The following is a 144,179-nucleotide window of genomic DNA, read 5'->3' as shown; positions in this document are numbered from 1 at the left end:
AATCTAAAGTAAGTAGGATTTTGATAGGTGCAGAATAGGGTGATTCTAGGTCAAGGGACTAGACTGGGGGCAGATCTTGGAGCACATGAGTAGGGAGCTGGGCAAAGTGCGATCTGCCTTTTGAAGGGTGGAGGGCATGAAAAAGGGCATGGAAGCCCCAATTTCAAATTGAATGCCAGGTGTCTGGATTGGTTTGTGCCAGTGATGGGGAGGAAAGAGAAGATTTTGAACAGGGAAGAGGCAAGAATGGGGCTGAGCTCTAGAGATTCCCTCTGGCAGGAAGCCTCATGGAAGATGGATTGGAGGAAAGATCTGACAGCAGGGAGCCCTGATCTTTGCTGTAGTCCAGGCAACAGACAGGTAATAAGAATGTGATGTGGTATGGTGGAAGTGAGTATAGATGCAGTGGATTGGAAGGTAGCTTTTTAAAGCAGCTATAGAGGAAATGTAAGATCTGAATTAAGGCCATTAATGGGGAAGGAAGGAGAGAGATGAGCAGGATGTCAGGAAGTAGCGACCCCCACCTCCCAATCCCCCAGCACTCCCAGACAGCTAGCTGTCTTTTGTTAGCTTCCTGTTGCAGTGAGTGTGTTTTTTTTCCCCCTGTGTGTTTGCTGCTCTGGGACTGTGTGAGTGTGTTACTTTGCGTGTCTCGCAGTGTGCATGTATAGCCTCCTACGTATGTATCTGCGTATGGATGTGCGTCTCCAGGCATCTGAATGCGTCTGTATCTCGTTCTGTGCGTGTTTCACCTAATCCATGCTGTGGTTAAATTGATTGGCTAAAGGAATGACTTCACATTGCCTTGTGCGTCTTTGGGTGCGAGAATAGGCATCCTTTTCCCCAAACGTGCCTCCGAATTTTGTTCACTAATCTAAGCAGTGATGAATTTGATTGGTCTAAAAGAGCTATTTCGAATTGCCTGTGTTCCATGGCACAGCAACAGCTTGAAATCCAATTACTGCTGGCTGCAGAAATTATCATAATGCGTTTGGCTTGATTTTTCCAGACAACAATTTAGGACCTTGCCACCTCTCTATGCAAATCTACTCAGCTAATTGAGACAGGAATTGGGGGAATTTTTTGAAAACAAAACTCTGGCCCAATGAGAACACTCTGCTGTTTCGTGAAGAGGGTGAGAAGGGGCTGCAACCCCAAATAACCCCACAAACCTGATTGTGTTTTCATCCTAGTTAGAGACAGAGGTACAGAGTTCACATAAGCTTCAATTCTCTTATAGGATTCAGACCATCTTTTTCATTTTCTTTCAAATGCAGCCTATGAAATAGGGAATATTTTCCTCATGCTTTTTCTCATCCCCAGAAGCTACCAGCTCTATCAACACAGTGCTTTTTCAATAAAAATTTGCTTCGTTCAATTGAATTATAACTGTCCAAGCCAAAGCCCAGAGAGAAGGAGGGGTTTATACAAGTTTGCACAGGAATTCGAGCTCAAACCCTGGCTTCTGGATTTCTTGTCAAGAGCCCTTGCAATTGTATCATCTTGCCTTGTGATATCTCATGTTCAGACCCCTGATCCTGCATAACTTATACTACTCTGACCAACTGTGTGACTAAGTCCAGTGCTTTTCCCTCTCTGGGCCTCAGTGCTCTCATTTACACTATGGAAAAAATAAGCTACAACATCTTTGCAGTTCTGTTTCTAGGAATTTGTGACCAACACTGAGAATATAAATCTGTAGGCCCTTGGGTGGAGTGAAGGCGGGAGGAAGCCGTTAAGGCTTGTCTCAAAAGCTGTGCATCACACCCTCCTCCCTCTCCCCTGACTCCAAATATCCATTAAAAGAAGTAAAATAACTTTTCCGGTTTGGGAAATCTTACTCTGACCCATAATCCATCGGGCCTCTGGGAAGAGGGACAGCATCTCCGGCCTGCAATCTTCAATGCCTTATAGGGCTAGAAAGGCGTTAAGTGGCTGGCTGGGCAGGTGGGGAATGGTTGGGCTGGAGAAGTTTCCCAGTTCCGGATGATCTAGCACTGGTGGGGAAGGGGGGTGACTGCCACTCAGCCCTGGGCAGGTTGGCAGGCTGGGCTGAGCTGGTGTGTTCTGGAAAGGCCAGGAATGATGTCATGGGACGCTTTGGGCTGCAACAACAGGAAACCACTGAGTGTTTACATTGGCTCACAGAGCCCAGGCGGCCTGTTTTTTCTTCACTTCCTCAGTCTATCTGTTTCCTCTGATTCAAATACTATGAAGAGGGACTCACTACCCAGGCTAGGGAAAACGGAAGGGAGGCCCAAGAAGAAAGAGCCTCCTTCCCAGTCCAAAGGGCCAGATGATTGGAGGGAATACTGACTTTACTCTAGCTGGGGCCCTGCCAAGGACAAACCTTAGGGTAGGGGAAGCAGGGCAGTTGGGACATGCTCTGAGTGCTCTACAACTCCATGGAAAGCAACTTCAGAATTCTCCTTAAGATCCAGGTTCTAAATCTGGATGCCATCTTGCTCTTCTCAGATGGAAACAGTCACTGAGTCTTGCAAATTGAATTTAATTGAATTAACTTTGATGCTGTGTGTGTCTGTGTAGTGGTGAGATACAAAGACAAAAAGGCAGTTCTTGCCCTCAAGGAATTGACAGTAGAGTGAGAGAGTGGTAGTGGGATGTCTCCCATCTGTTCAATTCTCTTCATCCCCAAGGCTGCTGCCTCAGTTCCATCTTTTCCCATCTACATGCAACAGTCTCTTAATTCATCTCCCTCTTTCCAATATTTTCCCCTCCTATGCCTCCTCCATAATTTTTTTAAAGATTTTATTTATTTATTTGAGAGGCAGAGTTGCAGACAGTGAGAGGAAGAGACAGAGAAAGAGGCCTGCCATCCGTTGGTTCACTCCCCAAATGGCCACAATGGCCGGAGCTGCACTGATCTGAAGCCAGGAGCCAGGAGCTTCTTCTGGGTCTCCCATGAGGGTGCAGGAGCCCAAGCACTCGGGCCATCTTCCACTGCATTCCCAGGCCATAGCAGAGAGCTGGATTGGAAGAGGAGCAGCTGGGACTAGAACCCACGCCCATATGGGATGCCAGCACTGCAGGCAGAGGATTAACCTACTGTGCCATGGCACCAGCCTGCCTCTTCCATAATTATACTAGAGTGATTCTGGCTGCTCTCGCCAACCCCACCTTTCCCATCAAGCCTGCCAGATATTATTGCAAGGCAAACTGGTTTTAGAACTCTCTCAACCACTACTCTATATTGTGCAGAAAGTGGCATCTATGGACCTCAGTTTGGGGTTAGATGTGGAGCCCAACAGCAATCAAAGATAACTTTGGGTATACAGTAGGGCAGTCACACAATTAGGGAATACTGGAGCAGAGGACTGATATACAGATCACAATATGAAAACTTTAGTTTGGTGCAAGGTAGAGTTGTGGTACATGTGGGACAACCAGGCAGAGGTATCCAGTAATTGGTTGGCCATGTGGGTTTGAAGCTGAGGGAACAGTTCACGACTAGAGGTGGAATGTTGCAAGTCATCAACATAAAGATAGGGGAAGTGTATGTGTGTGTGTGTGTGTGTGTTGGTAACAGAAGTCAGGCAACACTGGGCATCAAAATAGAGGTGGGATTCTCTGATTAGTAGAGCTTGAGGTAGAATGGATAGGCTTCTTTTGAAGGTTACTGCAGATAAGAAAACATAAAGAGCAAAGAAGGCATGCAAAGGGATGGAACTAAGTATCTTCCCTAAATCTACTCTTCCCCCAGAGGTCTCTAGCTCAGTGAAAGGCTCCACCATCAACACAGTTGGGCAAACCTAGAACTAGAAAGTAGAAATTGTTCTACTTCCTTTGCCTTTCATGTAGAATCCATTCCCAAGGCCTGTTAGCTCTTCTTTCAAAATTTACAGTGAATCTAACCTCTTCTCCCTGTCTCCACCACATTTATCCTGGATGACTTAAGTAGCCTCCTTCCTGGTCTCCCTGCTTTCATCCTTATCTCTTTACAGTCATTTCTTAAGCCAGCATCGAGAGTTATCATGTTAAAGCAAAAGTCAGCCTATGTTACTCCTCTGCTCTCAACTAGCCCATGGCTTTCCTTGTACACTCAGGATGTACAGTTCTATTAAGAATGCCTCATGGGGCTGGTGTCAGGGCACAGTGGGTTAAGACATGACTTGTGATGCCACCATTCCATATAAGCCCTGGTTGAATCCCAGCTGCTCCGCTTCTGATCCAGCTCCCTTCCATTGAGGCTGGAATAGCAGCTGAAGATGACTCACGTACTTGAGCTCCTACCATCCATGTGGGAGAACTGGATAGTTTCAGGCTTCTGGTTTTGGCCTAGCCCAGCCTTTCCATTGCAGCCATGTAGGGAACCAGTAGGTGGAAGATAGCTTTCTGTGTCTTTTCCTTTCTCTCCTTCTCTCTGTCACTATACCCTTTAAATAGATAAATAAATAAATCTTTTTTTAAAAGATGCCTCAGCATTTCTCCTAAGCTCTAGACTCATGTTTGACATCTCCATTTGGATGCCTCATTTGGTAAACCAAAGACAACCAACACAAAAGCGTGTTCCTCTACAATCTTCCCGATCAAAGAAAGATGGCACCCACATCCAGCCAGGTAGCAAACCAGAAATCTAACAAGTTTCTCTACCACCCCCTCACCATCCAAATACCAGCAAGTCCTTACTACAATCAGAATATATCCCGGGCCGGCGCCGTGGCTCACTAGGCTAATCCTCCGCCTTGCGGCGCCGGCACACCAAGTTCTAGTCCCGGTCAGGGCACCGGATTCTGTCCCGGTTGCCCCTGTTCCAGGCCAGCTCTCTGCTGTGACCAGGGAGTGCAGTGGAGGATGGCCCAAGTGCTTGGGCCCTGCACCCCATGGGAGACCAGGAGAAGCACCTGGCTCCTGCCATCGGATCAGCGCGGTACGCCGGCCGCAGCGCGCTACCGCGGCGGCCATTGGAGGGTGAACCAACGGCAAAAGGAAGACCTTTCTCTCTGTCTCTCTCTCTCACTGTCCACTCTGCCTGTCAAAAAAAAAAAAAGAATATATCCCTAAAATATCCACATCCTTCCTCATTCTCATCTCGTCAGTCAGGTCCAAATCTCTATCATTTCTCGTGTGGCTGATTGCCTTGGCTTCCCAACAGGTCTCCCTGATTCTACCATTGCCCCCTACAACCCATTCTACTCCAGGAAACCAGAAGTATCTTTGTAAAACAGATTATGTTATTTCACTGATCAAAATCTTCAAAGTCTTCCCATCAGATAAACACTACAAGCTAAATTCTTTACCATGGCACACAAAAAGTCTACATGACCTGGTCCCTGCCAATCTCTTTAACTCCATCTCTACTGCTCACCCCTTTTCTTACCACAATCCAGCCACACTGACTATTCTTCTGATCTTTGAATAGGCCAATGCTGCACCCATCATCTCTCCTTGAATATCACCTGATTCACTCCTTCCCTGGGCTTCCGCTCAGAGAGTCATTGGCTCTGAAAGGCTCCCTTCTTCAACCTAGACTAGGAGGTTCGCTCTGCCCTGCTCCTTCACAGTATTCACAGAAGGTCCAGTTATTGGTGTGACTGTCAACTCAATGACTGTAAGCCTCAGGAAGTCAGGGACTGTGTCTTACAACTTATCCTAGATGCTTAATGTAGTGCCTGGAATATAGTATCAATTAATTTGCTTATTCATTTATTCAAAAAATATTAATCAAGCACTTACTATTTGTCAGACACTGTTCTAGGAGTTCAGGGTACAAACAGACACAAAGTGTTATTACCTTTTTTTAAACCTTGTTTTGGTGACTTTTAAAAAAATATTTATTTTATTTTAAAGGCAGAGTGACAGAGAGGAAGAGACAGAGAGAAAGAGATCCTCTATCCACTGGTACACTTCTCCAATGAAATGACTGCAACAGCTGGGGCTGGGCCAGGCTAAAGTCACGAGCCTGGAACTCCATCAGGATCTCTCAGATGGGTGGCAAGTGCCCAAGTACTTGGACCATCTTCTGCTGTTTTCCGAGGCATATTATCAAGCTGCTGGATTAGAAGCAGAACAGCAAGGACTCTAACTGGTGCTCCAATATGTGGGGCTAGTGCTTTGCGCAGCAGCTTAACAGTACACCACAACCCTGGCCTCAAAGCATTACTTTTTTGAAACTTGCATTCAAGTTTCAATTCAATTCAGTTTCTCAGGAGTCTGACCACTTAACCATACTTTTGCACCTGTTTGACACACTGAATAACAGATGTTATATTTGATTCTTTTTGGACCTGTGATCTTGAGCTTGAGTAGAACTGTATTACTTAGTTTATTCACTTATTCAATAAATACCCAGCAATATTTCTAATGGACCAAATACTTTTTAAGTTTTTAATTTAGTCTGTGAAACAACCCTGTGAAAGAGATCTCATCATTAGCCCCATTTCTCAGAGAGTAACCGAGGTTACAAAGATTTAGCACTTGTGTTAGGTCACACAACAAGTAAGGAGTCAAATGCAGGTAGTTTAACCACAAAGTTTGATAGCTTACTCATCACACTACAACATGCAGTTTTTGACACGTAATTTCTGTGTCTAAAATGAAACCAGTGGAACCCCTGTAGGGCCCCTGACCCAGAGAGAGAACTTGAGAAAGTGCAGCTCCTCAGAAAGGTCGCAGCCTAGACCAAAATCTCTTGCCCTCTCCACCACTTATGGTAATTGACTAGACCCCATAACTTATTTCTGTTTAAAATATGGGGAAGTAGAGACACAGGGTTAGGGAGAGAGTCACATAAAGGTGTATTGACAGTAAAGACCCTGGCACCAAAGTATTCAAGAGGCTATGGAGGAGGCTGGCAGTGTGACATAGTGGGCAAAGTCACCGTCTGCAGTGTTCTCATCCCATATGGACACTGGTTCAAGTCCCAGCCGCTCCACTTCTGATCCAGCTGTCTGCTATGGCCTGGGAAAGCAGTAGGGGATAGCCCAAGTTCTTGGACCCCTGCACCCTCATAGGAGACCCAAAAGGAGCTCCTGGCTCCTGGCTTTGAATCGGCACAGCTCTAGTTGTTGAGGCCATCTGGGGAGTGAACCAGAGGATGGAGGATCTCTCTCTCTCTCTCTCTCTCTCTCTCTCTCTCTCTCTGTAACTCTACCTTCCAAATAAAATAAATAAATGTTTAAGAAAAGTAATGTGGAACAGGCAAAATTAAAAACAAAAAAAGACTATGGAAAGGACACTGAGGGTTAACTCCTGGTTGGGAGAGGGCAGTAATGGCTATAGAACAAGCACCCAGTTGTTGATTTTTTTTATTAATAAGAATGGGTTGTATTTAAGTACTATTTATTTATTTGAGAGGTAGAGTTATAGACAGAGAGAGGGAGAGACAGAAAGTCTTCCATTCACTGGTTCACTCCCGAAATGACCAGTACTCATATGGGATGCCGGTGCTGTAGGCAGAGGTTTAATCTACTCCATCACAGCACTGGCCCCTCAATTGTTAATCATAAGCTTAGATTCTTGGGGAAGGCCCCACCTCTATACCTTTATATGAACACAGGAGGTATTTGTTATACCAGACCATTTTCTGCCCTCAGCCCCAATTCCTCTCTACTCTGGGCCAAAGAGGCAGGGAAGATGGTTCTGGGGTTCAATTTTTCAAGCCATAAAGGGAAATATAACAAAGACTCCAATACTGAAAGGAGAGAAGGATGTAAGGGCAGACGGAAAGGGGCACAGCCCTACCAGGCTAGCCTTCCTTGAGGAAGCAGGTGGGGCTCTGTGCAACCGTCTCTGCTAAGTGATTCCAAATGCAGTAGTATGGGGAGAGACAGATAAGCGAAGAGGGTATCGGCAATCTCTGTGTATGGCCTGGGTAGATCCTCTCAGAGGATGTAAGACTGAGTATGGGGTTAGGATTTGAGTGAAATGATGACAGCTTGGTATAGAGACAGAGCAGGCCTGGGAGAGGAGATAGGGAAGGAGATGTGGCAGGATGAATGAAGAATCTTTGTTCCCAGTTCTGTTGCTGGACCACTTTTAACTGTGTATTTCTTAAAGGGGTTTACACTGGAGTGAGTGAATAGAAAGCATGGCTTATTATATGCATGAGCCCTGCAAGGGTGTGTGTGTGTGTGTGTAGTGTTGGAGGGGAATTGTGTCAGTGTTCTTGTAAAGTCTGTCTGGATGTACACACCAGTTTTTGTGTGGTTTGTGAGGTAATGTGTGTGAGGGCAATGTCATGTATGATATATGCATGAGGAGCATAGGATGAAGTGTGCAGCACGTGCTGAGGGTTAAGAGATATGTTGGCTTGAGGTGTTGGCAGAAGGCGTGGTTCACTGGCTGAGTGGAGTGTATGAGTACTGGCTGTGTGGAGTAGAATGGTTCACGTCACCAGGCACCCTCAAGTGACCTCAGTCCTGTGTCTCTGAACCTCATCTTCTCTGCTGAAAAGTTAGGATAAGCCCTGCCTACACATAGGGTTGTGTGAAAATTCAATGGGCAGTGTCCTTTATACAACAGGTGCACAAGAAATAGTTATCATCACTATTCTGATTCTGCAGTGAAGTTGCCAGCACCAGGAATAGAGCAAAGGCTAATTAAATAAATGTTTATCAGCCTAGGGGTTGAGTGACTGGTTTTGTTTGGTTGGATTGACACCAAATATACAATTGATAACTGAGCTGGGGTTTGAATTGGTCAGTTATTTTGTCTATGTTTGTCTGTTACTGAAACCTTTTCATCATTGCAAAAGGACATTCTGTAACAACTAAGCAATAGCTCTCCACTCTCTAACTTCTCCATTCTTTTAGTAAGCCCTAACCTCTATGAATGTTTCTATTCTGGATATTTCATGTAAGTGGAAGCATACAATATGTATCCTTTTGTTACTGGCTTATTTCACTAGCATAATGTTTTTAAGGCTCATCCACATTGTAGCATGTGACAGAGCTTCATTTTTAGTACTGGCCAAATAGCATTGGTGTGTGATTGTGTGTATGTGTATGTGTGTGTGTTTTATTTATCATTAATCTGCTGATGGACACTCAAGTTCTTCCCTTATTTTGGCTATTGTGAATAATGCTACAATGGGCATTAGATACAAGTGTTTGTTTGAATCTTTGTTTCCAGTTATTTAGGGGTATACACTTTAGAGAGGAATTGCTGGATCATGCAGTAATTCTGTGTTAAACTTTTAGAGAACTGTCAAAGTGTTTTTCCTAGCAATTTCATTATTTTACATTCTTTTACCAACAATATATAACTGTTAGAATTGCTCTATAACTTTGCTAACACTTATTTTTCCATTAATTTTTAGTTTTTAACAAAGAATTTAATATCATTTATTTTTAATTGTCACAAAATATACATAACTAAAACTTATCATCTTAGCAATTTTTAGTAACAATGAGTACATTTACATTGTTGTGCAACCAATCTCCAAAACTCTTTTTATCCTGCAAAACTGAATTCTAAATCCATTGAATAACTCCCCATTTTGTCTTTCCTTCAACTTCTGAAAATCACCATTTTTCTTTTTATCTTGCTGTATTTTAGTGCTCCAGATACTTCATATAAGTGTGATCACGGGGCCGGCTTTGTGGCGTAGCTGGTTAAGACATAGCCTGCAGTGCTGGCATCCCATATGGGTGCCAGTTTGCTGCTATACTTCCAATCCAGCTTCCTGCTAATGTGCCTGAGAAAGCAATGGAAAATGGCCCAAGTCCACATGGGATACCAGAAAGAAGCTCCTGGCCCTTGGCTTTGGACTGGCCCAGCTCCAGCCATCGCTGCCATTTGGGGGTAAACCAGTGGATGGAAGATCTTTTTCTGTCTCTGCCTCTGCCTTTCTGTAACTCAGCTTTTCAAGTTAATAAGTAAATCTTTTAAAGAAAAGTGTGATCATACAGTATTTGTTTTCTTGTGACTGACTTATTTCACTTAAAATAAGGTCCTCAAGCTTTATCTGTAATATTTCATTATATGCATATATCACATTTTGTTTATTCATTCATCCCTTGATAGACAATTGAGTTGCTTTGACCTTTTGGCTATTGTGAACAATGCTGTGGTGAGCATGAGTGTTTGAATATCTCCTCGAGACCCTACTTTTGATTATATTGACTATATACCCAGAACCAAAATTGCCAGATCATATGGTAATTAGATTTTTAACCTTTCGGAGAACCATCACACTGTCTTGCAAAGCAGCTGTACCATTAGACTTCCAATGAAAAATGTACAAAAGTTTTAATTTTTCAGCATCCACATCAACACTCCAATCTTACTGGGCTATAGCCATTCTAGTGGTTGTGCAGTAGTATCTCATTGTGGTTTTGATTTCCATTTCTCCAGTGACTAAGGATGTCTTGAACATATTTTTATGTGTTTATTGGATATATATTTACCTTCTTTGGAGAACCACCTATTCAAATCTTTTGTCCATTTTTAAAATTGGGGTTGTGCTGAGGCTTGAACGTGTCTTTCAAAGAGTCTGTATTGGAAATTTAACCTCCAAGGCAACAGTGTTGGGAGGTAGGGCCTAATGAGAGATTATTAGGTTATGAAGGCCACAACTCTTATGAATGAATTAATACTATTACCATGTGAGTGAACGTGTTATGGCAGGAGTGCTTTTGTTGCAGACCAGAGAGTTTGGTCTCTCTCTCTCCCTAAACATCCCTCCCACCCCTGCTTTGCCCTCTCATCTTCTGCTATGTAATGATATAGCAATAAGGCCCTGACAAGATGCAAACTCCTCAATCTTGGACTTGCAGCCTCTTCACTATAAGCCAATAAATTTCCCACTACCACATTTCCTGTTATTGCAGCGTGAAATGGATTGAAACACGCTGTTCATCTTGTTGAGCTGTGGAAGTCTTTACATACTTGGGATATCAAACTCTTACCACATATATAATTTGCAAGTATTTTTTCTGAGATTTTAGACTTTTTGGTTTCTTGATAATGTCCTTTTATGCATAAAAATTTTAAAGTTTTGCGAAGTCCAATTTATTTATTTTTTCTTCTGTTGCTTTTTATGCTATATCTAAGAATCTGCTGTAAAATCCAAGACCATGAAAATGTACATTGTGTTATTTTCTAAGACTTATAGTTTTAGCACTCATATTTAGGTTTTTGGTACATTCTGATTTGATTTTTGTATATGGTGTCAGAGAAGGACTCAACTTCATTCTGTTGCATACATGTGGAAGTCCAATTGCCTTCACATCACCTATTGAAAAGACTTTTCTTCCCCCATTAAATGGTCTTAGCACCTTATCACAAATCAATTAGCTTCATGGAGTGAGCATTTAGCTTAACAGTAAAGACACCCAAGTTCCACATCATAGTATCTGGGTTTGATTCTTGGCTCCAGCTCCTGACCCCAGCTTTCCGCCAATGCAGACCTTGGGAGGCAGCAGTAACTGGGTTCCTGCCACCCACATGGGCCACATGGATTGGATTCCTGCCTTCATGATTTGGTTCTGATGCAGCCCTGTCACTTGCAGGCACTGGGGGAGTGAACCAGTTTTATAGGAGCTTTCTACCTCATATACCTGTCTCTATCTCTCTCTGTTTATCTGCTTATTATATAGATAAATTTAACAATTTTTAAATATCTACTTTATTTATTTGAAAGGCAAAGTAACAGAGGGAGAGAGACAGAGAGAAAGAGATCTTCCATCTGCTGGTTCACAAAAGCCACACACTTTCATGATAAGAGCTCTTAGGAAGCTAGGAATAGAAGGAAACTTCTCAACTTGGTAAAGAATGTTTATGAAAAACTCACAAATAACATCATACTCAATTGTGAAAAACAGAAATTATTTCCTTAAGATCAATGTGCCAGTGTTGTGGCATAGTGGGGTAAAGCCACCGCTTGCAACACCAGCATTTCATGTGAATGCCAGTTCCTGTCCTGGCTGCTGCACTTCTGATCCAGCTCCCTGCTAGTGGTCTGGGAAAAACAGGATAAGATGGCTCAGTGTCAGACCCTTGCCACCCATGTGGGGGACCCGGATAGAACTTCTGGCTCCTGGCTTTGGCCTGGTCCAGCCCTGGCCATTGCAGCCACTGGGAGAGTGAACCAGCAGATGGAAGATCTCTCTGTCTCTCTCTAACTCTGACTTTTAGATAGGTAAATAATTTTTTAAACATCAAGAAGAAGACAAAGATTCCTGCCTTCCTCAATGCTATTCAACACTATATTGGCGGCTATAACTAGAGCAGTAAGATAGGAAAAAGAATTAAAAGTCATCAGAGTCAGAAAGATAAACTACCTTTATTCACAGATGGCATTATCCCACATATAGAAAAATCCCAAAGAACCCACAGAGACACTAGAGGTAATAAGCAAATTCAGCCAAGTTGCAGGATACAATGTCAACATGCACAAATGTATTTTCTTTTTTAATACAGAGATTTGCAGATATAAATTTCCCTCTGATCACTGTCTTCACTTCATCTCATGAATTTTGGTCTGTTGTACTTTAATCTACCTTTAAGTAGGTTCAAATTTCTCTTGTGATTTTTTTTCTTTCTCCATTTGTTGCTTAAGAGTATGTTGTTTAACTTCCACATATTTGCAAAATGTCCAGTTTTTCTGTTATTATTGATTTCTAGCTTCATTCCACTGTGGTTGAAGAAGATACTTTGTATGATTTCAAACTTTTAAAAATATATTGAAATCTGTTTTATGACATCACTTTTTGTATCATGGGGAACGCTTCAAGTTAACTTGAGAATGTATGTTCTGTCATTGTGGAGTAGTATGTTCTGTATACATCTATTAGGTCTTCTGTATACATCTGTTAAGTCTAGCTGGTTTACAGAGCAGTTAAAGTCCTCTATTTCCTTATTTATTGTCTGTCTGAAAGCAGAATATTGAGTCTTCCACTATTATCATAGAACTGTGTGTTTCTCCCTTCAAGTCTGTCAGTGTTTGAGTTTGGGGTCACAATTGTTTGGTGCATCTGTGTTTAAAATTATTACATATACTTGATGAATTGACCATGTTATATCAACATAGACTTTTATTCTTAGTCTATTTTTTTCTGATAATCCTACAGCCACCCCTGCTACATTTTGGTTACCATTTGCATGGGACATCCTCTGTGTCTTTTTGTATGTAAAAGATTTGTTTGCTTGTGTGTGTGTGTGTGTGTGTTTATTTTAAAGAGAGAGGGACTGGCACTATGGCATAGTGACTAAAGCCTCTGCTTGCAGCTCTGGAAGCCCATATGGGTGCTGGTTCAAGACCCGGCTGCCCCACTTCTGATCCAGCTCTCTTCTATGGCCTGGGGAAGCAGTAGAAGGTGGCCCAAGTGCTTGGGCTCCTGCGCCCACATGGGAGACCTGGAAGAAGTTCTTGGCTCTTGACTTTGAATCGGCCCAGCTCTGGCCACTGAGGCCATTTGGGGAGTGAACCAGTGGATGGAAACCCCGCCCCCTCTGTAACTCTCCCTCTCAAATAAATAAATCTTTAAAGTGTGTGTGTGTGTGTGTGTGTGTGTGTGTGAGAGAGAGAGAGAGAGAGAGAGAGAGAGAGAGAGAGAGAGAGACTCTTCTAGCCCTAAATGGCCACAATAGCCAGGTCTGGTCTAGGCTAAAGATAAGAGCCAGGAACTCCATCCTGATATCTCACATGGATAGCAGGGTCCCAGGTACTTCAGCCATCTTCCACTGTCTTTCCAGGTGCATTAGCAGCAAGCTGGGTCAAAAGTGGAGTGTCTGGGACCTGAATCAGCACTCTGATGTAATGTGCAGGAGTTCGAAATGGCTTAACCTGTTGAACCACAAAGGAGGCCCTGGAGCATCTTTTTCTACCCTTTCATATTTCATCTATTTGTGTCTTTAAGTATAAAGTGAATTTCTTGGTATAATTGAATCCTTTTGAAAAAAGATTTACTTATTTGAAGGGCAGAGTGACAAAGAAGGTGACACAGAGAGATCTTCCATCCACTGATTCATTCTCCAAATACAACAGCCAGACTTGGGTAAGGCCAAAGCCAAGAGCCAAGAACTCCATCTACATTTTCCATGTGGGTGGCAGGAGCCCAAGCACTTTGACCATCATCTACTGCCTTCCGAGGCACATTATCAGGAAACAGGATCAGAAGCAGAATGACTGTGCTAGTGTCAAACTAGCACTCTGATATAGTATGCAGGTATCCCGAACAGCAGCTTAATTTACTGTGCCACAACACCAGCCCTGGATCATGTTTTCTAACCATTATACCAACCCTTGACTTTTGATCGGATTTATCTCATTTGATTGGAATAATCAATGCAATTTAAGGTGATTACTGATAATGAAGGACTTACTCCTACTTTTTTTTTAAAGATTTATTTATTTATTTGAAAGCAGAGAGAGAGAGAGAGAGAGAGAGAGAGAGAGCATTCTTTCATTCTCTGGTTCACTCCCTAGATGGCCGCAATGACCAGGGCTGGGCCAGGCCAAAGCCAGGAGCCAGGAGTTTCTTTCAGGTCTCCCACGTGGGTGCAGGGGCCCAAGGACTTGGGCCATCTTCCACTGCTTTCCCAGGTGCATTTGCAAGGAGTTGAATGGGAGGTGGAGCAGCCGGGACATGAATTGGTGCCTGTATGGGATGCTGGCATTGCAGGTGGTAGCTTTACCCACTATGGCACAACGCTGGCCCCTTGCTCTTACCTTTTTGATATTTGTTTTCTGTATTAACCTTGTTCTCTTTAAAAAATAATTGTATTTATTAACATTTTTAGAATATATTCTTCCTGATTTTCTTTAGTTATTATCCACATTTCCTTTTAGCACTTAGAACATGTTTAACACTGTTCTTTCAAAGTTATTGTCTAGAAGGTTCAATGCCTGGACTTCCTCAGGCATGGTTTCTATCCATGTGTTTTCCTTTGAATGAACCATACTTTCTCATTTCTTGTGTGTTGATAAAAACTGTGTATTTGAATATTATAAATTGATAACCGTGGAAATGAGGTTTTCCTTCTTTCCCAGTGCTTCCTATTTTTTTATATTTTTTATTTTTATTATTATTATTTTTTGACAGGCAGAGTGGATAGTGAGAGAGAGAGAGACAGAGAGAAAGGTCTTCCTTTTTGCCGTTGGTTCACTCTCCAATGGCCGCTGCGGCCGGTGCATCATGCTGATCCAAAGCCAGGAGCCAGGCGCTTTTCCTGGTCTCCCATGCGGGTGCAGGGCCCAAGGACTTGGGCCATCCTCCACTGCCTTCCTGGGCCATAGCAGAGAGCTGGCCTGGAAGAGGGGCAACCGGGATGGAATCTGGCACCCCAACCGGGTCTAGAACCCGGTGTGCCGGCGCTGCAAGGTGGAGGATTTGCCTGTTAAGCCACGCGCTGGCCTTATTATTTTTAATTTATTAATTTATTTGAGTGTCAGAGTTAGAGACAGAGAGAGGGAGACACACAGAGAGAGGCCTTCCATCTGCTGGTTCACTCCCACAAATGGCCATAATGGCCAGAGCTGGGCCAGGCTGAAGCCAGGAGCTTCTTCCAGGTCTCCCACGTGGGTGCAGGGACTCAAGGACTTGAACCATCTTCTACTGCTTTCCCAGGCCATTAGCAGGAAGCTGGATTGGAAGTGGAACAGACAAGACTCAAACTGGCACTCATATGGGATACCAACGCTGAAGGCGGAGGCTTAACCCACGGCACCACAGCACTGGCCCCTATTTTTTACTTTTTAAAAAATCTATTTTTGAGAAGGGGGAGAGAGAGAGAGAGAGACTTCATCCACTGACTCACTCCGCAAATGTCCACAATGGTTGGCTGAAGTGTGGGAGCCAAGAATGTAATTCAGATCTCCCACATGGATGGAAAGAACCTAATTACTTGGAGATCATTACTGTTTCCCAGGGTGTGCATTAGCAGGAAACTAGAGTCAAAAGTCAGAGGTGGGAAAAAAAAGTCAGAGGTGGGAATGGGACTTCAGTACTATGCCTTGGGGTACAGGTGATTAGACCAAACATCTACACCTGTTCTTTTGGTTGTTGAAATCCATTATGGTATGTATGCTTAGTGAGTTTTCCAAACTATTTTTAAAAATATTTATTTATTTGCTTGAGAGGTAGAGTTACAGATAAGAGAGGGAGAGACAGAGAGAAAGGTCTTCCAACTGCTGTTTCACTCCCCAAACAGCCAAAACGGCTGGAGCTGGGCTGATTCAAAGCCAGGAGTGTAGAGCTTCTTCTGGGTCTCCCACGTGGGTGCAGGGGCCCAAGCACTTGGGCCATCTTCCGCTGCTTTCCCAGGCCATAGCTGAGAGCTGGATCGGAAGTGGAGCAGCTGGGACTCGAACCGGTGCCCATATGGGATGCCGAAGCCTCAGGCAGAAGCTTTACTCACTATGCCACAGTATCGGTCCCCCAAACTATTTTTGCAAAGACTGTTTTTCTTAGTTTACTTAGTTGCCTGTTTTCCAGAGTTCTGGCAAAGTTGTTTCTGACATTTCTGCTCCTTTTGTATTATTTCTGCTGTTTTGAAACTTCATGATCTATCAATTTTAAATAATAGATTTATTAAGATTTAAATGACATATCATAAAACTCACCCTTTTAAAGCATAAAATCCAGAATCCAGTGGTTTTTAGTATACTCACAGAGTTGTGTAACAATCACCACTATCTAAATTTAGAACATTTTCATTACCCTAAAAAGAAACCCTGTACCCTTTAGCAGTCACTCCCATTTCCATCACTGCCCTCCCCCAAACCTAGGCAACAGCTAGTCTACTTTTTGTCCACTCTTTTGGATTTGCCTTTTCTGAGTATTTCATATAAATGGACCAATACATTATGTGGTCTTTTGTTACTGACTTCTTGCCCTCAGTGTAATTTTTACATGGTTCATTTGTGTTATAGCATGTGTCACTATTTCATTCTTTTTTAAAAAATGAAATCAATTTAAAAATAATAATAGATTTGCATACAGTTTTAAGAAATAATTCAGATATTGGCCGGCACCGTGGCTCAATAGGCTAATCCTCTGCCTTGCAGCGCCGGCACACCGGGTTCTAGTCCCGGTCGGGGCACCGATCCTGTCCCGGTTGCCGCTCTTCCAGGCCAGCTCTCTGCTATGGCCCGGGAGGGCAGTGGAGGATGGCCCAAGTGCTTGGGCCCTGCACCCCATGGGAGACCAGGAGAAGCACCTGGCTCCTGGCTTCAGATCAGCGCGACGCGCAGGCTGCAGCGTGCCAGCCACAGCGGCCATTGGAGGGTGAACCAACGGCAAAAAGGAAGACCTTTCTCTCTGTCTCTCTCTCTCTCACTATCCACTCTGCCTATCAAAAAAAAAAAGAAAAAGAAAAAGAAAAAAAAGAAATAATTCAGATATCCTCTGTAAGTTCTCCCAGGCTACTTGCAATGAATGATAAAATCTTGAACAAACTATAGTATGATATTACAACAAGGATATTGACTTTGATACAGTTAAGAAACAGAACGGGGTGGGCATTTGGCCTGGCCAATTGGGATGGCTGCATCTCATATTGGAGTACCTGGTTTCAAGTAGTTACTCTGTTTTGATTCTGGCTTCCTGCTATTACACACCGTGGGAGGCAGCAGGTGGTAACTTAAGTAGCTGGTTCCCTGTCAGCCACTTGGGAGACCTGGATCAAGTTCCTGGCTTCTGACTTTAACCTGGCCCAGCCCTGGTTATTGTGAGCATTTGAGAAGTAAGCCAGTGGATGGGAGCTCTGTCTGTCTCTGTTGATCAAAGAAATAAAGTAAAATAAAAATGAAACACAACATTTTCATCACCACTAGGACCCCTCGTGTTGTGCTATTACAGTCACATATAAATCTCTCCTGACCCTACCCTCTGTAACACTTGACAACAATTAATCTGTTTTACATATATATGTATACATATACATATAAAGATTAGTTTTATATATAATAGGTTAGTTATATATAACAGATTAGTTTTATATTATTTTGTAATTTGAAGAATGCTATATAATTGGAGTCTTACAATCTATAACTTTGGCATTTGACTTTTTTCACTTACTGTAATTCTTTTTTTTTTTTAATTTTTGACAGGCAGAGTGGACAGTGAGAGAGAGAGACAGAGAGAAAGGTCTTCCTTTTGCCGTTGGTTCACCCTCCAATGGCCACCGCGGTAGGCATGCTGCTGCCAGCGCACCGCGCTGTTCCAATGGCAGGAGCCAGGTGCTTCTCCTGGTCTCCCATGGGGTGCAAGGCCCAAGGACTTGGGCCATCCTCCACTGCTCTCCCTGGCCACAGCAGAGAGCTGGCCTGGAAGAGGGGCAACCGAGACAGGATCCGGTGCCCTGACCGGGACTAGAACCCGGTGTGCCGGCGCCGCAAGGCGGAGGATTAGCCTACTGAGCCGCGGCGCCGGCCTCACTTACTGTAATTCTTTTGAGGTTCATCCAAATTGTACCAATAGCTAATTTCTTTGTATTACCAAGTAACATTTCATGCTATTGATGCTTGTTTAGCCAACATTCATGTATATGCCACTGAATAGCATTTGGAATGTCGGAAATTTAATCCTGAATTCAATAGTGCTGGGGAGTGGAGCTTAATGAGAGGGATTAAGCCATGAGGTGGAATGCATTAATGCTGTTATTGTGGGAGTGGGCTTGTTATTGCAGGGCTGAGTCTAATATAAAAGGGAGAGCTCACTCGTCTTTTATTTTATCTTTCACCCTTTTTCTGCCATTCTTCTGTGGATGATGGAGCAAGAAGTCCTTGCCAGATGCCAACCCCTTGTTCTTGGACTTTCCAGCCTTTAGAACCATGAGTCAATAAATTTCTGCTCATTATAAATGACCCAGTCTGTGATATTCGGCTATATATAGCAGCACAAAATGAATAACACATGCTGGATCATACTATACATGCTTTTTAGTTTTATAAGAAACTGCCAAACTGCTTTTCAGAGTAGTTGTATCATTTTACATCCCCACAAACAATATATGAGAGACTCAGTTTCTTTACATCCTGATGTTATCACTTTTCTTACATTTGAGCCATTCTAGAAGATTGTAGTGATGTCTCATTGTGTTATACGATCTACTTCATAGTGCCTACCTCAGCGAGTCACAAACATGTGAGGGTTCATGTGTATAAAGTGTCTGGCACAACCAGATAAATGCTATCTATGATCGTCATTGCATAGATGGAGATGACATTGTCACTGCCTGCAAAACAATCATTATCTCATGGAGAAAAAGCACATGGAAATAAAATTATGTCAGTCCAGATTGCTAAATGGAGGACTCATGACCCAGAAATTATGGTACCCCAGACTCGGGGTGGAGGATGGTCAAGGAAAAATTTCTCCAGAGAGATCATTTTCAGTTAAGCCTGGAAGAATGAGAGTAAGTTAGTTTAGCAAAACAAAGGGATAGCTATTATAGTTACATTTCAGTCAGGAAGTGCAGATGAGGTACATTATGGTAGCCAGAAGAAATTTTAAATTGCTGTAGGTCAGGGAGGAAAGGCTGGGAAAAAGCCGGAGATGAAGGAGGTGGTAAGGGATTAGGCAAGGGCTTACATGTTCCAAAAAGGAGTTTGGACTTCACCCCATGGGCACTGGGAAGCCACAGAATCCCCCAGAGTGACATTTGGCCAAGGGAGAGACTTTCATAACTCCCCTCATCTTCTAGGACTTCCTGCCCCAGACACCCGCTGGCATGGAGCTGATTCTTTCCTGAACCCTTGGTGGGCTGTCCGTGCTCCCTTTTTAAGGGTTTCTGTTACAAAAAGCTCTGCATTTTAGGCATATTTACAATTCCTCTCTAATCCATCACCAAACGAAGCCCAAACATAGCCATAAACACTTAATTAGTCACATCTCAGTTCTTATTAAGACAATAAACTCAGATTTCCATTCTTGAACCCCTTGCTAGTTTGCTCTGTTTTTCCCCAGGCCTCTCACAGCCTTTCTTACTCTCTGCTTCTAGCCCTGCTCTAGTGAAATTCAGAAACCCTTGGATCTGCATTGTAGGCTCAATTGACCACTGGCTGACCACATTACCTTGGGCCAGTCTCTTCCCACTGTGAGCCTTAGTTGCCTTATCTGTAGCAGAAGGTATGTTACCTTAATGGTCTAGGATTCTCTAAAGTTATTTGTAATCCAAGGAAATCTTCTCATACTTGTAGTCTCCAATATCTCATTGTCATATAAGCTTCATAAGAACTCTAACATGATGGATTTTATGAAAAAGAAAGCAGAGTTTCAGAAGAATGAATTCATGTGCCCAAAGTCACACAGCAATTCAGGGGCAGAGTTGGGTCTTAAATCTAATCTACATGGCTTGGACCTGGCGCTGTGGTGCAGTGGGTTAGCACGCTGGCCTGAAATGCTGGCATCCCGTATGGGTGCCAGTTCTAGTCCCTGCTGTTCCTCTTCCAGTCCAGCTCTCTGCTATGGCCTAGGAAAGCAGTAGAAGATGGCCCAAGTGCTTGGGCCCCTGCGTGGAGACCCTGGCTCCTGGCTTTGGATCAGTGCAGCTCTGGCCATTGTGGCAAATTGGGAAGTGAACCATCGGATGGAAGACCTCTCTCTTTCTGCCTCTCTTCTCTCTGTGTAACTATGACTTTCAAATAAAATAAATAAATCTTTTTTAAAAAAACCTACATGGCTCAATGCTTTACAACCAGACCATGCACCCTTTCTTCTTCATTTCCTTTTAAAAATATTTATTTATTTGAGAAAGAGAGAGAGAGAGAGAGAGAGAGAGAGAGAGAGAGAGAGAAACTCTTCCATTCTCTGGTCCACTCCTCAAATGGCCTGGACCAGACCAAAGCCAAGAGCCAAGAACTCCACCAAGATCCCCCATGTAGGTGGCAAGAACCCAAATATTTGGGCCATCATCTGCTGCCTCTCAGGTGTATTGGCAGGAAGCTGGATCTGAAGCAGAGGAGCCTGAACACAAACCTGCACTCTGCCCCTTCTTTACCTTCTTAACTAAGACCTTCCACTCACCTCCTTGTTTCCTCTGGTGCTCACAATCCTCCACCCAAAGGCAAGATTTTTGCTAAAACAGTTTCTACTTCTGTTCAGGGACCCACGAATCCTTCATCTGGCAAAGGTGACTGAGAAGAGATAGGCAGAGAAACACCGAACAGGCCGGGCGTGGTGGTGGTGGTGGGGGAAGCATATTCTTCCTATCACCTAACATTGCCACCCAGAGTTGTGATGGCAGTGCTACTTGAAGACTTTAGGGGCCCCAGATGATGAACAGATCATGGTGCCTCAGCTCACGTGTATGTCAAAATAAAAACAATAAGCCGTTGTAATCACTCTCTCATAATGACTAATTTAAAATGTCTTAAGATATAAAATAGGAAGGTATTCTTCTTTTGGGGACTGGTTTTTGTGCACTTCACTTTGAGGGTGACTATTTATCTACACCTCTGCACGGTGTGGGGAGTTTGAGTGCCTGACGATAGCACCATGCAAATACTAGGGCTACTTGGGCTCGCTGCCATGCTCACCTTGGGGACTCTGTCTGTCATGACTTCTTGGGATAAGGGCCTCTGTCAGCACCCCAGAGACATTGGATTCCACGGGGACAACATACAGGGTTCAGCCCAGCTCTCCAGCTACAGACTGGGGGCTTGATGCAGGGGTTTAGCACAGGACAAGGAATTGAGGCTCCCTTTCTTTCCTCTGACTCTTTCTGGCTTCTACTCTCCCTTTGTTTCTGCCTATCTCCTTCTCTATATCTACCCCCCCACCAAACAGCATCGTTCTGATCTTTTTTTTTTCTTGTCCTCTGTAGTTTTTCTCCCTCTTTTCCCCAGTCTTGTGGACTATTCCTCCTTCTGACTTAGCCTTTCTGTTTGTCTCCCTGCCACAGTGACTTTTCTTTTACTCTCCTTCATATACCAGTGTCCCTTGTATCTTGACCTCTGTGCGGGTGTGTCTTTGTTTCAACCTCTCCCCATCTTTCTCTCTCATTTTCTTTCCCATTTCAGAGCCCGCAAGGATCTTGATAGCATGAGCTGTTGCTCTTTCTACAGAGGAGTTAGGGATGGAGTCTTAGGGCTAAATTTGAAGGTTTCAGTCTTGGGTGGGGCTTTCTAGAAGGCGGTTGGGGAAGAAGGAAAAACTGGCTTATTCAGTCAGGGGATGGAGCCTGGGGTGGGAACTTGGCGAAGACTGTGGGTTCCAATGTTCAGTCAGTGTCCTGGCTGTATATGCTCTCTGACTGAGGCCTTGAGGCTATTTTTGGAAGCTTTCAAAATATCCCAGAAGGCGTTGTCTACCCCCTCCATTCAGCCTGGGTTGCCAGAGTATTCATTGAGGGTAGAATAACTGAGGCCTGCCCTGTATTTTTCCTCAGATCCCACTAACCACTGGTAAGACAATAGTGACACTGCTGCACATTGGGGTGTTGTGGAGGAGAGGGGAACAGTAGCAGTAAATGATGAGTCAGCCAAAGAGTGGGAAGGGGTGAAAAAAAATGCCTTGAATCCCAAGATCCCAAACTATCCCAGCTGGAAAGGATCCCAGAAGTCAATTAGTCTTGCCCCCTCCATATTTATATGTGAAGACTAGAGAGGGCACTATTAATATCTTTCAAGTAGGAAGGGAGGGAAAAAAGACTCTTAAATCTATCATCCCCTTTTTCCTCTGCCCTAGTTTACTATCTCTGGCATAGATTGTTGCAATAGTCTGGTTTCCCTGTCTCTAGTCCCTCCCTGGGCAACCTAGCTTCCCTGCTGGCCAGAGAGACCTGTTAGCTTTTGGAGTCGGGTGGAGCTGGAGAGGCAGCTAGCTCTGACTGTGTCATTCCTGCCTAAAGCCTTCACTAGATCCTCAGCACCTACTGGATCAAATTTGAAACCCCTTAGCCTGAAACATTAGCCTGTTTGTGATTTAGCTCCTACTCAACTTTCCAAACTCTTCTCTCACTAGCTGTGTTTCCCTTGGAAATTTTCAAACTCTGCCATTCTCGAAAATGGGCATTCTCTCTGTTGTCTGTCTCTGTTTCTGTCTGTCTGTGTCTCTCAAAAAAGTTAACACATGCCTACAGGTAGGAATTCAAACAGCAAAGTAAATGAAAAGCAAAACTCCTTAAACTTTTCATGTCCTACTCTCACCCGAAGATAACCCCTTCCTGTCTCCCTCTGTGATCTAATCCCCTACGTCCTCCACAACACCTCTACAGTGATCCAGCAATAAAAGGCCTCCTGCTCTTCCTAGATCATAAGAGCTCCTACCTTAGGATGTTTACCTTTGTTAATGCCTCTGTCTGGAATGCTCTTTCCCCAGATATCTTGCTTCTTCCCTTGATTCTCTCATGTCTGCACTTGCCATCCACTCAGTGAGGCCTTCCCTGACCTTCCTTAACTAAAGTTATAACTTCTCCCACATCTTCTATCTCCCCCTTTGATTTATTATTTGCATTTCTCACTATCTAGAATATAACATATTTGACTGATGTACTTGCTTGTTGCTGGTCTCTACCACTAGCATGTAAATTCCATGATTTGTCACCATGGTTATGTCTGTACTACCTGAGAGGGTACCTGCCACATCATGGGTTTTTAATAAAATACTCACTGAAGGGCCAGCACTGTGGCATAGTGGGTTAAGCCACCGCCTGCAGTGCCAGCATCCCATATGGGCACCAGTTCAAGACTTGGCTGCTCCACTTCTGATCCAGGTCTCTGCTATGGCCTGGGAAAGCAGTGGAAGATGGCCCAAGTGCTTGGGCCCCTTCTTCCATGTGGGAGACCCGGAAGAAGCTCCTGGCTCCTGCCTTTGGACCAGCTCAACTCTGGCCATTGCAGCCAACTGGGGAGTGAACCATTGGATGGAAGATCTCTCTCTCTCTCTCTCTCCCTCTCTCCCTCTACTCTCATTCTGTGTAACTCTGACTTTCAAGTAAATAAATAAATAAATAAATATTTAAAAAATAAAATGCTCATTGAGTGAAATTCAATAGGTGGTAGCCATAAATTCTCTTAGGTATTCAGATTACTACTAGGTTCTATTTTGACCAATTGATTTATTTGTTCATTCTTTGGAAGAGTAGATTTTTTAAAGATTTATTTTATTTATTTGAAAGGTAGAGTTAGAGAGAGAGAGAGAGAGTGAGAGAGAGAATCTTCCATGTGCTGGTTCACTTTCCAAATGGCCACACCTGTCAGGGCTGGGTCAGGCTGAAGCCAAGAGCTGGAAACTCCATCTGGGTCACCAAAGTGGTGGTAATGATCAAATACTTGGGCCAGCTTTTGCTACTTTCCCAGATGCATTGGTAGGGAGCTGGATAGGAAGTGGGGCATGATGCAGGCATCACAGGTGGCAGCTTAACCCACTGTACCACAATGCTAGCCCCAGAAAAACAGTTTTTCATAGTGGATGTTGCTTTCACTCTTCTAGTTTCTATATATGCTACTACCTGTGCCAAGAGCTTCCCCCTCCCTGCTCATTCTTCAAGGCTCAGCATATGCTCCATCTTTTTGTGAAATCTTGGCTGCTTCTGCAAGGTTGCATTAGATGCCTCTCAGTTTGTGCACAGCTTTCCTGCCCTTGTATTTATCCCCTGTCCTTGATCATCTATTTATACATCTGCCTCCCCTACCAAACCATAAGTAACCCAAGGGACTAGGAGTTATTGACTGGTGCCTAGCATAGTGCCCGATATTCAGTCAGAGCAGCTGTAACCAGACGATCCTGGATTTGAATCCAGCTCTGCCACTTCCTCGCTGTGTGACCCTGGGCAGTTTCCTGCCCCGTAATGTAATCATCATGATATCACATGGAAGGGTGGTGAGGGTGCAGTGAAGTAACTCTGCATGCATAAAGTGTGTGACAATGTGTGAATGTCTAGTAGAGCTACAGTTATGAGCCTCATTTTTCAGAACAATTAACAGGGGTCTAGAGAAGTGAGACTAACATTTTTCAAGGTTGCAGGGTATATACTTGGCAAAGCCAGGACTTAAACACAAATCCCCTAAATTGAAGCTTGCCCTCTGCCTGGGAAGTAGGGAGGGCATGGACTCCTAAGCCAGTCTATGGGTATTGTGTGCAGACTGCCTTCTCACCCTCAGCCCCATAAAGAGCTCTCCCTTACCTTATCCTCTCCTCCCAAACACTCCTCCTGTAGTGTCTGAATCATGGAAACTGCAGGACTTCTAGCATGGGATTGGAACTCCCCTTCTTCTTCCCTCTTTCTGGGTCAAAGCATTTAAACTGGTGTCATTATTAGGCTGCCTAGGTGGGCAGTTACCTAGATGGTGTGATTCCAAGGGCACCACAGCCCTATCCTCTTGTTTTAGAATACCTCACCAAAGGCTGAATTTTCATTAGTGCTTTGTCCTTTAAATCTTGAATGCTTTCCAAAATTCCTTTGCAAAAATGCCAATAATTCCGGGAAGGGGATCACCTTAAGCTGCCAGGAAAGGGGAGGGTGGGGAAGGGCTACTGCATTCTGCAGAGAGCCTCTTCTGAGTGTCTAGAGGAAGTTTTATATGCTGGGAGGCTGGGCTAGGCAAGAGGGAGAGGACGCCTTTGGGGAGGAATTTTTCTATCCAGAAGCCCAAGCTGTGGTTAAAGCTTAGAACAGCAACACTCAGTAGTTCCTAGGCCCGCCTGCACATTACAGTCACCCAGAGTGTTTTTAAAAGTATGGATGCCCAGACTTTGCTCAAACCAGAAGGTTCTGATTTCATTGGTCTGGGATGGGGTCTGAGCTTAGTTATTTTTGTAAAACTTCCCAAGCAACTCTAATGTGCAACCAGAGCTATGAATCACAGAACCAAGAGAAGCCCAATCAGATGTAATCTAGTTTAAGGGGGAAGAAACAGGGGCCTGGTTAGCCTCCTGGTCCCCTGTAGGGCAGGACTCACAGGGAGGGGAAGGAACAGTGCTACTGCACTGCTCCGCAGTCCCGGGCTCTTGCCTCAAGCATGACTGAGGGCTGAAGGGTTAGTTAATAGTATAGAGTGACCAAACTTTATGGTTTGCCTGGTACTTTCCTGGTTTTAAAATCGAAAGTCCCACATTCCTGACAAACTGGAAAGGTTGGTCATCCTACACAGGTGACTGTGACTATTTAAACCTTAAGTCATCTGAGCACTGATTGGGATAATGCTGCTTTCTCTTCCAGACTTATTTCTTTTGTAAATAGGGCTAGCCCTTAACTGCGTGCCATACCTCTTTCATTGGCTGCTGTAAAGTGGAATAACATTACTGAAAGGACTCAGTGATCTGTAAAGCACTGTGCACACTTCTGGATGGAATGCTATAAATAATAAGCACTGCCTACCAGGCTGAAAAGGTCACAGGATGCTTGCCAGTTAAATCTGTAACATCCATCATGGTGGCAGGCTGCCTCTCATTTATGCTTTTCCTCTCTCCCAAGCGTTCCTTTACCTCGTGCCCTAATGTTTAAAAAAACCCTAGGATATCAGAGCTGGAAGGGACCAGAGACACTTTTCAGTCCTATCCCATCATCAAACAGATGCAGAGACGGAAGCCTAAAGAGGCAAAATAACTGGTCCAAGATGATATGGCTCATCAGAGGAGAGCTGCGGCTCAAATTCAGCACACCATGATGCTCAACCTCTTTATCCCAGAGTTGCGCATCATTGCCCAACCACCTCTCTGACCCCCAGAAATCCTTATGTCCTTTGAGGGTTGCTGGATTTCACTTCTCCCACAAATACTCTCTGAGTTCAAATACAAAAGGCATAACGGGAGCTCAGGACAAGGGAACTGAATTCATCCTGGGGAAGCAGCTACGGTCAGGGAAGACATCTCAGATTAAGTGAACTGAGATTAGAAGAAAGGTAATCGTTATCCTGATAAATACAGGGGAAACCAGATGGTGAGGACATTCTAGGCATTGGGGACAGCATGTTCAATGGCCCAGAGGAGTCAGAAGACATGACCAGCGGCTGGTATGGCTGGATTGCAGGGTGACAGGTAGCTACACGGGAGATAAGGCTGATCACATTTGGCCTGCTAAGGAGTTTGGACTTTAGCCTGTAGGTGTCAGAACTCCACTGACGGGTTTTATGCTAGGGTCAGATATTTAAAGCTCTTTAACCACTTGTAACTCCAGGGCAAACAGGAAGGTATTAGCAGAGACAATGGGAAAGTTACAGAGTTACCCTCAATGTCAGAACAAGACTAACACTCTCTTGGCCCAAGCTGTCCAGCACTGGACTGACAACCTAGCCCTGACTCATCTTTGGAATACTAGGCTGGGAGGAGGCCCCAGCCCTGTCTTCTGTCTGGGCTTAGTCTGGGCTAAGCCATGTAGATTCTGGGTCCAGGCTGTTCTGGGCCAGAAATCCAGCACCCCTCTGGTCCTTGGCAATGCACACTCTCTCCCAGTCCCCCACCCTCACCAAGATCTCTGCTTTGGTTCTTGTTCTTGTCGGCCAGTGGAATGTTTCCCATCTGTCTTTTGGGCTTAGTGTAATGACCACTCCCCTCCCAGGTCCCCATAACACAGAGTTCTCCTTAGGTCCCAAGGAGTTTCCTTACAACATGTTTGTGGGGGAATTGGGTGTCCAAAGCATTGTGGAAGACCAAAGGAGGAAGGGAGTTTCTGTGGGGGATGTGGGTTAGGGTGGAGCAGCTTCAGAGAAATTGACACTAGACTTGAAGGATGTGGAGGAGCTGTTCAGTTGGAAAAGGATTATAGAACAGAGGAGACAAAAGGTTCAAAGGCACAGAGCCTACATAGCAATGCTTAGGTGTGGCTCCAACATACGGGATGTGTATGGTAGAGTGAGATAGAGGAGGCATGACAAAAGGAATGTTGAGATGAGACTGCTCAACAGTGTGTTAGGCCTCTCCACCTCAATGATTAATGGGTACCTCCAAGTCACCATGGTCCAAAAGTTCACGATCTCACTGCTCCACAAAATGGTCCTCTCCTAGGACTTCTTTTTAAATAAATAATTTATTTTTATTTTATTTGAAAGATGGGGGAGAGGAGGGGAGAGAGAGAGAGAAAGAGAATATCTTCCATCCTCATGTTCACTCCTCAAATGCTTGCAACAGCTGGAGCCAGGAGCCAGGAGCTCAGTCCAGGTGTTTCACATTAATAGCAGGGGTCCAAGTACTTGAGTCATCATTTGCTGCCTTCCCAGGGTGCACATTAGCAGGAATCTGGATCAGAAACAGAACAAGGACTCAAAGCAGGCATCCTAAATAAGGTGTTAACTGCTATACCAAATGCTTGCCCGCCTCCTCTTCCAGGATTCCTTATCACTGAGTCTTATCTGTCCAGTATAGTTCTTTAATCTCTAATTTAGTTTCTTCCTTTTATTGCTATTACTACTGTTCAAGTCTAGAACTGAAGGATGAGTATGCCCTTTCCTTTTCTAAAATGAAGCCCAGGTCTTCCTTTTTACATGGACTTTAGGATGCTCCAGGCTATGTTCACAACACAATGTGCAAACCCTAGTGGCTGCCATGCCTGTACACTGTTCTTTGTTAATTTCTCCCCATTCCTCACTCCCATTAATAGGGCTCCTGTTTTGACTTCCTGATCCTGATTTCCTTCATCCTAATGTAAAAGCTTTTTATGATTTATTTATTTATTTGAAAGTCAGAGTTATACAGAGAGAGTGAAAGAGAGGCAGGGAGAGAGAAGGGTCTTCTATCTGCTGGTTCACTCCCCAATTGGCCACAATGGCCAGAGCTGCACTGATCCGAAGCCAGGAGCCAGGAGCTTCTTCTGGGTCTCCCATGCAGGTGCAGGGGCCCAAGAACTTGAGCCATCTTCTACTGCTTTACCAGGCCATAGCAGAGAGCTAGATAGAAAATAGAGCAGCTGGGACTCGAACTGGCGTCCATACGGGATGCCGGCACTGCAGACAGCAGCTTTACCCGCTTTGCCACAGCCCCGGCCCCTATTGTAAAAGTTTTATTAGTTTATTTTTATAGTTCCATTGCTTTCCTGTTGTAAGTGACCTTAAGTCATTTTAGGAGTTGAGAGATGGATAAATTGAGGGGTGGCTGCCCCGCAGGAGATAAAATAGTCCAGGCACTCATTATTTTTGCCAAACTGAGTTCTATATCTCACATCCTATTTTATCCTCTTCAGTCTGTCTTCCTCTGGTCTGCAGCACTATTATTTATAAAAACAAAATCTGATCAAATCACTCCCCTGCTTTAAAACCAGCAGTGGTTCCTTGTTATCTTGAAGATAACATTCAAGGCCCCTATTATGAGATGCAATGTTTTTAGAGAACTTACTACCTCTCATTTATTTGTACTTATTAAGTACCAACTGTACTTTGTGCCTAGCACTGTTCCAGACACTGGTGTTCAATAGTGATCAAAAACAGAAAAAAACCAAGGCTGTTGCTGTGGTGTAATGGGTTAAGCCTCCACCTGTGGTACCAGCATACCATATGGGTGCCAGTTTGTGTCCTGGCTGCTCTACTTCCAATCCAGCTCCCTGTTAATGGCCTGGTAAAGCAGTAGAAGATGGTTCAAATGCTTGGGCCCCTGTATCCATGTGAGAGACGTGGAAGAAGCTCCTGGCTCCTGGCTTTGAGTCAGCTCAACTCTGGCCATTTGGGGAGTGAACCAGTGGATGGAAAATCAGTCTCTCTGTCTCACCCTGTCCTCTCTCCATAACTCTGCCTCTTAAACAAATAGATAAATCTTTTTTTTTTTGACAGGCAGAGTGGATAGTGAGAGAGAGAGAGAGAGAGACAGAGAGAAAGGTCTTCCTTTTTGCCACTGGTTCACCCTCCAATGGCCGCTGCGGCCAGCGCATCTCGCTGATCCGAAGGCAGGAGCCAGGTGCTTCTCCTGGTCTCCCATGCGGGTGCAGGGCCCAAGGACCTGGGCCATCCTCCACTGCACTCCTGGGCCATAGCAGAGAGCTGGCCTGGAAGAGGGGCAACCGGGATAGAATCTGGCGCCCCAACCGGGACTAGAACCCGGTGTGCCGACGCCGCAAGGCGGAGGATTAGCCTGTTGAGCCACGGCGCCGGCCTAGATAAATCTTAAAATAAAAATAAATATGTCTTTATAGCTATTAAAGAAAACAGACATCGTGTCTGCTGTCATTGATAAACTCAACACTCAAATACATACTTACAAACTGTGGTAAGTTCTCTGGAGGAAGAGTGGCTAGTTCTTTAATGATATATGGCCCAAGACTGATAAATTGCAAGTTTTAGAAAGCTCCACAGGAATTGATAGTTGATCTGAAGGAAGGATTGGATGCTGACTAGGGAAATGATAGCAATGGGAACATGTGTGCCCCCTGTGGACAAATATGCAAAGGCCCTCATGGAAGGTGGCTTGAGGGAAGCATGATGCACTTTAGAAAGAGAAAAAAAGACCAATGTGGTTGGAACACAAGCAGTCACATACAGAGTTGGTTGAGAGATAGGGAAGAGAAGAAGGCAGGAACCAAATTATAAAATATTCTTTTGTAAAAAAAAAGATTTATTTATTTATTTATTTGAGAGGTAGAGTTACAGACAGTGAGAGAGAGAAGCAGAGAGAAAGGTCTTCCATCCATTGATTCACTCCCCAAATGGCCACAAAGGCTGGAGTTGTGCCGATCCAAAGCCAGGACCCAGGAGCTTCTTCCAGGTCTCCCACATGGGTGCAGGGGTCCAAGCACTTGGGCCATCTTCTACTGCTTTTCCAGGCCACAGAAGAGAGCTGGATTGGAAGAGGAGCAGCTGGGACTAGAACTGGCGCCCATATGGGATGCCGGTACCGCAGGTGGAAGATTAACTTACTGTGCCATGGTGCCGGCCCATAACAGATTCTTAAACTCAGTGACAAAGATTTCTCTTGGTCATAGTTGTTGTTTTGTTTTGGTTTTAAATTTGAGTTAGTTTCTAACAAATTAAATATAGTTCCTGGATATAATTATAGGAACGGAATGATATTCTCTTCCTCCCTTGCACTCTCCCCCTCCCTTTCTTTCATGTTTTATTTTCTGAGACAATATATTTTACATTTACATTATAGTAAAAAGTTTAATGCTTCACCAAATAAGAATCTAAACAAGTAAACAGTAAAAAGACCCTAGTTTAGTGGGAATATAGGCAGTGGATATAAAGAATAATTGAATGAAAATGACCATTATACCTATTGACAGTATAGGTAATTACAGATCATTAAAACTATAGTGGTAATACAGCATTATTTTTTTTGACAGGCAAAGTGGACAGTGAGAGAGAGAGAGAGAAAGGTCTTCCTTTACCGTTGGTTCACCCTCCAGTGGCTGCCGTGGCCGTTGCACTGTGCCAATCTGAAGCCAGGAGCCAGATGCTTCTCCTGGTCTCCCATGCGGGTGCAGGGCCCAAGCACTTGGGCCATCCTCCACTGCACTCCTGGGCCATAGCAGAGAGCTGGCCTGGAAGAGGGGCAACCGGGACAGAATCCGGTGCCCTGACCGGGATTAGAACCCGGTGTGCCAGCGCCACAAGGCGGAGGATTAACCTATTGAGCCATGGTGCCGGCCAAGTACAGCATTCTTAACCACTGGTTTGACAAAGGTATAAAACAAAATTTTACAAAGCCGTATTTGCAGCAATATTGATACACACAGGCATTTCTTTCACGAGACAGATTCTGCTCTTTGTCATAAGATCAAAGGGAAAAAGCCATTGGAGGCTTTTAAGCTGGAGAGTGACAAGATCAGATCTGCGAACTGAAAATATTTCTCTGGCTGTTTTGTGGAGAATGGATTGCCATAGAGCCAGAAATGATATGGGGAGATCAGTTAGGGACCTGCCATAGTTGTACATTTTATTTGACTGGGAATAGTGTAGTCACAGCAGAGATGGGGTGAAGCCGGTAGTTTTGAGAGTTAGTTAAGATGTACACTGACAGGACTTGGCAGTGGGCTCAAGGTGGGGAAGGGTATGAGGAAGAAGGATGTGTTAAGAATGACTGTTAAGTCTTCTTTTTGTGTGTGCAAATTGTTGAACTCTTTACTTATTATAGAGTTGGTCTTCTGTGTATAATGTTAATCAAAAATGGATCTTATTGGCCAGGACTGGGAGAAAAGAGGGAGGGAGGAGGAGGAGGGGTGGGAGAGTGGGTGGAGAGCAGGCATGGTGGGAAGAATCACTATATTCCTGAAGTTGTACTTATGGAATGCATGAAATCTGTATTCCTTAAATAAAAGGTTTCTTTGGGGGAAAAAAAAGGAATGACTGTTAAGTTTCTGTGGGGGGACAGGTTTGAGAGGGAAGACCAGAAGGGATTTTTTTTTCAGGTAGAGTTATAGACAGTGAGAGAGAGAGACAGAGAGAAAGGTCTTCCTTCCATTGGTTCACCCCCCAAATGGCCGCCACGGCCGGTGCTGTGCCGATCCGAAGCCAGGAGCCAGGTGCTTCCTCCTGGTCTCCCATGCGGGTGCAGGGGCCCAAGCACGTTGGCCATCCTCCATGGCCTTCTTGGGCCACAGCAGAGAGCTGGACTGGAAGAGGAACAACCGGGATTAGAACCTGGCACCCATATGGGATGCTGGCACCGCAGCCGGCACCGCAGGTGGAGGATTAACCAAGTGAGCCAGGGCACCGGCCCCCAGAAGGGATCTTAAAATGTTGAGGTGGGGGCTGATGCTGTGGCACAACAGGTTAAAGCCCTGACCTGCAGTGCCGGCATCCCATATGGGCGCTGGTTCAAGTTCCAGCTGCTCCACTTCCACTTCAGCTCTCTGCTATGGCCTGGGAAAGCAGTGGAAGATGGCCCAAGTTCTTGGGCCCCTGTACCCACATGGGAGACCTGGAAGAAGCTCCTGGCTTCATATGGCCCAGCTGTGGCCATTGCGGCCAGTTGGGGAATGAACCAGCGGATGGAAGATTTTCTCTCTCCCCCCCCTCACCCCCGTAACTCTGTCTTTCAAATAAAACATAAATAAATCTTTTTTTTTGATATGAGAAACAGATAAAATTTATTTTTGCGTATTATTAATAAATCTTTTTTTTAAAATGTTGAGGTGGACGAATCTATGAGGTGTATTCTATTTGCCACACAGACCTAGTGCTTCAGCCTTATCAATCGGGTTGCAGAACTCTAAAGTCCCATAATCTCCCTTTCTTTCTTGTCTTTGTAGTTCTTGTTCCTTTGGCCCAATGCACTGTCTTCACACTCCTTATTCTCACTTTCTAGAAGAGGATGTTTAAGTCCACCTGTGTTGCTATAACAAAAGTACTTGGGACTGTGGCCAGGGAGTGCAGTGGAGGATAGCCCAAGTGTTTGGGCTCTGCACCCCATGGGAGACCAGGATAAGCACCTGGCTCCTGCCATCGGATCAGCGCGGTACGCCGGCCGCAGCGCGCCAGCCGCGGCGGCCATTGGAGGGTGAACCAACGGCAAAAGGAAGACCTTTCTCTCTGTCTCTCTCTCTCACTGTCCACTCTGCCTGTCAAAAAAAAAAAAAAGAATGTCTTTCTCTCCTGTGATTATAGAGAGGATTAAAATTACATCTTTCCAAAAATTAAAGAGAAAAAAAGAAAGGCAGGGGACTGAGGGAGGGAGAAGGGGAGTGAGGGAAAATAGAACTGTACCTATGGGGTCGATGCTGTGGCATAGAGGTTAAGCCACTGCCTGCAATGCTGGCATCTCATATGGGCACTGGTTCGAGCTTCAGCTGCTCCACTTCCAATCTAGCTCCCTGTTAATGCACCTGGAAACATTGGTGGATGGTTCAAGTGTTTGGGCCCCTGTACCCATGTGGGAGACCCTGATCAATCTTCTGGCTCCTAGATTCAGCCTGGTCCAGTCCCAGGTGTTGTGGCCAGTTGAGGAGTGAACCAGCAGATGGAAGATCTCTCTTTCTCTCTCTCTCTCCCTCTCTCCCTCCCCCCCCCCTCTGTAATTCTGCCTTTCAAATAAATGAAATGTCTTTTTAAAAGAAAAAAAAAAACCTGTCCCTATGAGATACATGAAATCTGTTCTGTTTATATTAATAAAAATTAAAAATATTTCTCACACTTCTAGAGGCTCAGAGGTTTAAGATCAAGATGCCAGCAGGCTTTGTGTCTGGTGAGAGCTCGTTTTCTGCTTCCAAGATGACACCTTGAATGCTGTGTCCGCACATGACAGATGGAATAGAAGGGCAGGAAGTGTGCAGCCAGTTCTCTCCAGTTCTTTTGTAAAGGTTACTAATCCCCTCTTAAAGGCCCCCACCTCAGTATTGTTACATTGTAGATTAAGTTTCAATATGAATTTTGGAGGGAGCATGATCATTCACATCATTGTAGCAGGAGTCTCCAAAGTGTGAATGAGCAGGGCATGTGTGTGAATATAGAGTAGCCCGGGGAATACAGTACTTACAATGTGGACTCTGCATTTGAGTACTTGGGCTCATATCCTGCCATCTTCAGGCGCCAACCACCACAACAACTTTGGGGAAGTTACTCAATCTCTCTGTTTCAGCTTCCTCATGTATAATACGTTGATAATAATAATAACTGTAATTTGAGGTTGTTGTGAGGATTGATGAAACAATAATGCATATCAAGTACTCAGCAAGGCGACTGACACAGAAGTACTCACTAAATATTGTTAGGATGACGCAGCAGGGTGAGCCTGTGCTTGGGACACTACACCCCATATCAAAGTGCTTGCTTCCAGTCCCAGCTCCTCTGCTTCTGATCCAGTTTCTTGCTAATGCACCCCCTGGGAAGCAACAGATGAGGGCCCAAGCACTTGGGTTCCTGCCACCCATGTGGGAGACTCAGATGGAATTCCTGGCTTGTGATTGCAGCCTGGCCCAGCCCTGGCTGCTGCAGGTATTTAGGGGAGTCTACCAACAGAGGGAAGATCTCTTTCTGTCTGTGTGTCTTGTTCTGTTTCTGTCATGCTGCCTTTCAAATAAATAAATAAGCAAACGTTAAAAAAGATTGTTATTGAGTATAGAGGAGGCGGTGGTGACAAGTATGCGTAGACAGTAAAGATAAAGTGTGATTTCAGAAAGTCAGCTGTGTTTAAAGGGAGAGGTGTGGTGACAGCGAAAGGTGGAAAGGTGGGGCCTCACTGTGGACAAGGATAGAGTGCCAAAGATCACACTGTCTGTAAGTCACCAAGTGAGCACTCAAACCTGGGCCAGGATGCCAAGTCCTACGACCTTTCTTCTCAACTTACTGCTTATTTTCACCAGGAGGAAAAGTGATTGTCAAAAGCCAGGTATATTATATTCATAGCTTCTGGAAATTACAGTGTGGACAACTTTGGGGGGCCATTATTGCGCTTGCTACAGGGAGGTAGATATTAAACAAGCACATACATAAATAAAATACATTGTTTCAAACTGTAGTAAGTGCTGAGAAAGAAACAAATCTCTGTGACTGAGAATATAGGTTGCTTTTAGCTGAGGTGGGGAGGATTCTCTTTTAGAAAAAACAGTCAAGGAGGGAGGTGATATTTAAACTGAGACCTGTAGGTAGGGAAGGAGTCAGCCATGCAAAAAGCCAGAGGAAGAATGTTCCAGGAAGGGTGTACCAGGCAGAACGAGCAGAACAAACAGCATCTGCAAGGACTCGAATGTGGGAAAAGGTAAGGCCCTGTACAGGAGGTGAAAGCATCCTTGCCTAGGAGGTGGGAGAGTACAGACAGCAAAAAACTTTGCACAAGTAAGTGAGATGATAGATGAGCAAATGTATGAGGCAATGGGGATTCATTACCTCCACCTCCATCCACAGTGTAGTCTATGATGTCAGAGCTCTGGGGATGGTAAGCAGCTCTACTCATGACCCCTGGGCTGTGCTGTGCTGATCCAGTCTCCTGGAAGATGGGGGCAGTGAGAATGTGGCACACCAGAGAGCTACAGCATTTGCAGCTCAGGGATGCAGCCAGCCAGTGGTGGGTGGATCCAGACAGAGGCCTTTGCCCAGGGAGCCAAGATGACCTCATCTCTGTGGCAAGCATCATCAATCAGGAGGCCTTGGAGCTGGGCAAGTTTCTGGGAGTTGAAAAGAGATGTAAGCCACAACCATTGCCTCCAGGAGTTTTTGCTGGCGATCTGGAACCCACTTCTTGCAGGAGGAACAAGACAAGAGAAGCCTGCATTTATCCTGGGTCTCAGATCTTGCCCTGAGCCATGGTAGGTACCCAGTTCAGGATTGCTCTCAGCAGAGAGACAGAGCAGGCAGCCTCTACACACCTCCTCCCCACCTCTCCATTTCTACTTTCAGGAGAGGTCCCCAAAGCAACAGAATTATGGGACCACTTATCTTTTACTAACTTGCTTGATCCTTATTGCTCTTGAGACTGGCGATCGATTATAAGGAACGCTGGCCTGGAAGTCAGCAGAGTTGGTTTTTTCCTGAGCAGAGTCCATTCACTTCTCTTGGCCTTAGTCTCCTCGGTTATAAAATGTGTACATGCAGCCTAGAAGATGCCAAAGGTGTGATGTTTTGTGATGCTGCTTCCTGTTTTAATCTTTTCACAGAGATTTGGGAGGGATGGGGTTAGGCAGTGAAGAAGGGCCATGCTCTAAGATTTGGTGGTTCTTAGTTAAAACCCAGAGCTCTTCTCTCAAACATTCTGATACACTGAATAAACTGCTGGATGTATTTGGACCCAATCATCCGGCAGCGCAAAGAGAATTCCACCGATCTGAGGAAACTAGAGCCAGGCCTCTCAGCCCTGAATCCCAAAGCCTTGGAGAAGTGAAGGCTGAGGACTTATGAGTGGGGTGTGTGTGTGTGTGAGGGGAAACTGGAGAAAGGCTTGTTCTCTTCCCTTGCCACATTACACTGCTAGTACCACATCCTCTGGAGCCACTGGGGAGGCTTAGGAACACACAATGTGACTGGCTCAGAAGGGTACCCCAAACCCAGGGGAGGCCTTTGCATTTTCCCCACTGAGACACAGCCACATATAGGTTCATGTCTGCATGTACACATGGCTGTACCAAATAGAAATCATTGCTCTTCAAATATAATTAGGGTATTTGAAACTGGTACTTATCAGAGAAAAAAGAACATCAGGATGTTTTCTAGTCTGAGGGCCTAAATAGAAACCAGTGTTTCAGGGAGGTGAGCAGCAGGAAGAAGGGGCTACTACATATCACAGCCAATTTGGAAATACACATCATACATAGCACATACAACATACATAGAAATAAATGGACACTTAAACTGGCAAGCTTATGGACAGCATACATAGGGCCAAACAGAGGCACATCTGGGCCCAGGAAGACTCCAGCACTTACATCTCCAGTATACATATGTGTCATCACCCTTTTTCTACATGCAAGCACTCTATGGTTTACAAAAACCCTTCTCATACTCAACCTTATATACCCTCCTGAAAACAATCCTGAAAGGTAGCTATTATTAGTACCTGAAATTTTACAGATGAGGAAATTGAGACTTACCTAAAGTTACCAAACTATTAAATGGCAAAACTGAGACTAAACCAAGACCTCCCAGGTCCAAATTCAGTATAGGATCACATGTTGTTTCTTAGATAACACTTTCTCTCTCTTTCTTTCATACAAGTACAAAACAGCAACAACAATCAGCCAATCAACCAGTACAGGCAGCAATCCTGCAGCATATATGCAAAGTCATATGCATATGAATAAAGCGTGTATACCCCCAGCTGCCATCAGGAGTTGTGCCTTGCTTTCAGGGAGGTCTCAATCTGGGCTAGCATTGAGGGAGTGCCTGTTTAAAACCCTGAGCCATCCTGCCTTCTGTTCCTTATTCATTCTCTGATGGGCTGTTTTCTTAGAGCATTGGAGGCAGGAACTTTCTATGCTCAGCCAGTGATTTTAATTGGCTCCACTGAGATTCCTTAACATTTTGGAAGTGGGGAATGCTAGAAAGAATGCTTATTTCCATAATATGTTTCTTTGTTGTCTCTCCCACCAGGTGGGAGCTTGGGAACTGTGAGCACAGGAACTTTCCTTTTTTCATCGCTAGATCCACAGAGCCAGTATAGTGTCTTGTGTATACTAAGCATACAAAAAAATGTTGTTGAATGAATGAGTACATGGATGAATGACAAAGTCAAATAGCTTGATTTCAAGTACTTACTTGTGATTGTGGCCAAATCACCTCACTTCTTCGAGCTTTAGTCATTTATCTAATTAAAAATGGATTGATACCTACTCTGTCTACCTAAGCTATTCTTAGACGTGAATGATTTGGAAATGACCCTATTTTCACTTGAGAGTTTTGAACACATTGGATTCATAGATCTTCCAGACCACAGGAATCTCCAGGAGTGTGGGAGCATCCATTTTTTCATGGCTCCAATTCTGAGGACTTTTGTACTCCCTGGGTGATGTGCTCCAGTTTTATACAGCTGTTACTGTAAGGCCCTTCTCCCCTATGTCCAACTGTAGCTTTCTCCCACTATTCTCCAATTTGCCCCTTGGCATTCACAAGTCCAAAGACACAGCATTCTCCTGAATCTTCTCAAGTTGAACAATCTTAGTTGTCATATGTGTGTTCTCCAGATGCTCTCATGCTTGCCTGCTTATGTGTCCATTTGCTTGGCATGTGTGTCTTAGTTCACTTCCTATATAGTAGTCTCTTCCTCCCATTGCTCACCTTCCTGAACTGTTGTTCTTCAGGTATCCTGGATCTCTGCCCCTCCTTTGCCATCACACTTACTGTGAATAGATCTCAGTCTGTGTCTCTTAAAATGGAGGTCTACAGCAGGATACAGTTTTCCAAAATGGGGTCTGACCAGGGGAGAGAACGGTAGCACTATCCCCTTCCTCCTGGACACTAGTTTTCTAGATTTGAATTAACTCTCCTGTCAGCCATAGCTCAGTGCTGGCAATTATGGGGTCTATTATCAAGTAGAATCTCATGTTTTTGAGCCTTGCTACTGCTCAAGTACATCTTGCCATCTTTTCCTCATGAGGTTCATTGTTTGGAACTAAGTACAATCTTCACATTTGTTCCACCTTTAATTTTTGCTGTCATTTGGGCATGTCGTAAATTTCTCTGATACTGATTCTGTTGGTCAATCTATTTACATTCTTTCCCACATTCTTATTTTTCTTCTCTTCTTCCTCTTCTCCCTTCTCCTTGTCCTCCTCTCTTTTCTGTACTTTTTAAATAGAACTAAAAAGTAACTTTTGCTTATTAAAAAAATCAAAGAACATATAATATATACATTAAAATGTAAAAATTCTCCCTTCACCATCTTCTTCAATTCCAATCCTGTCTCCAGAGATAACCATTGTTATCAGTTTGCTGCGCATCATTCTCCCTTCACATAAACATATATGTGAACATGTGGATACTTAATTCATAAATGAGCTCACACTATTCCTATTGTTTGTGATTTAATAGATCAAAAATTCCTTTTCCTTTTCATATTAGTTCATGCTTTCCAAGGATTGAATAGCATCCTGTCTTGTGGATATATCATGATGTATTTCATTAGTCCCCTAGTGATGGACATCTAGGTTTTCTCATAATTATTACAGTATTACAGTGAATGCCTCTTTGCACACAGTAAAGCGTTCCTGTGAGGTAGACTTGGAGATGGAATGGTGCAGTGTGTGTGTGCGTGTGTGTGTGTGTGTTGTTATGAGCAGAGAGACAGGGTAATGAGAAAGGAGGCTCTGTTCTATTGTTCTTCCTAGAAGGAAACTTGAGGCAGTATGAGGGGGAACCTGGGCCCTTAGAGAGTCTGGACACAACATGAGCTGATAGATCTACAGGGCTGGAGATGAGAATGGCAGACCCCTCTTTCCTCTGGCCTAGTGGAGCAATCTGTCCCGTGCTCCAAGGATACACCTGGAAGTGGGCTGGGCTCCTTCTGCACGGAACACAAAGTGCCATCCCTGTGCAGGAACAGCTACAGCCCAGCCTGGAATGGAGGAAAAGAAAATAAAAAAAAGTAGCCGTTGACAAGACAAAGCAGGATGTGGGAGAGAGGCCAGATGAGCACTGTGGGCCTACCGTGGGCACCATGGGAGCTGGGGGAGGCAGAGAGCACAGAGGGCAGGTGAGAGCAAGGGAGGGCTTCGTGCAGGACCAGAGACAAGAATGAGCACACCGTGCTGGGTGCAGTGAGCAGCCTGGCTGGAGGGCAAGGCCTGTGCTGAGGAGCTGTGGGAGGAAGACAAGGCTGGGAAGGATGTGTATGGGGGGGGTGCAGGGGCGGGGGTCACCTGCCAGCTCTGAGCACAGGTGAAGGCTGCTTCTGAAGATCACCATGGTGACTGTGTGGAGGATGCCACATGGAGGACAGCCTGGGCAGGCAGCCTGGAGGCAGGCAGCCTACCCTGTAGCCACAGTTCTCGCCAGACTCGGTGAGGACTGGCCTAGGGTACCAGCAGTGGAGATGGAAGGGAGAGAAGCTGTGAGGGACAGACAGACAGACAGAGAGCAGGGCTTGGTGACCGCTGGCAGGGCTCTGGCAGAGCAGAGTTAAAGATGAGGACACTGAGCACACACAAGACGGCGCTCACAGCAAAACCACCGACACACACAGAGCCGCTGGGAAGGAGAACTCATGGAGGGGGAAGGGGACGAGCACCCCTCGCAGGGCCACGCACAGAACCTGGCACCAACAGGCACCCAGGCCCTGCCGGGCGTGTGGCTGGGAGTTTCCTTCTGGGTGTGTTGAGACTGAACTGTGGGCAGTTCCCAGGGGGAACGTCTGCTCCATGGGCTGTTTGCTGTCCAGACGCATGCCGACTGGTCACATACATTAGTAGGAGCAAGGCCGGGGGCTAGTGGGACCACCACTGAGAGACTGGGGGACCCTTCTCCGTGGGGCTAATTTCATATTCCAGGAGGACACTGGCTCAAACCAAGCTGATATTGGCTGGCTGGAGGAAGCTCTTGAAAAGCTTCCAGCTTTATTAGAGGAAAAGCCAGAGAGAAACTCTGGCCTCTCACTGCGATCCATTAGTGTGATGAATAATAAATATCCCCATGCATCTGATACTGGCAAGACTCCTTATCACTGATGTTTATTATTACCCACTGGCTATCTCGAGCTGCCTAGTCTGACTGCGAAGGTGCAGGCCTGATAGGAGTTTTGAAATGCAGCACTTTCCTTGGGTATGCCTGATCACAGCTGGGGATTGAGAAGGTAACAGGTTCAGTCTGATGAAAATAAGGTGGACTTTGGACTCACATGATCTGGCCCTGATCCCTGTCTCAGCATCAACAAATCATGTGACTTTTGGATAGCTCAGCTTGCTCCTCAGAGCCCCACTGTCCTCATTCCTACCTCTAAAGGTTCTTGTGAGGGTTGCAAGACAAGATACTGCAATGTCCTCCCCAATGCTCAGCATGTGATGCGCACCTCATTAATATTATCTTCTCTCCTTTAATCCAAATTCTAGCTTTTGTTTACAACAAGTAGGCAGAAGACTGAACATAGTTAAAAGCAAGATTTCCCTACTGCTGCAATTTGTAATCTCAGCCATATTGTGCCACCAAGGGGTCTGCTCCTTTTGGGAAGATAATGTATATTCTTCAGCTTATTCTACTGTTCGTGTAAGGGGCACTAGTCAAGTGTTCGGGTGACTGATGCAGGGGAAAGAAGAGAGAGAAAAGAGCTCGGTATGTGGCCTCAAGCTGATGTTTGTCCACATCTCTCTCTCTCTCACATACATTTCTCTTCCATGAATAGAGGAGAAAAGCCGACTCAGAGGCTTAGTTCATTCCTTCAGCAAGGATTGACTAAGAGCAAATGTGCTGAGTATAGCAGAAGAGATCTAATCTAGATGTAAGGGAAGACTTTCCAATAAAGATAAAAATGAAAAGTAGCCGTCAGAAAGTTCAGAGTGACAGAGAATTTCTTTTAAAAAGATTCACTTATTAGGGCCAGAGCTGTGTCTCAGGGGGTTAACGCCCTGGCCTAAAGCTCCGGCATCCCATATGGGCACCAGTTCGAAACCCAGATGCTCCACTTCTGATCCAGCTCTCTGCTATGGCCTGGGAAAGCAGTGGAAGATGGCTCAAGTGCCTTGGCTCCTGCACCCGAGTGGCAGACTTGAAAGAAGCTCCTGGCTCCTGCTTTCGGATTGGCACAGCTCCAGTCGTTGCAGCCAATTGGGGAGTGAACCATAGGATGGAAGACCTCTCTCTCTGCCTCGCCTCTCTCTGTGTCACTAAGACTTTCAAATAAATAAATGAAGATTCATTTATTTATTTGAAAGACAGAGAGATACAGAGAGACAGAAGTGGGGGAGAGAGAGAGAGATCTTCCATCCACTGGTCCACTCCCCATACGGCTGCAATGGCTGGGGCTGGAACAGATCGAAGCCAGGATTCAGGAGCTTCTTCTGGGCCTCCCACGCAGGTGCAGGGGCCCAAGCACTTGGGCCATCTTCTACTGCTCTTTCAGGCACATTAGCAGGGAGCTGGATAAGGAGTGGAGCACCTGGGACTCAAACCGGCACCCCTATGGGATGCCGGCATTGAAGGCAGAGGCTTAACCTCCATGCCACAGCGCCAGCCCCCATGGGAAATTTTAAATAGCTACTAGCATTGGATTTGGGAGATCTCTTTATCCAAGGTATCCTTGGAATTCAGTACCAGCTCCCCACCTCCTGCTTCCTGCTATTGCCTCTCCTGTATTGCATGGTGTCCTCTGAAAGAATACCATTTGGAATGCAGGAACTTCTTTATTGCAGTAAGCTTAGATCTAGGGTGGAGACAATATATGGGGAGATACTTACAAGTCCAATTTCATTTCTCTCTTGAGCTTGGCATAGGCTTTCACATAATGCATCCTTATTAAGTTCCTGCTTTCCATTCCCTTGACTTTGATGTCAAGAGCTCCAGAATAATCCCAGCCCCCAAGGAATTCTGAGCCTTTCTAACTGGACCTCAAATCTAGCCCTAGATTCCAGGCCAAATCTTCTTCTGTTGCATCTCCTTCTCCCTGACTCAGATGCCTCACCTTCCTTGGACTCCATTTCCAGAATGTCTCTGTTCATACTGGCCCTAACTTAGCCTCATTGCTTGAAAAAGGCATGCCTGTCCCTCTTTGAACTTTCTGAATTCAAGTCATCTAAAAACCCACGTTTCTTCATTCCTCTTGCTTCCTTCTTCCAGGTTAGTCACCTATGCGTGGTTGTTAAACACTTAATCCCCATGTCCTCTCTCTATAAACATTGGCATAAAACTCACCGTATCTAAACATAACTGTGGGAATTAATCAATTCATTCAGTCCCTGGAAGATTGATCTAATTCTCAATTCACATGGGATCACATAGGGAGAGGCTGGAGGAAGCACAGAAGTCCTGGTCATATAGGCATAAAGTAGTTTACAAAGAGGTAGGCAGCAAAGATGTGTTTCCCTGGCCTTCTGGAAGAACAAGAGGGAGCCTCAGCTGCCTCTGTTCTGTTCTGAAGACTGGGGGATAGCCTAGAAGAATTCCTCTCATCCATAAGTTGCAAATCTCCAAGCATTGTCTGCTGGCTTGACCTTAATCACCATAACCAGCTTCTGTCTAGCAAAGCGGGGGGTGGGGTGGGATGGGGGTGGGGGGTGGCACTACATCTCTGGTTCTAATCTCCAATATTTCTTGCTTATATTATTGCAACAGTTTCTTAACTGAGCTGTTTTTTCTTCTCTATTAATTACCCTTTGAATCCATTCTCCACACTAGTTGTCTGGCCTTGGGTAAGTTCCTTTCCTCTTTCTGTTCCTCAGTTCCCCTAGCCTGGAGTGAGGGCTGGACTCACCATCACCAACAGTCTATCTTCTCCCTCTGTTTCCCTCCCTTCTCCTTCCCAGAGCTCCAATCCCATCCTTCTCTCTCAGGTCTTCTTGCCATCTACTTACTTTTCTCTCTTACCCTTTGACAGCTCTTCCTGCTTCTGCTTGCATGTCTATGCCCCATTTCCCTTTCAGACACTCTCCTCACCTGTGTGTGTGTGTGTGTGTGTTGGGAGGAGTTGGCATGAGAAGTGAGGCATGACACACAGGGGGTTTCCACTCTCCAGAAAGTTGGAGTCTTCAATTAACTTCTTTCCCTTCAGGCATTCAGTCTAGTCTTAGCCCTCTATGGGCTCTAGGTAAACATGAATGAACGGATACAGTGAGCTCCTCAAACTTCTGGTTAAAAAAGAGTCATGGCAGTACTGAGAAATGTGATTGACTGCTATTGTTATTCTTGTTATTGAGGCTTTCTGATGAGCATTGCTCTTTCTTGTGGGCTTTCTCTGGAGTGCTGATTGTTCTCTTGACAAATACTCAGTTAAAGAAAGTGATCTTGGCTAGAAACGCTGCTTTTCCTAGTACACATCAATGAATCGAGGCATCAGTGAGAGAAACTGAGGCACACTGACTCATGGACCCCATTAAGCTGGGAAAGCAAAGGAGGAGGGAATAGGACTCTTGGTTTGTGAGTGCAAATCCAAGGTCAATCTTTATGCAACCTCGCTAGGCTCATCTATTGTACTAGGGAGGCTACTTCCTTTCTCATCCTTTTATAATATCAGAGTGGGAAAGGACCTTAGAAACCCAGGAGTCCAGTCCTTTCTTGTTACATGAGGGGGAACTCGGTGCCAGAGAAGGGAAGGGACTTACCAAGAGTGCACAGTGGTCAGAGTGGGTTAATGGAAAATAGAACCAGGTGTCCTGCTACCCCTCTCAATTGTGCTTTCCACTATCCTAAGCTGGCTCACAATCCCTGAGAGTTGGAGTTTCCACTTTCACAAAGGATACTCAGATCACTCCTCTGCACGGTCGCTAGAGAAGAGAGAAAAAGGGTTATGGCCAGTTCCTTTAACCTGGACTTAGCCAGAGTCCTCCCACAGTCTAGAACACTGCTGTCCTGGGACTTTGTGACCTTGAGAAGAACTATAAAGGGAACTGACAGAAATACTCCAAGCTCCAAGATACTGGTGTGTGTGTGTGTGTGGGGGGGGCCTGCATCTCACCTGAGGGAATTATAATCTCATCAAAAAGTGAATGTGTTAGGGGAGAGGCTGAAGGATGGGACACTGATTTGAAGAAGGTAGAGACTGGGATTTGGAGGAAGGCAAGTGCGCAGAGGACAGATACAGAGCTAAATTCTGATGAAAATGAGGACTGAACAAGAATGGGGAGGAACTATGATGGGAAAAGAGTCTGACAGAAGACACTGGATGAAGTGCTGGCGGGGCTGAGGCAGTTTATTCCGGAGAACAGCAGTTTACTGGAGATATGGGATCTTTTAGGGATAGCAGGTGATACCTTGCAGCCCTAGGGAGCAGAGTTGAGAATCAAGGATGGGAGGCACACCCACAGGAATAACTTTTTAAGAGTCTAGGCTGTCTTGAGACGGAACAAGCAGCTTTGATTGGTAGTGAGCTGCCCATCAGTGGAAAGTTGCAGTCAGGGATTGCAGTAAGCAACTGCCAGGGTGCGGCCCAAGGTCTAGCCCCGAATGGGGGCGGAGTCGGGACCGGATGGCCGGGACTTGGAGGGTTAGGGGCTTTGAGTGAACCGGGAGAACGGCAGGGTGGGTCTGAGTCGGGAATGGGAGTCCCCCTTGGGCTGCCCAGGGCTCAGCTCGGCCCCCCACGTGGCCGGGGTGGCCGGGCTGGGCCGGGCTGGGCTGGGCGGGGCGAAGCCGGCGGCCGGCGGGGAGGCGGCGCGAGGGCGGGGAGCGGCGCGGAAGCCGGGCCACATAAAGGAGCGGGCGGTGCGACGGGGGCGGCTCTTTCCTGGGTGGGGTTTATGAAGTCGTGGCCCGTTAGCAGGAAGCTGAGCAGTCGCCCCGACGCTAGAGAGGGACCCAATCCGAGTCCCGGACCCCACGAGTCCGAGCGGTGTGTGCTGCGTGCTCCGCGCTGCCCGACAGTTCCCAGCCAAACTTCGCCAACTCCGCCGCCTTTGCCGCCACCATGCCCAAGACGGTGAGTGCGGGAGTGAGCGCTGTCGACCTCCGGTCGGTCCCGCAGACCCTCGTAGCCCTTTGCTGGTGGCCAGGGATTTGGCCGGCTACCAGTCCTTCTGGGACGCCGCGCCCTCAGCCAAGGCCTGGGGTGGGGAGGGGAGGGAAGGCGAGGGGGGTCTCGGGGTTGAAGGGGTGTCCAGGCTGGAAGTGTGGGAAGGGCGGGGCCGGCCTTTTTCTGAAGATCCACTTTCCTGCGTCGGGGATGCGGCATTGAGGAAGGCTTCATTGGGGGCTCAGGGTCTCCAGTTTCCCCCAAAGGGCCGCGGACGCAGGGGGGATGACTGTGGTTCAGAAGAGAACACTTTCCCCTGCCCAGGAATTGGCGCGTTTCTGGGGAAAGGCTGCCCCAGTCCTGGATAGGCATGGGAACCCGGGAAACTGGGTGGAAGGAGGGAGCTGCTCAGGGCGGATCCCGCACCCCCACTCACCTTTCCCCACAGCTTCCCCGGGTGGCTCCAGCTGTTTCCCACTAGGAGGTGAGAGGATAGATGTGGGGGTTCATCATCTGGGTTGCTCCCCTGTACCCAGGAGCGCCAACATTTCCCTAGGGACCAGACTGAGGAGAGGCCTACGCCACTTCCTGGGAGAGAAGACCGGTTTCTCCTTCCCTCCACCCACCAAATCCCTGCCCTTGCCATTACTTAATGCCTCTCTGTCCTCTCCAGACTGTGCTGAGAGGTGTGAGTTCTCTGCTGTGGGACCACACCTTTCTAGAGCGGTGGTTGATCCACCCCACTGGCTGTTATGAGAAGAACAGAAGCCTCCTGGGAGTGGGGCCTAGGGGGGCCGGATGCCCAGGAGGGAGGGGCGGGGGAGGGGTGTGCCTGACTAATGAGCTCTGCTTGCTTTTGTGCAAGTCATGCCAAATGGCTGCTGGGGCCCTTCCCTTGTTCACGAAGGCCTGGTGAGCATCCTGGCTTGAGTCCTTTAGGCCAAGCAGCTTGTTGAGCTGGCCTAGACGATGCAGTGCTTCCAGACTTGTCTCCCTAGGACTGCCTAAGGCTTGTAAAGCTGAGACAGTGACAAGGAGCCTTGAGAAGGGTAGAGAGACCCTGGGGATGAGAGGAGACTGGGGAGCACAGTTCTTTGGGTTCGTGCTGAGCTTTCGTTGCTACATTGTCATATTCTGGCCTCACTGCCAGGTCATTCTTGCCTCTCCAGAACTCTGTCCTTCAGAAACACCACACTTTCAACAAGTATGCACTTCCACCATCTCTTTTAAATTGCTGGTGGTTTTATGACATAGGGCATTTCTGTACTTTTCTTCCAAAAACCTTCTGGAAACAAAATGAGAGAATGGTTTTGTAAGTTGTTGGGAATCCACTGTCACTGCCAATACAGAATATTATACAGATCCTTCTGTTAATCTCTCTTTGTGCTTATCTCACTGTGGTTGACTTCTGACTCCTCTTAAGGTGTGATTTTGCCTGAACATAGTCGGGTGGGTCTCTGGGAGTAGACTCTGCTCTCCAGTTCCTTATGGAATATATCATTCTCAATTCTGAGATATTCCACTCTTTTTTTAAAAAAAATTATTTATTCGATTGGCAGAGAGAGAGAGAGAGAGAAAGATCGATTATCTGTTCCTGGTTCACTCCTCAAGTGTTCACAATACCTATGCCTAAGCCAGGCTAGAGCCAGGATCCTGGAACCTTCCATATTGGTCACACAGACACAAGTACTTGGAACATCTTCTGCTGCCTTCCCAGATGCATTAGTAGGAAGCTGGATTGGAAGCGGAGTTGAACTGGCACTCTGTAATGGGTTGTAGGTCTCTCAAGTGGCAGCTGTGCCACAATGCCTGCCCCAGTATCCCACCTTAAACAGGACTTGATAAGCCTGAAAATTGCATCAAAATTGCTTTAACCATCCCATCTCAGTCAAAAGTTGCAAAGAAGATGATGTGCTGATCGTTTTCCTGGGTGTGGGGAGAGATCAGAGTATGAGTTGTTTGGGATCAGTCCTGGGGTACTAGAAGCACCTGAATAGTGAAGGTACTCCTATGCAAATTACTGAAACTTGAACAAAATTGGAAGAAAGGACTTGAATTTTGATGGACTGGAAGTATTAGAGAATTTTCCATCCTGTTAGACCCAAGGAATTGTTAAATTTTATAGAAAATAACTGTGTCATTCCTGTTAAGACCACAGAATCCTAACCTGAAAGGCACTTCAGAGGCTCTCTGTCTAGTATATCCCTCTTAAAGCATTGATGCTTATACTTACAGGAAAGGACCTACCTAAGGACACATGGTGTCTGAGCCAAGATTGGGGTCCAAGTGTTTCGATGTCTGTCCCACTGACCACCTACTCTGGACCCATGATTGGGTTCTTTTTTTCTTTTAAAGATTTTATTTATTTATTTGAAAGGTGGAGTTACAGACAGAGAGAAGGAGAGTCAAAGAGAAAGATCTCCTGTCTGCTGGTTTACTCCTCAAATGGCTGCAACTGCTGGAGCTGGGCCTATGGAAGCCAAGAGCCAGGAGCTTCTTCCGGGCCTCCCACGTGGGTGTAGGGGCAAGTGCCGTCTTCTACTGCTTTCCCAGGCCATAGCAGAGAGCTGGATCAGAGGAGGAGCAGCCAGGACACCAGCCTGCTCCCATATGGGATGCTGACGCTGCAGGTGGAGGCTTAGCCTATCCGTAGCGCCGACGACCCCATTGATTGGGTTCTTGAAGTCTGAATCTTCTATTTCCCAATGCAAATTGCACTCATTCTCAGACCTTCATGGTCTTTGGATAAAAGGAAGTGGATAATTCGGGCAAAGTGACCAATGGTGACATTTGTGTGGTTTCTTGGTAAGATCTGGGAGTGTTACTAGGTGCCTCCTGTACTGTTCTTATTCCTCATCATAAGGCTGGTGTGTCTAGGGACACACCCTAGTTCACTGAATACCAGTCAGGAACTTTAAAGAAGAGGGAAAATTCCCTACTCTCCACTCTTTTGACACTGATATATTTTAAGCTATTTCTGGAGTATGACAGAGAAGGGTAGTGGAAAATCAAACCTGTTCATTCATGTGAACCATGTCTTCAGTGTATCCAGGGTCAGTTTCACTTTTCTAGCCAATTGTCTGACCTTGTCAATGTAGCCTCCCTTAAATCTGTTAGAACATGCCTCACCCTCCTCTCCCCCCTTTTGGCATTCTTGAACTCTGCTTCTGGTTGCCAGTTTTCTGAATCTGCTTTGGTAGCCAGAATAGAGAGCTTATTAACTACCATCTATACCTTCTTGTGATGATGAGACAGTTAAATATTTTTTTTAATTTTTTTTGACAGGCAGAGTGGACAGTGAGAGAGAGAGAGACAGAGAGAAAGGTCTTCCTTTGCCATTGGTTCACCCTCCAATGGCTGCCGCAGTAGGCGTGCTGCTGCCAGTGTACCGCGCCAATCCGATGGCAGGAGCCAGGTGCTTCTCCTGGTCTCCCATGGGGTGCAGGGCCCAAGGACTTGGGCCATCCTCCACTGCACTCCCTGGCCACAGCAGAGAGCTGGCCTGGAAGAGGGGCAACCGGGACAGAATCCGGCGCCCCGACCGGGACTAGAACCCGGTGTGCCGGCGCCGCAAGGCGGAGGATTAGCCCAGTGAGCCGCGGCGCTGGCCGAGACAGTTAAATATTTTAAAAAATCTTTCCTTCTCTCCTAACCCTCTTTATTTATTTTCTTTTTTTTTTTTTATATTACAAAGACTTTGAGACTCTCTTTGGTTCCTTAAAAATACATTGTTTTGAATTTTCAAGATGTTCTTAAGTTTTGAGCCCCCCCCCCCTTAGGATTTATTAAATGCTAGAGTTGAGAAGTCTTCCCATAATGATCAAGTCCAACCTTTCTCACTATATAGGTAGGGAGACCGAGATCCACGATAGGGAGGGACTAACCTAGAGAGATGCAGCATGCCAGTAGCAAAGCTAGGACTCGAGTGTAGGTATTAAAGGGTCAGCCTTGGTAAAAGCTCTTTGATTTGCTGGGCTTTTGGCCCTAGATCAACAAATCAAGGCAAGGGGATCAAGTAGTCATTTGATGGAACCTTCCATGTGATGAGACATAGAGCCAAGTCCCTTGAAGTATTCGAGGGCTTCTGGGTATGCCTTCAGCTAAACTTTAACAGGGGCTGTGTGCACTGTTTATTCTCCTGCCATTCCTAGCATTGCTTGAGCCATTCGAGTGGCACAAAAGTGGTGCTTGGCGAATAGGAGGCAGAATCTCAGTCTTTTAACCCTTGTACTAGTCCTACCTGTAGACCTCAGGGTGGAGCAAAGGATCACCAATGGAGGCCGTGTGAGAGGGGCTTCTGCGTCTCTCCACTGCTTTAATTCTCTAGTTCACTCAGCCCTTTAATCAAGTACGGATGAAACAGAGCAGGACCCATCTTGGGGATTTCCTTGAGGATTGTCTTTGAACAGCCCTTAGGGCAGGGAGAGGCTGGTGGGGCAAGAGGTCCTTTGTGGGAACCTCAAAAGCAACTAATGTGCACTGTCCTATGTTAGGCTTGGCTGCTCTGTGAATCAGTGATAGAGGTGGTGTTGATCATGAATCTGTTAACTTTCCATTATTCTTTAGTTGCCCTTAACAGCGGCTTTAACTTTTCTCTTGTCTCCTCTTCTCATGTGACTTCTTTTACTACATGGTGGAGCTGGAAAGGACATTGAGAGTTGTCATCTGGTCTACTCCCCTGCTTCTAAACCTAATTCTCTAAGGATGAGATGATATGACAGCTACAATTATTCTGAACTCAGTTCTAATAGTGTTGCTTGGCAACAGCCTGTCTAAGGTCCCTTTGTATTTTCCTAGGAGTTCCCCCACCCCCTGGAATTTGTATACTTAGGGTCCCCAGAGGGAGAAGATTTGGCTATCAATACTACCAGGGTTGGGCCTTTCATGGCCAGAGCTGTTCTGATCTTCAAAGATAGAATTGCAGCTGCCCCTGATCTTACAAAGATAGGACTGAGTTTATCATTTGCTTCTTTCCTGACTCACAGTGTTTTCTTCTCATGCTACCCTACCTCATTCTTTTGCCCCAAAAGAAAAACAAAACAAAACAAAGTACAAAGGTGGTCTCTTTTGGAAAAGCCTATTGGTCAAATGAAGGGTGTGGTCTTTCATGATTGACTGGCTCTGCTGTTCATCCCTCTTCCCATTTCATGCTTGATAGAGCTGAAAAACTTTTCAATTCCAGGTTCTAATTTTTGGTATAAGAACTGTCACTTTGGAGAGTTAACTCAAGATTTCATCAATTTAGAAGGTGGATATTGGGAAATGGAAGGTAGTCCTGAATTGAGAATTTTTCTTCTTTGCTTTCCATGCACAAAGACCTCTTTCCTGTCCTTAGTAAAGTGATCAGAATGAAATATGCCTTTAGGCAAAGCCATTTTTAGGCCCTCAGTCTCTCTAGCTTGCCATGAGTGTCATGAGGGGCTGTTCCAGTAATAGGTAAACTCTAGACACTCTTCTAAGTACTGATGTTAAAAACCTTATTGATACAGCCCAACTTCCTAAATGTATGTTCATTACTTCAGATGATCTTTCTTTTTTGAAACTTTTTATTTATTTATTTGAGAGGAAGGGAAGAAAAGGAGAGAGACAGAGAGAGAAGGAGAGAACTTCCATTCGCTGGTTTGCTCCCTAAATGCTCACAACAACTGGGACTGGACTCAGCCAAAGCCAGGAGTCCAGGTTTCCCATGTGTGTGGCAGGGACCCAGCTACTTGAACTACCACTTGCTTCATCCCAGAATGTATATTATTCAGGAAAATGGAATTGGAAATGCAGCCAGGACTTGTACCCAGGCATTCTGATATGGGAAGTGGACATCCCAAGTGGCATCTTAACTGCTGTGCAAACACTTGGACCTAACTCAGAATTTTCTTTTGTCAGTATTGGAGCTTCTATGTGTCAGGAAGTGTCGGGAATACATAGTTAAACAGTGCTTGCTAAAATGTATCTTCTTGTCCTACATTTGTAGAGTGCTATTTCTTTCTGAGTGCTGAGTTCAGATTGGAGAGTTTTAACTTGGGAGTTGGTTTGTTTCAAGTAGACCTAACCAGACTACTAGCATGAGGAATCTTGGCCATTTTTCCCCCTTGGATTTATAGAGAGAAAGAGCTGTGTCTTTCCTTACTGAAGAAAGAAAGAAACCAAGTGAGACTATATGTTGGAGGTTGTGGGGTGGCTTAACAATAAAAGCCTCATAGGTTTCTCTGCCTTTCTTCTCATATTTCCCAGTGCTTTCCTGATAGGCATATAGAGCCCCTATAGCTATGCTGGAAGGCCAGAAAGCTATGGGGTTGTTTTTCTATTTCTTTCTATCCTGGTGAGTGTGGTAGTTAGAGATATTGGTAGATAGTGCATAACTGGTAGGTGTAAATGAGTGCATCCACCCCCAGTGAGCTGAGGAATGGCTGTTGTGGGGTACAGCATTTCAAATGTAGCTGCATTTAGGGGAGTCCAGAGCTTCATCAGCTTTCAGTTTCCCTTTAGCTGATTGTTCTGGGTGGTCTGGGGTTCTCACAGGAGTGATTTGAACCACGGAACAGCTGAACTGGCCTTAAACCTTCTAGTTCAGTCTTTAGATAAAAAGCCCAGAGAAGGGAAGGGGTTTGAGTGAACTGGTAATAGGGCCTGAGTTTAAAAATCCCACTTGTCTGGCTCTCAGTATAGGAGAGGAACTGTGTATGTTTGTCTTTGAAATGGCATACATTGCCGAGTGCTCAGCATTTTCTCCCTTTGTCCTGTGGGTGACTTGACCATGGTGTTATGGTCATGGAAAAAGCAAGTTCTTCTGAGTGTGTGGAGCTGATTTAGGGGCTTCTGCATGAGGATACTTCTGTATGAGGCTATTTGTACTCGTGGATACTGGAGTCTAAAATTAAGTTTACTTTGGTGTAAAATTTTTGAAACTCAGGCATAGAGTTTTCATAATATGCATTTTCCACGAACTTTTGGAAGTATTCTCATATATGGTTCAGGCTCTGGTCTTATGCTGGGAACTCTTTGTAGCGTTTCTCAGAGAGGTAACTGTTCTGCTTTGCGGTGGAAGGCAGATGTATCAGATGGAGGAAGGTGAAGAGAGGTAACCTGCCACATTTTCCTTCTTGAGACAAGGCCTCACTGTCCTAAGTCTTCACAGACAAGAGTTATTTCTTCTATGTATTCATAGCCAGAGGGGTTAGGCAGACTTCTGGGTCACATAAAGTTGATAATGGTATTGAAAGGAGAAATTGGCTGGTAGTCTCCACTGGGCTGGCCTGCCTTGGAAGGGTGACTCTTTCCCCTCAGGGGGCATAGACTTCCAGAGAATTGACTGTGTGGTGATTACATCAGCAAGATGGTGGCTGTGGAGATCCCCTAAATAGCTTCTACTGTAGCAAGTTTCAGTTAGTGGGTGACTCAGTTCTGGGGCTTCAGAATGACTTGTTTCTCTTCCTGTGTACCCCTCACCCAAATCCCCTGCATCCTCTTTGCATTGAAAATTTTTTTAAAAAAAGATTTATTTATTTGAAAGGCAGAGTTACAGAGAGATAGGAGATATAGAGATAGCGATAGCGAAAGAGAAAGAGAAAGAGATAGAGATAGAGATAGAGATAGAGATAGAGATAGAGATCGAGAGATAGAGATAGAGATAGAGACCTCTTTTATCTGCTGGTTCACTCCCCACATGGCCACAACAGCCGGATCTGGGCAAGGCTGAAGCCCGGAGCCTAGAACTCCATACAGGTCTCCCACATGGGTGTAGGGGCCCAAGCATTTGAGCCATCTTCTGCTGCTATACCAGGTGTATTAACAAGGAGCCGGATTGGAAGCACAGCAGCCAGGACTTGATCTGGTGTTCATATGGATGCCGGTGTTGCAGGTGGCAGCTTAACCCACTGCACTATAATGCCAGCCCCCACTCTTTGAATTCTGACTTAGTGCTCCAGCTTGACATGTCTCTTAAAGTAGGAGCACATTATGATCACTTCTCAGCCTTTTGGCTAAGATCAAGTGTAGGAGAACATTATGTATGGTACTTTCCTTTCCAGGTTGATGACAAGTTTTGCTGCTATAGCAACCATTTCAATATAGACTGGTGTCTGCTGGTAGTAGTGGTGTCAAGCACTCACTACTCACCCCCAAGTGCTTGTACTTCACATCTGGGGCAGGTAGCTAGCCAGTGCAGGACTTTTCAGGCTTTCATAAAAAGCGAGCCTAGAGTAATGCTCTGGAAACAGACTGCTTGAACTCAAATCATGGTTCTGTGACCAACTGGTTGTGTAGCCTTTGGGTAAGTTACTTAACTTGTGCAACTAATTTTTTTCAACTGTGAAGTGAAGATAATAATAGTTTCCATTGGGCAGGCATTTTGGTGCAGCTGGTTAAGCCACTGCTTGGGATATCGAAGTGCTGGTTCAGGAACCAGCTGTATCACTTCTGATGCAGCTTCCTGCTAACACACCTGGCAAGGCAGTGGAGGATGGCCTGGGTACCTGGGCCCTTGCCCCCCATGTGAGAGACCTGGAAGAAGCTTCTGGCTTCAGGCTGGCTGAGCCCTGGCTGTTACATGTGTTTGGGGAATGAACTCGCAGACAGAAGACCATTCTCTCTCTCTCTCTCTCTCTCTCTCTCTCTCTCTCTCTCTCTCTCTGTCTCTCTCTCCCCCTATCACTCTGCTTTTCAAATAAATCTTTAAAAATCTTTTAACAATTAGTATCTATTTCATAGGGTTGTGGTGAGGATTAAATGAGGCAGTTAATGTAAAGTGCTTACAACTGTGCCTAACATCAACTTAGTGCTATATAAAATGTGGTTATTATAACTTTATTATTATTGATATAATCACTATCTATCTATATAACTATCTATCTAGTGATATGATTATTGTATAGCCAGTAAGGTGGATAAGAAAGAAGGCAAGAAGTTGCATTCTCACTGTTTACTGAGTGGCTACTGCAGGGGATATAATTAAATTAATGGAGGATACAACTGCTGCCTTCAAAGATCTGTTTAATTGCAGATTTAGGGACAATGCATGTAAAAACAGTTTAAGAAACATATATACTTGATGGGGCATTTTCTAGATTTTAAGAAGGAGGTTTACTGGGACACGAACAGGACCTAGAAGGGTATATACCCTTGAAGACAGTACTCATTCTTGGTGGAAGGGTGATATGGCTTTGGTATATAAGTGTAAACCAAGTGGCCTTAGGCCAGTGCCCTGCTGAAAGTGAATTTGTTTGAAGTGAAGGAAGATATGAGGTGCTGATTGTTTCAGGGAGAGCCACAGAGATGTACATGTAGGCATCCACTAAGTTGCTCTTTCTAGAGTCAGCTGGAGCCAACAGTTCTTTCTTAATTGGCAAACTTTCTAAAAGGGTCTGTGGAGGAGAATATACTTTGGGCTTTCCAGTATTGGGGAAATTAACTTGTAAACTGTTCTTTGTTGCTCAAGTAGAAACTGAATTGCTTCCATATAAGCCAAACCAAGGAATAGAGTTCAGTGATGACTCTCTTTCGGTCTCATCTTAGAGATAGCCTTCAGTTCTCTCAGTGGCTTTGCCATGGCATCAGGTATTTGGGAAAAGGTGGGGATGGGTGCAGGTGCCTGGTTGGGATAGGTGGAGGAATGTGGCTTATTCTGACTGGGGCCCAGCCCTTGAACATACCTGATGACAGAGTCAACAGATCTGATGCTCTTTTTCAATGGACTTATTGTGGCATAAGGTAACTGACAACATTGTTCTTAGGCTACTGATATGATGAATAGCTCTGTGCTTGCTTAGTAGGACTGTTTTGCCATTATAGCGTTTGGGATTGGTGACTTTTGAAGTTGCAGTTTCTTCCCATTCTTGGTGAATTTTCTACTTTGTGGGAATTTGATAGATACTTTGTGTGGCCTGCATATTAACCAATGCCTAATGAGAGAGGAGGTGAGATGTGAAAATTGGGTTGTACAAAACAAAGAATAATCCTGAAAACTTCTTTCCTGGGTATATATTTGGGAGATGACGGGCTGGAGCCAAGGAGGGAGTATAGGCTTACCTGTCAAGCTTGGTCGTGTTTTTTCCTTCTCTTTAGTCCTGGCCTCCCTTTCAAGTTAAATGTGTTCTAGCTAGTTCCTAAACTTATTTTCTTGATCTGATCTGTCCCACCCCTAGTCTAGTCCTTTTTCAGAAATCTGATCCTGGATGTTTGATGAAGTATACCAAGAGGTTCATTCTTTCCTCTTGTTATATGTAACTGGAAGTTGACTAATCCATGGTATGGAGTTGGAGGGTGGGGATAATAACAGCTAATATGGGTATCATTTGTTGTAAAACTCTTCAGGAGTTTTAAATGAGCTAAATTCCTCTCCAGATATCTTTGTACTGACAGAACCACAGAAGTTCCTACATAGCTTCTTTGCCTTTGAATTGTCCTGTTCTCCAGCATGAAAAAAAATCAGCAATATTGGAAATATGTAAATGAAGTGGAGTAAAACCCACTACCCTGGGATCCTTATTCCCCTTCGTGCTCGGGCCATGGTGGCTCTAGTATATGTTTGGCAAGAACATCTGCCATTTTGCTTCAGGATTGCACCTCTCTTTTTTGGATACCTGGAGAACTGCTCCAGCAGGGCCTGAGGTGGGTCTGAGGAGAAATCTAGCCTAGTTGCCTTTCTATCTTGCCATAGACTGGGCATTTTCTTAATGTTGGGAGTTTGCCTCTTGGCCTCAGGCCAGTTGCCAGAGGAAACCGATGACTAAAGGCTTCCTCCCTGCGACGTCAGCTTCTGGAACCTTTCCTGATGATTCCTTACCAGTCAAGTCTGCCTTATTTGGCTATTTTCTCCCCCCTCAGTGTGCCCCCTCCCTTCACCTCAACTAGTCCCCTGTTCTCCTTTGGTCTAGGGAAGGCCTCCTTCAAGTTTAAACAATGCTGCTTAACAAACTTCTTTTCTCCTTGATTAGAGCTCTACTAGGGAGAGAAGTGGAGGAGGAAAAAAGATGAGAGAGCTCTGGAATGACTGTGATTTCTCCACCCTACCTTCTTATCTCCCTTTTCCCTCTTGACTTTCCATGGTCACCCCTGTACAGCTTCTGACAGCCTGGGAGTGGTCTTGCTTGGTCTGAAAAAGGTTCAGAATATGGGAGTCGGGTGGGGCTAGGGTTCTCAGCATCTAAGACTATTCCTTTGGAATAGGTAAAGCCTTCCAGTCGGTAAGTCCAGTTCCTTGTGCATGCCTGTCATATGCCTAGCATTTTCACATGTCTTCCCTGAGTGAGCTGGCCCAGGGTCTCTCTGCCTCTCCTCCATAGTCCTGAGATATCTAGCTTTAGATTAGAAGAGCCCTGTTTTTGAAATGTATGGCTTGGGGCACTTGTCTGGATTTCTTTCTGGTTTATTAAAATACCTTTTAGTAGAAGTGGTTTAATAGAAAGAATAGTGGACTGAATCAGAATATCTGATTTTTTTTAAAAAAAAAAGAAGCTTTCTCTCTTTTTTTTTAAGATTCATTTATTTACTTGAAAGTCAGAGTTAGAGAAGGAGAGGCAGAGAGAGGGGGGAGGAGAGAGAGAGGGGTCCTCCATCCACTGGTCCACTCTCCAGATGGCCGCAACAGCCGGTGCTGCACCGATCCGAAGCCAGGAGCCAGGAGCCAGGAGCTTCCTCTGGGTCTCCCACGCGGGTGCAGGGACCCAAGGACCTGAACCACCGTCCACTGCCTTCCCAGGCCACAGCAGAGAACTGGATGAGAAGTGGAGCAGCTGGAACTTGAACCGGCACCCACATGGGATGCTGGCACTGCAGGCAGCAACCTCACCCACCATGCCACAGTGCCGGCCCCAGAATATCTGATTTTCGGTCTCTGCCTGTGTGACTTTGGATAAATAATTTTTATTGGTCAGTTTCCTTATCTGTAAAATAGAGACATTGGCTTTTTCTGACATTCTATGCTCAGTCTTTTAGAGGATAGTCAGGGATTCTTGGAAAAAGTGTGACAGAGCAGAGAGCAGAAAGTTGTCCTCTCCCCTTTAGAATGGCACTGACTGTGTCATTTTCTCCCCCAGATATCAGTGTGTTAGCAGCCCCCTCTATTTCAGTAATTTCAGTAAGCTGTGCTCTGGAGGTATTGGATCTACCTACCACAGAGCTCACTGTCTGGATCCTGGCTTGGAGAAAAAAATGTTGACCAAGTACTTTGGGTGGAGTGTTGGATTCTAGCCTGCAGACTACTTGATAGCTATTTTTGGTCATTGGTGACTCCAGGAAGAATAGGAGACCCTTGAATTGGTCATTATCCCATCAGGGTAGGGGAAGACCAAGAAACAGACTAAAACTGAGTGCAAATGAGATTTGACTTCCTCTATCTCCTTCCCCCACAACATCCTTCTCTTTAGGGGTATGAAATTACTTTTAGATGAGTCTTAAATTGCTAAGCTCCCCTTCCTCTTCCTCTGTCTGAGTCATTGGTGTCTATGTTGCCCTTGGATGGGGAGAGCTAAGTGATGTGAGCTTGAGTGGAACAAGGGGAGGAATTTGTAGCCACTGCGATTGCAGCCTGGCTAGCGTTGGATTTTTTCTTTTTCTAAAGATTTATTTATTTATTTGAAAGTCAGAGTTACACAGAGAGAGAAGGAGAGGCAGAGGCAGAGAGAGAGAGAGAGAGAGAGAGAGGTCTTCCATCTGCTGGTCACTCCCCAATTGTCTGCAACGGCTGGAGGTGCACTCATCCGAAGCCAGGAGCCAGGAGCTTCTTCTGAGTCTCCCATGAGGGTGCAGGGGCCCAAGGACTTGGGCCATCTTCTACTGCTTTTCCACGCAACAGCAGGGAGCTGAATCAGAATTGGAGCAGCTGGGTCTTGAACTAGCACCCATATAGGATGCTGGCACTGCAGGCATGGCTTCACCCGCTACACCACAGGGCTGTCCCCTAGCATTGGATTTTCAACTGATTATCCTGTGAATATGGCTTCCTTCTGTGTTAGACTAGTAGATCAAAGGAGATGGAATTCTGAATTTTCTTTGAGTGCCTGTAGGGTATAAGCAAGTTCCTGGGGCATAGTGTACCCTTGTCTGGATCTGTATTTCCTCTCCCTCTTCATCCTCCACTTCCTCCTAACTGATATTTTTATCCTGTACTTTCTTGTGAATCAGGGACAGTCTACAAGTTGTACCTCAGACAGCTAGGAATTGGTCATGACCATGAGCTTCACCTGCTCTGAGCCTCCCGGAGGGAGGGCAAGGTAGAAGTATTGTCATCTATCTCCCTTCCATAGGAATAAGTTTCTAAAACAGTTTGGGGGAAGGCTTAATTGGGTAGGGCTGGGCAATGTTGTTGGAAGGAAGATTCTTCTTTTCTAACATTGGGCTGGAATAGCCTCTGGGCCATGCTGGAGCTTACTGCTGTGAGCAGTTGCCCTCTTCCTAGGGCCCTCACATGGGTTATTAAAGATGTGCAGTTGCAGGTAGTAAATCAGCCTGCCTATTGATGAGGGAGAGAGAGGGTAGGCAAACAAGTGGAGGAAGAATAAGGAATGTGGAGTCCAATGGTAGAAAGGTGGTTACTTTTATATTTGTCCCCTTTGTAAAACACAGCAGGGCAGATGACAAAGTTCGGCAGATAGAGAAATTATCCCTAAATCCACCATTTTTTAACATAGCAATTAGGGGCCTGCGCTGTGGCACAGCGGGTTAACGCCTTGGCCTGAAGCGCTGGCATCCCATATGGGCTCCAGTTCGAGACCCGGCTGCTCCACTTCCTATCCAGCTCTTTGCTATGGCCTGGGAAAGCAGGAGAAGATGGCCCAAGTCCTTGGACCCCTGTACCTGCATGGGAGACCTAGAAGAAGCTCCTGACTCCTGGCTTCAGATCTGCGCAGCTCCAGCCGTTGTGGCCAAGGGGGGAGTGAACCAGCGAATGGAAGACCTCTCTCTCTCTGCCTCTGTTCTCTCTGTGTAACTCTGACTTTCAAATAAATAAATATTTTAAAAAAATAGGAATTATTATATGTATTTCTTGTCACTTCTGTGTACCTTAGTTTTCCGTAATGCAATCATAGTGTACATAAAAATAGTACTTTGTTTCCACCAGTTAATATAATACTAAAAACTTTTTCATGTTCCCTTACTCCGTGTCACCTCTGCTTGAAGCTTTCTTCATTACTCCAAGGTAGTATTGTACCATCTTGTACCCACTGTATGTTGTACAGAACTTCTATTATGATACTTACCATGTGTTGTTGCAGCCATCTGGGCTCCCAGACTTTCTCCTTTGGTAAATTTGTGGATTTGAAAGCTTCTAACACCCCCTACCTTCTCCAGGTGGCTAGGGATGGGTAAACCTTTGAAGAGCATTTGGTCAGTGATTGACATGGTGAGGGACCAGCAGCAGCAGAGTGTGCAGGAAATCCAAGCAAGCACCTGGTAGGATCTACTATGCACTAATAATACAAAAAAATACACCTTGGAGAAGGGAAGGGTGCATTAAAACCTATAGGAGAGAGGCCTGAGGCTAAGTACAGGGAAAGCTTAGCTGACTTTGGCTCCCAATGCAAACTTCTCAAACCATTCCAGATCTTTGTTTTCTACTGTGGAATGGAAAGAGCAATAGTACTCTACTTTTTAGGTGAAGATTCGTTCATGCACTAATGCACTTGAAATTGCTTTGCAAGGTGAGAGGTGTAGAGGAGGGGAGGGTATGCTCAGGGTACTCTGAAATTTGTGTCCTAATTAGCCTCTTAAAGTTCTTTCCTATTTGGGGAGTGAATCAGCAGGTGGAAGACCTCTCTCTCTCTCTCTCTCTCTCTCTCTCTCTCTCTGGCTACCTCTGCCTCTCTGTAACTACCTTTCAAATAAATAAATCTTTATTAAAAAAAAAGTTCTGTCCTATGTGCTTCCCATCAAGCCTTTGAACCTGGGTTGCCAGAGGCTACACTGTCTGTAGGCCTGACATGAGTGCTCCCGCAGCCTGGTTCTCTTTAGTAGGAGGAATGCAAGGAAATGCTATCTCCCCACTCACCTGGAGAGCATGGCTCCAACTGGCACCAGCACAGCCCTACTCAAAAATGGTCACAAGTGGCTAAGGAGAGACGTGCCACCTTCTGCTTAGCTCTTTAGCATCAAATTAAGTGGTGCTACAATAGAGGGTTTCCCCAAATTCCTTGAATTGGAGGTAGAAGTATTTGTAGAAGCTGCAGTGAAGCAGGGTACCTTTCACGTCTCCTGATTCTAAGCCTGACATACACTGTTAGAAGGGCAGATCTTCATGTCTATCACAGACTATACACTTCAGAGGCCTGCACATCTCACCTTGTCTTGGACACATGGCTCAGGGGGAACCATGCAAGCCATATTCAAGGTTTCTGGGTGAACATTCTTTTTTTTTTTTTTTAATAATTTTTTTTTATTTTTTTATTTTTGACAGGCAGAGTGGACAGTGAGAGAGAGACAGAGAGAAAGGTCTTCCTTTTGCCGTTGGTTCACCCTCCAATGGCCGCCGCGGTAGCGCGCTGCGGCCGGCGCACCGCGCTGATCCGATGGCAGGAGCCAGGTGTTTCTCCTGGTCTCCCATGGGGTGCAGGGCCCAAGGACTTGGGCCATCCTCCACTGCACTCCCTGGCCACAGCAGAGAGCTGGCCTGGAAGAGGGGCAACCGGGACAGGACCGGTGCCCAGACCGGGACTAGAACCCGGTGTGCCGGCGCCGCAAGGCAGAGGATTAGCCTAGTGAGCCGCGGCGCCGGCCTACATTCTTGATCTAATGTGCTTTTTGTTTTCACCACATACTACCTGTGCTTCTTGCTGTTGTCCTATCATTTGCAAATTTCTAGTCAGCCTCAGGGTTTTATATTTTGTAAAGAAGTGAGTTACTTAAGCCTGAGGAAGATCTGTTGGTCAATTGTAACACATAACAACAGGTAGGGACTTACTCAAAATTAAGAGCAGAAGCTGGTCTTGAAGCCGAGATTCTCAGGTGTATGTTCTTTCTATTGTATCAGTCTAGCCCATTAGAATGTAAACTTCACCGAGAACAGAAATGTTCCCCACTACCCATTGTATCCTTCAGTACCTAGCACACTGCCTGGCATAGAGTAGCTACTAAACAAATACCAGGGTGCTTCAAGGAGTTCATGGAGGGGCAGGCATTTGGCCTCACAGCTAAGCTGCTTGTTAAGATGCCAGCATCTCACATCATAGTGCCTAAGTTTAATTACCAGCTCCAACTCCTGATTCCAAGTCCTGCTAATGCAGACCTTGGGAAGCAGTGGTGATAGTTCAACTGTTTGAGTTCCTACTACCTGTATGGGAGACTTGGATTGAGTTCTGGCTCTTGGCTTCAGTGTGGCCCAGCCCTGGCTGTTGTGGGTATTTGGGGTCAACCAGCAAATTAAAGCTCTGTTTATCTCTCTGACTCAAAAATAAATTTTAAAAAATAATTTCAAAGAAAATGTACATTATCTTTTGATTCTGTTTTCCACAAACTTTAAAAAATAGTTATTTATTTGAAAGGCAGAGTGACAAGAGAGCAGAGAGAGAGAGAGAGAGAGATCTTCAATCTGCTGGTTCACTCCCCAGATGGCTACAACAGCTGGGCTAGGCTGAAGCCACAGTACCAGAACTCTATCCATGTCTTCCACGTAGATGGTAGGGACCCAATTTCTTGAGCCATCTGTCATCCCTGCCTTCCTAAGCACATCAGCAGGAAGCTGGGTCATAAGCAGAGTGGTTGGGACTTGGACCAAACACTGTGGTAATAGAATACAGGTATCCTAAGTGGCAGCTCAACTCACTGCACCACAATGTCCACCCTGTGAAATTTTTGAACCCCTCTTACTTGTTAAATAGATATATTGATGACTACTATTTTCAAGTCAGAATTGTCTTCCTGAGACTCCTTTAGCTAGGTCTATCAGAGAGTGGTCTGCAGGAAACTACCTAATGTGGCAGGATGGGCCCTGGTACAGTGAAGCTCAGTAGTGCCAAGGAATGGGAAAGCATTGTCCCTCTTGTGCACCTTGGAAAGCCTGTTTATCTGCAAATGGCCCGCTTGTTCACAGCCAGTTTCCACTCCCTTTTTCCATGTCTTCACACAATACAGTAGTGTTCACGTCAAGGGGAATATTCAAATCAGAGCTTTTACTGGATTCTAACAAGCAGCCATGCAAGCATTTCTATCCGCCTTTGTGAAGCAGCCCAGAATTTGGCTCTCGAGTACATATTTGAGGCATTACCCAGTTTTTTTTTTTTTTTTTGATGTACTCTGCTCATTATAGAATGGCCAGCAGGCGAGGCTGCATTGTGTAATCTGATTCTGAGAGGTCTGTGCCCCTGAGGTTTAGAGATTGGGTGGCCCCTGTACACAGGGCTGGGAAGAGCATGCACTGATTAGAGAGGATAGCAGTGAGGTCCTGGAGATCATCGTGTTGGGGCACCCAGCAGCTGTCTGTTCTTGTTGCCACCATCTCCACCCGACGGCTGCCTTTTGCAGATTTGGGCATGTTTTGCTTAAGGTAGACTAATTTGGAAGACAATAGGGAAACTTTTGCTCTTATCCCACTCTTGTGAGAGTGGTGCAGTCAGCATTTGGGAAGTATAGGTTTAAGCTTACTATGTAAGGTTGGGTGCCCTGACACGGAGAGAGCCTTTGAAGGTCACCTTGTCTTCTGGGATCAGACGAGATCAGGTGCATTCAGGTTGGTATGGCTGTAGAAAACATTGTCTTTAAAGGACTTCTTTTTCCACCTATTTTTGCAGTGCTGAGCTAGAGACTGTACAAGAAATGTTAACAGGCAGTCTGTTGGTACAGCAGACTTAAATAAGGACAAGCTGTATTTATGTTGTACATTTTGATTAGCTTTTTCACTATACAGCTAATATATATTTGCTGTGAGAAATGAAATAGTATCAAATAGTATCTACCTGTGACTCTCCTCTCCGCAGAGAACCACCACTAACCAATTAGTTATTTGCATGTAGGCTCTTTTTTGTAAAGATTTATTTATTTATTTGAAAGTCAGAATTACACAGAGAGAAGGAGAGGCAGAGAGAGGTCTTCCATCCGCTGGTTCACTCCCCAATTGGCCGCAACAGCCGGAGCTGTGCTGATCCAAAGCCAGGAGCCAGGAGCCAGGAGCTTCTTCTGGTTCTCCTATGTGAGTTCAGGAGCCCAAGGACTTGGATTATCTTCTACTGCTTTCCCAGGCCATAGCAGAGAGCTGCATTGGAAGTGGAGAAGCTGGGACTTGAACTGGCATCCATATGGGATGCCGGCACTGCAGGTGGTGGTTTTACCTGCTACCCACAGCTCTGGCCCCTATAGATTCTTTTAAAATGCGTTTATACGCATATAACTTTAAGTACTCTCAAATAAAAAATCCATATTATTCTGCAACTTTTCTTTTTTAACTTAGTAAGTGGTGACTATCTTTTTATGTCAAGTCAGAGTTTAAATTTTATACAGGCTCATTAATAAGCAAATTAGCACATTGGTGGAACATTTAAAAATGTACACAGAAAAAGGACCAAGACTCTTCATCAGGTTTAAAATAAAGAAGATACTGTGGGGGCTTGCCTGCCTGAGAGGGAAGACTTTGTGAAGCAGGTGGGATTTCTGGACCTTTCTGTTAGGATGAGGGATGATAAGAGCTGCCTCCCCTCCATGCCTTCACGTTTAGTAGGCCCCACTTTTACAGATTACTGTGATTTCATCTGTGTCTGAATCTGAACGATCCTCCTGGAGTGATTGGCAGTAGGGTAAAGCCATTTCCTATGCATAACATGACCAATTCCCTGTTCTGTGGCTTTGCCAGTTTGGGTGTAGTTTGATTCTAGAAAGTGTCTGAGAACCCTGCTCCTTAGAATTCTTCTGGCTGCTGGCAGGAAAGAAGCTCTGTGAGTATGTATGTGTGTATGTTGGTGGTGGGCATATGCCTTTCTAGTCTTCCCCAAAGATGAGCAGTGGGAGGGCCTGTTCGTGATCAGTAAAGCTGGATTAGAATCCTGCCCACCCCCACTCCCCAGCAACATCTACACTAGGATTTTTGTCCAGGTGGCAGAAGAGTGGAATTTTGCGAAGCCACTCAGTCGAAGAGTTGAGGGGGATAGGGATTTGCAAACTACAAATAAACATATAATACATTTTGAAAAAGCAAACGCTGGCCTAATGACTGTTGGTCCTGATTCTTGAAGCTTGCTAGTTCGAGGATATTGATTGTGTTGAAGGAGCCAAGCCAGGCGAGGAGAAGCAGAATTACCAGAAATGCCGGCTCTCTTCTGCCCACTCATGGCAGGCCCCACCCTTCTCTTGTATTCTTGGTTCCCAGACTTCCATAGTGGGTGGAGCAGACCTTCTGGTTGCCCAGCCTTTAATCCTGGAGTCTCTGCTACCAGAGGTTGACCCTGGCTGGGCTGGGCCCACAGGCCACTGCAGGCATGACTGCCTTCCCGTTCAGAGAAACAGGAAACTGTATGCAGACTGTGAGTGAGTGATTGGAGCTTTCTGAATCCTTGTGGAGCAGAGAGCAAAGCTCTGAGATTGGGCTCCAAAAAGGGAAAGGAAATGACATTATTTTTTTCTATTAATTTTAGAGGTGGTTGGGGGTAGGGGCCCATCTGTTTGGTTCATTCCCCAGATGCCCTCAATAGCCGAGACTGGGCCAGGCTAAAGCTGGAAGCTGGGAACTCTATATGGATTTCCCAACTGGGTGGCAGAGACCTAACTACTTGAACCATCACCTGCTGCCTTCTAAGGGTGCACATTAGCAGGCAGCTGGAATCTGGAGTGGAGCCAGGACTCAAACCTAGGTACTCTGATATGGGATGTAGTCATCGCAAGTGGTTCTTAAGCCACTAGGCCAAACACAAACCCCAGTGAGTGACATTTTTAAGAATATTCGGGTTGGGGCTGGCACTGTGGTGCAGTGGGTTAATGCCCTGGCCTGAAGTGCCGGCATCCCAAATGGGCGCCGGTTCTAGTCCCGGCTGTTCCACTTTCAATCCAGCTCTCTGCTATGGCCTGGGAAAACAGGAGAAGATGGCCCAAGTCCTTGGGCTCCTGCACCCATGTGGGAGACCTGGAAGAAGCTCCTAGCTCCTGGCTTCGGATCCGCGCAGCTCCGGCCATTGTGGCCAATTGGGGAGTGAACCAGCAGATAGAAGACCTTTCTCTCTGTCTCTACCTCTCTCTATAACTCTGTCTTTCAAATAAATAAAATAAATCTTAAAAAAAAGAATATTCGGGTCTACTTAGGAAGGCTTGGTTCAAAAATATCTTCAGGAATTTATTGTAGGCCTGGGTTACAGGAAGATTTTTGTTTTAAGACTTATTGACTGTTTGACCTTGGGAAAATCCCTTAATCTCCCTGAGAAGCTCATTTTTAAAGTGGGGATGATAATGCTAACTTCATGCTAGCCTCAAAGTTGGTGTGAAACTTGGATAAGGTAACACTGGAAAGCCCTCAAATATTAGCTGTGTAGAAAATCATGTGTGTAGGAGTCAGGTGCTCCATGAAGTTTAAATTATGTTTTAATAGTCTCTGTTGACAAAGGTAGTAGAGTGTGTCAGTAGATGAAAGACTCTGAGCTCACTATTAAGAATGGTTATGATCCTTGAAAGAATAAACCTAGGTTATCAGGAAAAGTTCACTTCTGTGGAGCAGCTCATTTATGGACTATTTGGGACCAATGAGGCATTGCTATATAATTGGCTCTCAACCTTCTGGAACAGACCTTTTATTCCTCTCAGCTAGCTGTGGATTGCTTGTCCGAAGGCATGTGCACTCAGAGAATGCAAACTCCCTTGACTTTTTTGATAGTCCAAATAAAATGTAATTAGTTGGGCAAGCATGTCAAAGAATTCCCCAAAGTGAAGTAGTTAGATTGCTGAGTAACCCATAGGGTATTGCTTTTATGTTGATGTGACTTACTGACTTTAGCTATAAGGAAAATGGTGAACTTTGCCTTCTGGAGCTAGGAAAGTGATAGTCTTCCTCTTCCCAGGTCATTTATGTCTTCACTGACAGTCTCTCCAGGTTAGGGTTGCCAACTAGTGAGACTGGGATTAGGAAGGAGGCAACCCTTCAAAGATTGGAGGCAGAAACGACCAAGTGTGCATTCCTTGCGTGGTCAGTTACTCCAGGGGAGGTCGAAATAAAGCATCCTTCCCCATACTGACCAAGGATTCAGCCTTTCATAGGAAGAGCCCAGGCTGAAGAAAATCTTGAAAGAGCCACCAGGGAGCTTTCTGGAAAAGTTCCTCAGGAACCTCTAGCTGCTGAGCAGCCAGAAAAGGAAATTCTAGTAAGCTGGTGGTGTTGACAGTGTGTGTGAGAGGGGTGGGGTGGGGGATTATAAGTTTAAAGGACAGCTGCCTGCTTTCCAGGTAGTTCTCTCTAAAGCATCCCAGTCAGATAAGAATGGAAGGAATCCCTTTGCAGATTGACTGACATTGCCCTATAATTATTTTCTAGTATCCTCAGCTTGTCTCACCTCATGTCATGATAAAAAAAAAAAGTCTCCAACACAAATAGTACTAGCTCTCTACATTTGTAATCAGCTTTGTAGTTGTAAAGCCCTTTCTTCCAACCACTTTTGTTAACGTCATTTGATATCCATTAACTTTCTCCAGCTGGCAGGTTAAGAATTATTATCCCCACATTTCATATGGGAAACTGAGACTCAAAGAGGTTCCTCAGCTAATGAGTAACAGAGATAGAGCTTGAGCAGAAGGTAAAAGATTTTGGTATTAGATGATGTGCAGGTTGGGATGCAAAAGAAAAGGGGAGATGAGTGCCTTTTTTTTTTTAAAGATATATCTTGTTTATTTGAAAGGCAGAATTATAGAGTGGGAGAGGGACACACACACACACACACACACACAGAGGGAGGGAGAGAGAGAGATTGAGATCGTCCATCCACTGGTTCACTCCCTAAATGGCTGCAACAGCTGGAGTTGGACCAGTCCGAAACCAGTAGCCAGGAACTTCTTCCAGGTCTCTCACATGGGTGCAGGGGCCCAAGCACCTGGGCCAACTTCCACTGCTTTTCCAGGTACATTGACAGAGAGTTAGATTGGAAATAGAACAGCAGGGACTTGAACTTGAACTGGTGCCCTTCTGAGATGCTGGCGTTGCAGGCGATGGCTTAACCTACTACGGCACCATGTTGGCCCTGGTGCTATTTCATAAAGGCCTAGACTTAATAATCAGACATGATTAGGCTGAGGTTCTGAGGTTCAGAACTCTGCAATGGAGGTTTGATCTCTCTTTTAACATACCATGAGTCAAGAATAAGTTTTACAGAGATTTCTAGTGGTTGGGGGCTGTGTGAGAACAGCCACCTGTTGTGTTGTTTGTTTCTGCTTGCTTGGGACCTGTTTGACTGTTTTGCAGCTGGCTTCCTGTGTTACCCTCCTTGGCTAGTGTCAGATCACTGCCTTTAAGGCTAGTTATGCTTTCCACTTGGTTGAACCAGTAACTTACTTGGCTTTGCCATGTTCCTAGACAAATAGGAGATACTCGTTTGCAAGTGAGAACTGTTTGGGGGCTGCTTAGATCTAGCTAATGTAGTGTCTTGTTTGTACCTTAGCAGGAGCAGGGCCATTGAACCAGCTCCTTAGTGAGAAGAGGAGGAATTGGGGAATCATGGAGTGGGTACTCTTTTGGAATGTGGAGCTATTCTGGGCTCTGCTGCTAGCTTCCCAGGGCAGTCTTAGCCAAGTCCTTGCCATTTCCGGAACTGGTTCGGCTAATCTCAGAGGGCTATTCCTGCTGTGAAATTCTTGATTTCTTCAGAAATATACTCTGCTAACAATGGGGACTTCTCTGCCTTGCCATGGATGCTGGATGGTGGCATGTGTCTTAGAAATGGCCTTAGTCTGTGGAGAACTAAGCTAAACAGGAAGTCTTATCAGCTCTGGGAGGTTGGGAGTGGTCTGCTGTGTCTGCCTTTTGGAGGGGAGACATTTGTATAAGGGCCTTAGGAATGTTCATGGGCATTACGGGGTGGAGGTGTGGACAGATGAGGGTGGCAAGTCAGGCTAGACATGATGTGAGTGAGGAGGGAAGAGGTGCTCCAGAGAGATGGTTCTGAGGGAGCTCTCCAGAAGCAGGCGACAGACTGACATCATGGGATTTAGTGTAGTTCCTGGTCACAAACAGTTGATAAGCCTTCAGGAATGTGATACTGTCACATGGGAATGTGTCACTAGAGCAGCCAAAGGCCGTGGAGACAGGAAGAACAGTTCTCCCTTGTCATGATCCTCTTTGTGTAGGGTGGGATGTCCTGAAACTTGGGGCCATAGAGACCATATGTGGCAAATGGAAAAACCCAGTTCATAATGGCAGACAGGTCTGGTCCTCTAGAGGATGGAAAAATTGTAATGCTTGCTTGATGTCAAAGCATGTGGGATTGGATTTGCGACTGCTGATACATTTTAATGCCTTTTTTCTTATGGACTTAAAGAGAGTTTTGGAAAAGGGAGAATTTGAGTCCATGACCCTGGAGACCCTAGGGGCCAGAATGAAACTGGAGGTTGATTGTTAAGAGTTTCCCTCCTTACAGTAAGGGGCTGAGTTTTTCATGGAACCAGCTAGGCTTCCTGCCTTCTAATCCATCTTGGCCAGAATGTTTCTGGGAAAGTGTAGCTTGCCTGTGCCGTTGATCTTGGCCAGTTGTGGAAGCACCTGTAGACTCTAATTAATTGGTCTGAATTTAGTGCTTTGGGCATCAGTATTTTTAAAGAACTTCCCTAGGAACTTACAACATTGGGCAAAGGTTGATAACTATGCCTCTGATGGAAGCCTTTCTTTGTTACATGTGAGAAAACTGAACTTGAGGAGCCAGCATTATGGTGTAGTGGGCTAAGCCACTGCTTGCAACACTGGCATCCCCTATCAGAATGTCAATTTCAGTCTCAGCTGTGCAGTTTTTGATCCAGCTCTCTGAAAATGCACCTGGGAAGGCAGGGGAAATGGCTTGAGTACTTAGACCCCTGACACCCACATGGGAGACCCAGATGGAGTTTTTGGCTCCTGACTTCAGCCTGGCCCAGCCCTGGCTGTTTGTGGCCACTTGAGGAGTGAAGCAGATGATGAAAGATTATCATTTTCTTCCTTCCTTTTCTTTCTTTCTTCCTTCTCTCTCTCTCTCTCTCTCTCTCTCTCTCTCTCTCAAATGAATATATACATCTTCAAAAAAGAAAACTGGACCTAAGAAAATGGAGGCATGTGTCCATGCACACACAGTAAAGGTATCGCTGAGCTGAGCTGACATTCTGTTCAGGGCTCCTTCTACTCTAGTAGCTTGAGGTAAAGGTGGCCCTGACAGTCTGATTGGGTATCCTCTAAACTTGGTCAGAGGACCTGGAGGAGATTGGCATTATGGCCAGCAACTCACAAGTGTGGAGGTAGGGGTGGAGTTCTTCACAACTAACAGTACCCAGGGGAGCTGAGCAGCTCTGCAGGGGTGGGGAACGTCCAGCTCGTGGACCGTATAAGGCCCACAAAAGCATCTGGTCTGGTCTTTCCAAGGCAACTGCAGCTGGGACTCGAAATTCAATACATCTATAGCAGGCTCATTTTTAAGTTGATCATTTTGTATGGCCTACAAATGATGTTATAAATATCCACATGGCTCTTGGCAGTAAAAAGGTTCCCCGCCCCTGCAGATTTTAGAAAGCGACTTCACTGGGCATGTGCAGATCATCAGGGACAGGATAGGAGGTGAGTAATGCCATGGGCACCAAGGCATTCAGTTAGTGGGAACATTACAGGCAGTTGGTGAGTAAGAGCCCAAGGACCTGGTGACTTCACTCCTCGGCTCTATATGGAAGTGCTGGGCTGGAGCCCTGTTCTGTGTCCAAGGCACGGTTCTTGGGAACTGAAGCCTACTTATTCTCTGCTTCCTGCTTCAGCTGGGTATCCTTTAGACCTGGCTATGGACTGGGTCCAGCCATACAGCAGCCTCCCCTAGTCCTTGGCTGCTGCTGCTCCTATACTTTCAGAGGGCATCAATGCTCCCTTAGATGCCCTGGCGCTGTGCCACAGTGCAATGTTTGATTATTTTCCCACTCTTTTGTGTGTGGCACCCTAATTACAGAATAAACTTCTTCTATGGTAGGAAAGAGGGCTTGGTTTCTTCTCTTGCTAGTGGTATGAAACCAGCAGCACCAGGAGGACAACATGAGTCTCTTTATGCTTGCCAGCCTCCATAGGAATGTTTTCTTTGGGAAGAAGGGTAACCCTGAGTTTCATGGTGCAAACAGTACACACTTCATTCTGGGGGGGGGGGTCCAAAAATAATGTCTTTAACCTACTTGATGGAGAACCCTTGAAATAAGGGCTTATTAGATCTCTGTATTTCCAGTGCCCAGTAAAATAACTCCATGCTTTATCAGATTGGTTTGAGGGCATTTCTTCTCTTGACCCTTACCTTGAGTCAGTAGCTGCTGAATTTTTTTTCTTAAATATATATATATATATATGTATATATATATATATTTGAAAGAGAGAGAGAGAGAGAGAGAGAGAGAGACCTTCCTTCCACTAGTACACTCCTCAAATGGCTGCAACAGCCAGGGATGGGCCATGCAGAATCCAGGAGCCTTGAACTCCAGCTGGGTGTTCCACATGGGTTCAGGGGCCCAACCACATTGGCCATCTTCCACTGCTTTCTCATGCACATTAGTAAGGAGCTGGATCAGAAGTGGAACAGCTGGGATTTGAACCAATGCTCAAATAGGATGATGGTGTCATAGATGACAGTTTACCCCACTGTAGCATGATGCCAGCCCCCGCTGAATTAGTTTGAGGGGCATTTCTTCTCCTGCCCCTTTCCTTGAGTCAGATTAGAGTCCCTAAGAAACCCTCTGTCATCTGCCCAGAGAATGTAGAAGCTAATGGGGGAGGAAAGAGATGCATTTGAGGGTTGCTATCTGTGGCAACTCTTATCTCTAGAAGCCCGTGGCTTTTGGTATAAAAGGTCTTTTCAGGTGCACACACTTCTACATACATGTGTCCTGTCTTTTCTTCTACAGGAGAGAAAATGTCTGAAGAGCTAGAGTGGAAGGTTAGATGATGGGCACTTCTGAATGGTTGTTTTTTTCTCACCATTTCCTTGTGAGAGAAGTGCTGACCAGCCCAACAGCATCCTAGACCTTGTCCATAGCACAAAGTCCTGAGTGCAGTGTTTACCACTATTGGAGGTTTTTAGCCTTGGAGCTTTGTGGTTTTATTTATTTTTAAAGACTTATTTATTTATTTGAAAGGCACAGTTACACACACACACACACACACAAGGGGGTGGGGAGAGACTGATTTACTCCCCGAGTGGCCACAATGCTGGTACTGTAGAACTGGGTCAGCCTGAAGCCAGGAGCCTGGAGCTTCCATGTGGGTGGTAGGGGCCATCTTTTGCTGCTTTCCCAAGTGCATTAGTGGGGAGCTGGATCAGAAGTGGAGCAGCCAGGATTGGAACTAGTGTTTAAATGGAATGCAGGCATGTCAGGAGGCAGTTTAACCACTTGTACCTCCATGCTAGCCCCAGTGGTTGGTTTTATTCTTCATTTCTCCCTTCTACTGAGTTTGACATCTCCAACTTGATTTCCTTTTTCTCTCTAAACCTTTCCTGAGTTGATAGAGAGAGAAGCAAGCCACATATGTCCCTTTGTTTCTTGAGCCTTTAATGGGCCCTTTGGAAGAGATCTCCTTCTTGCTTCCTGCTTCTTCTATGCATGCCGCTTGCTTTCTAAGGTCAGGTGTTTGAGCCAGAAGCTTGAGCACCAGGCACTCCATGGCTTAGGCCCTGGCCAGTAGCCTGGGGTCTGCTATTTCAGGGATTGGTATGTGAATGAGCTTTTCAGGAAAATAGTTAATAAGCTTATTATCTATATTTTTCCCAAATGCCTTTGAGTAGGAAGGAAGTAGGCCACTGTGTATGATTATCTGGTGTATGGGCAGTTATCCTTGGCTACCTTTCAGCTAAGATTCTTGCTGTTCATCTTCTGTGAAAAACTGAATGTGAAGAGAACTGTTAGTCTACATTTGAGGCCTTGCAGATAGCCGGTGGCATTAGCTTACCAATATTTGATGTAGTATAGGAACTGGGGAACTTGCCTTTGCAGCTTGTTTTGTCTGTATTCTAAGAACAGGTTTTACATTTTAAAAAGCATTGTTTAGAAAAAATAAAAAGAATGTGTAACAGAGACTACACCAATGTGTGTCCCACAGAAACAGTTTGCTATCCCAAAATAGTCTATACTTTAGACGATCAACTTATTGTGCATCCATGTCTTAACCACTCCCTCATAGTCACCTCTTTATTGAGGCAGGCACCTCCTGTCGGCCTTTAAATCCTGATTTAAGGTTAGGCGGCTAGAATCCAATCAGCCATCCCTTCCAAGTTGGTTACTAACTAGCCAAATCACTCTGTCTCCTTCTGGGATACACTTGGAGTCCTAGTTACCTAAGATTAAAATTAAAATTTTATCTTTCTTGGAGGGGAAAGAATCTGCTAGATGATGCTTTCTTGAAGCTCATTGTTTCTTTTTAAGACTCTGCTTTTCATCCCAGATGGCCCCAAATCTGATAAGTAGACAGCTGCTGTTTATAGTAATTAGGGAGATTCGAAAACACAAACAGAGAAGTCCAAAGCCTTACTCAACAGGGATTCCAGAGCTGGGGCCAGCTCTTCCTGTTCCTTCCCCCACACTGCGTTGCTGGTTTTGTTGAGGCTCCTAAAATCAAACCTGGTTTTTTGAGAGGGTGCCTCTTTTGTGTTCTGTGGGACCACACCTGAACAGAGGGTACTTTTGGAGGAAGACGTAGCCTGTTTGGAGTTGTGTGGCTGATATTATAGTGTGACTCTAGCGATAGGCTTACCTAGCCACGGAGGCATTCACAGTTCTGTCTCCAGGCCTTACAACCTGTGCAGTATGTTAGCTATTGAGTGTTTTTGTAGTGGCATGCCTGTTTGGGCACCAAACCATGCTAAGTCTTTGGTAATCCTGGAGTGGAGACAGCGTGGGTGCTAAGGGTAAGTCATTATCCTGGAAAGGTCAGGGTTGTAGGAGGAGTTGTCCCGGGTCTGCTCTGGAATGCCTTCTCCGTCCCCTGCCGCCTTCCCCAAACACACCTAGAATTGTAGACATCCACATAGCTAGCTGCCAGCTGCTAGTTCTGGGAGACCCAGCCACTGGCTTCCTAAGCAATGGTTAAACAACCGAAGGCACAAAGTGGTAAGCAGCGCTCACCAGAGCTGCTCCTCTCCACTTTTCTAAAGCTGACAGGTAGGGACCTCTGCTTCTAGAAGTGGTAGTAGATGGGAGGAGTATGCAGAGGTGTTTCTGCCCCTTAAGGAAAGGAATGGAGTTAAAAGTTGCATTTTGTTTGGTGGAAGAAACTTTAAAATCCATGCATAGCTGTTTCAGACTCCACAGCCTCAAAGTTTGTGATGCCATGAGCTTTTTGAAGTATCCTTGTATTTTTGGTTAGTCAGTGAATGAGGTTGGCTTCAGTGGTTTTTCAGGTGATAGACAGCATCCCAAGTCGTTGCCATAGGTCTTCTTCTGACTTCTTTGGAGCTAGGATCTGGCTAACCACAAGGTAAATGAAGTAGGCTAATTGGTAGACTCACTTTCAACTATGATTTAGAGCTGCATGACCTTGGGTGAGTCACTTAATGTCTCCAAACCCGAGTTTTCCTATCTTTAAAATGGAGGATATCAAGGAGACCCAGTTCACTGGGAATCATGAGAGTTAAAAAGGCTCAAGAATGTGTGAGTAGTCCTAGCAGTTAGCAGGCATGTTGAAAGTGATGGATAAATACCCTGTTTTCTCTAAGTCTCTTTCATCATGCTTTGCCCTCTTTGAATATTTGAGATCAAGGAATTTGAGGACCTTAGTTAGGCTGTTTCCAATTTATAAGTGTGTCCCCTGGACTGCTCTATCTCTGTATGATTTTTTTAAATAGATTAGGAAACTGCTACTTGAAACAGTAATGCCAGTGACTGGCCTAGTTTGTGGTGTACCCCACTATGCCTTCTGCTGTTGCCCGTTGAGGAGGAACAGTCTGAGATTCCGTGTGGGTGTGTCTCCCACTTTGTAAAGAGGAACTACAGCTCTGCGGAGCCTTTAAGCTCCCAGGATGAGGGACTGGAGGCAAAAGGAGAAGAGGTGTATGAAATCCAGGGTAGAAAGGATTGTTACAGGGTGAGAAGGACGGAGAATGTGCAAAAGAGAAAATGATTAGAGGAACCCTTACTCAAGAGGGCAAAGCCGTTTGTGAAATCAGTGGGTCCCCGCCCCTTTGCAGAAGCCAGGCATCCTATGTTGGGGCCCACCCCAGGCTCTTGCTGTGCTGGTAGCTTTCACTTCCTCTTTGTGTGTGTGTGTGTGTGTGTTGGGGTGTGAGTACAGGAGGACCTAATTCTGGTTACCTCAGTAGGGCTGTCTGTATCTTATGTGCTGTAATGGATCCTTTTGAATTCTACAGAGCAATTTCCCAGAAGTCTATGGGAAGTAGGATGGGGACTGCTCATAAAGCTAAGCTAGTGCCTCAGTGGGACTGTGGGAACAGAGTAAGCTTCTTACATGGATCTTGTACATTAGGCCACCTACCTGGCTTTGTTTTCAGGGATTCTACTGTTACCTGTGGATACCTGCACTCAGATCTGATGAGCTGGTCCCAATCCTGGGGTGGTGGGAGGTTTTCTAGTTTATTCTCTTCTGATTCTAGCAAAAGCATCAGGGAGCCTGGAAAGGAGGCCTTGGTTCTTTTAAGGTTTTATTTATCTATTTGAAAGGCAGAATTAGAGAGAGAAGAGAGAGAAAGAGATTTTCCATCCATCCATTGAACCATTCCCCAAATGGCTGCAATGGCCAGAGCTAGGTTGGGCCGAAGCTAAGAGCCAGGAGCTTTTTCTGGGTCTCACATGTGGATGCAGGGACCCAAGCACTTGGGCCGTCTTCTACTGCTTTCCCAGGTTCATTAGCAGGGAGGTAGATCTGATGTAGAGCAGCTGGGATTCGAACTGGTGCCCATATGGGATGCCGGCGCTTGCAGGTGGCCACTTTACCTGCCACGCCACAACTTCATGCCTCTGGGAGGGTTTTTACTTATATGTTTCTCTAAGGCATTTAGAAGGCATGCTACGTGTTTCTTGCCTCTTTGTCCTCACACATGCCATCTTGCTACCCAGAAATATAGCAAGCTCCTCCTTCCTTTTAGTGTTTATCCTGTGGCAATCTTATTTATATTTATCCTTTAGGACAGGTCAGGTGTTTCTCTAGAAACCTTCCACCTTTCCACCTCCCCTTGTCTCCTCACTTTCTCTGTTATGGCCTGGATGTTCCATCTGTGTGTTTCCACAGTTGTTTTTTATTACCTCTGCCACTGCCTTTGCTGTGTAGAATGGTCGTTCCCTTTTCATGCATCTATCTGCATCCACATTGACTCCCTCCAACAACAGCAACAACAAAAATACTCTCTGGGGGGCCGGCGCCGCGGCTCACTAGGCTAATCCTCCGCCTTGCGGCACTGACACAACGGGTTCTAGTCCCGGCCAGGGCACCGTCCTGTCCTGGTTGCCCCTCTTCCAGGCCAGCTCTCTGCTGTGGCCAGGGAGTGCAGTGGAGGATGGCCCAAGTCCTTGGGCCCTGCACCCCATGGGAGACCAGGAGAAGCACCTGGCTCCTGCCTTCGGATCAGTGCGGTGCGCCGGCCGCAGCGTGCCTACCGCGGCGGCCATTGGAGGGTGAACCAAAGGCAAAGGAAGACCTTTCTCTCTCTGTCTCTCTCTCTCACTGTCCACTCTGCCTGTCAAAAAAAAATACTCTCTGGGGGTGGATGGTGGTATACAGTGGGTTAAGCTATGCTTGGAATATCCACTTCTGATCTATCTTCTTGCTAATGTACCACTTGGAGCTCCAGATGGAGTTCTGGGCTCTTTACTTCAACTTAGCACAGCCCCAGCTGTTGTAGGCATTTCAGAAGTGAGCTGGTGGATGGAAAATCTCTGCCTCTTTCTCTCTGACACCCTGCCTTTCAAATAGATGAAAATAAACAATAAATTAAAATATTAAAAACACCTCTGTCACACACAACACATGTTATAGAACTGTCTCAAAACCCGGTCCATATTGGGTGTCTGATAACTTGGGTGGTATATGGAATTAATATCTGTAAAAATGGGGGGCCTTCAAAAAGTTCATGGAAATGTGTAGTATTGAAAAAAACTATGCATGGATTTCTAAATTAAGAATTTTTTTTTAAAAAAAAGAGAGGGGGGAGAGAAGGAGAGAAGGTGAAAGAGAGGGAGGGAAGGAAACAGAGGAGAGAGAGTTCCATATACTGGTTCGCTCCCCACATGAACACAATAGCTGGGACTAGACAAATTTCAAAGCCAGGAGCTGGGGAGCTGGCGTTGTGGCTCAGTGGGTTAACGCCCTGGCCTGAAGTGCTGACATCCCATATGGGCATTGGTTCTAGTCCCGGCTGCTCCTCTTCTAATCCAGCTCTCTGCTATGTCCTGGGAAAGCAGTAGAAGACTGCCCAAGTACTTGGGCACCTGCACCCGCGCGAGAGACCCAGAAGAAGCTCCTGGCTCCTGGCTTCGGATCGACGCAGTTCCGGCCGTTTCAGCCAATTGGGGAGTTAACCATTGGATGGAAGACCTCTCTGTCTCTCTCTCTCTCTCTCTCTCTCTGCCTCTCTCTCTGTAACTCTGACTTTCAAATAAATAAATCTTAAAAAAAAAAGCCAGGAGCTGGGAACTCAATCCAGGTTTCTAATCCAGGAACCTATTTACTTGACGCATCACCACTGCCTCCCAGGGGGGCCACATTAGCAGGAAGTTAGGGTGAGGACCTAGAGCTGGATATTGAACCCAGGCTATTGAACCCAGGCACTCCACTGTGGGATGTGGGTGTCTTACCTGACATCTTTTTTTTTTTTTTGGACAGGCAGAGTGGATAATGAGAGAGAGAGAGACAGAGAAAGGTCTTCCTTTTTGCCGTTGGTTCACCCTCCAATGGCCGCTGCGGCCAGTGGATCACACCGATCTGAAGCCAGGAGCCAGGTGCTTCTCCTGGTCTCCCATGCAGGTGCAGGGCCCAAGGACTTGGGCCATCCTCCACTGCCTTCCCGGGCCATAGCAGAGAGCTGGCCTGGAAGAGGGGCAACCGGGATAGAATCTGGCGCCCCAACCGGGACTAGAACCCGGTGTGCCGGCGCTGCAAGGCAGCGGATTAGCCTGTTAAGCCACAGCGCCGGTCCTTACCTGACATCTTAACTGCTAGGCTAAATGCCTGCCTCCTTCCATTTTCTTACAGCAAAATAAGCCTGTCTTTTAATTCTGTTTGTCCACATACATTCTGAAACACCCTTTTGTATCTCAGGGGTGCAAGCCCTCTTTGAAACACCTGAGATAGGTAAGAGACAGGCATATTTACTTTTCCAGGTCTTATGAGAATTACAGGCATAGTTTTAGGGTTTGCTTTAGATTGTGGAACAATGTATGTTGCCTGGGCCCTAGAGAGGCTGCTGAATAGTTTCTGTAGATATTCTGGTGGGCCCCTTTACTGCTACTTATCTGAAGGAACTAGATCAAAGTTGGGGCAACAGAAAGGAGGGTTTTTATTCCCCCCACAGAACTGATACTGTATGTGTGTGGGGCTGTGTGGGTTCATGCATGCTCACCTCCGCATTAGCTGGTGTGAAGATTATATGTTTGTGGCGGTAGGGGTGCTAAAAACCCTGGTATTGTTGTTGAATAGGTTAAACAGTTTTTACCGGTCTTAGTAAATTGGTAGCTGAGCTTGTGGTTTGAAGGGCACTGATGCGGCTTTATCAACTGAGAAAAACAAAGCCAGCTTTTAGAGAAGTTATCTCAAGCTACTTAGGGACCAAAACTAGTAAGCCAAATGTGTATGTTCTCTTACTAACCCTCTCGCCTCCCTCCTCGACCCCTCCCTTCCTATCCCCCTTTGGACTTTCCCAAAACAATCATAGATCCACAGAGCCCAAGGACATTATTTGGGCTCTCTATATCTACTTCTGGGAAGGTGGCCATGACACAAGATGAAGGCTGTGAACCAGTGGCTATAAACAGATACATATGGCAGGTTATGAGGCCATCCTTAGGCTTTCAGCCCATCCACTGGAGGTGGGTATTTTTGAGAGTCAGCATCTTCTTAGGCCTATGTGGTAAGTCTTGTTCCACGATGGAGACAAGAGTTGGATTGGGCTGCAAGATTAGATGTGAGCGAGTAGGTCTGGGTGGCACTGGGAACATCCTGCTTAGGGGTAGCTGGCCAAGTCCCCCACCCAAGCCCAGTCAAGCATCATGGCTCACTGAACATCTGCACATAATGAGGCAGTGCTGTTGAATGGCATCTGCCTTTCTACTTCTCACCCTGGATGAGTGAGGAGGCCTTCCCTGAGTATTCAGATGGAATGTTCAGCTACGTTCTTTGCTATATTTACAGGCTGGAAAGGGAAGATGAGAGTTAGTCAGGGAGTCAACTGGTTGGAGAGGAGCGAAGGGTGATACAGCAATGAGTGGGTTCAGGCTGCAGTACCTTCTTGCCCTCCCTCCACACCTCTTTGAGGTTGTGTTCTTTTTTTTTTTTTTTTTGGGCGGGAAGAGGGGGAAGCTATTCCTATGGTTCAAAGTTGAACTCCTTTTCTTTTTCCAAGTGATCAGATCCACTCTAGGCCCATGAAATCATGCTGTTTTAGCAGAAATGCCAATGCTGGCATCTAAAACGCATGCGTGAGAATTAAGTGACATTTTGGGAATTTTTCAAACATGTAATTTTGTTGAGCTTTTGCTTCTCCCGGTTCATTAATCAAGGAAGAACATTGGCATGTGTAGACGTTTCCAATTTGTGATTTTCCAGAAATTTCATTCTTCCAGAAATCTTTTGGACCATCCCCATCTATCTCTAAGCATGGATCCTTCAATGTGGAAGGTGCTCGTAGTGTTAGTTAGTCACCCTTCCTGTCCCTGTCTGTGAAACTGGGAGATTTACTGCAGATTATTCAGCCAGAGAACTACAGTCCCTCCCTAGTGAACCAAAGCCTCCTCAGGGAGGGGAAGTGTGGTAATGACATTATCTTTCCCCAGGCAGCCACGTGTTCTCTGAGAACAGGATGTGGGGAGGGCTGGGCCCCAAGTCACAGGGTACGGGGGCGGGCGCGGGAAAGTGGGCCAGCAGTGCGGCCATGAGAGTTGGTGCTGCTCCCTTGGCCTTGAGAGGCTTGAAGAGCTCATGTGCACTCATGTGGATATATTCTCCACCCCCAAGCCTGGCATATGTTTCCTTACCCTAAGAAACACTGCACCTAAGAAACATCTGTGTGTACAAGGCCCAGCTCTTTGTCCCACAGAAACTCAGTGGCATGGAGTGAGTGGGCTCAGGCTGCCCACTGTACCAGCCCATGCCTTATGACCTGGAGGCATAGGCCATTTGGCAAGGATTTGTTAGGGACTGGACCCCAGTAGAGAATGGTGCTGCCACAGTTTACTTTGGCTTAGTTGGTCCCCTCCCCCACCCTCCCCCAGGGTTCCTTAGCATGCTGAGGTGATTTGCATGTTCAGTTTCCTTTTAGGCCCCATCCTCTTCTTCTCCCCACCCCCACTGCTTGGGCTGGGGACCATTAGAGATGTGCTGCCTCGGGTGGGGAAAAGAGGATGTAGCTAGCTTCCTGTGCAAGGGCGGGTGGAGCGCCCGCCTTCCTGCCTGTCTGCCCACCCGCCCAGCCGCCATTCATCCAGTGCTTAAGGAACTGCCTCAAGAGTTCAGTTCAGAGTCACCAGAGGCTGAGGGGTCCTCTGGAGCATAGCGATTGGCCTTTGCGCATGCTGGTCTCTCTTCTCAACGAGGATACTTGGGTTCCCTTCTGGAATCACAATGTTGAGAGGCCGATGCTTTATACAGAGGCCAGTTAGTCTAACCACCTCACATTACAAATGGGGAAACTGAAGCCCAGATAGTTCTATGTTTCCTATAAGGAGTCAGCAGCAGATTTAGGATGAGTGAAATACTAGATGGTCACACCTGCAACTTTCTCTGTCTTTTCCAAGCTGTTACTCCAGTGAGTTGCAAACTTTTTGCCTGAGCTGCCTGGTAAGCTTCAGCCTCCTTCAGCCAGAACAGCTCTAGTTTTATGTACTTCGTATTTTGAAGTTTCATGTGATTTTCTGTTTGAGGGAGTGGTGAGGCAGGAAGCAGCTAAAAAAAGGAATATAGTTGAAAACCACTAAGCAAGGGACCAGCACCGTGGCTCACTTGGTTTAATCCTCTGCCTGCGGCGCCAGCATCCCATATGGGCACGGGGTTCTAGTCCCGGTTGCTCCTCTTCCAGTCCAGCTCTCTGCTGTGGCCTGGGAAGGCAGTGGAGGATGGCCCAAGTGCTTGGGCCCTGCACCCGCATGGGAGACCAGGAGGAAGCACCTGGCTCCTGGCTTCGGATCAGCACTGCACACCGGCCATAGCAGCCATTTGGGGGGTGAACCAATGGAAGGAAGACCTTTCTCACTGTCTCTCTCACTGTCTATAACTCTACCTGTCAAATAAATAAAAAACTAAAAAACAAAAAACAGCCACTAAGCAAGATACAGGTAGTTAGGTTGAGTTGAGGATAACTCAGACGTACAGGGGGAGAGAATATCGCAGGGTTACTGAGACCAGATCCCGACTTGATCTCTGGGCCACAGTTCTTGGCTGGCTACACCAAACTAATGATATGGCTACCTTCACCAAGAAGGACTGTCTCCACCCTTTGCTGCCTTGATCTTCTCCCATTCCAAGGAGTACACCTCTTGTAGCACCCTAAGACAAAGCTGGAGGCCAGAGGCCACTAGATTTCTTAGATAAAATGACAATAAGCAAGACTTTGGTAGGATCATCTTATCACCTTAAATAACATAAGAGAGACTTGGAAGTGCAAACAACAGTGTACTAGTGGATGCAGAGGCTTGGCCTTTAGATCTGTCTTCGTACTTGAGCAAGGGGCTGTTTACCGCACGAAGCCTCTATTTCAGCCTTCTGTAAAATGATTCTCCTCTCTGCCATGCCTTTCCTTCAGGTTTGAATCCAGTGAGAGAATGCATGTGAGCAAGTATCCTTTAAACTTTAAAGTAAAGTATTGTGCTCACAGGGCAAGGGTTGTTATTATATACAGGTGGGCCAGAGGCCCTAGAATCATTTGGATTGACTAAGGGGGTTTCAAGAAAAAGGAACTAAAGTTTGTCAAACACCTGTTACATGGCAAGTACTTTCCTAAAAGTAAAGGTGATAATGTCTTCACAAAAATCTGTGAGCTCGTCATTATTAGTTCCGTGTTACTTGTAGGGAAATGGAGGTGTGAAGAGGTCTAGGGACTTACAATGCCTCACAGACTCCCTCCAGAGCCCAGGTTCTCCGTCGGGTGTTTATGAAAAGATGCTCAGAATGTGCTGTGGTTTCCACTGGGGCTTCCCAGCTCCCTCCTTGTCGCACTCCAGCCTCTCTCCTCTGGGGGTCAGAGGGCTGAGACTATCTTTTGTTGTCCTTATGTCTCAGTTCTGAGCTCTTTATCCCTAGCTTTCCTTTGGTGGTGTGCTAGGCACAATCAGATGCATTTGTTTGCCTCTAGATGATGGGGGAGCCCTTGGGTTCAGCCACCTTTTCGCTGACAAGAGGGACCTCCCACCCTGGGAGCCAGGGGTTTATAGCTATCCAGACAGAACTGACTCTTGGTTAGGGTCATGCAGCTAGAAGATGACAGTTGCTTCCCTTGTTTGAGACTCAGTTTCCTCATTTGTAAAATGAGTTTAAGGATGTTTAACTTGTATATGTCATATATCCATTGCTAGGCTGGTAAATGTTTAACAGCTCTCTGGCAAAACCATGGTTTGTACTGCCAGTTCCCATGGTGTAACTACTCCAACTATGGTCAATTTCAAGCTACCTACATGAAGTCCTTGATGGTGGCATTGGAGGAGAGATGTGCCTGATCAGCTCCAGCACAAGCTGGTTCCAGTGCACCACTGCTAGTCACACCCATCTTACAGTCCCACCCTCACTTCTCTAGTTTGCAGATACAGCAACCTCTCATCATGCGTCTTCTATTCCCCAAGTTCCCCGGACATATAGGAAAGGGATAGTATCATTTAACGTCTGCTTCTTGCCTGTGTTTTCCCCAGACAAATTGGATGTGGAGTATTTAAGGGGCAAAGAACATGGGGAATTGATTGAGACCCTAATTAGAGCATTTTGCTCAGTGTGTTTTGGATGCTGAGGTGCCTACACTGACTGTTTCCCTCCACTGTCTGGTTCTTAACTAGATGGGAGGATGGTTGAAGACTCTGGACAATTGCCTGAAGGTCTGGCACACTTAGCTTTCTGATTGGAATTCCAAAGTCCCTCCCTCTTTCTCCTATCTTCTGAGTCTGTGCTTTCATCGCAACAGCATCTGTGCCAGGACACGTTTCTTGAAGCATTTTTTAAAGTACAAATGCACAAGCCTGTCCCGTGCAGGGTCTGTTTCAGTAAGCTTGGGATCCAGAAATCTAGGGTTTTTGAAAGTACTACAAATGATTCCAGACAGAGAGTTAAGTTTGGGAGACCCCTCACTGGCACTGTATTAAACTCCTGCCGATTTGGCACCATTATGCTCATTTTATAAGGTGGAGATTTGAGAGCTCATGGCTTGTTATTGGTGGAGCTAGGTTTTGTACACAGATTTTTCTGAACACATCCATCCTACTATAGAGATACTACTTTAGTGCAAAATAATGTCTGTGGTGGTGGGTAGTGATGATTATAGGTAGGGAGGAGCAGGCATAATCCCTACTGTACTTATAAAATCCCTGGTTTGCAGAAGGATTTGATGTATAGTGGCACTTACCACATCCTTTTAAAAATACTTTTTATTTATTTATTTAATTTATTCCAGAGACAGTGAGTGTGAGAGAGCTGGATCTCTTATCCACTGATCTACTCTTCAAATGCTTGCAACAGCTGGGACTGAGTCAGGCTGAAGTCAGGAGCCCAGAACCCAATCCAGGTCTCACATGTGGGTGGCAGGGAATCAATTATTTGAGCTGCTGCCTCCAAGAGTGTGCATTAGTAGGAGACCAGAGTTGAGAGTAGAGCTGGGACTTGAACCCTGGCACTCCAGTATAGATGTGGGCATTCCAAGAGACATCATAACTACACCAGATACCTATCCCTTACTGTATCCTTATCTTTTGTGGATAGGGGCTGTGCTCAAACATGGTCCAGTGGTCTAGATGTCTCTGTAGCTGCTCTTTCCTTGCTGTCTCTCTCTTCCATCAGGCATCTCTCTAGCCCCATGGCACCCGTGAGAGGCTGGTTGATTCTGGGAGCTATAATCTATGCCAGGGACTCCCAAATTTGACTGAATCTTGGAATTATCTGAATCTCTTAACTTCTGATGCCTGAGTTATTCCACAAGTGAGGCCAGGAAGCCTGTATTTTAAAAATTTTACTCTAGGGGCTGGCACTGTGGCATAGTAGGCTAAGCCTCCACCTGTGGTGCAGACATCCTATATGGGCACTGATTCATGTCCTAGCTGCCCCTTTTCCAATCCAGCTCTCTGCTGTGGCCTCGGAAAGCAGAAGAAAGATGGCCCAAGTGCTTGGGCACCTTGCGCCTGTGTGGGAGACCAGGAAGCAGCTTCTGGCTCCTGGCTCTGGGTTGGCCCAGCTCCAGCCGTTGCAGCCATTTGGAGAGTGAACTACCGGATGGAAGACCTTCCTCTCTCTCTCTCCCTCTTTCTGTCTGTAACTCTACCTCTCAAATAAATAAATGAAATCTTTAAAAAATTTACTCTAACTGATAATAATGAACCAGTTTGCAAACTCACTTTGTGATTTTTTTTATGGATTGTTTATTTTGTTTGAAAGGCAGAATTACAGAGACAGAGAGTTCGTTCTTCCATCTGCTGGTTCACTCCGCCTGGAAATCTAACTGGGTCTCCCATGTGGGTGCAGGGGCCCAAACACTTGGGTCATCTTCTGCTGCTTTCCCAAGCATATTATTAGCAGGGAGCTGGATTGGAAGAGGAGCAGTCAGGACTTGAATTGGCATTCATATGGGATGCTGGTGTCATAGGCAACAGCTTAACCCATTGTGCCACAATGACAGCTGTCACTTTGTGATCTTTTTAGATGCCAGCTGAGAGACTTCGGAAGTTCTGGTGGATTGTGTTGAGGTGTGAAGACTTGTGTGTTTGTTGGTGGGACATGATTAGAGTAAAACACAAGGCAGAGTTGGAATGAGGAGTCAGGCAGCTTTTAAAAAGGATAAATTACCATAAGTGCTCTATTATTGTGTTTTGTCTTCCCTTAGGCCTCCACTTAAGGGAGAAAACAGTTAAAATAATACAAGGATGGGTATGTCTCTTAACTGTTGTGCAAGGCTTCACATTGCTTGAGCAAACTAGAAATCTAATCACAGTTTACAGTTTGCTCTCAAAGTGAAAAGTCCTTTATGCTAGAAGGAATCTTCTTAGGCAGCCCCTAACCATCTATAGATGGTTAAATAGGTTTGTGTTTTAAATCTGCCTGACAGTAGGCTATATGTAATAATATTGCAAAAAAGAAAGGGGTTAATTATCATCACATTTTACTTATGATGTGCCAAGTACTTTCATATCTATTATTTTAGCTTAAATCTCCCAAACATCTTGTAATGATTTATTATTATTAGGCCCATTTTATAGATTAGGAAACTGAGTTTTAGAAAGAGAAAAGTCAAAGAGATTCCAAAACCACTTTCTCTGTATCATGCTTTGTCCCATAAGAGCTGAGAACATTATTTCTGGGAGAAGAAACTCCAATTTTGTGGGTTACCCAGATACTGGATTTGGCCATCATCTAAGCAGCAAGATAGGTAGGAAGTTGACCTTGCCCTACCCCTGGAGTTGATAAAAGAGCTTTTTGACTAGGCCTGGAAGCCTCCCCGTGTCCCTGCATAGTTGACTGATCTTGGCTTCAGTGATTTTAATACCCAGGGGCACAGGACAGGGCAGAATTCCCATGAGCAATGGATGGAACTCAAGCTGGGGCTTGGATCAGCTCCAGGGTGCTTTGGCGATGTGATGGTGGAGGTTGCTGGGGTGTGTTCCTGAGCAGAGGCAGTAGAGCCCTCTTCTGGTGCCTGGGTAGAGCTGGCATCAGTCAGCAACCAAAAATCATAAATGTTTCCAGTCTACAAATACTTCCTGTGAAACTTGCAGGCAGGAAGCTGGGTCAAGCAGGAAATTGACTCAAGAGAGAGAAGCTCAGTTGGGTGTGGTCCCAGAGAGAGGCTTTGCCCATTTAGAGATTTACTTTATTTAATGATGGGACCCTTTTATTTTAGCACTTGTGAAGTTTTATGGGAATTGTAAGACTCTGTTTTTGGCCGCCTGGGGACAAACTTTTTCCTCAAATTCCCTACCTCTTTGTCTGTTCTGTGCCTTCCTCAACCTCATCAGGTTTGTTGTGCCCGATGCCTAGGGACTTCCCAACAGTTGCTATCCAAGAGTTTGCAAAGGAAGCTGTCCTGGAAACAAGGCGTTTCTGAGTTTCCTTTCATGGTGTTATAAAAGACCTAGCCTCCCTTGAGTGAGTGCTGGTCAATCAATGCCTTAGAGTCTGAACGTTAGAACTGCCCTCTGTTGAAAGCTACAATTCCAATCAGTGCCAGATTGAAGTTTTTCATGAAAGTAAAATGATCTAGTCTCTTCCACATAGTCTCTTTAGAGCAACAGTCTAATAGTTTGGGATTCTGCACTATTTATTGTCTTGGAGAACAAGGATGAGAAGTGCAGGAGGAAGAAGCCAGATGAGATTCCAGGATGACTGAATTGAGAGTGAATGATCTTGCTAAGGAGGTGGGGAGGGGTACAGGTAGGGGAGGGGTTGCTGCAGGGCAAGGAGAGATGAGAGGTTTGGTTTGATTGAGCTGCTTTGAAAGTAAGGCCTGGAGTTAGGTGCAGACACCAAGGAGCTAATTTCCTACCTGACTTTCACATGCAGAGAGAAAAAGAGGGAGACTCTACTTAAGACTAGGGTTGAGCAAAAGGCCCTACAAGTAAGGCTTGATTCATGAAGAAGCCACAGCTTGCTAAAGTGACATCATCATTTCTGATTTTTTCAGCTTTGGCCTCTGCTCTGAGCTTTCCTCTCACAGTGACAATGTAGTTATGTTCTTCTCGATAAGAGGGGTTAGTGTCCCAAATGTATGGTAATTGGGAAGTAACAGTCTCCAGTATGCCCTTATCTCCCCATTGAAATACTCCTTGGGATCTTTTGGAGAACATGGTTGGGTCAAAGCCAATGAAGTAGGAGCAGTTGAAGAACTACCGCTGGCCCATTAAGGTGTGGGTGCGGGTGCGATTGGGTATATTTCTCATTTCAAGAAATTACTGGGAAAAGGCACGGACAGGCATAGGAAAGGTTCACCCCAGGCAAGTCTTAAGGCAACTCTTACAGGCTGTGTTAAGGGTCTGGAAATGGGCAGGAAGAGACAATAGAGGATAACTGTACCAGGCACAACCTCTCAGTCTATAGGGAAGAGGCTAAGTTATTGGGGAATGAGTTAGAGGAGGAGGAGGAGGAGGAGGAGGAGGAGGAGGAGGAGGAGGAGGAGAAGGGTTAATAGCTCCTAGGTTAGAGATTCAAAGCAACCCTTGTCCCCCTTCCCCCCTCTCCTTATGGAAAACAGCTGCTTCAGGCAGTGCTGTCATCCTAAGAGACAAGACAGACCAGGCCCTGCTCTGCCCTGCCCTGCCCTGCCCTGCCCTGCCCTGGCCCCAGCCCTGGCAGCAGGAAATGGTGGGTGCTGGAGCCTAAATAACAGGAATTGGCCTCCAGGTTGATGAAGGTGGTTTGGGGGACACTGTGGTGGCTACTTTCTGGCCAGGGAAGAGATTGGAGTTTTGGGGTTGCCCGGGTAGGGCTTGTCCTACCTCTGGCTCCCATTCTTCACTTACGCTTGCATTCCTTTCTACACCCGCAGCCCCACTGAAAGCCCAGAGACAGTGGGCACTTGGGGAGACTGGGGAGGTGGCAGGTGGGAGGTGAGATCATTGAACTCAGACTCAACTGGGCTGACTCATAAGTTCTGCCCCAGGGAGACAAGGGGGCCTTCCCAAGCCTTGCTTCCCAGATGTGCCCAGGCTCCCTATGCCAGAGACTTTGGGCCTTGGCCAAAATACTTGCCAAGGCGGTGTCTGAAGACAGCAGTGAAATCAGCATGACTAGAGAGGTGGGTGGAGTTGTGGAAGGAGCTCCAAGAATGTCCAGAAGACCCGCCTCCACTGCTTGCTAGCTGAGTAAATGTGGCCTCAGTGATGTTAAGTGAGACTGTGGGTGATGGGGCTGGCATGCAGCGTGCATTCAGTAAATGGCCATTTCCATCCTTCACCTGCCTCTATGCCCTTCAGTTTTCTCATCTCTGAAGTGGGGCTGATAATGCTCATCCCCTCTGGCTTGGAGTTCCATGCTTCAGGCAAGTTAGTGGTGAACATGTCACTCTCCCCCTTTCTCTCTGCATTCCCTTCTGAATTCTGTCCAGGAAAGAGTCATCTTACATTTTAGTGACACGGGGCAAGGGAGGGGAAACCATTGCTAGATTCCCTCACTGGCACTGGGCCATTACCTGGGTGTCCTTGGCTTTGGAGAAAGAGAGGGGCACTTATTGGAGGCTGATCAGGAGTAGAGGCCAAAGTACCACAGCTGCTGCTGCTAAGGCAGAGGTAACATATGGCCTGGTTATTTTTATGTCTCAGGCCAGCCAAGTGGGGACACAGATAAGATCCCAGTTTGTTGAAGCCTTTGGATGGTGGACCACTGAGATAGGTTTGTCAGTGCTCAGAGAAGGCATTGGTGTGGGAAATGTCTGTTCAATTGTTTAATAAATGACAGTGGGTTTATTGTTCTTGGGCTATGAGTGGGAAGGCTAGTGTGTGGGAGGATGACACCCCTCCCCCAAACACCCAGTTTTTTTTCTTTTTGGTTGTTGTTATTCCTTAAACTCTTGATGTTCTCTAGAGAAACAGTGTTTGACCTCAGCTGTGCTAAGTCCTCAAACCCAGCTTAGACAGGGATTAGCTGTATAAACAGTTCTTTTCTGGGGACTGCATCTTGAAATGCTACCCCACCCTGGTGTGCATCTCTGATTCCTGCCCAGCTGAGGGGCTGCCTGGGAGCTATTTGATAACTTTGGAGGCTTCCTTTTAAGGCCCTGGCCTCCCACACTAGATCAACCACTGCTCCTCTGTGAGAAAGCAGAGACCAGGCCCCAAAGGAGGGTAGTGGGTGCCCAGTAAGGCTCAGTGTCCTGTGAGCCCTCCATGACCGTGGGTCTGGAATTGCAGCTCATCTGGCACACTTGGGTCCCAGATTAATCTGAGAGAACAAAGGGGCCTTCTTTGACCAGGACTCCTACCCTAGCTATCAACTTCATGCCCCAGTTATGTTATCACTTTTACTCCCCCAGACTCTGACACATACACACAGCAGAAAACAGGAGAGCACAAACCTTGAGCACTGTCCTGGTGACTCAACGCTTTCTTCTGAATTAAGTTGTGGCAAGGAGGGAAGTTCTTTTGTGTTTGTTTTTCTTTGTAAAAACATCTAAAATCATTTGTCTGTACCATGAGGCTCAGGAAACCTCAGGCTGCTATCCCTAAACCAGCAGCCACAGCAGAATGACATAAACCCTGAGTAGGGCTTCAGGAGAGACAGGTTCCAGTGAGACAGGTTCTAGTTCAGTTTCTGCTGCACATTGTCATGTTGTAGGAGAGCCTTTGTTTCAGGGAGATGCACTATCTAGCAGAGAGGAAGCATGCCAACACTAGCCTCTCCCACTGATGAAGAATCATTTTTATTTTGTTTTAAGATTTTTTTTTATTTGAAGGGCAGAGTTACACACAGAAAGAGATCTTCCATCTGTGGTTCACTCTCCCTAATGGCCACAATAGCTAGAACTGAGCTGATCTGAAGCCAGGAACTTCTTCCAGGTCTCGGATGTGGGTGCAGGGGCCCAAGCATGTGGGCTATCTTCCACTGCCTTCTCAGGCCTTTAGCAGGTAATTGGATTGGAAGTGGAGCAGCCGGGACTTGAACTCATGCCCATATGGGATACCAGCACTGCAGGCCATGGCTTTATTTGCTATGCCATGACACTGGGCCCTCATTTTACTTTTTAAAAAAAGATTTATTTATTTATTTGAAAGCCAGGATGAGAGAGAGAGAGAGAGAGAGAGAGAGAGAGAGAGAGAGAAAGAGAGAAAAGGAGAATGAGAATGAATGAGAATGAGAATCTTCCTTCCACTGGTTCACTCCTCAGAGCTGAGCCAGGCTGAAGCCAGGAGCCTGGAATTCCATGGAGGTATCCCATGTGGGTGGCAGGACCACAGTACTGGGGCCATCTTCTCCCTTTTTCCCTGGTGCATTAGCAGGGAGTGAGATTGGAAATGGAGCAGCCAGGACTGAAACTGGCACCCATATGGGATTTGGCATCACAAGCAGTGGCTTAACCCCCGCTGCACGATAGTGTCAGCCCCAAGAAACGTTTCTTTAACAAATATCTGAATACCTACTCTGAATCCAGACTGGGCCCCAAACTTGCTCAGTGCCCTGAAGATGCTACATTGACATGACCTGTAATTGACATGATCTGTGAAAGACACCGGCTTGCTCCCTTAGAAAATGTTTACCAACAGTGTGAATTCCTAGGCTGTGGTATGTTTCCCTAGAGTGCCTTTTCTCTGTTTCCTCCTTGGATTCTTTCTTCTGAAAAGACTAGTTAGTTATTTCGTTTGAAAGAGAGAGAGACAGCTGGAAAGAGAGTTGCTGTCCACTGGTTCATTCCCTCAAATGCTGACAACAGCTGGGGCTGGGCCAGACCAAAGTCAGGAGCCTATAACTCAATCCAGATCTCTCACGTGGGTGGCAAGGACCCAAGAACTTGAGCCATCATGCTTCCTAGGGTGTGCATTAGCAGGTAACTAATAGGAAGTGGGGTCAGGACTCAAACCAGGCATTGATAGGAGATGCAGTATTGCAAACAGCATTTTAACCTCTGCACCAAATACCTGCCCTGAAAGGTGCAGTTCTGATGCTGCCCCCACCCTGCCCAGAATCTCTAGGATTGCTTATCACTGGGAACAGGATCAAAGCCTAGCTTTCTAGCGTGGCCCTTCACCTACCCTCCCAGCCTCTCTGTCCAGTCTTCACTCTGAAAGTCTGCGTTCCCTCAGGAGTAGGAGCACATACTCGTGTCTACATGGTCCGTCTGAATCTCTGCCTCCTTCTGGACCATGCCACACGTTGTTCTCCCTACTTGGGACATTTGAAGATGCTTTTCTCCCACCTCCACATTCTCCCTTTTCCAAAATCCTGCTTGTCCTCAGAGACCAGTGCAAATACTGCTTTGAACTGTGGTTCCTAATTCCCACTAAAGGTTTACTGTGGTCTGCTATGGTGAATCTCAGGGCCTCTCTCGTACACGATAATTTTCTCGTTACTCAGTAGGTGCCATGAGGTCAGGGATCAGTTCTGCAGGTCTACTCCAACTTTAGTTTCCTAAACATTGTCTTCTATTAATAAATTTATAGGAAGATTCTTAACCTGGACTCCATGGAGTCTTCTGGATAAAATTTGTAGTGGGAAGGATATATGGACTTGGGTGGAGGAAAGCTATGTATTTATTTTCACTAATCCATCATGTACAATTTATGTTGTCTTTCAATTATGAAGGTAGGCAAAAAGAATGAGAGCAGTACTGCCCGGACTTGTGACTTTGTCACCAATGGAAATCTAAGATATTTTTATATCATTATTTAGTTATTTTAGAGTTATTTTAAATCATTATTTAGTTATTTTAGAGTTTTCAAAATATCATTTATTCTTTCATACAAATTTGAAATCACTGTAGTAATAATTAATAAGACCTAGTTACTATAATTAATAAGACCTAATTAATTACCAGTTCTCATTCATCTAAATTTAATCCATTAAATTTGGATTAATTTTAATTTAATTACATGTTAAAAAAGGTACATATTTTAATGTAACTGGTCTCCTTGTATTTACTTTATTTTGCGCATTTACGATTTTCTGAGAGAAGGGGTCCGTAGGTGCCATATTGGCAAGAATGGTCAGTGGCATAAAAAGGAAAAGATATAAAATGTCTCCATCTCTATATGTGGATGCTGTTTCTTCCTCCCCCTCTCTCTCTCCGTCTCTCCCTCCCTCCCTCCCCAACCCCTCATATCCCCTTGCTCTGTGCCTGTTCATCTAGCCAACTCTTTCAAGGACTCACTGAGTCTTGGGTACTGGAGAGGTAATTTCAGGTAAGACACAGATCCTGAGGTGAGAAGGAAGTCCAGTGTACTAATAAAAAGCGCACTGAACCCTTCTACTCCTGTTTTGAGATACTTCCCATTACTGTTTTGAGATACTTTCTTTAAAAGATTTTTTTATTTGCTTGAGGCAGAGTCACAGAGAGAGAAAGAGACAGAGACAGAGACAGAGACAGAGACAGAGAGAGAGAGAGGTCTTCCATCCACTGGTGAGAGAGAGAGAGAGAGAGAGAGAGAGAGAGACACAGAGAGAGAGAGGTCTTCCATCCACTGGTTCACTCCCCAAATGGCTGCAATGGCCAGGGTTGCACCGATCTGAAGCCAGGAGCCAGGAGCTTCCTCCGGGTCTCCCACGTGGGTGCAGGGGCCCAAGGACTTGGGCCACCCTCCACTGCTTTCCCAGGCCATAGCAGAGAGCTGGGTTGGAAGTGGAGCCGGCATCACAGGTGGCGGCTTTTTATCCCCTACACCACAATGCTGGCCCCTTTGGGATACTTTAAAAATTTTTGTTTATTTATTTGAAAAACAGAGGGAGAGAGAAAGAGAAAACAAGCACACTTCCATCCACTAGTTCATTCCCCAAATGGCCACAACAACCAGGGCTGGGCTGGGCCAAACTCAGGAGCCAGGAACTCTGTCTGAGTCTACCACATGGATGGCAGGGGCCCAAACATTGGGACCATCTCCCGCTGCTTTTCCAGGCACAATATCAGAGAGCTAGATTGAAAGTGGAGCAGCTGGGACTCGAACTGGTGCCCATATGGGGTTCCAGTGTTCTAGGCAGTGGCTTAACCTGCTGCACCACAATGCCAGTCTCTTGAGGGTTACTTTTAAGCGAGTTCAAGGGTGATTTTGGGCTGGGCATAGTATAGTGGCCCCCAAGTTCCAACCACGTCGACCCCATTCCCCCTGCTTTATGAGGACCATTTCTGCAGGGGTCAGTGAATTGGCAGGAAGCCTGGGGTAACGCCAAGTCAAGGTGGCTAACCTTGCTTTACTCCCATGGGGCACTTGCCTTACTTGTTCCTGCCTTCAGGGCCTTTCCTGTCCCATTGTCAATCCTGAAATAGATTTCCTCCCTGGCTCCCTGGTGAGATTTATTTACAAAGTTGTTCCCTGGGCCTGGTCCTCATCAGAATTGTTTGGCTGGCAAAATGGTTGTCTGGCCCTCTCTTCCCTGTTAGCCGGCCCCTGTGCTCAGGAAAGGCCGAGAGTTTCAAAGACTGATAAGGCTTAATTTCTTACCCACTCACTCCAGGGGAATTTGCATCTTTGACAATTCTATTTTTAGTCTTTTCCCCTAATACTATAAGTAGCATGTGGCCATCCTATAAAATGTAGATTAGATTTTTTAAAACAATTTAGAGAGGGGAAGCACTCATAAGATCATTACCATAGAACCAAGTCTAACACTTGGACATGATTCCAGTTGTCTTTCTATGAATACTTTCTATGAAGTTGAGCTCATGCACTCTATGAAATCTTGTTTTTTATGCTTCCTCACTTAATATACTGAAGTAGCTTCCCGGGGTGTGAAATAGTCCTCATAAAGATTTTCTATGAGCGTATAGCAAGCCATCTTGTTACCATATAGATTACTGAAGCAAAATGTCAAGCAATTAAAAAAAAGATTGTATTTGATTTCTTTTAATGGGAGCCTTTTATATTTTCTAAGAGGGAATTATCACATTTGTTTAAATTGTGAAGTTTGGCTTCAGACCTGGATTCAAATCCTGATTTCCCTACTTACTAGCAATGTGACTTCAGATAAATATCTATTTCTTCATCCTTAATATGGAGATAATACTCTCCTTCACAGGGTGATTGCATATACTAAATGGGGTAGTGCATATGAAGTACCTAGTAGGTAAGAAGTCTTGCTACAAATGTGAATGTGAAAAGTACTGTTTATTTTTTATATTACTACTACTATCACTGCTATCAAGTTTTCAGCCAAAGGAACCCATCTCTAATGATGAAATTCCAGCTATCGTGAACATAGCTTAGAGGATGTTTTTGTAAAGGTGGTGTATAGTTTTCATAAATATCTATAAAATGGTGTTTGGCTACCTATTATTTTGGTCTAGGGCTGCTCCTGTATCTTCGTCCCACTATTGACTTGGCTATGTTAGCATCTTTATGCTGCCCACATCCACCTCTACTGAGGACCCTTTCCTCTCTTGTGCCTAGGAAGGCCATTGTAATATAAATACAGGAAGTGTTAACAGTACAAGGCAGTATATAGAACCACAGATGTCAGCACTGAAATCATCCTTGGAGATCACCTAGTGTAACTGACAGTTCCTCACCCCTTTCCTGCCTTTGCACACATGAAGGAGACCAAGGCCTAGGAAAGTCATAAGGATTATCCAGAGCTAAAGAGCGAACCAATGGCCGGCATCGTGGCTCACTTGGCTAATCCTCTGCCTGCAGTGCCGGCACCCCAGGTTCTAGTCCCAGTTGAGGCGCCGAATTCTGTCCTGGCTGCTCCTCTTCTAGTCCAGCTCTCTGCTGTGGCCTGGGAAGGCAGTGGAGGATGGCCCAAGTGCTTGGGCTCCGCACCCGCATGGGAGACCAGGAGGAAGCACCTGGCTCCTGGCTTCAGATTGGCGCAGTGTGCTGGCTGTAGCGGCCATTTGGAGGGTGAACCAATGGAAGGAAGACCTTTCTCTCTGTCTCTCTCTCTGTCTAACTCTGCCTGTCCAAAAAAAAAAAGAGCGAACCAATTTCAGTGCTAGATTTAAAATCCAGTATTCTTTATCTTGCCCTTAACTTGCCTCTACAGTTATCTACTAGTGTTATAAGGGGTCTTGAGAGGTTATTTAAAAAATGCATGTTATGGTAAAGCTATGCACAGATTTCAAATTTTCTGCACCAGAATAAACTTATCTTTTAAATATGTTTTTCCCACGAACTTTTTGAAGTGCCTTCATAGCAATAACCGAGGCTGTAGATCAGAGATGAGAAAAGAACATTGAGGGCTTGAGTTAGCTGGTGTAGGTGTGGAAGACTTCCTGTAAGAGGTGCAGTCAGCACTTGCTTCCTTTTGGTAGTTGACTTATTTGCATTTTTGTTTGTTCCTTGATACACGTTGCTTTGTGGCTGGTTGGGAGCAGGGGCTAGGTTAGGGTTTACTTCTGTCGGTATTCCTCATTCCTCTCCACCAATATTTAAGTTACTCAAGTTCTTAGCACCTCATTCCCCTCCTCTCTGATTGAACACTTGGCATAGACTCTGCTGAGCACAGACTCAGATGACTAATCCATCTCCTTTGATCTCATCCTAGATCAGTGTGCGTGTGACCACCATGGATGCAGAGCTGGAGTTTGCCATCCAGCCCAACACCACTGGCAAGCAGCTGTTTGACCAGGTAAGGGAGGGATGGGTTACTCCTTAGTCTCTTCCTCTCCTACTAGCTCTCACCACATGCCAACCAGTCATGCCTTCTGCCTCTTGTCAGAGAATCTCTTTTCCTACTTGTTCCTTCAAAATAGGTCAAAACAAGTCCTGACCCCAGCCTCATGGCCCTGATTAATCCTGTCTTTGGTCCTGAACAAGGGAGAAAAGAAAAGGGAGTTATGATTCTGTGCTATATGATTTACAAATACCATCCCACAGGGCCGTCAATTGAACTAAATGATCCCTTCTCCATTTTAATGATGAGGCTCAGAAGTCAAATAACTTAATTGCACTTACCATACGGCTCCTGTCACTATTTTGCTTCCCAGTAGAAGGAAACCAACTTATTGTCCCTGAGGTAGTGACTTCTATATACATTTATTGTAAAGGAATGCCAGGACTAAGGACAACAGCGGCAGTGGTGGAGGCAGTAGGAGGGTACTTCATTTCCTGCAGGTGTACCTTGGAGATAATTGCTTATTCTTCATCCGTGAAGTGTGCTTCTCATCTGCAACCCAGCGGAGTCTCTTCACTGTGAATCATCATTGTCAGAAAGCATGTACTGTACAATAGCCAGATGAGGGCTACTGAATCTTTTAGCATTCAAGGAGTCCCCTGGGGATGAGGGAATGTGCCATTGTGGCCAGACTGCCAGGAACAGCAGTGATCCTCTCAGAGACTGGAACCCCACCGGGTGGGCCATTCTCCCTTTTCTCTGTTGGCCTCTGGGAGATGGGGATCTGACTTATCATCCAGGCTGCTGGGGCTACACACTCCCTTGCTGGATTCTGCAAGCCCTCTTGCTTCCCTTTGTCCTTTGCTCTGTGAGTCCCTCCACTGTCTGGGAACTGCCCCGATATTGAGAAGGGGAAGGAAGAAAAGGGAGGTTACGTTCAAATGAGCTAATTCTGTTCCTGTGAGCGCTCCTAACTGGTGAGAAGAAAGACAAGGGGAATGGCTTTGGGAATGGAAGTGGGGCTGCTTCCCATTCGGGTCTCCCAGGTAAGAGGGAGGAAAGTATGGCTAGAAGTCTGAGGACAGCTTAGGTATACTCTCTGAGTTTCTAATGTCATAAAGAATGGGAAAATCATTGTCTATAGCTAATACAGATGAGAGTTAACATATGTCCAGGGATTCCAGGATGCCAGGTACTGTCACAAGCATTAGAGCATCACAAAGCCCTGTGAGTGCAGGCATTGGTACTGGCCTCATTTTGTAAATGAGCAAACAGCATCTGTATTTTCTTAGCTAGACCTTGAGAAAAAGTTTGAACCTCTCTGGGTTGATATCTTCATTCTCTCTCCTAAAGTATAGTAACTAACAGGCTTTTTGGGAAGTTATTGAAGATTGTATAATTATTTATATGTTGCTTGTGACACACACACACACACACACACACCAGTTACAGTGATGTATAAGGGTACACAAAATCTGAAACGATAAATTGAATGGCTGAGGAATGCAATAAGAAAGTCAATAGGGAAGACAGTATTATGTAAAGCATCCATTATGTAGTTTCTTTTTTTAAGATTCATTTTTATTTATTTGAAAGACAGAGTTACAGAGAGAGAGAAGTCTTCCATCTGTTGGTTCACTCCCCAAATGACCGCAATGGCCAGAGCTGAGCTGGTCCAAAGGTAGGAGCCAGGAGCTTCTTCCGGGCTTCCCATGCGGGTGCAGGGTCCCAAGGACTTGGGCCATCTTCTACTGCTTTCCCAGGCCATAGCAGAGAGCTGGATCGGAAGTGGAGCAGCTGGGACTCAAACCGGCGCCCATATGGGATGCCAGCGCTGTAGGCCGCGGCTTTAACCGTAGCCGGCCATATAGTTTCATGTATTAGATGATAGCTCCCTTTCCAATACCATGCTGCTTGTTGAGTCATTCATGAGCTAAAGCTGGGAGATGGGCTTGCTGACTGTCAGAATATCTAACTTTGGGATTCACAGGAACTTACTGCTTCTCTGGCGTTTATGTTTGTTTTATTTTGAATAGCAAAGGGTAATCATTGCCATTTAATTCATGAAAATACAAATTAGCCTGAAGAATATTTAAACACGTGTTTACTACAATTCAAGTAATGTGCTGACATTCACATAGCTCACATGTGATTACAGTGCAAGTCTGGAATGACTGAATGCATTTTGATTATATTAAGGTTTTGCATTGTCCCTTTGCATGCAGGTTTTATGTTGGGGAGCTTTTTAAAGGGACAGCCGGGTGAAGTCAAAGGGGCACTGGGTGGAAAATCAGTGATCTTGGGCTCTAGGGCCAGCTCTGTCACTTCCCATAAACTCATCCCCTCGTTGGACCCATTTCCCACTCTGTACAATGTCTGACTTATCTTTTTAGTCTAGTTATCTCTCAGATTTATCTCTGGCATTTGTCTCTGCATTCCATTATCTCTTTCTCCCCCATTTTCTATTTCTACTATTGGAATGTCAGACAGCTCTTTGCTGTAAAAAAGGAGGAAAAAAAACATCTTACTTGAGTCTGGTCAGCCACTGGGATATGTGGGGGGAGGTGGCAGGGACCATCTCTTCCTGGACAGACTTCTTACTGTCTTGGGGATGAACAGGAGGAAGTGGCTGTACACTGCATAGGCTCTGGTGGGCCCTTTGTTTCAGGCAGCCGTATCATTCTGGGCAGCAGCTAATGTAGTAGAGGGGAGGGTGTCTGTGAGTACGGATTTTATGGTCCAGCTGGGAGCCTGAGGCTCCTTCAGTCTCTGCCTAGACTCCTTCCTCAAGCCCTGATTCTACTCATTCCCCCTCCCAAACCAAATGACGCCATCCTCTCCTTCAACACTGGGGGCTTTGTCCATTTTCACTGGAGGGGGGTGGTGGCTGTGGAGGGCAAAGAAGGCATGATTTAGAGCCCAGCGCAGAAAAACCCTCGAACAAAGAGGTTTATTAACTTTGAAAAGCCACAAGGCCTGGTAATTCTTTGTTAGTGTTGGTTTGGTTTGCGTGCTGTGGGTGTGGTTCTGAGGGAAGCCCAGATGGTAGGGAGCCCTGGCCAGATGGGTGTGCTAATTCTGAAAGCTCCTGCTTCCCAAACAAAGCCCTTGAGAGCCTTTTGTACCAGTTGAGGAGAGGAGAGGGAGGGAACCGGGAAGTTCTTGACTTTTCTTCCAGAAGACCAGTGTTGGCTTGAGAAGCATCATTTACTGAGCACCTATGGAGGACTATCCCTGACTGGGTGCTTTAATCCTCATCGTCTTGCCTTTGAGATGTGAAAGAGTCATAGAGTTAGTGACGTAGAGCTTTGAATGCAGCTCTAATGGAACAACTATAGTTTTCTGCCACTGTGCTATTCTACTTGTTTAGCTTGAAGAAGACTCAGGGAAGATGTGTTCTTCATCCTCAGACCTCTGAGGAATTGCCATAGGAAGGAGAGGACAGTTACTTTCTGTGAGATCAGAAGGAGCAGACCTGGGATTCCCTATGTGAATACGCTGGGGGCAAGATTTGAGCTCACACAAGGAACTGAGCATAGCGCCCTCTGAAGGCTGAGGCAGGTCAGGAGGGAAATCCACAGAAGTGTATGGTCACAGGCTGATGTTGAGTTCTTTCCCCTCTTTAAATTGCTGAGACAGGAGGGGGAAGTCCATTCAGTCTGGCCCTTGAGACCCATCATTCTAGGAGACCCTCCTGCTGGAGCCAGGGCCTTGGAAGAAGGAGCTGGACTCCTTGGAGGGAATTGACAACAGCTCTGGGCATCCTGCAGCCCAGTAGCCATCTGGCCAATGACCAGAGAAGGAGTAGACTAGAGAGAAAATACTCTCCTTGGCCCCAGTGATAAATAATAGGTAACAATGGAAAGCCATAGCTTGATGAGACCCAAAGCCTGGTGGGAAAGGGAAGTAGAGCCCACCATTCCTCTAGTTTACTTCTGTTTCTTGTGTGAGTGTGCTTACAGCTGAGGAGGGCAAATAACACATTTTGCTACAGCAATTCTGTCGCTTGCTTCAACCTCTAAAGCCTTAGATTCTTCCAGGGGCTCTTGATCATGTGTTACCTTGGTACCACTAGGGGGCAGTGCCACCACTATGTGTTCCATTTTGAGATCTCTCTCTGCCTGGCCCCTCCCAGCCATGATTTCAAGCTGTAGCTATGGTTTGCCATTCTCCTCTCCTCTAGGTCTTGGAGCTGTAGGAGTGCAGTGAACTGTCAGAGCATCCATTCATTCATCTATTCATTGACTCAATACTGACTGAAGGTCTTCAGTGTCTGGGGGAGAATCTCCAGACCTATAAAACACCATCTCTGCCCTAAAGGAACTTGGAGTTCCTTACCTATGGAGGCATAGATAACCGCATGCGACCCCTTTTCCATGAAGAATGAAAGAAACACCCTTGATGCTAAGGTTACATGGGGAGGCCTGTGGAGCATAAGATTTGGAGTCAGTCCTGAGTTCAATTTCTGTCCTGCTACTTAGCTGTGTGACCTTGAATGGCTCATTTAGTCTCTCAGGACTTTCCTTTCCTCAGTAAAATGGTAATCACACTGAAATCTCAGAGATTTTGTGACTTAATCCTCAAGTAAATAAAGTGCCTGGTGCATAGCAGGCATTCTAATATTGGTTGTTCTTATTAAGGGCTAAATAAGTAGATGGAAATTGCTCTGGGAGTTCAGATGAGAGAGCCGTGAAATCAGGAAGCTTTTCTGGCTCACTGAAGTACTTAGGAACTTGAGGACTTCGCATTAAAAATAGCAACCCTTTCTTGTCTTTCTTCTGTTTGTATTTGGTAAAATAACTAACATTTGTTATTGCCATAGTATCCCCATGTTACCAATGAAGAACTGAGGCTGAAAGAGAGGAAAAAGATCTGTTTAAGGTCCTGTAGCTAGGAAGTGGTATTGCTGGGGCTTGAATCGGGGCATGTTGAATTTTCAGTTTTCTCTTTGGCTTTTGTCAGCTGGGTTCTCTCTGACCCCATTTGCCTGCTCCCTGGACTCAGAACCCCATGAGTGTGTTCTGTGCTATAGAGCAGGTGGCCAGTAGAGCACAGGCAGTGTGAAGTTCCAGAAGCAGCAATGGGGGGTAAGCCTGTCTCGGAGCTTTTCAGTTGGACATTGATTTGCTTTTAGGTGGGTGGCTGACGCAGCTGCTGGCAAGCTGAGGATGGGATCTTAGTAGGCCTCAGGTGTCTGGGCATTGACGCATTTTGCACATCACTTCTCACACGATTCTCTTGAGGCTGTAGCCTTCAGCTTCCTGATCCTGCTGTGGGCTTCTGAGGTGGCTGATGACATCACTGGTTTGTTTACTCAGACAGGTTCAAGCATGGGGGATACAAGGAGGGAGGCTCTGGGCTCCGGAACTGACCGGATCTCCACTCCCCTCCACTGAAATCCAACCTAGGCAACTTTGACGTGCAAAAGAGAAGAAAAGGGGGTTCACGTCTATATCCAGACAATCCTGGTAGTAGTGAAGATTTTTTCAGGGGTGGACCTCAGTCTCTCAGTTTGTATTGCTCGAACACTGTAATTCTCCATAGCCTGTTTCAGAGATTTTTGTCTTGGGGCTGAATTGAATCCATAGTGTATCCAGTCCCCCTAGATGGGTATGTGGCAGATTCTAGGAGGGACACTAATCTGTGGGCTAAATATGACTTCATAAGTATGTTAGCACATCAATTTTAATTATAAAAATAAAAACAATTGTTTTTGGAGTAGAATGTAAAATCTGCACAAACGATTAAGACTTAAGGTGACGTTTCAAAGAGATTCTGATTGACTTGCAACCATCTTCTTATTATCTCTCCACCCCATCCTTGCATCCGGTCAGTATACGCATTCATTATTTAAGGATTTCTTCCATGGCAGCTTTGGGAAACACTGGTTCAGGTCACATGAGCTGGCTGGCTGGGGTTAAAGGGAGCCAAGAAAGAATTTTTTTCTCTCAGAGATAAAACCATTTCTTAGAATGGAACAATACGAACTCTAGTCACTTGGTCCGCAGAGGTTGTTCTTGGAATCAGCAGCTAGATGCCTCTCTCACTTGAAAACGAAGTTTCTGTTTTTCTCTAGAGTAGAGGTCTCAGCTGGAAACAAAGCTGGAAGCAAGCAGAGCTGGGCTCCATTTCCATGTCTGGGGACTTGGAAATGGGGCCAAAAATTGCCTGATCAAATGGTTCCCAGCATCCCCAAGACCTTAATTGGAGATGTCTTTATAGCCTGAGGTTGAGGTTGGGGTCACCTGATTTGTCCTTTGTTGTTTTTTTTCCACAGACTCAATTCTGACTTCTGACCATATTTCCTTCCCCCCACATCCTCACTTCCTTACTTTGAAACTTCAGTGTATGCTGAGAGACATTGCTCATCTCTCTAAGCCCTAGAGCCTAAGGAAGTGGAAAATTTGTGTTTCTGATTTCTCCATGTGCACAAAGTTCAGAGAGCTCAAGATTCTTCACTGCTTCTGAATTATTTCTTTCAACATTGCTTTAGCTATTACTCTTTCCATCTTCTCAGCGTTATTCTGGATCCCAGAACTACGTTGGTTCCCATGATGCTCCTTCTCTTACCACACCTCTACTCACAGTATTAAGTAAACAGATAGAAAATGTGGCACAAAAAGAGGCTAAGCAGTTCACTCTTGGAACCTTCAGGTCTGGCTGCATAGTTTGTGTCTGCCTCACTTGTCTTCAGTCATGGGGTCTCTGAGCCTCTACAACTGGCCTGTTAGTACAGGCAAAGGGCAGTTGCCCTACCAGGACTGTTCTTAGTCAGACATACCTCTCATGACCTAGCATACTGGCCCCAATGGCCTATCTTATCTTTAGCATCCTTAGTGAGTCCTTTTATCTCTGGAGGCTAGATTGTTTCTTGGAACTTGCCTTTTTCTACCAATTGGAACTGGACACAGTTTTCTTCCACCCTGTGGCACATCATTAGAACTGGTTATTGGGCCTTAGCTTAGTTCTAGGATGAAATAAAGGGTGCTTTAAAAAAACCTCTTGTCAATACACCTTTCACCCTTTGCAAAAAGTTAATATTACATTTCAACATAAGCATTCACATTGCTGCATCTAAATCTTGCTGGCAGTTCCCTCTGCCTAGTCACTTAGTCAGGGACTTACCTGGCTATTGAATCCTGGAGCCTTTTCAATCTTTCCTCCCCACTTCCTCTCCTATCCCCATTTACCTTTACTATGTTCCTGATAACTCCTAGGCAAGAAGTAGGTGGGAAATTGGGTTATTGTTCTTACCCATTTGCAATTACAACTTCTAATCAGTAGAATGACAGAGTTTAAGAAAAGACAGAACTCTAAGCCACAGCCCCAGTAGATGGGGAAGCTGATGTTCTGGGTGGGAAATGTGCTGCCTTAAAAATCACACAGCAGTTTGGAGGCAGAGTGAAATTTGTGCTCAGGTTTCCTGATACCCAATTCAAACTATAAAGGGTAAGGGTGACCTGGTGAGCAATGAAGGTTGATGACTTGAGAGCTTGGCTTCTCCCCAGAGTGACTGTTGATTAAGCCTAGTGGGAAAGCCAGAAATCATATCTAGATGCAGAGGTGGTCAAAGTTCATTATGTGGAAGAGATATCTGGGCCAAAAGAGAGACTAAGTTAGTTACTTGAGAACTCCAGGGTTTTAAGCTCCTGTGAACCCTTGGCATTAGGAGATAGCATGCTAGAGAAGAAATGATACTGGCTTTGCATTAACATACATCAAGGTTTTATGGCTCTGTGATTTTAGATAGTCTTTCTAAGCCTTAGTTTTGTCTTCCATAGCATGGGAATAACAGCTGACTCACAGAGTTGGTTAGTGTTCAGTGCCTGGCACATAATAGGTACTTAATAGAAATGACCTACCTTTTTCTTTGGGCCTTGGAAGATCTATATTATAAGCTCCAGGTGTGATTGTGGAGCCTGGCTTTGGATGTATAGTAGACACTTTATGGATATAGTGATGATAGGTGTGTGTGTGTGTGTCTGTGTGTGTATGTCTGTGTGGTGTTATTGAACAGGCAGAGAGACAGAAAGAGCTTCTATCTGCTGGTTCACTCCCCAAATGCCTACAATGGTCAGGGCTGGGTCACGTTGAAGGTCTACGTCTCCCAAGTGGGTGGCAGTGACCAACCTCCCAGGATGAGTATTAGTAGGAAGCTGAACTGGGAGCAGAGCCAGGACTCACACCCAGGCATTCTGATATGGGATGTGGGTATCCTAACCTAAGACATAACTGCTGTGCCAAATGCCCACTCCTCTGTGTGTGTGTGTGTCTGTGTGTGTGTTTTCGAGGGAAGATATTAATTTGCTGATAGGGAAGGATATTAGCAAGTCTGGATCCTTATTTCCTATTTTTTATATCCAGGTACATTTCTTGCATTTTCTACTCACTCATCCTAACCCCCCAACTTCTACCACTCTGCCCCCCCAAAAACAAGAGAAAAGAGAGAGAAAGTTGCTTGATGCCAGCCTGATCTCATCAGGATGTGTCTCAGCTTCCCTACTGCCGGCCCCAGTGGTGGGCATGCTGGGCTTGAGCCTACAGCCAGACCATTAACATGCTAATGTTGGGGACTGGAGAAAGGACCCCATCTGTCTTCTCCTGGCAGCCTTCCTTTTCCTGCTCACTGCTCAGCCTAGAGGCTTAGGGCACCAGGAGACCCCTAAGCTAATACATTGAGGTACCCACCCTATTTCTATCCTCATTCCTACCTTCAATTTTTCTGAATAGTAAAGGGAATCATGACTAGGCTCTGACCAAGGATTGAAAAAAGGACCCTAGCACCTAGAAACAGCAAAGCTTCAGGGTGTATAGATTCTATACTCCTTGGTTTATCTTCTCAAACATTCTTCCTTAGGGTATTGTAAATGTGTGAATTACTCCCAGTTGCTAAAATGTAAAGGATAGTATATGGGAGCATCCCCAGAGGACAAAATGTAGGAGACAATCCAACAGTCTCTAGCTTAAACCTTTAATCCATCCTGGGAGTTGGAAGTGGCATGACATTGTAGAGGGAGGTAGGAGGTAGCAGAAAAGCTGGATTTGGATTTGGAGTCAAACAAACCTCGTTTGAATCTTGACCCTGCCTAACCTTGGGCAAACTATTTCACTTCTCTGAACCTCACTTTCACTATCTATATAATGGATCTCATTTTATTATATCATAGGGCTGTTTTGAAAATGAGATAATGGATGTCAAGTTCTCAGTGTGTGGTAGTGCTTCCCCTCCCTACCTCAGCAGAAGTACTTTGTGCAGAGAGATGCTGATATCATTTCTTGACTGCTGCCCAAATGCATTTTCTTGCCAGATGCTGAGTTCCTTAAACCCTTTAAGAGCACAGACTGTGTTGGCTCTACTTTTGTGTCCTCTGTACCTGGCACAGGCTAAGTGTTCAATCAGTGATTGCTTTGTGTTTTCTAGGTGGTGAAAACGATTGGCCTGAGGGAAGTGTGGTTCTTCGGTCTGCAGTATCAAGACACGAAGGGTTTCTCCACTTGGCTGAAGCTCAATAAGAAGGTAACTGCTTACTCCTCTGTCAAGTTTGGAATTCATTCCTCCACTAGAACTTGCTCAGGAATGTAACATGTACTAGCTGGCAAAGCCAGGGTTCCCGGGGCTATGTTTGATACTGGGTGGCCTGTTGATCATTTGGGTCAGAGTACAGGCAGAGGACTCAGACAAGGCAAAGTTCTTGCTCTTTTTCTACTCTGGCTTCTCACAGCAAGAATGCCGAGAATTCTAGGAAGAAGACACCCTTTCCTTCCCATTCGGAGGTCTGCCCTGAACTCTGATTTGTTTAGGACCAAATCCATTAGTGGTTCTTTTATTTTAAAAGATTTATTTATTTGTTTAGCTATTTAGTTAGTTGAAAGGCAGAGTTACAGAGAGAGAGAGAGAGAGAGAGAGTGGGATAGACAGAGACAGAGATCTTCCATCCACTGGTTCACTCCCCAAATGGCCACAACAGCCGGAGCTGGGCTGATACAAAGCCAGAAGCCAGGGGCTTCTTCTGGGTCTCCCATGTGGGTGGCAGGGGCCCAAGCACTTGAGCCATCATCTGCTGCTTTACCAGGCGCATTAACAGGAGCTGATTCCGAACTGGAATAGCTGGGATTCGAACCGATGTCCATATGGGATACTGGTGCTGCAGGTGGCAGCTTTACCTGCTAAGCCAGAGCGCCAGCCCTTATTACCAGTTCTCTAGTTCTTTAACAAGGGATTGATATCCCTTTTGTCTTTCTAAAATTAAAGGCTATAGGAGATTTGTTATAAAACTGCAGATTTTTGAATTTGAAAAAAATCTTAAAGATCTTGTAGGCTTAATGCTGTCTTTTCGCCCCACCCCCATGGGTCAAATGATAACTGAACCTCATATAAATGATTACCTCTTTCAGTGAGGTTCCACGTGAGATTATCTGAGTCCATTGAAGCTGTTTTTTCCAAGTAGCATCTCTTCAGGAATCTGGTAATCCTCCATCTCACTATCTTCAAACTAGCTGACTTTATCCTTAGAGGTTTCCACACTGTATCTATAGCTTGTTTCTCCGATTGTGTCTAGGGGGTGGATATCCCACCTTCTGTAGAATCTTCTTTTCTCAAGAAGTTGAGACTTTTTCTGCACAAATGGGAAACCATTAGGAATCAGTTTCATGCTTTACAAGATGATCCAGGGGCAGGCTTGGTGGCACAGCAGGCTTGGCTGCTGCTCGGAGTGCTTCTTTCTTATATTGGAGTGCCTTATTTGAGTCCTAGCTATTTCACACTTCTGCTCCAGCTCCCTGCTAATGTACCTGGGAAAGCAGCAGAGGATGGCCCAAGTGCTTGTGCCCCTGCATCTACATAGGAGATCAGGATGGAGTTCCTGGCTCCTGGCTTTGGACTACCTGTTGCATGAGCCATGGCTGTTGTAGCCATTTGGGGAATGAACCAGCAGATGGAAGACAGTATCTCCAATCTCTCTCTCTCTCTCTTTTTTTTTAGACAGGCAGAGTTAGAGAGAGAGAGAGAAAGGTCTTCCTTTTCTGTTGGTTCACCCCCCAAATGGCTGCTGCAGCCGGCGCGTTGTGCCGATCTGAAGCCAGGAGCCAGGTGCTTCCTCCTAGTCTCCCATGTGGGTGCAGGGCCCAAGCACTTGGGCCATCCTCCAATGCCCTCCTGGGCCACAGCAGAGAGCTGGACTGGAAGAGGAGCAACCAGGACAGAATCTGGCACCCCAGCTAGGACTAGAACCTGGGGTGCCGGCGCTGCAGGCGGAGGATTAGCCTATCGAGCTGCGGCGCCGGCCTTTGAAGGCTTCTGAACATCAGTGAATATTAGGTAATTTCTGGAAGAAATTGCCAACAGGAAGTGATTAGAGACGTGGCATTGGGTCCCCAAAGAAAATAATGCATCTCTTTCCTGCATTACCAGGAGGGTTGCCATTTGGTTCTCTGAGATTACCCAAATAATGACCTTTCAGTGTCTTCTCCTAACCTGTGGTCTGTCTGCCACCCTGAAGCCCATTTTTTGAGTCTGTAATCCCATGCTGCTCCTAGGTGACTGCCCAGGATGTACGGAAGGAAAGTCCCTTGCTCTTCAAGTTCCGGGCCAAGTTCTACCCTGAGGATGTATCTGAAGAACTGATCCAGGACATCACCCAGCGCCTCTTCTTCCTGCAAGTGAAGGAGGGTATTCTCAATGATGATATTTACTGCCCTCCTGAGACGGCCGTGCTGCTGGCCTCCTATGCTGTGCAGTCCAAGTATGGTGACTTCAATAAGGAGGTGCACAAGGCTGGCTATCTGGCTGGAGACAAGTTGCTGCCACAGAGGTGAGGTGGTGCTCTGGCCCCCTTTCCCTTGCTGGAGGTGGGCTGCAGTCCAAGACTGCCCAACCCTTGCTCCACAGGTCCACTGAATCTGTGCCTCTCCGTTAGGGTCTGTCTGAAAACTGTGTTATGGTGCTCAGAGATGCATTTGTATATAGCGTCATACCCTGTTGTTTCTTTGGCTCTCAAAAATAAATTCTCTTTTCCCCTCCCTCCTCTGTGTGCCTGATTATAGAACTTCATTACCTTGGTGGCAGGTGCTTACACAGGATCAGAGATGCATTGATTTTTGTCCCCTTGCTCATTACATTTTCTCAATGTTTCACACTGATTTGGACCTTTTGTATCAGGGGTTCACAAGGGAGAGAGAAATACACAAGCCAGGGATATGGGGGAGCACAAATAGCAGAGCTTTTGTAAGCTTCAAAGCTAAACACTCTCCAACATCCATTATTTTTGTTTTGGTATCACGACAACACAGTAAATGCATAGGCAGACATTATCCTTATTCCCTGGCTAAGGAAATAGAAGGGCAGAGGTACTCACACTGAATTGTCCCCTCTCTCATCACTCATTTGAGGTAGAGCCAAACCTGGGACCCTAGTCTCTTAATGTTTTAATGCAGGGTTCTTCCCACTGCGTCCAGTGATCATTTTCATAAGCATCTGGGCTAGAAGGACAAGTCAGGCCTCACTGTGGGGGCCCTAGTTCCATGGGAGCCGTGGCACATGTACAACTCAGCAGGAGGCATTAGGGACAGTAAGCTGTGCCTTGGGACTCAACCTAAGTCATTGCCATGATGTCTTGAGATGGCATGTTTAAATTTACAGTGTAGTAGATCTTATTTACAGTGTAGTAGATCTGGGTGGTTGAGCCTATCAGTTTCTTCCCTTACCCATTTGAGCTTGATTTTCTGTTTTATAGCCTAAGGCTGTTCTTTTATCTCTGAGCAAGATTCTTATACAAACTATTGGTTCCAATAAGATCTAGCAAGAGAGTATTCCTGGCTCCATGAGGCCCTTCCCTACTCTTGGCTCCCTAAGTCAGTACAGACACCTGATAAGTCATTGCCATGATTGGCGACTACAGCATATTACTGGATTTTCTGGTTGAATGTACATCTCCATTATCTTTCTTGGTTATCTGTGCTTGTAGCGCTCCTATCTTCCTGCTCTAATTTCATTCCGCTTCCCCTATGATCTCAGTGAGAAGACTCCACATCCTCTTTGCATCAACCCTTTAGAGAGCTAAGTGGACTTCCTTTCCCTCCTGCATGTGGGTTTTGCACCCTAAACCACTCACTACCCATTATCTTCCCAGAGTCCTGGAACAGCACAAACTCAACAAAGACCAGTGGGAGGAGCGAATCCAGGTGTGGCATGAGGAACACCGGGGTATGCTCAGGTAAGCCCTCCCTGGCAGCTGTCCGGTCCAGTGGCCCTTGTAGAAAGAAGGATGACTAGGAACGTTGTTGGATATTTGAGAAAAGAGGGACAGAGATGATGCTGGCACTTAAAGATAGAAAGCAAACCAATACCGTTATAAGGATGTTTGTTTTGTTTTGGTGAGTGGTAACAGCTAGTAGCCCAAATGGTTATGACCATAAAGAAATGGAGAGGACCTCAATAAACCACGCAGACTGCTCCCTAGAAACGACATGGAGAAAGAGTTTTCTGAGCATTGCAGAGTATTTGGGGCTTGCCTTGTTGAGGAACAAATCTCATTTTTTTCCACCACCACCCTGTCTGAGCTCTGATAAGATTGTGCTTGTATGAGAGAGTGTCACAATGAATGGGAGGAAGAAAATTGTTTCTATGGCAGCTAATGTGCCAGACAGTAGCAAGGCTTGGCCTACCCTGATTCCCATTGGGAATCTCAGAGCTTAAGTTCTTGTCAGCAGATTTTGCTTGGCAAAAGCCATGTATGCTGTTGTCCATCATCTGTTCACATCTGTCTCCTTTCCCACCCTATAAAGTAAGATCGTTATTAGAAGTTTGGAGCACATAGGCTTTCTGTCTCCCTAAATGTGATTGACAGGCTCCCCTCTGAGATCCTCTGCTCTGTGTCATTTAGGGAGGATGCAGTCCTGGAATATCTGAAGATTGCTCAAGACCTGGAGATGTATGGAGTGAACTACTTCAGCATTAAGAACAAGAAGGGCTCAGAGCTGTGGCTGGGTGTGGATGCCCTGGGTCTCAACATCTATGAGCAGAATGACAGGTATACCTTGGAATTGTATGAGTTTATTTGGGCCAAGGACTCTGATCCCAAGGATTTACCCCCGTCTAGAGCTCTATCTCTTGAGTCCCTCCTCCGTTCATTTGCATTAATTTAATCCAGCTCAGGTTATTGCACAGCCTCCCTCAGGCCTCAAAATCCTGTACTGACTAGCCTTGTAGTATCTATTATAAGGGAGGTGCTGGCCACGTGAGGCCTTTGAGGCACTTGAGATGTATGACTATGAATTGAGATGTGCTGTGAGTGTAAACTGTATAGTAGACTTTGAAGGCATAGTGTGAAAAACAGAATGTAAAATGTCTTACTAATACTTTAAAATATTTATTTACATGTTTAAAGATAGTATTTTATATATTTTGGGTTATAATTAACTGAATGTATTTTTTAAGGGAAATGGTTTATTGACAGGGAAAGTCTGATAGGCTGGAAAGAAGGGGTGAAGAAGGGGGGGAAGTCGAGAGAGAGAGAGAGAAATAGATCAGGAGAGAGAGGGTGAAGAGAGAGAGATCTTGAAAGTGCATGTATTTCTTTTTTACTTATTTCTATGAGGCCATGAGAAAACTTAAAATTATATATGCGACTCTTACTCTATTCTATTTTTCTTGGACAGTGCTAGCCTGGAACCTACATGGTCAGGATTTGTCATTAGTCTAAAGCCCCAAGTGATGATTAAATGGTTTTGGCTTATAATCCTCTCACCTTAACCTTATCTCACTTGCTTATTTTTTCCCTCTTGTTGAGAATAGAGATCAATAGATTATTTTCCTACATAACTTTCAGTCAGGGAGTTCATTGTTTACAACCTTGGATGGAAGAGTCTTAGTTAAATACGGCTGATAACTCTTGAGGGATTGTTACAAGGTCCTGCCTCAACCACAAATACAAGAAAACAAACCTCAGAGATTGAGCCAAGGAATAATATGCTGGCTGTAGCATCAGGAAATCCTTTTTATACCCTCAGTGTTGGCAACTAACCAGGTAGGGTGAGATGATACTAGCTGAGCTGACTGTGAGTCTACCTCCTCCTAAAGAGAGAAGTTTGGGGGTGGGGAATAGTGAGGGAAAAGCATCAAGCCCTTTACATCCTTCATATCTGGCCCTTGTCCTGATGCTGTTGGTCTCCATTTCTACAGACTGACTCCCAAGATAGGCTTCCCTTGGAGTGAAATCAGAAACATCTCTTTCAACGATAAGAAGTTTGTCATCAAGCCCATTGACAAAAAAGCCCCGGTGAGTGACTCCACCCCACCCTCTGGCAAAGACAGGTGCTTGCTTGCCAATGCCTGGATAATGCTAATGGTAGTCATATGTCATTGTATTTTGTCTTCCTTTTCTGATACGTGTCTGTGCGCGTGTGTGTAGGTGTGTGTGTGTGTGCGTGTGCGTGTGCACATGTGTGCGGGCACATTTTCATGAACAGGAGGCACAAATGAAGATTGGGGATAGAAGGGTATGTTGATGTCAAGGGATATCCAGGCGGTGCCACCTGCTACCTGTATTTCTTGCTGTGGATGAGGGAGGTCCACAGGCAGTCCTCAGTGCTGCTTCTCAGCTATGTCTTCTGCTATCTGGAGTCTCTGGGCTACAAACACAATGAATGTCATCTTTCCAAGCTCCTGAGCCTCAGAAAGTGAATATTGTTTATATAGTTTGTAAATCTTTAATTGTGGACAGCAGGCAGGGTCAAAAGTCCAAATCTAAAGATGATCTCTCAAATTTGCTCTTTGGTATAACTTTATTGCTGTCCTCTCAGGATTTTCTCTGGAGCAACTCAAGACCAAGAAAATGTTCTGGTTCCAATCATTCCTCTAACATGTTTGCCACACTTCTCACCCAGTCAGTTGCCTGCAGCTGACAAGACCAGAAAGCTGGTGATTGAGGGTAGGATAGAAAACTGAGATGAGAGCTGGACCTTGTGTCCAACAAGGACCAGTCACTATTCTGAGCCTGACTGTTTTTGTTAGGGCTGAATCAACCATGGGGTACCTCAACTTCCCATCTTTGCATCTGTTGTCTCTTTAAAACCTCAACAACATGGTAGGTAGGTAGTAGTATACTCAGTTTGTAGCTGAAGAAAGTAAAGTAAGATCCAGAGAGATGGAGTGATTTGCCCAAGATCATACAGCCCAAAATGATAGAGCTGGGATTTATGCTGCGGTCATTTGACCTTGAGAGCCTGTGCTCCTTCCACTGCACTCTCAGCTATGTGAGATGGTAGCAGTTTGGGTTCAGTGGCAGAGGAGGTGGTAGCTAGTCCACCAGCTGGTGACTTTGGTCCAGTGGTATTTGTAGTAACAGACTCAAACTCACTGGATTTTCTTGTGTGTGTGTTTTTTTTTTTATTGCTGCTGTGCTCAACTTTCATCAGAAAAAGGTAAGTAACAAAGTCAGCTGAGAATAAGTTGTATTTAAAAAACCACAACCAGGATAATCGATGTTCAAAGAATTTGTGTATTTATCTATGTAATTGCTGCCTGCCTTGTTCCAAAAAAGAATTAAGGGGCTGGGACTAAAATTTGCTTTTCAGACACACAGGAGCCATTCAGCCACTCATACTGCACTCATCAGAGTGTTATGCAAGAATTATTTGGCTTCCAAAAGAGGCCCAGTGGGATCTCTAAGTAACAGAGAAAGACAGTTGTCATCCTTGAACTGAATTGAGTATATTTTTGATTGCTCCTCATAAGCAGGGGTTGAAAGAAATTGGGGTTTGGTGGAAAGAGCACTGGTTTCAGAGTGAAGAAACCTGAGTTCTAGTCTTGGGTCTCTCACCCACGTGCCATCTGACCTTGGACAAGTCACTTCACCACTCTGATCGTTAGTTTTCTCATCTGTATTATGAAGGACTGGGTTAAACAATGTTTCCAGTGCTTTTGGACATGGCTTTTTGGAAGGGAGAAACTTACCTTCCCTTGTGCCTCCAAACGCTTTCTGATTGCTGTTTTCCCACCAGGACTTTGTCTTCTATGCACCCCGACTGAGAATTAACAAGCGAATCTTGGCCCTGTGCATGGGGAACCATGAGCTATACATGCGCCGCCGCAAGCCTGACACCATTGAAGTGCAGCAGATGAAGGCACAGGCCCGGGAGGAGAAGCACCAGAAGCAGATGGAACGGTAGGTACTACAGAGCTGGAGTGGGGCCAGGGCCAAGGCCAGGAAACTTCTTAAAGGTGCCCAGCCTGCCAAGGCAGCAAGGGAAGCCAACTTAGGACTAAGAAGGAGTGAGCTGTTCAGGGATGACACCTGCCTCCATTCAACATCAGGTATCGCTGTTTCTGAGAAGCAAGTATTAGAAACCTGAGATTTACTCCGGCGCCGCGGCTCACTAGGCTAATCCTCCGCCTTGCGGCGCCGGCACACCGGGTTCTAGTCCCGGTTGGGGCACCGATCCTGTCCCGGTTGCCCCTCTTCCAGGCCAGCTCTCTGCTGTGGCCAGGGAGTGCAGTGGAGGATGGCCCAAGTCCTTGGGCCCTGCACCCCATGGGAGACCAGGAGAAGCACCTGGCTCCTGCCATCGGATCAGCGCGGTGTGCCGGCCGCAGCGCGCTACCGCGGCGGCCATTGGAGGGTGAACCAACGGCAAAAAGGAAGACCTTTCTCTCTATCTCTCTCTCACTGTCCACTCTGCCTGTCAAAAAAAAAAAAAAAAAGAAACCTGAGATTTCAGGGGCCAGCGCCATGGCTCACTTGGCTAATCCTCCCCCTGTGGCACCAGCATTCCATATGGGCACTGGGTTCTAGTTCCGGTTGCTCCTCTTCCAGTCCGGCTCTCTGCTGTGGCCTGGGAGGGCCCCTGTACCCACATGGGAAACCAGGAAGAAGCACCTGGCTCCTGGCTTTAGATCGGCACAGTGCCAGCCATAGTGGCCATTTTGGGGGTGAACCAACGGAAGGAAGACCTTTCTCTCTCTCTCTCTCACTGTCTATAACTCTACCTGTCCAAAAAAAAAAAAAAAAAAAGAAAGAAACCTGAGATTTCAGGGGCTTGCCAGTAATCATCATGCCACTGCTATGCTAGATGGACTCTGGGTTGCCCCAGGCAAACTGAATTGTACAGTGGCAGTAAAAGAGAGCTTCATGCACGTTTAAACCTGAATTCTTAAGGGCTTTTTGAGCAGAATTGCACAGGGCCACCAGAATTTTCCTTACAAAGTCCCTAGCCTCTCATTACTCAAAGTATAATCTGAGGCCCAACGGCATCAGCATCAACTTGGGAACTTGTTAGGAAGACAAGATCTACTGTTTCCAAATCTGTGTCCAGGTGGTCATTTTTCTAAAGAATATATGCAGATGGGAGCAAATGCTGTGACGCAGTAGGTTAATCCTTAGCCTGCGATGCCGGCATCCCATATGGGTGCCAGTTCTAGTCCCAGCAGCTCCACTTCTGATACACCTCTCTGCTGTGGCCTGGGAAAGCAGTGGAAGATGGCCCAAGTCCTTGGGCCCCTGCACTCGCATGGGAGAACCAGAGGAAACTCCTGGTTCCTGGCTTCGGATCAGCTCAGCTCCAGCCGTTGTGGCCAATTGGGGAGTGAACCAGTGGATGGAAGACCTTTTTCTCCCTCTCTTCCTCTCAATGTCTGTAGCTCTACCTCTCAAATAAATAAATAAAATCTTTAAAAAAATAGAAGATATGCAGATGGCCAGCAGGCACATGAAAACTCCTTAGCCATTACAAGAATGCAAATCAAAACCACAGTGAGGTACTATGTCACATCCACTAGTATAGAGATCATGAAAATAAAAATGGGGTCAGTGCTGTGGCATGGTGGGAAAAGCCACTGCCTGTGACACCAGCTTCCCCTAGGGGTGCTAGTTCCTGTCCCAGGTGCTCTACTTCCAATCCAGCTCTCTGCTAGTGGCCTGGATAAGAAAGCAGCAGAAGATGGCCCAAGTGTTTGGGACCCTGCCACCCAGGTGGATGAGACTTGGTAAGGCTCCTGGCTCCTGGCTTTGGCCTGGCCCGGCCCAGCCCTGGCCATTGCGGTTATCTGGGGAGTGAATGGAAGGTCTCTCTCTCTCTCTCTCTCTCTCTCTCTCTCTCTCTGTGTCTCCCTCTCTCTCTGTAACTCTGACTTTCAAACAAATAAATAAATTTTAAAAAACATAAAATTGGAAAAAAAACAAGTGTCAGCAAGATTATGGAGACATTGGTAGTCCTGTACATTGCTGGTGGGAATGCAAAATGGTTGACCCACTATGAAAAATGGTGTGGCATTCCTCTGAGAGCTCAACAGAGAGTAAGCATTTGATCCTGCAATTCCACTCCTAGGTGTGCACCCAAAAGAACTTAAAAAAAATAGTTATTCAAAGAAGTACATGTGCACATATTCACAGCAGCACTGTGTACAACAATCAAAAAATAGAAACAGCCCAAAGGTCTATCAACAGATAAATAGATACTCAGACTGTATATGCATGCAATATTCAGCCATAAAAGGAATGAATGATATACTTCAGTGTGGATGAACCTCTAAAACATTATGCTGAATGAAATAAGCCAGACACAGAAGGCCACATAGTATATGAGTCCATGTGTATGGGACATGCAGAATAGAACGATCTGTAGAAACAATATAGATTAATGGGTGTCAAGACTGGGGTGGAGAAAGGGAAATGAGGTGACGCTCTTTAAAAGGTACAGGGTTTTACTGTGGAGGGATGCATATACTTTATTTTTTAAAAATTTTAATTCTTTTTGACATATTCAATGTGGTCTGTAGATAAAATTCTAAGAACATAATACAGGGGCCCGCTCTGTGGCTTAGCGGGTAAAGCCGTGCAGCCTGTAGTGCCGGCATCCCATATGGGCTGGTTCTAGTCCTGGCTGCTCCATTTCCTATCCAGCTCTCTGCTGTGGCCTGGGAAAACAGTAGAAGATGGCCCAAGTCTTTGGGCACCTGCACTGGCATGGGAGACCCGGAAGAAGCTCCTGGCTCCTGGCTTTGGATCGGCCCAGCTCCGGCCGTTGCAGCCAATTGGAGAGTGAACCAGCGGATGGAAGACCTCTCTGTCTCTCTCTCTGCCTCTCCTATCTCTGTGTAACTCTGACTTCAGATGGGATGCTGGCACTGCAGGCTGTGGCTTTACCTGCTACATCACAGTGCCGGCCCCTCTATTTCCAGTTTTTAAGGAAATCTGCACACTGTTTTCCACAGTGGCTGCACTAATTTACATTCCCACCAGTGGTGTACAAGTGTTCCCCTTTGTCCACATCCTTGCCAGCATTTATTACTCTCTGTGTTTTGGATTTTAGCCATTCTGAGAGAGGTGAGATGATATCTCATTGTGGTTTTGATTTGATACAAATGTTTTAGAATGAGGTAAACGTGGTGTTTTTACAACATAGTGACTGTCCTAAATGCCAGCGAATATTCTTTTTTAAATTAATTTATTTATTTGAGACACAGAGAGAGGTCTTCCATCTGATGGTTCACTCCCCAAATGGCCACAATGGCCAGAGCTGGGCCGATTCGAAGCTGGGAGCCAGGAGCTTCTTCCAGGTCTCCCACGTGTGTGCAGGGACCCAAGGACTTGGGCCATCTTCCACTGCTTTCCTATGCTGTTAGCAGGGAGCTGGATCAGAATAGGAGCAGCCGGGACTTGCACTGGTGCCCATTTGGGATGCCGATGCCATAGACGGAGGCTTAACCTACTACATCACGGCACCGGCCTGAATATTCGTTTTAAAATGCTTGATTTTATATTATGTGAATTTCATCTCGATAAATTATTTTAAAAGATCCTAGGTGGCTCTCATGCATGTTAAGGTTTGTAGAGCATTGCTGTAGTAGATACTCTGTCATAGGGATTTGAAACCTTGAGAATCTTCTCACCTAGTAGGATAGAAATGACTCCCTAAAATAGAGAGGTGAGACACTAAGGTTCACATTTATTCAGAAGAATAATTACTAAGATTGGGGGACAACTTACAGAGCTGGATCTGGCAGGAACCTATTTCCGTCTAGTAGGCGTGGCAAGAGAGGAGAAACAATATGTGAAGGCACTTCAAAATGTTGGTAGAAAAAATGGAATCTGAAGGTAGTTTATTTTGGTAAAAAAATTGAAGTTTATGCATTTTTTTCATAGTATGCATTTTTCCATGAACTTTTTGAAGACCCCCCCCCCCGATATGCACGGTTTTAAAACATTGTTGTAAGAAAATAAACATCTTTTTTTTTTCTTAATAAACTTAGAGAGACAGAGAGCTCTTATCTGCTTGTTCATTCCCCAAATGTTGTACATTGGCAGGGGCTGGGCCAGGCTGAAGCTGTGAGCCTGGTCTCTAATGTGGGTGGCAGAAATCCCACTATTGAAGTCATCATTCATCACTTTTGCCTCCCAGGGTTTGCATTAGTAGGAAGCTGGAATTAGAGATGGAGTTGGGAGTCAAAGCTAGGCGCTTTGATGTGGAATGGCGGGGTTGGGGGGGATCTCCTAACTGGTGACCTCATTACTTGGCCAAATGCCTGCCCCAACTTGTCTTTTAATTTTCACTTTTCCATGAACTTTAAAAAAAAAGGTTTATATATGTATTTATTTCTTTATTTGAAAGGCAGGACATTGGGGAGAGAGGGAGAGTGAGAAAGACAGTGAGAGAGCCTCTACCTGCTGATGCACCCCCCACCCCCAAAGGCCACAATAGCTGGTGCTGGGCCAGGTTGAAACTAGGAGCCAGGAGCTCTACCCTGCTTTCCCACTTAGGTGATGGGGCCCAAGGACTTGGCCATCTTTCACTGCCTTCCCAGGCTCATTAGCAAGAATGTTGCATGGGAAGTAAAGTAGCTGGAACTTTTTTTGTTTTTTAAATAAGTAGCCGGGACTTGAACTGGCACTTTGATATGGGATGCTAGCCATCATGAGTGGCAGTTTAACCTGCTGTGCCACAATGCTGGCACCCTCGTGAACTTCTTGAAGTACCTCATATACGTAACTCAAGGTATGAAAGGCATGCCATTAATTCAGTTAATAAATATTAATCCAATAGTGAGAAAACAAAGAAGATCCCAAATGCTTGCCCACATGAAGCTATCATTGTAGTGTGAATGACAAGACATAATTTGTAAGCAAATTATATAGTATCTGAGATGATAACAAGTGCTATGGAGAAAAATAACAGAAGGAGAGATGGGGAGAAGGGTAGAGCAAATCTCAGAGGGAAAAAAAGGCATTTAGCTGCAGGAGACAGGAAGGCTTCCTGGAAGAGGTTTCATGACTCCATGAGGTAGATACGACAGGACCTATTTAACCATTTTACAGTTAGCAGAACTGAGGCTAAGAGTGAAAGCAGCAGCATAGCCCAGGGCACCCCAGTGGGTTGCTGGCAGAGCTGCAAGTCCAGTTTGGGCCTTCTGACTCAGGAGCAAGCTGATTGAGCCCTGAGCATGCCAGCCCACATGGGGCAATGATGTGACATTAAGGATGTGGAGGAAGGGAAAGTAGTGCAAACTCACAAACCCTGGGTATGTTGGAAGAGTAGGGGCTGAGGGACGCAGAGTCTGGGATCCTTGCGAGTCCCCAGGGTTCCATGTAGCCTTACTATCTATCCTATTCCATCCCTTTGTTGTCCCCCTAGTGCTCTACTGGAAAACGAGAAGAAGAAGCGTGAGATGGCAGAAAAGGAGAAGGAGAAGATTGAACGGGAGAAGGAGGAGCTGATGGAGAGGCTGAAGCAGATCGAGGAACAGACTAAGAAGGCTCAGCAAGGTGAGGCTTGGGGCCGCTTGGGGACTGGGTTTTCCCGGAGTCTGACACTCTGTGCTGGAGAGACCCTTTTCCCTGAGCTGCAGATTTCACACCAGGCAGTGCTTGTGTGACCAAAGAATAGCTGAGGGGATGGGGCAAGAAGAAAGAGTGCTCAGAATCTATTGCCAGCTGTGCCCTGCGTGGAGCATTTCTGGGAAGGGAGCTAGTGTGCCATCTTCATCTCTGTGCTCTGCACTGCCTTCTCCCCTTTCCTGTCCAGAACTGGAAGAACAGACCCGCCGGGCCATGGAACTTGAGCAGGAACGGAAGCGTGCCCAGAGCGAGGCTGAAAAGCTGGCCAAGGAGCGTCAAGAAGCCGAAGAGGCCAAGGAGGCCCTGCTACAGGCCTCTCGGGACCAGAAGAAGACCCAGGAACAGCTGGTAAACAGCAAGATGGACTGAGATTGTGGGACCTGCCCTTTCTCCCTTGTCTGCCTGCCTAATTATAGCTACCGCTGCCCACAGGGCTGACTCTCTCAGGCAGACTGCTACTCCACAGGCCTCTAGTAGATAGTTCATTCAGAAGCAAGCTGAGAAGTCACTGGCTTGGCCCAGAAACCTTGGACTCTTGGTTTCTATTCGCTTTCATAACTGCTGGGGATCTGAGCTGATGATCTGGCAGTGGCAAGGGAGGAAGAAGAGCAGTACAGAGATTCACACGGGTTTGTGTTGTATAGGCTGGCAACACAAATATAGGTTTCCTTTTCCTTACCTTTACATGTTCTCTTCCCAGTAACCCTATGAGATTAACCCCACATGGGATAATGTGTCCAGATAAGAAAATTAGGGCTCAGGGAAGGTTAAGAGACTTGCCAAACATCACACAGCTGTGGCTGAGTAAGGTTTAGAACCCATTTCTGCCTCATTTTGAAGAGCTGCTCTCCAAACTCACACACAAAACTATGTGTTCTTTGCATTTGGGGAGGATGGCACAGGCACCCATACTCTAATCACATCTTCCAAGTGTTCAGTGACCCAGAAGTTAAGAACCTGTGGCCTAACTTCCTTGAGATATGCTCTTGCCCATACTATTTGGAGTGGGAGTAGGGGGAGGCTATCATGGGAGATATGCCCACGGTGTGAGGGCAGGCAGAAGCTTTGTTCCCTTACTCACATCTGCTGGTGACACTTAAGTGTCTTTCCCATACTTATCCTAGGAAGAGTTAGTGAAGCCCTGATCATTCTAGGATAGCAGGTAAGGGTCTGCCACTTCAGACAGTGAGCCAGTTATCTCCAAAGCTTTCCTGAGCCTCCAGTTGCATCCTTGGCAATATGAGGGAGAGGATGGAGAGAGGAGAAATGATGAGGCGGGGACAGAGATGACATGCTTGTCTTCAGGAAACTTATAGTCTAGGTAGGGAGCTGTGACTTATAAGGCAGTGGTGGGTGTGGAAGATGGGAATGGAGTGGAGGGGTCTGGTAAAAAGAGCTTCCAGGACAGCAAGCAAGTGGAGCTGTAGGTTACCTACTGGTTCCCTAAGAAAACTAGGGTTGACAATGCCATGAGGAGCAGAAGGCCCAGTCGTCACAGGCTCCAATTTATCCATAGGCAATGGAGATGGCAGAACTGACAGCTCGGATCTCCCAGCTGGAAATGGCCCGGCAGAAGAAGGAGAGTGAGGCTGTGGAATGGCAGCAGAAGGTAAGACACGGTGTCCTGAATAAAGCATTATGGGAAATGGTACCACCTACATAGGTTCCAGGTCTTTCAATTCTTCAGGTTTGGGCTCCCTTCCCTCCTTCCTCGACAGCAGACATTGTGAAGGAAGGTGCTCAAGGCTTTCCTAGACAATTTCCCTTGGGAAATTGGTCCCATTGTTCCTATTTTACAGGAGAGGAAACCAAGGATTGGGCAGATGAAATGAGTTGTCCTACCTGGTACCTTCCTTCTGTCAGATTCTTCTAGACGTGCAGAGATCAGGTATCACAAGTTACCTGATGTGATTGCTGTTCCTTCTCTCCCCTTCTGTCACTGGCCAGGCCCAGATGGTACAGGAAGACTTGGAGAAGACCCGTGCTGAGTTGAAGACTGCCATGAGTACACCTCATGTGGCAGAGCCTGCTGAGAACGAACAAGATGAGCAGGATGAGAATGGGGCAGAGGCCAGTGCTGAGCTACGGGCTGATGCTATGGCCAAGGACCGCAGTGAGGAGGAACGTACCACTGAGGCAGAGAAGAATGAGCGTGTGCAGAAGCACCTAAAGGTATCCAGTCAGGGCCGAAGGGTCAAGGAGAGCACGTGTGTTGACTTACAGCTCATGACCTTCCCCTACATGGGGGGATAGGAATAGGAACCTATTCCAGAGCTATATGAAAGCCTGGGCCTTTCTCAAGTAAAAGCTTTAAGGGCAGGTACTTCTTGCTTGTTAATCAGACCATGGGCTACATCTTGCCTTTTTGGGATTCACTCTGTTCCATCTCCCACTCCCACCCCACTCACATTTTACATTCAGAAAACATCTAGCTGACAAAATTCTTACCTGAATATTTGGCATGTTGTACTTCTCTCAGGGGATAGTCATCATTAATTGACCCTGTAAGTTTGCAAGTTGTTTTTTTGGCTTTATTTTTAATTCTTATCTTACCACAGTCCTAACAGGGCTGGAAACCCTTCCCCCTGTGTGTGTGTGTGTGTGTGTGAGAGAGAGAGAGAGAGAGAGAGAGAATATAGAAGGAAAATCTGATTAAAATAAAAGGATGCTATTGATTCCTGAATGCCTTTCCTCCTTCACAGGCCCTCACTTCAGAGCTGGCCAATGCCCGTGATGAGTCCAAGAAGACAGCCAATGACATGATCCATGCTGAGAACATGCGACTCGGCCGAGACAAATACAAGACCTTGCGCCAGATCAGGCAGGGCAACACCAAGCAGCGCATTGATGAGTTTGAGTCCATGTAATGGATGCTCAGCCTCTAGGGACCCCTCCTCCCTCCTTCCTTGCCTCTACTCCTACACCCTCGCCTAACTCACACTGTGCTGGAGCCACTAACTAGAGCAGCCCTGGAGTTATGCCAAGCATTCAGTGCAGCCATGGGACCAAACCTAACTCTTCAGCCCCCATTCATTTCCGTGGGCAAATGGCCCACTGTGGTGCCAATGGGACCTGCTTTCCCTTCTCTGTCCAACTTAATCTAGATCACTAGAATAGACCAGTTCCCCAGCTCAGAGGCACCTCCCACTTGATCTGACAACCCCCCTCTCCCACCACACACACACTTGCTGTTATGGGAGTGAAGTGTGGAGTAGGTTGAAAGCTAGCCTCCCTTCCCACCCCACCACTGTCTTCCACTTCCAGGTCCTGTGATTTGTAGGGTTGGAATGTCACAGGGTTTAGGGAAGGAGGCAGGGCCCTGACTATCTGCAGTAAGATGTCAACTGACCTAGGATTTGGCCTCCCAAGGCCACTGCCTTTTAGAGTTATATAGGCTTTGTACTGATTGGAGGATAAAGAGATGTTCAGTCATTCTTGTTTCTACCTCCCAGATTGGGCCTGTTACAAACTCAGTCCCAATAAGCCTTGTCCCTGAGTTTAGGGACTCAGTTTCTCCCCAGGGTGGGCTGGGGGAGACAGTGCCTTCAAGAGACTTTACCATCATCCTAGAAGACCATCAGCCCTTCTGTTCAGGCAAGGCTGGGTAGGAGATCCTTCCCCAATGCCTTATGGGAGCCTAGGCCTGTCTTGAGTGAGCTCTAAGGGCAGAGGTACCCTTTGCTTATTATTCCAGGTCCCTGGTCCCTTCTCTGGATCTGTTCCTGCCTCCTTCAATCCCCAAATCCCCTCCAGCTAAAACAGAAGGGATAAGTACCCAAAAGCCCAACTAGCCTCACCCAGGACTTTTGCCAAAAAAAACAAAAAAACAAAAAAAAATGTACATACCTGGCTTCAGTATTTCCCCTGCGAGGGATGCTAGTCCACTTCCAGAGATACTTGGGTCCCAGCTCCTGTTTCACAGCCGTCCAGGCCTTGGTATGGTGAGCCCTAGAGCTTGATGCCAGTAAGCTCCATTGCAGAGCGGGTGTAAGAATCTGAGGGTGGTGAGAGAACCTGTGCTTCTGGGCTCACAGTTTACTCAACCCTCTCAGGTGCCCAACAGCCCCTTCCCTTCACCCCTCTCCTAGGTGGTCACTTGGGCTCTGCCTCTGTTTGACAAACCTCTGACCCAGGTCTTGCCACCATCTGTGCTGTTCCATGGAGCTATAAACCAGAGAGCTGCTGGGGATTCTGGCCTGATCCCTTGGCACTACCCCACCCCTTGCTCTCAACCTTGGAGTAGCCTCCACCTCCTCCTCTCTGTCTCATGAATGCTCTTTTTCTTTCCCACCAGTATTATATATATTCTAGTGATATCTAACTCAGTATTGATTTCTGCCTTTTTTGCTAATGCACCATTAGAAGCTATTAGTCTTGGGGCAGGATCATTTTGGCCTCATTCCTTTACCACCCCCCCAACACACCTGGGAAGCATATACTATATTATAAAGGATATTTTGCCAGAAATGTTCATGTAAGGAGCTTTCAGTATTAGTGATGTTACCTGTCACTATAGGTCATACAATCAATTCTTCAAGTACTTGGTATCCGGTTTTATTTTTCCTATTTGCCTTCTCCCCAGGGTTTAGTCCTTCCATGCAGTGCCCCTAGCCCAGAGCCTCCCTTGATAATCCCTCTCTTGCCTGACCTTGGGGAGTCTTGTGTGCATTGCTGTGAATTATATTGACACTCACTTGGTAATATGCCCTATATTGACTAAATTCAAACCTGTAATTGTGGGACAATCTAGCTGCCTCAATGGGCAGTAACCCACCCCCAGGGAGGCTGGGGAGAAAGGTTAGATTTTGTATTCAGGTTTTTTGTGTGTATTTTTTGGGTTTTTTTAAAAAATGTTTTTTGGAGGGGTTTATGCTCAACCCATGTTCTATTTCAGTGCCAATAAAATTTAGGAAGACATCGTTGTGACTCATTTTTTTGTGGAATTAGTGGCTGCCTATACTTCAGTGTAATTCAAACTCTGTAGACCACCTTTCCATCCTTGATTTTAGCACAATATGAGCCCATATTGGGCTTTTTTTTTTGACAGGCAGAGTGGACAGTGAGAGAGAGACAGAGAGAAAGGTCTTCCTTTTGCCGTTGGTTCACCCTCCAATGGCCGGCCGCGGTAGGCACGCTGCGGCCGGAGCACCGCGCTGTTCCGATGGCAGGAGCCAGGTGCTTCTCCTGGTCTCCCATGGGGTGCAGGGCCCAAGCACTTGGGCCATCCTCCACTGCACTCCCTGGCCACAGCAGAGAGCTGGCCTGGAAGAGGGGCAACCGGGACAGGATCGGTGCCCCGACCGGGACTAGAACCCGGTGTGCCGGCGCCGCAAGGCAGAGGATTAGCCTAGTGAGCCGCAGCGCCGGCCCATATTGGGCTTTGCCCTCCAGAACTATGAGGCAGTATATCGTGTTTCAAGCCACTGTGACATTGCTCTCCATGGATGCTGTGGCATGGAAGGTTAAGCTTCCAGCTGCGATGCCAGCATCCCATGTGGTTGGCTGTTAGAGACCTGGCTGCTCCACTTTCTATCCAGCTCCCTGCTAATGTGCCTGGCAAGACAGCAGAAAATTGCCCAAGTCCTTGGGCCCCTGAACCCCCACATGGGAGACCTAGAAGAAGCTCTGGGCTTCTGGCTTTTGCCTAACCCAGCCCCTTCCATTGCAGCCCTTGGGGGAGTGAAGTAGCAGATAGATCTTTCTCTCTCTGTGTGTGACTCTGCCTCTCAAATAAGAAAATAAATCTAAAAAAAATTCCATTTCTGAACTGACAATGTTCTAAAACTGGAGATCAGAATAGATTAGTATTTGCCACAGTTAAGGAAGAAGGCAGCAGGTAGAGGCTGTGAGAAATGTGTGTCTGTAAGAGAAAGAGAGCAACATGATGGACCCTCGTGGTGATAGACTGTCTGCTGACTGTATCAGTGTGTTTCTGTTGTATTATTGTATGATAATTAATAAGATGTTACTACTGGAAGAACCCAAGTGAAAGGTACATAGGATCTCTCTGGACTATTTCTTCAAAGTGCATGTGAATCTACAATGATCTCAAACATTTCTTAAAAGGCTTTAATTTAAGAATAAGAGGTGAAAGTGCTTCTGGGTGTATAAGTAAGAGCAAAGAGTGCTTGTGTCTGCTCAAAGAAACGGTAATATTTTTAATAGTTTCAATCTGGAAACAACCCAAACGTCTATCAACAAGGATTCTGAATGGATGAAACTGTGATATATTAATATAATGATGAATTGCTCAGCACTAGAAAGAAATGCACTGCTGATGCATTTAACAATATGGATGGGGGCCGGCGCTGTGGTGTTAGCAGGTAGAGCTGCTGCCTGAGGTGCTGGCATTCCATATGAGTGCCAGTTCAAGTCCTGGCTGCTCCACTTCCGATCTAACCTCTGCTATGGCCTGGGAAAGCAGTGGGAGATGGCCCAAGCCTTTGGGCTGCTGCATCCACGTGGGAGACCTGGAAGAAACTCCTGGCTCCCGGCTTTGGATCAGTGCAGCTCTGGCCATTGCAGCCATCTGGGGAGTGAATCAGCAGATGGAAGACCTCTCTCTCTGCCTTTCAAATAAATAAATAAATAGATAGATAAATAAATAAAATGGGGGAAACAATATGGATTAATCTCACGGACATCATGTTATGTAAAAATAACCAAAACAAAGCAGAACATACTATATAATTCCATTTCTATTTAGTTCTAAAGCAGGTAGTTGGAGCTATAAAAGGGATTGACTGGAAAGAGGCACAAGGAAACTCTCTGGGGCCATGGAAATACTCTTGGTCTGGGTGGTGGTTACAGGGTATGTTTACAACATGTAAAAAAATCAAGTCATAAAGTTGTATGTAAATTAAAAATCATTTTTTAAATAAAAAAGGAGAGTTTCCTCAGTTCAAAAGTTTGAAAGTATGGAAAAACCCTGGTCACCTTGTAGGCACCTGAAGACAGATTGCTGGGCTCCTTTCGGAGTCTGATTCAGAAATGGAGGCTGAGAATTTGCATTTATGCTAAGTTCCCAAGCGGTGCTGAAGCTGCTGATCCACCGTTTTAGTGTCTAGAGTAGACCAGCACTGGTACAGATTGAGTCCCAGAGAAAAGAGGGACTTGCCCAAAGTCACACAAGCTATAGGGAAACACGGGCCTATAACTTGCTTCCTGACTATTTTTCCTGGAATTTCAAAGCCTGGAGCAGGCCTTCCCTAATTTTCCAAACCTATCTTTACCTCCATCCCAAGAGTAGGGCTCCTTTGCCTGCTTTCCTAAAGCCCTTAATGATATCAGGGCAGGAAGGGACCACAAAGACTATTGGACCCAAGCTTTCTCCACCTTTTATAGAGTGGGAAACTGAGGTCCAAGAGTCCAAGTGACTTGTTCACAGAGTGGCAAGACTAGGCCTTGTACTATCTCCTGACTGACCAGATCTGTACATAGTATGCCCTGGAGTACCCTTACTCTCCCAGCTGCTCTGCTTCCAATCCTCTACCTAAAGAACCACGCCCCAACCCAACACCACATATGTACCTGTGCACAGGTGGTGGCTCTTAATGCTTTTTTCAATATATTAAAGAAATGAGCCACACTACTCCTAGAGCTCTTTATAGAACTGAAATTGAGGGCCCCATGTCTCTTGTACCCTGAGATCATCCATTTTCCCCTTGTCTTTTCCAGGGTCTCTCTCTCTCTCTCTCTCTCTGTATTTACTTGAGGGGCAGAGTTACACAGAGAGGGAGAGACAGAAAGATCTTCCATTTGCTGGTTCACTCCCCAAACGGCTGCAATTGCTGGAGCTGCGCCGATTCTAAACCAGCAGCCAGGAGCCTCCTCCAGGTCTCCCACGCGGGTGCAGGGGCCCAAGGCACTTGGGCCACCCTCTGCTGCCTTCCCAGGCCATAAGCAGAGAGCTAGATTGGAGCAGGAACAGCCTGAACTTGAACCGGCGCCCAGATGAGATGTCAGCACTGCAGGCAGAGGCTTAGCCCACTACTCCACAGCATTGGCTCCACTTGTTCTCTTTTAACCTAACTAGACCTTGCCTCAATATTTCTCTCCCCCATCCCTGAAATGGTCTAGAATACAAAGTTAAGCAGTCCTTGCTTAAAATGTGACTGGCTCCCTGTTGCAGAAAAGCCAGAATTCCTTTGCCTAGGGCCATTCATTGCTCTTAACAATTTGACTTACCTTATCTTTCGCTATCCATCATCTGTCCTTCCCCAGCACTTTGCATTCCAGACATAGTAGGCTCTGGCTAGGTCCTCAACATCCCAGACTTGTTCATGTCTACATGCCTATGTCGTAATCATAATTAATGTTTACTGAGTGCTTACTCTATGCCAGATACTGCTCTGCATGCTTTACACAGTTACTCATGTTATCTTCACAGTATCTCTGATGTCAGGGCGATTATTGCAGAAAAGGAAACTAAGGCACAGAAAGAAAAAGTAACTTCCCCAAGGGCACACTGCTTGCAGTGACAGAAGCAAGACTTGAATGTTTTGGGGGCGCCTCAAACTCAGGATAACAAACATTATTACCTTTTTTCTCACCCCACCTTGCTTGTCCTCTTATGTCCCTCTTTCACTTGGTGGTGTCAATATGTACTCGTTTTCCCAGAATATAAACCAAGATGTGTTTCCTTGACAATTCCCTCTTCTTTGCCCTATCCCTGTGCCCAATCATCCGCCTTTCCATTCTGCTCACTAAATAACTTCAATACCTTGTCTACTTTACTCCTCCTGTGCTGTTGGGATTGTTGTTTCTAGTGAGTGAGCTTCTTTCTCACCTCTACTTTCAGTTGCCTGTAGAAATACCCACCCTCCCTGCACCTTTGTTTAACTTCTCAACTGCTACCTGAGTTGGTCTCATAATCCTTGCAAGGCCATTCCCATGCCTTGATTAATCAGTTTCTATGTACTCACGACTCCTGTGTTTCTCTCTCTAGTACCGAACTCTGTCTCAGCTTAATTTGGATGTCTAACTGCTCTTTTTATATCTCCACCAATATATCAGATAGGATTCCTTTTTTAGATTCCTTTGACAGGCAGAGTTACAGAGAGAGAGGGAGAGACAGAGACAGAAATCTTCAATCCACTGATTCACACCCCAAATGGCCACAACAACTGGGCCAGATTGAAGCCAGGATCCTGGAACTCCATCCTGGTCTCCCATGTGGGTGGCAGGGGCCCAGACACTTGGGCAGTCTTCTGCTGCTTTCCCAGGCACATTAGCAGGGAGCTGGATCAGAAGTGGAACAGCTGGAACTCGAACTGGCATCCATGTGGGATGCCAGCATTGCAGATGGTGGCTTAACCCACTGTGACACTATGCTGGCCCCTCCCTATAGGATTCTTAGGATTCTTCTTCCTAGACTTTCTTTCTTCCATCTTTGTCAGCTCTGTGAATGATACCATCATTTACCCAGTGACTCATGACCCCAAATTCGGGAACCACCATTCCTATTCTTTCAGTCTTGCTTACAATCCACCAGTGAGTCCTGTTAAATGTACCTTCAAAGAATATTCCAGAAACAGCCAATTCTTACTTCTTCTAGGCTATCACTTAACCTGAGCCCATTTTATTAGGAAGATTTTAATGGTGCTGCTGCCTGAAATGCTCTTCCAGAGAACTTTCCATGGCTCGGGTCCCAACTCATAGAGGTCTTCCCTTATCACTGTATCTAAAGTAGCTCCTATCTCTCAGTTCACACATGCACGGCTATAATAGCTAACACTTGCAGCTTACAATGTGCATAATACTGTTTTGTGCTCTGTACATGTATTAAATCAGCTTTGCTATGCTACTTTAAGATAAATATGATTATTGTTCCATACTGGAGATCAGCAAAGACATTACACCTGATCTTAGCCAAAATGCTGAGAAGCGATAGGAAAGACATTAAATGTCATGCATTTTATTATCAATTATGCAGAGGCTTTTAAAACTGTTGCAAGACCATATAATATATATATATATTAGCTTTTATACTGCTAATGCACAACTAACAGCAAACTTGATTAGAATAACAGAAATCTTTCTTAATTACACCTTTATATATCACACTAGAGAGACAAATGCCACAAGATCTGCAGAAACATTCAGTTCTGAGCACTCAAATGGCAGAATAACTTTATGTGTTGTAGTCCTTCACATATAGAACAAAAAAAGGAAAAAAATTCTGCAGTCTCACGTTACAAAAAAACGTACTGCTGTAAAATGTAAAGAAGGGGTAAAAGGATATCGTCTATAACACAAAATAACACACCTAGTGTCAAAAAGCAAACAAAACTTCTAAATAAAAATATCAAAATACACAGAGCAACTGAAGCACAAATCCTGCATTAAATACAGTAAAGATTGAGTAAGACAATGCACTAGTTAATAAAAGACACAAAAATAGGGAGACCTAGGGCAACCAGTAAATAAAACCAAAATAATGGGAAAACGATCTGAACCACTGTTTACCCCTAGTTGGAGTACAATATTTTTTTGGTGTCTTTCCATTCATATAATACCTATTATATGGTCTTGCAACAGTTTTAAAAGCCTCTGCATAATTGATAATAAAATGCATGACATTTTTGTTTTTAATAGACTTTTAAAATTATAATTTTAGTTTAACTTAGATCTTTGTACAGTTGACTTTTTGACATAGCAAGGCCAAAAATAACTTTCTGAATATTTTTTTCTTCTGTATAAGTGGAAAGGGCATTTTTCACATATAAGTGGGCTAACCAATATTTTCAAAAGAACTTTATCATTGTGCAACTAACAACAGTAGCTAGCCCTTAATTATGGTGACAGTTCCCTATTGGTGTGTGTGAGATTACTCTAGCAACAATTACAACATGATGCAGTTGAATGATTCCCACACACACGTACCCCATCACCCAGATAACTTATAGTTCTATTAACATTGACATTGATAAAAATATTATTGCTAAAAAAATTAAGATTAAGAAAAAAACAGAAAATTATTTGGTGTGGCCATCTTACATGCTTATGTCTCCTACTAAAAGCTAAATATTCTAGCAGTGGTGTAATGGAAGGTTACGTCTTACTGTTGATGTATGTATGTATGCTCTGGTACACAGATGTCATTTTGTTGTCACAGCACTACAGTGAAATACATAAATAAAAAGTTAAATTCATGTAATGACTTAAATGTATTATATGTTAGAACTGACATCATAAACTACTTTTGCTTTGAAATGACATACAGTTCAGTAAAACCATATTCAAATTTAAAAAAAAAAGAAAGACATTAAGATACAGAAAAGTTAGACAACTTTCCTAAGGTTACATAGCTAATAAGGTTCTGAGTCATGATTCAAACTCATTCTTTATCTCATCCTATTTTAATTTTTTCATAATATTTCTTGCTAACCGACATAATATAATTTATCAATTCCCTGATGTCTAGTTTATAGCTTGTCTGTGCAACTACAATATAACCTCCATTAAGGCAGATTCTCTTTGGATCATAGCTGCATCCTCTGAAATTACCTGACCCGCAGTAGACACCCATTTGCTTGTTGAATGAGGGTGTGGCTCCTCCCTGGGAGTGTGTGGCTTTATCTTGTTAAGATGATCTCTCCCTTTCTGAATTTCAACATCTAATCTCCTAGGACCAGCTCCAGTCTTATTTTTTTCCATAAACCTCCTGCCACCCTCCCCTCCTCACTCCTGTATGCTATCATCTGCTGCTCGCCTATCTTCAGTTCATGACCGAACTCTTGTGTGCAACTGCATGATGTCTTCCCAAACTGATTATACAATTCCTCCAAGCACTGGCCATATCTTTCTCATCACAGTCTTCTGATACCATACCAAGCTTAGTGTATAAGTTCTACATTAGCATTTCTTGCCATAGGTGTTGTGGTGCAGTGAGTTATGCACCTCTTGGGATGCCTACATCACATATTGGAGTGCAGGTTCTAGTCCTGACTACTCCATGCTTCCAATTCAGCTTCCTGCTAATGTGTCTAGGAGACAGCAGATGATGACCTAAGTACCTGGGATCCTGCCACCCTTGTGGGAGAGCTGGATTGAGTTCCTGTCTCCTGCCTTTGGCCCAGCCTAGATAGGACTGTTGCAAGCATTTGGGGAAGGGACTGGCAGAAGAAAGATCTCTCTCTGTTTGTGTGTCTCTCCCTCTCTCACTGTCACCATGCCTTTATTTATTTATTTATTTATTTATTTGAAAGAGTTACACAGAGAAAGAGAGGCAGAGAGAGAGAGAGAGAGAGAGAGAGAGAGGTCTTCCATCCGCTGGTTCACTCCCCAGATGGCCTCAAACATCTGGAGCTGAGCCAATCCAAAGCCAGGAACCAGGAGCTTCTTCCAGATCTCCCACACCGGTGCAGGGGCCCAAGCACTTGGATCATCTTCTACTGCTTTCCCAGGCCATAGCAGAGAGCTGGATCGGAAATCAAGCAGTTGGGTCTTGAACCAGCGCCCATATGGGATGCTGGCACTGTAGGCAGTGGCTTTACCCGCTATGCTACAGCGCCGGCCCCACCATGCCTTTCAAATAAATACATACATACATCTTAAAAAACACTTGCTCTTCTATGAATTAGCAACTCAGTTTCACTAAATTCATTATGGGGTCTTTACATCATTTGTAACCATACAAAATTACAGATCCATCATTATTTTGATCTTTCATTTCCTGCTTCCTATCCAGTTTTCCCATTCATAGCAGACAATCTTCTAAGAAAAACTTAGCCCTTGGTTTGGATTGTGTCAGAGGGGTTTAGGAAGTGTCAATTCCACCTGATGTTTTTCCATGTCTATTGACTCCTGCATGGAAACTTGTAATGTGTTTTAAAAAACAGATTTATTTCATTTATTAATAAGTCAGATTTACCGAGAGAGAAGGAGGGAGGGAAAGAGGGAAGGAGACAGAGAGTAAGAGAGCACATACCCTTCCTTCCATGGTTTCACTCCCCAAATGGCTGCAATGGCTGGGACTGGGCCAGGCCAAAGCCGGGAGCCAGGAGCTTCGTCTGGGTCTGCCACGTGGGTTCAGGGGCCCAAGCACTTGGACCATCTTCCACTGCTTTTCCCAGGCACATTAGCCAGGAGCTGGATCAGAAGTGGAGCAACAGGGACTCAAACAAGCTTCTATATGGGGTGTGGGTGCTGCAGATGGCAGTGCAACAGCGCCGGCCCCAGAAGCTTGTAGCTTGAGCCCCTTGTCTTGCCTGTCTCCATCACTACAACTTATTCCCTTACTGTTTTTGATCCAGGGGTATCTTTGGTGGGTTTTGGCTGTATGAAAATAGATAAAGTTGACAGCAGTTTGGTTGAACTTCCAGGTAACTCACTATCCTTTGACAAGTGAATAATTACTCAAATCTGCTCTGCATTTCTAAGAAGGCAAGGTCAGGATCTTGACACTGGTGGCAGAATTCAGTCTTTCCCAGATATAGAAATAGGCTTGTGGCTGATATCCAAAATGAAGACCGCTCCATAAATCACTCTTTGCAAATGCCATTTTATTGCCAGTGAAAACTATGCAATTGCTGTGTGTTTTGTGATCAAGGAGAACCCAAGGGGTCTTTGCTAACATCTGGTCTTGGAACCTGGGAAACCAGAATTCTTCCTTTTGATCTTGGAAGCTCATGGTTTGTTCCTCTATTCATCCTTTACTGTTTCCTTTTTTTTTTCTGTCTCTTAGTAAAATTTTCTAATGTGATACTTTAATTCCTTTAGCATATTTTTTGGTGTTATTTCATTAGTGGTGTCCCTAAGGCCTACTATGTGCATCTTATTAGAATCACCTTCAGATTATACCAGCTGAATTCCAGTAAGATTTTTCTTTTCTTTTTTTAAAAAAGATTTATTTATGTATTTGAAAGTCAGAGTTACATAGATAGAGGAGAGGCAGAGAGAAAGAAAGAGAGGTCTTCCATCCACTGATTCACTCCCCACTTGGCTGAAACAGCCAGAGCTGTGCCGATCTGAAGCCAGGAGCCAGGAGCTTCTTCCAGGTCTCCCACATTGAGTGCAGGGGCCCAAGGACTTGGGCCATCTTCTACTACTTTCTCAGGCCGTAGCAGAGAGCTGGATAGGAAGTGGAGTAGCTGAGTCTTGAACCGACACCCATATGGGATGCCAGCACTGCAGGCCAGGGCATTAACACACTGTGCCACAGCACTGGCCCTGATAGCACCATTTTATAGTCCTGCAAACAGTATATGTGTGGTCAATTTCTTCACATTCTAGCTGACATTTGTTATTTCTTTCTTTCTTTGATAATAGTCTTTCCAGTGTATGAGCAGTATCTCATTGTGGTTTTGGATTGCATTTTGCCTATGCCTCATGATGTTGAGCATTTTTATGTGATTATTTGCCATTGTGTATCTCTGTAGAAATGTCCATTTATATCCCTTGTTCATTTTTAAATGACATAGTTTGTCTTTATTGTTGAATTGTTATAATTCTTTATATATTCTGAATACCCGATCCTTATCAGATATGTGATTTTTAATAGTTTTCCTACTTTGTGGGCTGATTTTTTTCACTTTCTGGATAATGTTCTTTGAAGTAATACATTTTTATTTTGTGTGAATTCAATTTATCTTTGTTTTCCTTAGTTGCTTGTGCTTTAGTTATCATGGTTAAAAGCAATTTCTTTATTCAAGGTCATGAAGATGTCCATCTATCTTTTCTTCTATGAGTTTTATAGTTTTAAATTTTACATTTAGGCCTTAATCCATTTATGTATATGTTGTGAAATAGGGGCCCAATTTCATATGTTTGGGTGTGTATATCCCACTTTCCCAGTATCAATTCTAGAAAAAAAAAACACTTTTTCCCTATTAATTGGCTTGGCACCATGGCCCAAATCAAGTTATAATAAATGTTAGAGTTTACCCTGGACTCTAAAATCTATTTCAATGGTTTCTAAGTCTATCATTATGACAATATTTCACAATCTTGATTAGTGCAACTTTATAGTAAGTTTTGAAATCATGTTATCTGCAAATTGGTATAGTTCACTTCTTTCTGTCCAAACATGATAGGCTTCATTTCTTCTTATTGCCTAATTGTCCTGGATAAAACCTTAAATACAAAGCTGAACAAAAGTGACAAGAATAGACTTTCTTGTCTTTCATAATCTTAAGGTGAAATCTTTCAATCTTTCACTGTGAAGTATGATATTAGCTGTGGGTTTTTTGTAGGTACCTGCCTAAGTTCCATTCAATTCCTAGTTTATTCTATGTTTTTATCATGAAAGAGTACTGGATTTTGGAAAATGTTTTATCAACATCTAATGAGATGATCGTATATATTTTTTCTTTTTTCTATCAATATTGTGTCATATTATTTGACTTTCTATGTTGAAACAATCTTGCACTCCTGAGATAAATCCCACTTGCTCATAGCGTGCAATTCTTTCTCTATGTTGATAGTTTTATTTCCTAGTATGTTGTTGAGGGATGTGGCATCTATATTCAAAGTATATTGGTCTCTAATTTTCTTGTGAGATCTTTGGTTTTATTATCATGGTAATGCTAGGATCATAGAATGAGTTGGGGAAAGCACTCTCCTCTTCTATTTTTTGTAGGAGTTTATGAATGATAGGTTTTAATTCTTTAAATGTTCGGTAGGATTCACCATTGAGTGAAGCCATCTGGTCTGGGTTTTTCTTTGTGGGTAGAGCTTTTTGAATATTAATCTGATCTCTTTACTTGTTACAAATCTACTCAAAAATTTTATTTCTTGTTGAGTAAGTTTCAGTAATTTATGCTCTTCTAGGAATTATTCTTTTTTCCAGCTTATCTAGTTTGTGGCATATAGGTTTTCTTAGTATCATCATAATTATTTTTATTTCAGTAATCTTGGTATTAATGTACTCCCTTTCATTCCTAATGTTAGTCATCTGAATCTTCTCTCTTTTATTCTTGATCAGTTTAGCAAATGCTTTGGCAATTTGGTGGACGTTTTCAAAGATCTAATTTTGGTTTTGTTAATTTTCTCTATTTTTTTCTATTATCTTTTAAATTTATTTCTGCTCCAATATTTACTTCTTCCTTCTTCTGCTTGCTTTATTTTTTCCTTTTTTTCTATTTTCTTAAGGTAGAATATTAGATTACTGAATTTTTTTTTCCTTTTCAATATAGGCATGTATAGCTATAAATTTCCCTTTGAGCAGTGCTTTAGCTGCTTCCCCTAAGTTTTTGCTATGTTGTGCTTTTATGTTCACTCATTTCAAAATATTTTATTTTAAGAGTTCCTTATTTGTTTTCATTTTATGAGAGAGAGAGAGAGAGAGAGAGAGAGAGAGAGAGAGAATGAGTCTTTCCTTTACTGGTTTATTCTTCAAATATCTGCAACAGCTAGCCAGGCACAGGATGAGGGGGCAGACTGAAGCCAGGAGCCAGTATGGTAGGGGCTTCCCTAAGGTCAGAAAGAGGAAAAAAGAGAAACTTATCTTGGGAATGGAATGTAGTCGTTATCTGTTTGTCTATGAATGCTTCAGCTGTAGTTATGTCTGCTTATATGTAACCATTTCAGCTTTTTTTTTTTTTAAAGGCAGAGCGGATAGTGAGACAGAGAAAGGTCTTCCTTTTTGCTGTTGGTTCACCCTCAAATGGCCGCTGCGGCCGGCTCATCGCGCTGATCCGAAGCCAGGAGCCAGGTGCTTCTCCTGGACCATTTCAGCTTCTGCTTGCTAAAGAGAGCAATGATTTTAACCCTTGCCAGACAGTGCACAGCTTAGTATGTGTGTGAAACATTATCAGTAACTATGTACCCACATGCAGTATTGTATCCATTTCTATAGCCAGCATGTAACATTAGAATAGCCAATCAAATGTATGCATGTATCCATGTAAGGGAAGCAAAAATGTTGAAAACATATATAAGAAAAAAACCCGCTTTGTTCCGGCCTTAGGCTTTTGGGATTCTCTGCCCTCTTCAGGATTTATTTTCTTTTCCATTTGCTGTTTATTAATTTTCTTTACTAATTCTTAAAAGTCTTTTATTCCCTCACCTGTGGCCACTGAAGCCTCCGCTTTTTTAGGTTCGTGATCACCTAATGATCAGACAGAGATATACTGAAAATGCCTGGTACCGTTAAGTCTCCCAGTCTTTGCTAGGGGGTTCTGGGTACATGTTGTAGCATGCCTTCAATACTCAGCCATTCAGTTTACAACCTCACTTTAACTTTCATTGGCATTTGTGCAGAGCCTCAAGGACAGCCAGATCTTCTCAGGTCTTTCATGAGCATGTGCACAGGCTAGATCATGGGTACAGCCCTGTACGTATGTATGGCCTTCTAGAGTCCTAGGATTATATAGGAGCTTGTCAAAGCTCCTCTGGGTACTTCATTTCCCAGATTTTTCCTTTCAGCTTTTTGCTTAGCTTGTTGTTCACTCCAACAGTTATTCACCCCTTAAGACAGCTGTGGTGTGAAACAATTGCCTCTAGTAGTTTCTGACAAACTTGTGGCGAAAAAGTCTTTTTGAGCTGTTTTAACCATAGTCATGTCTTCAAGAGGACCACCAACAGGTCAAATAATGACAGTTCTGTAGGACTGGTGACTTGAAGGATCTGAGCCCTATTCTTCAACTAGTTGCTACTACACTGCTGATTTTCACCATGATAGGAGGCTGTTGGTTTTCGATGCTACGATGGAGCTGGAGTGAATATGGGAGCACCACAAGATAAAATGTCACAGAGATCTCTCTTCTTAATGAGATTCATCTATTTTTTGAATGAACGGCTCCTGGAAAGCTGTAAGCCTCTAGTTAATTTCAGGTTTTAAATAGATGATTCTGTTAATTTTTTTTAACTTTTATTTAATGAATATAAATTTCCAAAGTACAGCTTATGGATTACAATGGCTCCCCCCCCCCATAACTTCCCTCCCACCCGCAACCCTCCCCCCTCCCGCTCCCTCTCCCCTATCATTCACATCAAGATTCATTTTCAATTCTCTTTATATACAGAAGATCGGTTTAGTATATATTAAGTAAAGATTTCAACAGTTTGCCCCCACATAGCAACACAAAGTGAAACATACTGTTTTGAGTACTAGTTATAGCATTAAATAACAATGTACAGCACATTAAAGACAGAGATCCTACATGATATTTTTTAAAAATTAATTAATTTTTTATGCAATTTCCAATTTAACACCAGGTTTTGTTTTGTTTTGTTTTTTTTTCATTTTCAATTATCTTTATATACAGAAGATCGATTCAGTATATAATTAGTAAAGATTTCATCAGTTTGCACCCACACAGAAACACAAAGTGTAAAAATACTGTTTTAGTACTAGTTATAGCATCACTTCACATTGGACAACACATTAAGGACAGATCCCACATGAGATGTAAGTACACAGTGACTCCTGTTATTGACTTAACAATTTGACACTCTTGTTTATGGCGTCAGTAATCTCCCTAGGCTCTAGTCATGAGTTGCCAAGGCTATGGAAGCTTTTAGGGTTCGCCGACTTCGATCTTATTCTGACAGGGTCATAGTCAAAGTGGAAGTTCTCTCCTCCCTTCAGAGAAAGGTACTTCCTTCTTTGATGGCCCGTTCTTTCCACTGGGATCTCACTTGCAGAGATCTTTCAGTTAGGTCTTTTTTTTTTTTTTTTGCTCAGGGTGTCTTGACTTTCCATGCCTACAATACTCTCATGGGCTCTTCAGCCAGATCCGAATGCCTTAAGGGCTGATTCTGAGGCCAGAGTGCTATTTAGGACATCTGCCATTCTATGAGTCTGCTGTGTATCCCACTTCCCATGTTGTATCATTCTCTCCCTTTTTGATTCTATCAGTTAGTATTAGCAGACACTAGTCTTGTTTGTGTGATCCCTTTGACTCTTAGACCTATCAGTGTGATCAATTGTGAAGTGAAATTGATCACTTGGACTAGTGAGATGGCATTGGTACATGCCACCTTGATGGGATTGTATTGGAATCCCCTGGCACATTTCTAACTCCACCATTTGGGGCAAGTCCGATTGAGCATGTCCCAAATTGTACATCCCCTCCCTCTCTTTTTCCCACTCTTATATTTAACAGGGATCACTTTTCAGTTAAAATTTAAACACCTAAGAATAATTGTGTGTTAATTACAGAGTTCAACCACTAGTACTAGAACAATAAAATACTAAAATGGACAAAGTATTACATTGTACAACAACAGTCAGCACAGGAGCTGATCAAATTACTGTTTCTCATAGTGTCCATTTCAGTTCCACAGGTTTCCCCCTTGGTGCTCAGTTGGTTGTCACCAATCAGGGAAAACAAATGATATTTGTCTCTTTGGGACTGGCTTAATTCACTCAGCATGATGTTTTTGGAATTTACCCAAAGGAAATTAAATTGACAAACAAAAAATCCGTTTGCACATTAATGTTTATTGCAGCTCAATTCACAATAGCTAAGACCTGGAACCAACCCAAATGCCCCTCAACAGTAGACTGGATAAAGAAATTATGGGACATGTACTCCATAGAATACTATACAGCAGTCAAAAACAATGAAACCTGGTCATTTGCAACAAGATGGAGGATTCTGTTAATTTTTTAACCAGTTATCTCATTGTATTTATGGGAGAAGTTTTATGGGTCCTTACTCCTTTATTTTTACTCTAGCCCCTTTCCCAGTACCTCCGTGATTTTCCTGCAATATTGACTAATATGTGGCTGAACAGAAGGGCTTCTGAGACCCTGCTCCAGCTCTATATAAAGTTTGCTTTAAGATGGGCTGATTCCTTGCACTTTCACTACTGCTAGGTATTTACAACCCACCCCTCCACCCCCTGCTTGGACATGCCAAGCAGGGACACTGAGGCACGAGTCCAGTATGGACCAGTGGAGGGAAGGTAATTGTAATTCAGATTCTACAAAATTTCTCAGAATCTACTTCAATAATATATTTAAACTAAGTCAGAATCCTACAGACTAAGGCCATTGATTTACCTTCAGCCTAGTTTGGGATATGGTCAAGAATGGGACAGTATACCAGGGCTCATAGCAGCATTATTTCCAATAACCAAAAAGTAGAAACAACACAGGAGTCCAAAAACAGATGGGTGAATAAACTAAATGTGGTATATACACATATTGGAATATTATGCAGCCACAGAAAGTAATAGAGATCTGACACAAACTATAACATGAATAACAGTAAATTTATAACAGTAACTTGAAAACAGTAAATGATATAGGCAATACACAAAAGGAAACATATTATATGAGTCCACTTATACAAAATATATAGAATGGGTGAATTCATACAGAAAATATAGAACACAGATACTCAGAATCTAGCAGTTGGGGGTGAGGATGGAAAATTATTGCTTAATTGTCACAGAACTGTTTGAGATGATGAAAAATTCTGAAAATATATAGTGTTGAGGTTTACACAACGTTGTGAATATTAAATGTCACTGAATTATATACTTAAAGTGCTTAGAATCATAACTTTTATGTTTATAATTTACCATAATAAAAATAAGTTTAAAAGAATAATGGAATAGCAGGTTGGGAAGTTGAGTAGGCATTGTGATTTTGACTGGGAGAAACAAAAGAAAGACAGCAGAAGCTGACATAAGGTACGTATGTGACACACCCAGAGGCCTGGAACACCCAAATTCTTCCCTAGTCCAGTTAGTCTTTCTCATCTCTCATATTATTTTCCTATCTGTAGACAATATTAATGCCCTTATGAATTCACTGCATCTAAATTGCATCTAAACTCTTCCTCTGGGTGAAAACTAGCATCTTCTCATGTCTTTCATGAGTGTGTGTGCAACCTTGATCATGGGTACAGCCCTATGCATGTGTAAACACTGACCCTAGGGCCTCCTATTGTCTGCCATGAGACCTGACAGTAGCCAGGTGATCCCACTTCATTTCCAAATCACTGAGAGCACAATGGTACCCTCGACTTTTTCCTGACAACATAGAGTGAATTGGAATAGATTATGAGGTGGATTCAAATGTCCTGGCTGGCTCTCCATTGAGCTCAGAGAATGAATGGTCTGCTCAGCAAAATGCAACATGATTCCTAGTCAGGACTAAACAAATAAAATGTTCAAAATTCAATGGCACTAGGCCACCAAAGAAGGGAAGGGACATTTGACAGCATAGGAGAAGGGAAGTATATAATAAATAAAATATTACTGAGGAAGTGAAGCAAGTCCCTAATAGGCTGGTGAACATGGGCACTCACACATTTTTGGATATTTTATTAGCCCATGTGGCTAGAAAATGATTTTTCTGGGTGAAATATAACTCCTTTGCCTTCTTTCTGTCTCTAAGATGAGAGACAGAATGCTTTCTAAAATAAGACACACGGACTGGAAAAAAGGACATACAGACAAGAACCCAGGCAGCTAGCCATTCTTCTTCATTTTGATTCAGGGATTATTGAACTAAGATACTGGGGTCCCAATGCTAGATTGGTCATTAAATGGCTGCAAAAATATGAAATTCCCTTCTGCTCTCTGTGTCTGTCTGCCCAAGTGTGTGTAGAGTTAAACAGATGTAATGTATAGTGTCCTTGGGTCCTCCTGGCTCAGGTATTTCAGAATTTTACAACTGAAAGTGAACAAGAGTGTCTCCTGCTTATACATCTTTATCTTCACCTAATGTACTTTACACACATTTAGTATTGAATGAACATGCAAGGAGCATCCTCAAAGTATACTTGGGATTTTTTTTCACTGCTTAACACGCTTTCATTCTGACCCCATCTGTTCAAATTCTAATAATCTACTTGGGTCCATTTTGAATGTACATTTTTGGATCCAGGACAGGATGAGATAACCTAAAAAAAAAAAGGCGCCTATATAGAAAAGAAGAGGATCCTTCACTGAGCTCTGGATAATTCCATTTAAAGATCAATTAAATGTTAAATCAACAATAGAAATCACCGTGAACTCACTCCCCATGTGGGACCTCTGTCCTTAATGAGTTGTTCTATGATAATTAACAGTAAAACTTGTCTTCAAACACTACTTTATACTTTGTGTGTCTGTGGGTGCAAACAATGGGAATCTCTGCTTAGTATAGAGTTGGTCTTCTGTATATAAAGATAATTAAAATGAATCTTAATGAAGAATGGGTTGGGAGAGGGAGTAGGAGGTGGGATGGGAGTTGGGGGTGGGAGGGCAGGTATGGGAAGAACCACTATATTCCTAAAGCTGTACCTATGAAATTTGTATTTATTAAATAAAAGCTTTATAGACTAAAATAAAAACAACAACAAACAAACAAAAAAGATCAATTAAAGTAATAATAAAAGCCAGAAAATGAGACTGACTTAAGAAGTGGCTTTCTTCTATTTGTTTCTCCTTCCCCCATATTCTACCTTTAATAAACTCATTTTTATTTTAAAGATTTCTTTTCTTTGTTTGAAAGGCAGAGTGACACTGAAAGAGATGGGGGGGAAGAGAGAGGGTGAGAAACCTTCCATCTTCTGGTTCACTCCCCAAATGGAAGCAATTGTTGGGAGTGAGCTTGGTTAAAACCAGGAGCCAGGGATTCCATCTGGGTCTCCTACTTGAACTGTCAACCGCTTTCCCAGGCGCATGGCAGGGAGCTGGAGTGGAAGCAGAGCAGCTGAGACATGGATGCTGGCATTACAGGCAGTGGCTTAACCACAGCACAGGCCAGAAAAAAATGATTTTTTAAAAACAAATATTTATTTATTTGAAAGTCAGAGTTACAGAAGGGACACACACACACACACACATACATCTTCCATCTTCTGGTTCACTCTCCAAATGGCTGCAACAGCTGTGACTGACCAGGCTGAAGCCAGGAGTCTGGGACTCCTTCCTGGTCTCCCACTTTGGTGGCAGGGGCCTAAATACTTGGGGCATCATTTGATACTTTCCCAGGCACATTAGCAGAGAGCTGGATTAGAAGTGGAACAGCTGGGATTCAAACTGTCACTCATATTGGATGTCAATATCCCAGGTAGCAATTTACTTATTTTTTATTTTTTAAAAAAGATTTATTTATTTATTTGAAAGTCAGAATTACACAGAAAGAGAAGGAGAGGCAGCGAGCGCGCGCGAGAGAGAGGTCTTCCATCTGCTGGTTCACTCTCCAGTTGGCCAGGAGCCAGGAGCTTTCTTCTGGGTCTCCCACATGGGTGCAGGGGACCAAGGACTTGGGCCATCTTCTGCTGCTTTCCCAGGCCACCGCAGAGAGCTGGATTGGAAGTGGAGCAGCTGGGACTTGAACCAGTGCCCATGTGGGATGTGGATACTGCAGGCGGTGGCTTTACCCACTATGCCACAGCTCCAGGCCCCCAGGTGGCAATTTAACCTGCTGTACCACAATGCCAGTCCCTCAATAAATGGATTTTTATAGGCATATATTCAATAGTATTTGGAAGGACAAGATAATAGAAAACAAATTTGGTAAGCTGGAAAGCAGATGGATGAGTGACAATTTGAAGACAATTGGAAGAGAGATGAATTCCAAACCAGCGGTGGGGAAAGATAAGGGCCAATTCTATTCATACTGCTAGAACAGAAACTGGAACCCCCAGGTTTCTTTGAAAGTGTCTCTGTGGGCAAGGCACACATGAGGAGTCTAAAATGGAGGATGATTGGCTGGAGAGGGCAAAAGGAGGGTCCAAGTACTGAAACACAACAAGCACAGTTTAGGGTGGGAGTACTCCTCTGAAAACAGGAAATTAAAGTGAACTCTATATAGTGAATGCTGGAATCCCACGCAGAACACTCTCCTCCCACACGGCTTGCTACCCGAATGCTGGTGGGCATTGGTTCACACTTCCCGGTAGGAGATTGGAAGAGTCTTCCCCAAATCAAAAGAAAAGAGTTAAATATTCCATCAGTAGAAAATCCTCCGTGAAAAACCCAGCCACATCAGCTCAGAGTTCACAGCTGGCAATCCTTACTCACATACTCAGAATTTCCAATCTGAAATTTACTGCCTCACTGTTAAATGTGAATAGTCAACCAAGCATCACAAGCATCTAAGGAAAGCCTTAAGTGTGAAAGATGGATGGACACTCAGCAATTCTCTCTCATGAGGTTGCCTGTACTCATGTCTCAGTGTGGACTGTCTTTTTGCCTTTCAATAAATCCTGTTTTTCTGTTCACTTCTAAAAAAGTGGCACCCACACAAACAGGAAAAAAACAACTTTGCAGGAATAAACAGCAGGCTGGGAGAGAAAAGATTTTAAAATATAACACTAATATTTTCAATTAGATAAGGTAAACCATTTCATTTATGGTACAAAAATAAAATATTGTAAAAGGGAACCATTCAGAAAACAAACCAAGAAAAATAAAAATAAACGAGTTAGGATATCAAGTTGGGAAGTTCTCTCAGAGAGTGGAGCAAGAAGACAGAGACGGAAAGTAAGAGGAAAAGATGCATATATTTTTAAAAAAAGTAGTTCAAGAGTTAAACAAAAGGAATTCTTGAAATAGACAACAGAGAAAATATGGGAGGAAAACCTCAAATAAATAATTTAAGAAACTGTCAATGAAAAGATATGAGTTTCCAAATTGAAAGGACCCACTCAATGCCTCACCCAACGAAAAAAAGAATGATAAATCCACACTAATAAATATCATAGAAGAATTTTGGACCATGGGGAAAAATATAACGCTATACATGTCCAGAAAGGAAAACAGAGTAACTTAAAAAATTAAAACTAAAAATAGATTCAAATTTCTTTTTTTTTTTTGACAGAGTGGATAGTGAGAGAGAGAGAGAGAGACAGAGAGAAAGGTCTTCCTTTTTGCCGTTGGTTCACCCTCCAATGGCCGCTGCGGCCGGCGCATCGTGCTGATCCGAAGCCAGGAGCCAGGTGCTTCTCCTGGTCTCCCACGCGGGTGCAAGGCCCAAGGACTTGGGCCATCCTCCACTGCCTTCCCAGGCCATAGCAGAGAGCTGGCCTGGAAGAGGGGCAACCGGGATAGAATCCGGTGCCCCAACCGGGACTAGAACCCGGGGTGCTGGCGCCACAAGGCAGAGGATTAGCCTGTTAAGCCACGGCGCCAGCCGATTCAAATTTCTTAAGAGCAGTGGCTTCAAATTTCTGGGAAAAAATAATTTCCAAAACAGGATTCTTTGCCCAGAAAATTTACTCATCAAATGTGAAGATTGAAAAAAGCACGCATTCAAGTATGAAAGGTCTCAAATAATTTACCTCTAACACATCTTTTTTTAGGAAGGTACTAGATGATAAGCTCCACAAAAGAAACGAAAACCAAACAAGCAGAATAAGCAAATGTAGGGCATGTAAAAAATAAGAAACTTGACATCATATAGTGAGGGAAGTTATCAGGGTGATCAGAGGATATCTCAGGAAGACAGGTATGTTCAAGTACACAGGGCAACCATTCCAGATCAGAGCAGACAAGAAAGCTCCAGGAGATTCTCTTTCAAGAAGATAAAATTGGGGGCTGGAACTGTGGCACAGCGGGTTAAAGCCCCGGCCTGCAGCTCCGGCATCCCATATGGGCACCGGCTCCAGTCCCAGATGCTCTACTTCTGATCCAGCGCTCTGCTGTGGCCTGGGAAAGCAGTGAAAGATGACCCAAGTCCTTGGACCCTTGCACCCAAATGGGAGACCCAGAAGCTCCTGGCTCCTGGCTTTAGATCAGCTCAGCTCTGGCTTGTTGTGGTCATTTGGGGAGTAAACCAGCGGATGGAAGACCTCTCTCTCTGGCTCTACCTCTCTCTGTAATTCTGTCTTTCAAAGAAATAGAGAGGGTTCAAGTGTTGGCTGCTCCACTTCTGATCCAGTTCTGATCCATAGTTCACTCCATAAATCCTCTGAAGAAAATACTTATTCAAAATAATGCATTTACCCCTCTACCTATAGTCACTTGGGTAGTTTCTGTTTTTGTTTTGCTATTTTTAAATATCCT

At 45.0% G+C, this 144,179-nt stretch overlaps 1 protein-coding gene across 1 annotated transcript; it reads left to right on the top strand.

Moving 5' to 3' along the window:
- Positions 1–45,546: 45,546 nt before the first annotated feature.
- MSN (moesin) lies at positions 45,547–123,200 on the top strand. The gene is made up of 13 exons (XM_062184411.1): positions 45,547–45,749; positions 95,389–95,472; positions 104,879–104,974; positions 106,993–107,267; positions 108,585–108,668; positions 109,338–109,484; positions 110,636–110,732; positions 112,456–112,619; positions 118,081–118,211; positions 118,471–118,631; positions 119,800–119,892; positions 120,231–120,455; positions 120,986–123,200. Exons 1-13 carry the CDS (start codon positions 45,738–45,740, stop codon positions 121,148–121,150), a joined length of 1,734 nt encoding a protein of 577 aa, XP_062040395.1. The 5' UTR covers positions 45,547–45,737; the 3' UTR covers positions 121,151–123,200.
- The last annotated feature ends 20,979 nt before the right edge of the window (positions 123,201–144,179 follow it).

Source organism: Lepus europaeus, chromosome X (assembly GCF_033115175.1).
Source record: "Lepus europaeus isolate LE1 chromosome X, mLepTim1.pri, whole genome shotgun sequence".
Lineage (NCBI taxonomy): Eukaryota > Metazoa > Chordata > Mammalia > Lagomorpha > Leporidae > Lepus > Lepus europaeus.
The sequence above is the reverse complement of the archived record's forward strand: the minus strand, read 5'-3'. Positions and strand labels throughout refer to the sequence as shown.

Excerpts from the sequence above, each read along its gene's own strand:
- MSN (XM_062184411.1), top strand. Across the intron at positions 118,632-119,799 it reads AGAAGACCCAGGAACAGCTG|GCAATGGAGATGGCAGAACT; the intron begins GTAAACAGCAAG and ends ATTTATCCATAG. Across the intron at positions 120,456-120,985 it reads GTGTGCAGAAGCACCTAAAG|GCCCTCACTTCAGAGCTGGC; the intron begins GTATCCAGTCAG and ends CCTCCTTCACAG.